General features: G+C 44.1%; 2 protein-coding genes across 6 annotated transcripts; one reads left to right on the plus strand and one right to left on the minus strand.

The window, feature by feature from the left end:
- The first annotated feature begins 3479 nt into the window (after positions 1-3479).
- On the plus strand, positions 3480-18577 carry CCSAP (centriole, cilia and spindle associated protein). The gene is made up of 4 exons (XM_066235066.1): positions 3480-3600; positions 3883-4303; positions 16604-16872; positions 18166-18577. The coding sequence occupies exons 2-4, from the start codon at positions 3934-3936 to the stop codon at positions 18340-18342; spliced, it is 816 nt and encodes a 271-aa protein (XP_066091163.1). The 5' UTR covers positions 3480-3600; positions 3883-3933; the 3' UTR covers positions 18343-18577.
- Positions 18578-18715: 138 nt separating this feature from the next.
- RAB4A (RAB4A, member RAS oncogene family) lies at positions 18716-63598 on the minus strand. Of its 5 annotated transcripts, XR_010726030.1 has the most exons (9): positions 63338-63598; positions 52533-52613; positions 50854-50968; positions 45732-45794; positions 42920-43074; positions 41084-41179; positions 40260-40396; positions 31728-33343; positions 18716-26321 (listed from the first exon to the last, which is right to left on the minus strand). XR_010726030.1 is itself a non-coding variant. In XM_066235089.1 (8 exons), exons 1-7 carry the CDS (start codon positions 63366-63368, stop codon positions 40281-40283), a joined length of 657 nt encoding a protein of 218 aa, XP_066091186.1. In that variant the 5' UTR covers positions 63369-63598; the 3' UTR covers positions 18716-26321; positions 40260-40280. The 5 variants fall into 5 exon arrangements, 4 of the variants coding, with proteins under 4 accessions (XP_066091186.1, XP_066091202.1, XP_066091194.1 ...); XM_066235089.1 differs by lacking the exon at positions 31728-33343; XM_066235076.1 differs by lacking the exon at positions 18716-26321 and having other exon boundaries at positions 27193-33343.
- Between the last annotated feature and the right edge of the window lie 80581 nt (positions 63599-144179).

Here is a 144179-nt window from a genome sequence, read left to right on the forward strand (position 1 = left end):
GCTGCCTGGCCCCTGGGGTCCCTTTGGTGTCTGCCCACTTTCCACCTGCTCTATTTCTTCTTTGAGCAACTTAGGTCATGCCTAAAATTTTCCTCTTGCTTAAGAAACTAGTTCAAGTCCATAACATTTGCCACAGTTCTATCTTGTAATCTCTGCTCATTGGTCCTGATTCTGTCTGCAGAACAGACACCATCATTCACATTAGCAGTCCTTTAGTGCTATGGGAACAAAGGATTCTTGGAGAGAGGGTTTAGCTCCCTGATAAAGACTACAATTTGGTAGATATAAATTATGATTGTATTGGATTTCTTAACAGCTATACCTCATTTATGATCAACTATATCCCAAAGGTTTTTTTTCCCTCCTGTAAGTGCTGTTAAATTATGTCTTTCTCATTCTGTTCTTATTTAATACAAATATATGGATGGGCATATGTTTTATCTGCCTACTCCTCCTTCTTGGGAGCCACTTCTTCCCTATTCCATGCTGTTCCCATGGGGCTGTTAATCTCAACCCCACACCCCACCCTATCCTCACTTATAGGGATGGGCATGTGACTCAGGCTTGACCAATCATATCAACTCCTACCCTGGACAACAGCTAAGAAGAATCTTTCTCTCTCATTGGCCTACCAAGAACTTTTTTTTTTCTTTTTTTTTTTTTTTTCTGGTGATCCTCAGATAAAACAACATAACCTTGGGGCTACAACTGGCATTCTCTCCCACTGTGTGGAGAAAGTCCATTTGCAGTGGGAGAAGAAGAGGCTGTCTCCTAGGAGGAAGAAGAGCTCAAAGACAGAAAGAAGAAATAAGAATCCCAATGACATTAACTGGATCTCAAGGTCTGGCTCGGCCACAGCCAATTTTTGTCCTTTCTGTTCAAGTGATTTGAATTGGGTCTATGTCACTTCCAAGTGGGTGAGCTCTAATAACAGCACTTTCAAAAAGTAATACACTTAGTTGTGCAAATTAAGGAAAAGTAAAACAAATACATCATCCCTGGTTCTATTTTTTTAAATTATACAAAAAATGGTATTATATCTTATATACTGTGTGTGTGGTTGTGCGATTGTAAAATGTAGCCACATATTCCTCCATCCAGCACGCATGCCCCTGTGCCATGTGAGTTGCTTCTGATCCTCTCTGCAGAAGTGTTTACCTCTCTCTTGCTGGATCTGGGCTAGACTTGTGACTAATAGGGGTAGGCAAAAGTAGACTTACAGTCATTTGTATGGAAACTAATACAATAATTAATAAATCATTATACAAGAATAAACTGTTTTACATACTCATTACTGTAAACCTACTTTTGCCAACCCTATATCTGAGCCTTAGAATGCATCAGAAGAGATGCTATGACTTTTGGAGGCATTCCAGCTTGTTATTGCCCTTTCAGAAGAGCGAGCTAGTGAAGACACCAGCTGGTTTCCTGGAGGGTAAGGACACAGGGAGCAGACCAGGACGGCTCAACCCACAGCCAGCCACTGCCAGGCATGGGAGTAGGCCTTCTTGAACCTTCCAGTCCAGCTCTCCTGCCAGCTGAATGCAACCGTATAGGTCTACACCAGTTGAGGAGCTGCTTGATTAATCCAAAGAATTGTAAGAAATAATACATTTTAGTTGTTTAGAACCACTAAGGTTTGGAGTGGTAAATTATGCAGCCACAGCTAACAGAAACAGATTGTGTACTGCATTTTTCATATAACTGCACCCTGTCACGGTTCTTTTGGTTGCAACCATCAGAAACAAGGCCAGAAGGGCTTTAACAAAAGGGAAATGCATGAGAAAGTTCAGGTGGGGGTTATCTCAAGGAACAGAAAGTAATGTTAAGGAGGGGGGATATGTAAGGGCCATTGTGGGGAAGTCAACAGCCAGGGGGAACATGGAGTGTCTCTCCAGAAAACTGTCATTAACAATCCCGTGCTAATGACTTCCAGACTATTAACTTCAAGTTCTCAGAGCCCTAACCCTACCGGCTGGGCAGTGTTTACCCTCTAGAGCATTTAGTTGTGAGTAGGGGCAGGGGCAGGAACAGGACTCAGAATTGAAAATAGTTGATGCCCTGGCCGTTGGCTCAGTGGTAGAGCGTCCGCCTGGCGTGCAGGAGTCCCGGGTTCAATTCCCGGCCAGGGCACACAGGAGAAGCGCCCATCTGCTTCTCCACCCCTCCCCCTCTCCTTCCTCTCTGTCTCTCTCTTCCCCTCCCGCAGCCAAGGCTCCATTGGAGCAAAGATGGCCCGGGCGCTGAGGATGGCTCTGTGGCCTCTGCCTCAGGCGCTAGAATGGCTCTGGTTGCAACAGAGCGACACCCTGGATGGGCAGAGCATCGCCCCATGGTGGGCGTGCCGGGTGGATCCGGGTCGGGCGCATGCAGGAGTCTGTCTGACTACCTCTCCCTTTCTGGCTTCAGAAAAATACAAAAAAAAAAAAAGAAAAAAAAAAAAAGATAGTTGGTAAAGCGGTGGAAATCCCAGTATAATGAGCCACTCACTCATGGCTTAGGCTTGTTCTTCAACCGCTGAATATGTTTTGGTTTTCCAAATTTCTTTTCTTTCAAAAATCTCTTTGTAACTAATGTATCAAGGCTCTTAAAACAAACAAACAAATAAATAAATGAGGGGAAGAACCTGTATGGGGCCACTTTACAAATTGTAACAACTAAGGCAACGTTGTATACTTCTGCACAATGAAACTGAATGTCAAGGTTGCATGTTTAAATGGGTGTCTGACAGGGTGGTGTGGCGGTTTCAATAAATAGTTAAAAAATGGGGTATAAACAAGAAAGGAATTGCACTAGAACGTAAACACGGGTTAAAGCCAAATGTAACAGGTGTGAACAGAGAGGAAGGAAACAAGAGGCAACGTGTGACTTCGGGTTGTTTCTGGGAAACACGACCAGCGCAGGTGTGTCAAGAAGGGAACGCAGTTTCGCTAGCCGGTGTACCAGATGGGGTAGCAACTCGAATAGGACGTGGGTGCGTTGGCGTCTCGCAAGAGGATACGGTGACCTGGGCCTGGTCCCTCGGGTTGGCTCACCCACCTGCAACCTCGCGCCCCGCGCGCTCTGCACTGAAGCATTTGCCCCACGGAGCGGAGGCGGGGATCGCGCGTTGGAGGCGTCTGCTTCCGGGACTTAGGCGGCGTCTTCGCCAGTGGGCTGCAGCAGGAACGCGGGCCGCTGCGCCGTCGGCGACATCTTGCTTAGGAGGAAAGCGGGGGGGGGGGGGGGGGGGAGGACGACGACGACGACGACGACAGCGGGCCGCTCCTGGCTGCTACGCCACACGCAAGAGGACCAGTCTGCGTGGCCAAAACGAGGTAAGGCCCTCTCGGAAGGGCGCTCAGAGGACAAAGAGGTCCCAACGCTCCCCCGGGCCCCCAGCCTCGTCCCCGCTCCTCATCCCACACCTTCTCGACCTCACGCTTCTTCCCGCCCATCCCGGCCTCCTGCGGCCCTCTCGCCGGCCCCGCAGAGTCTGGTTTCCGAGCTCCGCAGCCGCCATCCGAGGTGACCCCAGCCCCGCAGTCCAGGCCGCTCTGCCCTCCTCCCCGGAGGCGCCCAACTGGGACCGCACCCCGGCTCTCAGAAGTGGGTCGCAAGGTAAATCGACTCACGGACGGTGTTCCGGGACCCCGGGACCCCCCCCCCCCCCCCGCCCTCCGGAGACTGACCGCAGGCTCCCTTGCCCAGCCGCGGCTCCCGGCGCCGTCACCCCGCCTCTTCCCCGCGCCCCGCCGCTCCTCTTCGCCGCTGCGCCCCGCCTCTTCCCCGCGCCCCGCCCCTGCCTGCCCGGGCCGGGCGGGGCTCAGGATTTAAATGTCGCGGCGGGCCGGCGGCCGGAGGTGCAAGGCGGGCCTCTGTGTCGTGTCCCCGCTCCCGTAGGCGGCGGCGACAGCGAGGAGCGGTGGGCACTCGGGGCCAGCGAGCGACACCATGTCCCCGGGCAGCGGGGTGAAGAGCGAGTACATGAAGCGCTACCAGGATCCACGCTGGGAGGAATACGCGCCGTGCTACCGCGAGCTGCTGCACTACCGCCTGGGCCGCCGGCTGCTGGAGCAGGCTCACGCGCCCTGGCTCTGGGACAACTGGGGCCCGGCCGGCTCCTCGGACTGCTCGGCGTCGTCTGCGTCGTCGGGCGCTGGCAGCCCGGCGCCCCTGTACGCCCAGGCCTCGCTGCCACTTCCCGCTGAGCCCGCGGCGCGGGAGGAGCAGGAACGGCGGGCGCGCGGGTCCCCGGAGGAGGCCGAGGACGTGGAAGCCCGGGATGAGGAAGCCGGGGACGCGGAGGACACGTCTTTGCCAGGTACCAGGATGGGAAGGGGGGCTGCTCGGAGGACTGGATGTGCTCTAGGCATCTGAACTGCCCCTCTCTGTCAGTTTCTCGCGGCGCTCTGTTTTTATTTTTTATTTTTCCTGGACTAAGAATCCGTCCCCACTAGACAAAATAAGGAAGATTTCACCACCCCCACCCCCACCCCCCACCCCCCCCCCACCCCCACCCCGGTTTATTTCCCTAATCGGTTGGCTTGAGCCAGCTGCGAACTCAATTGAAGTGCGCTTGGCGAGGTCCGGGTCTTCACGCGATGGCCGAGGTGGCCTTAGGGCCAGTGAATCCCCGTCTGTTTATTCCTAAGCGCTCATTTTTTAATGAGAGGAGCTCAGCTATCATCAGAGTCTCAATGGGGTACCCTAAGAGATTAAGAACCACCGAACTAAGCTTTCTGTCTTGTGAATGGGGCTGCTGTTTTCTGGGAACTCCTGGACCGAGCCGCGCTGTTCTAGCAGAGCATTTTGCATTTGTTTACGCAGACTGTTGCGTAACTCGGGGCGTGTGGGAGCGTGCGCCTCGCAAGTGCTGGGTCCCCTCCACTACTTGCGCACCCACTTACCAAAAGGCGCTCACCCTCCGGCTGCTGCGATGTGCACGGTAGTAGTAGCTGGAGAATGGCTCTTGGGTGCTGCGCCTTTGCTGTTTCAGCCCTTGGCATGCACCGTTTTTCTTTTTTTTTTTAAAATTTTTATTTATTCATTTTAGAGAGGAGAGGGAGAGAGAGAGAGAGAGAGAGAGAGAGAGAGAGAGAGAGAGGAGCTGGAAGCATCAACTCCCATATGTGCCTTGACCAGGCAAGCCCAGGGTTTTGAACCGGCTACCTCAGCATTTCCAGGTGCACCGTTTTTCTTGCCTGAGGGTTGTAGAGTTGGGGACTCAACACGTAAGGGCTAGGTGGATGCTCGCTGGTGCTAAGAGCCGAGTTGAAAGCCTCGGATACAGTAACCAGTGGTACCTTCCTTCCACCCTCTAACGTTGGCCAGACACTACCAGAGAGAGAGCCACTCGATTTTAGAGAGGATCTAGTGAGAAAAATAACTAAAATTTACTAAGAGCATAATATCCAGTCACTGATCTTAGAATATATATTTTCTCAAGATTTAAAACAATTCTAAGAAGTAAGATCATAATTTTTATCTCAGTGTTATGGATGAAGACATGGAAGGGTGGTCGTGACTTTTGTTTGTTTACCACACTGTAAGCAGTAATCAAACTCTAATTAGACTCAGTGGCTGGCGGAGGAGCGGAGGAAATTTAGTCTATGAGCCATGCTACTTTGCTCTTGTTATACTGTCTTCAGCGTGTGTGGTCGAACTGCCTCTCTATCCTGGTGTTACTTGTGAATCCCCGCAGATTCCTGACTATCTTAAGGGATCAGGGTTACGAATTCATATAACAGAAGGTGAAGGGGTTTGGGGAACATGCCTTCCAGTTTATTCCTGTGGGAACTGATCTGCCGGTGAAATTAAGAGATGTATGCTTTAACACACCAAATGGGATTTTCTCTCCCCGACTCTCTTCCCTCTCCTTGTTTGCAAAGAGCTGTCAATTATTTTCCTGCATACAAAAATACAATTTTTAGATAGCATTGTGGTATGGATGGTGCCTGTGTTTGCCTGAGTTAATCATTAGTTTGGTTTCCTTGGAGACACTGAATCCTCCCAGTGGTGAAAGTCAGTTCTTTTCTGCAGTATTTCTGATTTGAGCATCAGGTAGATGGATGATAGTACTATTTCTGCTTCAAGACTTCCACTTGCAGGGTCCTTTGCTTTGCTCCTTCCTATCACAGCTGATCCCTGTGTCTGGTGTGATTGAAAATCCTTGTTTTTAAGCGAACAGTTTTATATACTAGAATGCTGAGCACTCTTGAGTTTCTATAAAATGTAAACATTTAGTTCTTATTTTTACTGAAGTAATGCATACGCATAGAATCATATAGTTCTCTATGGCTTATTACAGAGAGAGCAGCTAGCTCCCCTTCACATGCACACATAGCAATTGCCTGTTTCTTGAGTGACCACTTCAACTCTTGGTTTTTCCTTTGGTGTTTGTCTCTGTTGTTACAAGTGATATTGCATTCTTTGACATGTCTTGACATTGTTTAAAGTTTTTTGACATTATCTGTTTGTTCTCTTTTTATCTCTGCCCTAGCCCACACATGGCCCATCCCCACACCCTCTGCATATAGGCATCATGGAGTTCCTTAGCTTCACAATTAGTATCTACAGTACAGTGCCTGTGCAGACATTGCCCAGAACTGCCCTACACCATTTGCCATGATTCTCTTTCCCTTCTTTCACAATCCAGCCAGCACATCAGGTTCACTATCACTTTGGACATCTGAAGACATCCCTCCCAGGGCCTCTGACCTACTTCCATCTGGCCTGGTGGCTGCACTTGGCGGCTGCTACCTGGTTGTATCTTGGGAGGGCCCTTGGCCACCACCCTGGGAGGACTCCTTGGCTTCTTTCTTGGGTAGGAGCCTCTGTCCTGTGGCTTTCACATCATCTTCTTTCTTGGTTTACTACCTCCTGGTGGAGCTTATCTTCCTGTAGCTTCCTGAGCAAGCATGTGTAAGAGGTTAAGTTTTGGAGACCTGCAGGTCAAAAGATAGCTTTTTTCCTACTCTCTCAATTCAGTGAGTTTGTGGCTGGGGAGAGTGTTCTAGATTGGAAGCAATTGCATCTTAAAATCTGGAGGCATTGCCAGGTTGTTTTGTAACTTCTAATATTGCTTTTACAGTTTTGTATTCTGATTCTCGATCCTTTGTAGATTATACGTTCCCCCCATGAGAAACCTTTAGGATCTTCTCTTTGTCCGTTGTGTTCTGAATTCTTTTCTTGCCCTAGGTTCATTTTCCTCTGGTATGGTTGGTGGATCCTTGTAGTTGAGCTAAAGTCTTGTAATTCTGGGAAGTTTTCTTGAATTGTTTTTTCTATCTTTTTTTTTTTTCTGTTTCTTTCTTTCTGAATTTCTTAGTTGGGTGGTAGACTTCATGAATTTATTCTCTTAATTTCCTAATTGTTTCATGTCTATTGATCTTTGGTTTCTCATTCTTATTTAAGGGATGGTCACCAACAAGCTGTTTGGAAGTCCCCTGGGTGGGGTAAGGGTGGAGTGGGGGTGATTGTTAACTGTGAATTCTTTCCCTCCAAAGGCTAGATTGATTCTTGGACCAGGGTAGAGAATTCTAGATTAGAAATTACAGTATTTGTAGGCATTATTATTATATTGAGTCCTAGTTTTTGGTCTTACTGTTGAGAAGTATCATGACATCCTGATACCTATCTTGTGTATGTGACTTATTTGGGGGGAGGTGGTTAAGAGGTTCTCTTTATTCCAGGTGTTCTGAAATTCTATGTGTGTCTTTTTTCATCATTGGGCCTTTTCAATTTGGAAAACTTTTAGTTTAGTGTTGTTTTCTGGTGCTGTTTAAAATAATTTTTATTCATTCTATTTTTTATTTCTATAATTATTTTTAATTGGATGGTGTTCCTTTGGGGTCAAGCCTTAACATTTTTATTTTAAATTTCTCGATATTTTAATTCTATTTTGTGGGAGAACTCTTCCAAAGTTTTTATTACAATTTTTTTTATTTATTATTTTTTACAGAGACAGAGTGAGTCAGAGAAAGGGATAGACAGACAGGAACGGAGAGAGATGAGAAGCATCAATCATTAGTTTTTCATTGCGCGTTGCAATACCTTAGTTGTTCATTGACTGCTTTCTCATATGTGCCTTGACCACGGGCCTTCAGCAGACCGAGTAACCCCTTGTTGGAGCCAGCGATCTTGGTATCAAGCTGGTGGGCTTTTTGCTCAAACCAGATGAGCCCGCGCTCAAGCTGGCGACCTTGGGGTCTCGAACCCGGGTCCTCTGCATGCCAGTCCGACGCTCTATCCACTGTGCCTGGTCAGGCTTTATTACAATTTTTAATTTTGCCATTTTAGTTTTAAATTTTGAAGTGATAACTTTTTTTTGTGCCAAGTATTCTTTAAAAATATTTTTAAAATAGCATCATGTTCTTGGATTTCTTTTAACTCTGCCTCCCCCACTTCCACCCCTAAGCTATAAATATCCCTTGGGAGCTCTCTTATGTTCCTGGCTTAGTCCTTTTCTGTATGTTATGATCTCTTTCTTTTAAATGAAAGCTATTAGAATTTAAATTTTTTTAAATTATTATTATTATTATTATTATTTTGAGAGAAAGAAACATTGGGGACTAAACCCACAACCTTGGTGTATTGGGATGACACTCTAAATCAGTGTTTTTCAACCAGTGTGCCGCAGCACACTAGTGTGCTGTGAGACATGGTCAGGTGTGCCATGGGGAAATTAAACATGGGTCCCCAAACTACGGCCCATGTGCCAGATACGGCCTGCGGAGGCTATTTATCCTGCCTGCTGCCAGCCGCCTCCATCCGAACGTAAACATTCCCCTCACAATCCCTCCAGCTATCAGCTACAGGAAGAGTGGAGACACAGGGAACGCTCACTGACCAATCACCTTCTAGGATTCATCCCGACCACTAGTGATGAACCAATAGTAGGCCACTTCTCATCCACACCCAGGAAGGTCCCCGCTGGGGCTGCCGAGCACTTGTCATTGTGTGGCCGCAGGGAGTAGTTGAAGCTGCTACTCCTCCCCATGATCCCAATTTCTAGTCTTGGTCAGGACTGGAGGTAAATGTTGCCACCACTAGATGAAGCCTCAGCCTCAGCTGGTTATGTCTATCCTGATGGTGTATATAGATATTTGACCTTTTTCTTTTTAAAAGAGGCCCCTGCAGAGGGTGATATATACAATGCATCACAATGTTATCTAACTTTAAAGCTAAAGTTTGCTGATCTTCCTTTGGACAGTTTTTGGTTATCTGTTGCCAAGGAGTTCCCCATTCTGGCCACAAAGCTATTTTGACATTGCTCCCGTTTTCAACCACATATCTATGTGAACTGAGCTTCTCAAGCTTGACTGTGATAAAAACTAAAAACAGAGAGAGACTGAGAACTGTTGAGGAAGAGCTTCGTGTGTGTCTTTCTACCATTCCTGCCAGGATATCCCTTTTGTGTTCATCGAAACAGGCCCAGGTTTCACACTAAGTGAGTATAAATACATTTAGAAACTATATTATTAACTATATGTATAATATGTACTGTGTTAGAGTGTCATTTTGGTAGGTAGTGTGTCCCAGGATTTTGTAAATGTAAAAAATGTGCCACGGCTCAAAAAAGGTTGAAAATCACTGCTCTAAATAACTGTGCTACCCAGCCAGGGCTTTCGGTTTCTCTCTTACTAGAGGATGCACTCAAATGTCTGTTCTTAGCCTGTCTGCTCAGATTTGAGAGTGAGGCTTGAAGAGCTTTTTGGAAGCTCTGTAGGTGGAGGTGCTTGTTGGCTGTATTTGGAAGAAGACCCAGCTGTCTCTCTGAGGGACCCTAAACATTTCTCTTATGTTTGCTTCTTCTTCAGTGCTCCTCTAGTCCCCTGCCTGGGAGGGTGTGAGTCTGGCTGTCATCGTTCTGGGAATACAGTTGGGGAAATGGAGGAGGGATCTCATTCCTTACTGTGTAATCCAATTTTTAAGAAGGTTGTCACCCTTACTTCTGCTGTGCCTGGTGTCCCAAATTTGTACCCCTCTGCTTCTTCTTCCCCAGGGTAACCCACATGCCTGCTGGGATAGGAGAAGGCTGATCACCTGGCACATGGACTAGAGGAAAGTCTATGCAAGAAGTGAAGTATCTATCACTGCATAATAGAATTACCCTGGAAACTAGTGGCTGAAAACCCAGTGCTCATTTATTATTGCTTATAGTTTCTGTGGGATAGAATTTGACCCCAGGCATGAGGGTATGCCTTGTCTCTGCTCCAAGCTGTCTGTGGCCTCAGCTGGAGAACTCTAGGGTTGGGGCCTGTCTGTTGGGACACTCACATGTGACATCTTCATGTGCCTGGCCTTCCTCACAGCATGCTGGCTGGCCTCCAATGGCAAGCATCCCTGAGAGAGAATGTGGCAGATTCTGTGTTAGGACTTATCACAGGGACACATGTACCACCACTTTTATCCCATTCTACACTTAGAGAAGTCTGCCTAGGTTCAAGAGGAAGGAGCATTGACCCAATTCTCAGCAGAGGTACAATTCTGTTACATTGTCAGAACATCTGGACTGGGGTGCTGATTGATGTTGCACCTTCAGAAAAGGCAACTCCCTGTACTAGCTTTCTGGGGAATCTCGTGCCTCAGTTTCCAGTTCTTTCTGGGGTAAAGCTTGTATCCTGTGGGCCCTTCTCCCGTAAGGAGGTAGGCTGTGTTCTACTGCATTCTACTCAGTTCTACAAAACCATTGCTACCTCTTTAACTACCATATTTCCCCATGTATAAGATACACCTTAATTTGGGGGCCCAAAATTTGAAAAAAAATGTATTACATAAGGTTATTGAATTCAAGTTCATACAACTTGAATTCATACAACTCCTCATGATTTTCAAAAACGGGAAATGCAAGTAAAAGATCTACAACTGTATAAGACACACCCAGTTTTTAGATCCCAAATTTTTCCAAAAAATGTGCGTCTTATACATGGGGAAATACGGTACTTTCCATTTTCCAAATCGTACTGACACCTGTGCACAGTGTCATGGTCTTCTTTGCTCTTTGTGGGTTTATGCATCTTTCCTTCACTTTTGTGAGGTTTTGGGAGGAAGGGACTACACATGCATGTTGTCAGTACAATTTAACCTGAATTCCCACATTTGCTCTATTTTTACTTATTTTTATTTTGTAATTCTTGCTCTCTTCATCAGTCAGTCTTGCCAGAGGTTTGTGAATTCTATTAGTTTTTCTCCAAACTGACTTTAGGCTGTGTGGGTTTTCTTTATTATGTGTTTTATGTGCTGTTGAGTACGTTTCGATTGCTGGTGACCCTGATAAGTGATGTCCACAGTATCCTGTGGACTCATGCCTATGGCCTCTTTTATGGAGTCAGCACACTCATTTGGTCTTCTTTGTTTATTGTATGTTTTCATTAATTCATGATCTTTTCTTTAATTTCTTTTGAGCTTATTTTTCTAATTTTTTAGGGTGGATGCTGATCATTGATATTTTGCCCTGCCTTTCTTTTCTGATATGTAGAGTGGGGCAAAAGTAGGTTTACAGTTGAGAGTATGTGAAACACAGCTTATTCTTGTGATATTGTTGATTAATTATTGTATTATTTTTCATATGAACAACTGTAAACCTACTTTTGCCCTACCATGTATTGATTTTAAGGCTGCAAATTTCACTCTGATTACTGCTCTCACTATATCATGAAAGTTTTGTTATATAGTATTTCTATTCACTGAAGCTCATTTTCTAATTTTCATCATGATTTTTATAATACAGAAAAAATTTATAAAGTTTAAAATTTATGTATAATATACAAATAGGGAAACATGCCTTTTAAAAACAGATTTATAGCAAAACCTATGACAAACATTATACTCAGTGAGAAAACTTGGGAAACATTTCTAATAAGATCAGGATTAAGAAAAGAATGCCCTTCATCACTACTCTTTTTTTAATTTTAAAAAATTGTAGTAAAATATACACAGTACAGTCTGCCATTTTAATCATTTTTAAGCATACAGCTCTGTGGCATTGAGTACATTCACATTTCTGTGCAGCCACATGACTTGTTCACGTAATAGAGAAGGCATTCAATATGATTTCAGGTTTAGAATCACACTAAGATTTTCTTTATGGCCTTGGATATGTAAATTTTTGTTAAGTGATCCTGCATGAAAAGATAGTATATTCTGTGATTGTTGGGTGTGGTGTTTTATCTGTATATGCATATATATGCACACATACATATACATATATATATATATATCCATTACATCAAATGAGTTCATTCTGTTGTTGAAATAGTTTTAAAAATCAGACTGTTCACTAAAACTTTGCTGTGCTGATACCTTGCCCTCTCTTGGCACCACCCAACAAGGTAGCCACAACCCACATGTGGTTATTGAGCACTTGACTCTGGTATAACTGAGAAACCAAACCTTTACTTTTAGTTAATTTTAATTAATTTAAACATTTTTAAAAGCCACATGTGGTTAGCAGCTTTTGTATTGGACAGCACAGTCTTAAAGGAAAATTGAATTTATTTCTGTTTGAATGATCTGTCAGTTACTGAGAAAGGGTGTTATAATCTTCCATCGGAACGGTGGTGAATACTGTTTTTGTTTATCTGAAAATGTCTTTATTTTAAACTTCATTCTTTTGAGTAGGATTTTGAAACATAGGCTTATATGTACCTGTCTTATACCAGGCACTGTGTCAATGATTCTATAAATATTGTTATAGTGATAAGTTCTCTCCTGTCTTTTCCATCTTTTGTCTCCTGCTGCTGCAGATATTTTTGAATGTGTCTTTTTTCTTTAAGCACAGAGGGGTGAACACAGTAAATAATAAATTACTGTAAATAATAATTCCGTATCTCAAGTCTGACAATATCTATGGTCGTTTCTCTTTGTGTGTACCTGGTCATATTGCAATACACTCATAATGGTGTTTGTAAAATTACCTGTAGGAGTAATTTGAGGCCAATTATCCCAGAGAAGATTCTAGTTTCTTGTGTTTGGTGGACAGTCAGTTTTTAACGTCACCCTTTTTGATTATCCGTGGCAGAAGGGTTGGCCCAGTAGCCCAGCCCACTGTGACCTGTCCCCCACCCCACACTCCCCTCTGGCACCCAGGAGATAGCCTGACTGCCCAGTGCTGAGTCCGTCTTCATTCTCAGCCTACTGACTTCTTATTGTATTGGCACTGTTAATTGCTCTCTCCTTTGCTGAAACTCTTTCCTCAGCTTCTGTCCTGGTTAGTTTTTCTACATTTTCAGTTCTACTTTCTCTGTCTCCCTCCTGGGCTCTTCCTCCCCTGCCTGTCTGCTCGGTGAAAAGTGGTGTCCCCAGGGCCTATTTCCGCTCCAGTCCTCTGACTCTGCATTTCTTCTGGGTGACCCGGTGCACATCTGAGCCTCAGTTCCCACCTCCTCGCTCACCACCTTCTCTCCATTCCCCCTTCTTTCTTGAGCTCCTGATTCAGGGTCCAGCTGCTGCCTGCCTGGTTGTTCCAAGAGCATGTCAGACCCAAGGTGCCAAGCCCTCCTTTCTCAATCTTTGGTGGGCCATTGGTCAGAGAATAGCATGACCATTCACAGCAAACCTGTGTGGGAACCGTAGCTTCCCCTTTGCCTGCCAGTGCCTGCCTCCTGTCCATTCCCTGTTCACCTGTGGGTCTAACCCAGTGTTGCCCTGGAGAGGCCTATTGAAAAGCATCCTTGGTACCACCTCCCCACTGATCTGCTCAGGTGTAGTTCACAGTGCCCAGGTGCATCTGAGCATCTGCCAGGTGTGGTGAGCACCACTGTGGTCGCTTCTTGCCTCTCCACCTGCCATCGCTGTTGGTTACCCACAGAGACTCTGCCATTTTCCCCTAGCTGGCCCTTCCACCTATACCTCTGACCTCACCCATCCTTCACAATTGCAGGTAGAGGCCTTGTTCCTAAAATTTAAATAAGACTGTGCCATTTTATACAGCTTAAAATTCTTCAGGGGGTCTGCATTTCCAGGCTAAAATGGAATCTCCTGAGTTTGAAAAGCAAAGTCTTTCTCTCCCCTTTGCTCCCTGCTCCATGCCTTCATCCAAAGACTCCATACCTGTCGTTTTGAACCATTTTTATTTGTTCTTTCCATGCCTTTAAACAAGCCATTCCTTTGACCTGGGGTTCCCATCTCTACTCTCTTCTGTCCAGCTCCAGCTTGTCCTTAAACTAATCATTGTTGCCTCCTGCAGGCAGGCTTCCCTAGAAGATCTGGGGTAGATGGAATGAAAAAGGAAGAGAGGAAGGGAAATAGTAAGGGTGAGCGGGCTGTTTTCCCTCTTTCTCAGGATTATAACTACTTAAGTTGGGGCCCCCTTCTCTTTCCCTTCATCTTGGCCCCAGTGGGCTCCTTCTCCCGCTTCCTAGGTCCAGGGAAGAGGAGAGGCGATGGTGTGGACACATCACTCAGAGAAATATTCGAGCAGTGAAGGTGTGACAGGATGGAAGGTGGCATCGTGTGTCATCCCCAAACAACTCAAGGGTTGGTTGTGAAGATATGGGGCATGGTCATGCAGACCATTAAACCCCAGGGTCAGAGGTGGACTGTCCCTATCTATCTATCTATCTATCTATCTATCTATCTATCTATCATCTATCTAGTATTTTTCTGTAGTGGGAAGCGGGGAGACAGACTCCCACATGCACCCAACTTAGATCCACCCAGCATGCCCACTAGGGGGCAATGCTCTGCCCATCTGGGCCGTTGCTCTGATGTCACGGGAAACTTTCTAGCACCTGAGGTGGAGGCCATGGAGCCATCCTCAGTGCCGGTGCCAACTTTTGCTTTAATGATGTCTTGGCTGCTGGAGAAGAAGAAAGAGACAGAGAGAAAGGAGAGGGGGAAGGGTGGAGAAGCAGATAGGCGCTTCTCCTGTGTGCCCTGACTGGGAATTGAACCTGGGACTTTCACATGCTGCCGACGCTCAACCACTGAGCCAACTGGTCAGGGCCTGTCTCTTTCTTAAAATGCTTAGTAATAAATGGGTCCTGGCCAGTTGGCTCAATGGCAGAGCGTTGGTCTGGCGTGTGGATTTCCCGGGTTCAATTCTTAGTCAGGGAACACAGGAGAAGTGCCCATCTGCTTCTTCACCTCCCCCCCCACCCCCACTTCTCTCTCTCTCTGTCTTTCTATCTCTCTTCTCCTCCTCTCCTGCAGCCATGGCTTGATTGGAGTGAGTTGGCCCCTGGGCTCTGAGGATAGTTCCATGGCCTCCGCCTCAGGTGCTAGAATGGCTCCAGTTGCAACCGGGCAATGCCCCAGATAGGCAGATGCCCCCTAGTGGGTGGATGCCGGGTGGATCCCAGTCTGGGCACATGCAGGAGTCTTTCTCTGCCTCCCCTCCTCTCACTGAATAAAGAAACAAAACAAACAAAAGAAACTTAGCAATAAATGAAACTGTGGTAGAGTCTGGGTCCTTGCTGAGGACAGAAATGACAGATAATGTATCAAGGCTTCTCACATGTACGTGTTGCTGAGTCTGGTCTGCCTGTGCAGGGCTTGCTTCCCTTTGAAGGGAATGTGGCCGAAAGCAAGACAAGAATCACAATGAAGAATAGTAACAAAGAGTATGTATGTCTTGAGAGAGGGAACAGACTTTGGACTAGCAATTTATAAAGTCATCTGTAAACCACATTCTGGAGCATCTGAAGCAAGGGGCACCCTTAAAACCAACAACTGGGAGAAGGGAAATGGAGCCCCAGATGCATTAGGAGCTTTTGTTTGAATGTGAAACAAGTGCTCACAGAGGGTGTAAACAAAGTAAGATCGCCTTTACCAAGGATAAAGGGTTTATAAGCAAAAAGGAGTGGCAAAATTATAAAAGGTCATTAAAGGAAATAGTTATGTCATAGCGTGTTCAACGCAGGGCGGGCAGCCCCGCCCCCCACCTGAGTTTCTCAGCTCTGCTGATAGAATTGGGGACAGGTAGACAGTCATGGAGGCATTTTTGTAGCCAGTGAAGGGGAAGCCCCCAGAAAACACTGGCTCTTGCCACGAGCTCTTCACACTCAGGGTGCAGAGCTGTATACCAGGTGAGTAACTGTGGAAACCACACCCTATTGTGACAGGGCCTTTCAAATTGAGGTCTCCAGCTATCTCTTAAAAGACAAGAAGCATTTAAGAGCCACACATTCCTACAGAGCAGTTTCCATAACTGTGGAACATCAGGAAGAAATGGAATCCTGGAAATGGAGTTGAGTAACTTAAAAACTGACATTGTATAGCTGCTGGGTGGTCTCCACAAATACAGATCTTCCCTAAAGCGTCTTCCCTGAAGATGATGGCTTGGACTTGGGAGTTTGGAGAAAGCCATTAGGTCGCTGAGATCTCTTAATTTTAGTATTTAATTGCGATGCTTAATTTTAGAATATGAGTGACAGTAGCTGCTTTTGAATAGGCTTGGTTTGACCTTGCTGTATTTGTTGTTGATTTAAAAATGGGATAGACTGGAAATTATTATACAAGCTTGTTTCTGCTGTAAGTGAAACTTGTGAATTGAATTAAAAGTGAAAATGTTACTGACTCAATTAACCATAATGTAGTCTCCAACCCAACTATTTAAAGGAATTATATGTAATCCTGATTTTAAAGCATGTTCACCTTGTTTTGTCTCTTTTTAAAAAAGCATCACCAATAAACAATGTAAAGGAAAAACCTGAAGAAGAGACCAGGAGAAAAGAGACTGACCAGTTACCCAGCAGTATCAAACCTCGACAACAACCCAGTGCCTTGTTCACTAGAGGAAATAGGAAAGCTGTCAAAAGTCCTCAGAGATCATCAAGTAAAATTAAAGAAAAGAAGCATCCGTTTGCTCTTTATGGGTGGGGAGAAAAACAGATGGATACAGGAAGCCAGAAAACTCACAACGTCTGTGCTTCTGCCCCAGTGCATGAGGTGTGTTCGTGTGTAGCCTGCTTTTCTGCTTGTCCTTGGAGGGTGGGCTCAGCTACGTTCCTGTCATTGAGTATCATGCCCAGTGACACTGGGATGCTTGGGATCATGGTACATCTTAGGGAATGGTACACTGGGCCAAGGAAAGTCCCGAACAAGGCATCTGATTAGCAAACAGGATTCTGGATGCTGGCTGCCTGGAGATCAGGAGTTCAAGGGTACCTCAGAGGGCTTACCAGCACAGAGCCTGGTGAAGAAGGGAACAGAGTCTGGGTCCTTGAGTTCCTGGGGGGTCAGGAAGTGCTGAGCAGGGGCACAAAAGGGCCGGTAGCTGCCCGTCCGGATTTGCTGTTGGCATCTTGCGGTTTCTAGTCCCTGTGGCTCTGATAACTGGTATTTCCTTGGCTCCTCTTGTCATTGGTTTGTCTGTTAGCCTGCTTTCCCTATAGCTCTTGCCATCTGCCAGAGACTCCCTTTTGCTCTTCACATTAAATTCGAATGGTGGTGTTTCCCCTGCTCAGACTACTTCCCCTTTTACTCCTGCAAGCTTCAGCTCTCCTCTGACTCCTGGATTGTCTCTATTTGATGGCCTGAGAACATGGCAGATGGGTGGGTCCTCATGTGTAGAGCCACAAAAACAATTGTGTTTGTTAGTATTACTTCTAGCATGACAGCCTAAAGCAAAGAATGAATGAAAAGAAACAAAATGCAGACTGAATTCTGACTGAACACCATAATCATTTCACTGTACAGCCTTCTAAACCCTTGCAGATGGTGTTATGTTGAGTGACATTTGAGATAACAAAGCTGTGGTTTGACAAAAGGTCTGGTACTTCCATGGGATTAAGTTCAACAGGGTTTATCTATAGTATCAAATGTCTTAGGTTATAAAATCTCTTGAGATTTATTTTTATTTATTTTTTACTATTTTGCTGTAAAACACTTAAAATCCTTTAATGGAATATTTGTTCATGCTTCATACTAAGCAGATCCAATAATTTTCCAGAGCCAGTTTCTAGAGGCACATGCAAATTAGTTGCTTATTGTTTATATCTAACACTTCATGCAGCAGACATTTTCAGGGCTGGTTGCTTTATCACTGTCAGTGGTTCCACCCCAGTATCTGGACGTGGCTCTTTGGTAACAGCTTTGATAAGCAGAACTGAAAATGGTGAGGCTGGGCTGGCCTCTGTCCTTACTTTAGGTGACCTGGGGGGGCTTCTTTGCAAATGTTTTTGCCAATGAGTTCAAAAGCCACTTTAAGTTATTATCCTTTAATTTTTGAACTCTCTTCAGATTCACGAATCAGCATTACGAGCCAAGAACAGAAGGCAGGTGGAAAAAAGGAAACTGGTTGCCCAGAGGCAGCGGGCCCACTCTGTTGATGTGGAGAAAACCAGAAGGGTCAAGCCTTCCTCCTCAGAGAACCCGTGGATGACCGAATACATGAGATGCTACTCGGCCAGGGCCTAGAGGGAGACGCCACTGCTCGAGACAGGCTCCTTTCAGAAGTGTAAATAAAAGAAAGAACAAAGATACAACAGAGCATCAAAAGAAACCAGAGACCGGTTTAAGAAGCCAACCAATTATTCTTAGGGAATTTCCGAAAGATTGTTCTCTTTAGATGAATCCTGGTCACCTGCCTCAGTTGCAGGGTGACAGTTGAAGCCATAGACATTTGGTTATTTATGAAGATAATTCCTGAAACCTTTGAAATTCTTGTAAGGGTTTTGTTTTAAAGCATCTTAATCTTTTAAGATATTGACACCAAATGCCTTTAAATGGTTATAGATGCTTAACATTTTTTTTCCTAACTTCAGGCAGCGCCCATTTTTGTCCTCTCCTGAACAACTTTCCACATTCCGTAGCCAGTAAGATCATTCCCAACTTGAGCATAAGACTCATTTTCCTTCTGTGTTGTTTTGTGAAAGGCTATCCAGTCACGGTGAGTTTCAGTGCTCATGTTGCTTCCATGTGTTCTGAAACTAGAACTTTGGTAGCTTCTGAACAGTTCAACTGAATTGTATTTCAGTTCGGCGCTTCATGTAGACTGATATTTAAGAATTATCTGGGCTGGCCCTGGCCGGTTGGCTCAATGGTAGAGTGTCGGCCTGGCGTGCAGGAGTCCCGGGTTCGATTCCTGGCCAGGACACACAGGAGAAGCGCCCATCTGCTTCTCCACCCCTCCCCCTCTCCTTCCTCTCTGTCTCTCTCTTCCCCTCCCGCAGCTGAGGCTCCATTGGAGCAAAGTTGGCCCGGGCACTGAGGATAGCTCCATGGCCTCTGCCTCAGGCGCTAGAATGGCTCTGGTTGCGACAGAGCGACACCCCAGATGGGCAGAGCATCGCCCCCTGGTAGGCATACCGGGTGGATCCTGGTCGGGCGCATGCGGGAGTCTGTCTGACTGCCTCCTCGTTTCCAACTTCAGAAGAAAAAAAAAAAAAGAATTATCTGGGCTGGGTTAGGGCTACCTTTTTTCTCTTTCCATTGTCATCCAGGCACTTAGTGTTTAATAGTTCAAATGCATTCCAGTAAAAAGGACCAGTACATTGTGTTGTGTAATACTGAAGTTTTTTTGAGTTGAAGTCTGTTGTAGCACTTTTTTTTTAAATTGTCAGATTTTTTTTTTTTAAAGCACATAATGAGGAATCGGTCACTTGCTGCTGGCCCACACTCATGTGGACTTTCATCCCTCTATAACAGTTGGTAATGATGTTTTGCACTTACCTGAAATTCTGTTTGATGGAACTGAGATTGTCTCACTTGCTTACTGGAGATCAATTAGTCAGGCAGCCATCAGAAATGTGGTCCACCCTGCTTTCTGTACTTTTCCCTCTATAGAACTCACTAATGACAAAGCCTCTTTTATGTACATATTCAGACTTCTGGTTGAAATACATAAATACATACATTACTCCTAGATTCCTATATAGGACTTAATGTGAGAGGATGTGTAGGTACAAAGGTAAGGATGTGTATGAATGAAATGTTCTTTCTCTTTAGTACATTTGCTTTTGGGACAGAAAAAGTGGTTTTAAGAAAACACTGGTTTCCAGGAACCTACAAGAAGGAGGAGTGAGTGCTAAGTTCTTCAAAAGAGGGAAGAATGTACTTTACCAACTTAGCACTTGGAGATATATGAATGAAAATTTGTTGTTTGGATGTGAGGTTGAGCATTTCCTTGATATTTTTACTCTGAGTCTTTTGGAGTATTATGGTCACTTTATAGAAAGATGTTTTAAATATTTTGCGGTAAATTATTTTACAAAGAGAGCTCTCCTAATCATTGAGGTATGTATTTAATAAGAGGAAGTTCTGTATGTTGTCCAAAACAACCTTACTGGTAATTCTGGTGGCTTTTGCTGTTGTTCTTATTAAAGTCCTTAAACATTGCAAGTACCTTAAACATCAAATTAATGTGGTAATTGCATAGTGTAGCTGATGGGGAGTACTGCCCTCTAAAACCACTTTCTGTGTGTTTGGGGTATCCCTCCTGCTCAAGTGTTCACATTGCACCTGACAATCTTAGGCAAGAGAGCCCCGGGGGTAGCTCAGGCTCCTCACTGACAGACTGCCTTAGAAACGCAGCTTCCTCCAGGCCTCAGACAAGCCAGACTCTCCCTTTTAGAAAACAGACTCGTATTTAATGAACTTACTACTGAAAACTCCAGATGGAGATCTGGAAAAACCTAGAAAGCAATATTGTCCATTTTTTCCCCTTTTAAAATAGAGGACAAATGAACAAGACTTAAAAATATATATTTTTTCCATTGATTTGAGAGAGAAGCATCAACGTGTTGTTTCACGTAGCTGTTCCATTTAGTTGTGCACTCATTGGTTGCTTCTTATACGGGCCCTGACTGGAGGGTTGAACCTGTGACCTCAGGTGTGCTGGGTTGACAGTTTCTCCACTGAGCCACCTGGCCAGGAATGAATAAGACTTTTAAAGTAATTTTTTTTCTTTCTTTTTCTTAAATTTTATTTATTGATTTTTAGAGAACGGGTAGAGAAGAGAAGATAAAGAGGGGAGAGAAGCAGGAAGCATCAAGTCATAGTAGTTGCTTCCTGTATGTGCCTTGACTGGGCAAGCCCAGGGATTTGAACCGGCAACCTCTGTGTTCTAGTGATGCTTTATATACTGTGCCACCACAGGTCAGGCTTTTAAAGTACTGTTAATGTGCATGAATTAGTTGTGAGAATAAATCTACATGAATTAGTTGTGAGTCCCCTTTGCAAGTCATTAGGTTAGGGTCCCTTTTTTTTCTCTGTGGGGGTGAAAGTAAGCTTTTAGAGCCTCTGAAAATTTTTTTTTTTTAAAGTTGTAACAATTTGATGGTCTAGAAACTGATGTGGTTGTAATCATGTTTCTAATTCTTGGGACAACTTGCAAGACAGCAAGATACTTTAAAATTACCTTTCATGTTGAAAAGTTTGAAACAGCTCAGGAATCCAGTGATATTTAAAATATAGGATAAAATAATTGGTACAAGACTCTCTTTTTAAATTTTTGGTTTTAAGCCCTAATTAAAACAAATTGCTATAAGCATGTCTCTGTGTTAGCTTGTATTAAGAGAATTAATAGAATATTGGATAACATTTGCACTCTCCTGGATCTAGGTGAGTGACAAACAGGAATCAATAGTTTTTATTTATTTTTATAACCTGAAAGACTACTTTTACTTGGTTCCTCTGGTTACAGCATATGTATTACCAACGCTCTCCATAAAATTTCTAAAGGTATAATAGGGTATAGTTTATTACTCATCTTGTAGTAGGCATATATTTATGCCACTTCATATATAATAGCCTTGTCATTTAAAAATTTTTATTGATTGAGAGAGAGGAAGGGGAAGAGAGAAAAACATCAATTTATTAATCCATTTACTTATGTATTAATTGAGTCTTGTATGTGCCCTGACTGGGGATCAAACCACACCCTCAGTGTATTGGAACGATGCTCTAACCAGCTGAGCTACCCAGCCAGGGCCTAGCTTTGTCATTTTCGTGCCAGGAAACTCAGCTAACTAAATTGCATGGAACAATGGTTGCTATTTGAATTATTGGAAATCATAACATCCAAAACAGAATACTGCACAGTTTGCAGGTTTAATACAAAATCTTTAGTGTATTCTCCTCCTTCTTTAAATTGATGTTGTCATGGGGCTTAATCCATGGGATGTTCTAGTACCTGATATTTAAAATGTTCGAAAGTATTACTGGCAAAGGGAGTGAGGCGAAGCATAGCTTAGAAATAAAAGCTTTTCCTGTTGACTGTTGTGGATTTCAGTCTGGGTCTCCTGCTCTACTAGTGGGAGTGAAACTGGCCCAAGTTCCCTGGAAGGCTATTTGGCTTGATCGACCTTAAAAACAAAATGTCATCTTTGACTTGACAATTCCACTCCTGAGCGTTTCCTAGCATCCCCTCATCCCCCCCCCCCGTGGGTGCATACTGGCCCCTGGGGGGCACAGACACGCCGCCTCCCTCTGCTAGGGAGCCTGACCTACAGCAGGAGGAAGTGCGGGGCAGTCTGTCTTGAAGCAGTGTCTTGAACACTGAAAACGAAGGGAAGCTCCCTGCTCCCAGCGCTGCCTGCGCATCCCACACTGGCTCCCAGGGGCTCAGGGTGGCCTGTGGGAGGCGGGGCAGCGCCTGCTGCTCAGCACCTTGCTCTGTGGCTGTTGTTTCAGTGTGAATTCAACACTGGCTTTGCTGTCAAGGAAAGGTAGTTGGAACTACATAGTTAAGAGTGACCACTTGCAAAAATTGACATTGCTTATCCTTTATCCTTTATTGTTTTCATGACTTAGGTGATGATTACTACATCTGTTTCTTTTTCCTGTTGAATGGCTTGAAGATTTCAGCATTGGGGAGTTGCCCGTGTCTGTGCTGCTCGCTGGTCTTTGAGAGGAACCCAGGGAGTTAAGACCAGATGCTGGCTTTCTGCCAACAGCTCCCTGGAGTTGCTTACTTTGCTAGGGCCCCCTCCTTCGGGAGGGCACCATGACCCACACTTAGTCCGGCCTTTGCCCGGTGCTCACTTGTGCGTGGTCCCTGACACTCAGGTTTCCTCTTGTCTTCCTGCTGAGCTTTCCACAACCCTTCCATTGACTTCGACTTTCACTTCATGCTTAGCTGAGCGCTCTGCTGTGCAGGACCACCCAGTGATGGAGCAGACCTGACCTCTCGGGAGGATCTCTGTGAACAAACACCACCCCAGGCCCAATGTGGAGGCCACTAGGTGGGTCCCAAAACAGAATTAGGTTAAAGTCTGAAGCTACAGGTTAGCTTTAAGGCCAAAACCACTCCTGGAAAGAGGATGGCCAGAGTAGAATAATCTGATACTTACAGATTAACTGGGGGAAAAAAATCCTGAGTAATAAAAATTTTCTTCTGTTCCTGCTCAAGGACTAAATTAAATAAATAGACATGAGAAGCAACATAGGCAAAGGCCAGCCTGGGTTCATGGTTTATTGGCATATAGCACAGGAGTGTTGCCACAATAAATACACTAGATGTTGCAGGTGAGGGATGCAAATTCCACTTTGAAAGGCAGCCATCTCCCCACCAGGGGAAGGCAGAAGCCAGGAGCACAGGCCTCAGGTGCATTCTTACCAGTTCGGGAGAAATATTTAACTCATAAGCAGCTTCAGTAATGGACAGCTTTGAATGCTGAGGACAAGAAGATTGTGATAATCATTCTGAACACCAGTTAGCATACATTTTCAGTCATGCACTTTGAATTTGTTTTCAGTTTACTGAGGGCCGGGACAAGAAAGCAAGTTGTCAAACTTTCAAGTTAGTTTTTTTATCAAAACTTAGTCTCACAGTGATTAACTTAACACACTTCTAACAAGTAAGCACTAAACACACTTTAAAAATGGAAAATAGTCTTACAGGTTAAAGTGTAAACTGTTTATGGTTCTTTTATTTTATTATTATTATTTTTTACAGAGACGGAGAGAGAATCAGAGAGAGGGATAGATAGGGACAGACAGAAACGGAGAGAGATGAGAAGCATCAATAATTAGTTTTTCACTGAGACACCTTAGTTGTTCATTGATTGCTTTCTAATATGTGCCTTGACTGTGGGCCTTCAGCAGACCGAGTAACCCCTTGCTTGAGCCAGCGACCTTGGGTCCAAGCTGGTGAGCTTTTGCTCAAACCAGATGAGCCCGTGCTCAAGCTGGCGACCTCGGGGTCTCGAACCTGGGTCCTCTGCATCCCAGTCTGATGCTCTATCCACTGCGCCACTGCCTGGTCAGGCTGTTTATGGTTCTTAAAATGACAATAAACACATATATTTGAAATTTACAAAATTTTGAGGGAAAAAGCATTCCAGTCAACAGAAATCCCCATGTTCTGCTGACTGCGCTGTGCAGGGGAGGCCGCAGGCTGCCCCGGGCCTGCCATCCACTTCCTGGGGGTATGCAGCCCCCACTTAAGCATCGGGCCCCCCACTGGGAGATGGGCCTAACATCTGCTCTGTATCACAGCAAAGATTGTTTTGAAGGTTAATTCAAATGATAAATGTGAGAACATCTTTCTTTTAGTTGTAAAAAATGCTATGTCCCTTCAAGTTTTATTATATGGACATTTCAATTGGCTATTAAAAATAAGGAGCTTGTCAAACAAAAAATTCTCTAGTAATTTCACTAATAAACTGATTTTCAAAGAAGAAAAGTGGGCATTAAGTCCTATACTTCAATCAGAGACACAGAGAACAACCAAATGGGCACTCAACAACTGCCTTTCTTTTCTTTTTTCTTTTTTTAGAGGATTTTATTTATTGATTTAAGTGAGAGGATAGAGAGAGAGAAAGGTGGAGGGGGAAGTGGGAAGCATCAACTCAGATGCTTCCCATAGGTGCCTTGACCGGGCAAGCCTGGGGCTTGGCACTGGTGATCTCAGCGTTCCAGGTTGATGATTTAGCCACTGCGCCCCCACAGGCCAGGCAGCAGCTACGTTTCCCAAGTGCAGAAATACACTTCTTATGACTCAGAGAGGCCCAAAGTCTGAAAAATCAGGTAAAAACATACATAAACAACCTAAATAGAACATTTAAGAACTTCACATGAAATCATTCAATCTTAAAGTTTGGTAGGAATACTATTATTTGTTATTCCTATACTAATCCTTTGAAGAGCCAGCAGGTACGAAGTTTTCAAGATCTAAGGATAGCTCTGGCTTCTGCTTCACATGGGGACTTGTCAACAGTAACAGAATGTGTGTAATGAACAGATCTGAGAGATTCGACACTTTTCACCTCTGAGCATTTATGACCCATCATACAATCCAGGACATCATACAATACTTGGACAGCTGAGGCCTGGAAGCAGAAGTGGATTGACAATAATATACTCAGTTTTCTTACAGCCTTCAAGACTGGAGCTGCATTCTTACAGGGACAGATCCATGAGGATGCAGACCCCCGCGTCTGGATGACTGCTTGTCCACAGGCTGCTCATAAAGCACCAAGAGGCTAAGAGTGCACAGACAGCATACCCAAGGAATATGAATCCAAACCACAACATCGGCAGCCTAGACATTAAAGCTCTTAACCATAAAACCCCCACAGGGGTTGGGAAACTTTTTGGCTGAGCCATGAACGCCACATATTTAAAAATGTAATTCCATGAGAGCCATACAATGACCCGTGGACGTTACGCATTATCCAATAAAAATTTGGTGTTGTCCCAGAGAACAGCTGTGATTGGCTCCAGCCACCCACAACCATGAACATGAGCAGTAGGAAATGAATGGATTGTAATACATCAGAATGTTTTATATTTTTAACATTATTTTTTTCATTAAAGATTTGTCTGTGAGCCAGATGCAGCCATCAAAAGAGCCACATCTGGCTTGCAAGCCATAGGTTCCCGACCCCTGACACAGAATGTAAAATAAAAGAATTTGATAACTGTATAATGAAGGCAACATTTCAAAAGGAAACAGGGTGCTCTAGGAGATAGGATTTTTGGCAATTTTAAAATAATATGTCATGGAGAAAGTAGTTTTGGATTGAAATTATGGGGAATCTTTAGCTCCATGAACTTGAATGTCCAAATGTCTCCTCCAGGTTTGGGAAGTTCCCAGCCATTATTTTTTCTAATAAGCTTTGTGCCCCCTTTCTCTTCTCTTCTCCCTCTGGGACTCCAAATGATGCATAGATTGTCTCTCCATGGTGTACAGAAGCCCCATAGGACTTCTTCCCTCTTTTTCATTCTCTTCCCTTTTTGCTTCTCTGGTGGCATATTTTCAAATGATATCTTCAAGGTCACTGGTTCTTTCTTCTGCTCATACCAGTCTGTTGTTGAAGCTTTCTATTGAATTCTTCAGTTCACCCACTGTGTTCTTCAGCTCCAAAATTTGTGGGTTTTTTAATGCTATTTCTTTGTTGAACTTCTCATTTTGTTCTTACAGTGTTGTTGTTGTTTTTTTCATTTTTCTGAAGCTGGAAACAGGGAGAGACAGACAGACTCCCGCATGCACCCGACCGGGATCCACCCGGCACGCCCACCAGGGGCGACACTCTGCCCACCAGGGGGCGATGCTCTGCCCATCCTGGGCATCACCATTTTGTGACCAGAGCCACTCTAGCGCCTGGGGCAGAGGCCACAGAGCCATCCCCAGCGCCCGGGCCATCTTTGCTCCAATGGAGCCTTGGCTGCGGGAGGGGAAGAGAGAGATAGAGAGGGAAAGCGCAGCGGAGGGGTGGAGAAGCAAATGGGCACTTCTCCTGTGTGCCCTGGCCGGGAATCGAACCCGGGTCCTCCGCACGCTAGGCCGACGCTCTACCGCTGAGCCAACCGGCCAGGGCCCTTACAGTGTTTTTTTTATTTCATTAAATTGTGTTCTGTAGCTCTGTGAGCATCTTTAGAACAATTATTTTGAGTTATCAGCAATTTCTGAAAGTTTCTGGAAGCTTACTGTGTCCCTTTGTTGGTGTGTTTCCCTGATTCTTGTGATCCCTGTATCCCTGAGAAGCAGTGCATTAAGAAGCAGTCACGCCTGACCAGGCAGCGGTGCAGTGGATAGAGCCTTGGACTGGGATGTGGAGGACCCAGGTTCGAGACCCCAAGGTTGCCAACTTGAGTGCGGGTTCATCTGGTTTGAGCAAGGCTCACCAGCTTGAGCCCAAGGTTGCTGGTTCGAGCAAGGGGTCACTCGGTCTGCTGTAGCCCCCACAGTCAAGGCACATATGAGAAAGCAATCAATGAATGACTAAGGAGCTGCAACAAAGAATTGATGTTTCTCATCTTTCTCCTTTCCTGTCTGTCTGTCCCTATCTGTCCCTCTGACTCTGTCTCTGCTACAAAAAAAAAAAAAAAAAGAAAAAAGAAAAGAAAAGCAGTCACCTCTTCCAGACTTTAAAAACTGGCTTTGGAAAGGAAAGACCTCTGGGTGGGGGCATGCTGGAGTGTGCTATGACCCCAGCCAGGACAATGGCAGAGTGCCAAGTGCAGAGGCTCCAGGTCTTGGGAGGCGGGGTTCATGTTTTATTGGTTCAGGCCACTGAGGTCCACGGTATCAACTATGTGGCCTTGGAAAGCACTGCCGGAGTCCTCAGTGGTGCCTCAGGTTCAGTGTGAAGGGACCATGACAGGCAATGGTGGTTGCCAGAGAACACACTTGGTTAGGGGGTCTAGATGCAGGTGCCTGTGTAGTGGCAGGGACTGGTTGCACACACACATGTATTGGTGGGGGACAAAGCCAGAAAGGGCCTGGGTCAACTGGAGGGCAACAGAAGCTATGAGGGGTCCTGGCTGTTGGTGTTTTCTACCACGTCTAAAGCCTCCCCAAGGGCCTGTGCACAACCAGGAGGAGGGAGATACAATTGAATCAACTGCTGCGGGCCACTGACTGGAGATGGGACCAAATCCAGGCCCACGAGCAGCTGTGGGGGTTTGGCTGTCTGTTTGCACTTGCATGAATGCAGAATAGGTCAATGATGAGTCAGGCTGACCACCTGCAAGTGCATGGCCAGAGGGTCTAGCCACAAATGTGCCCAATGCAGTAGCAGTCAGCCATGGGGGCCTGGGCTGGCATCTGGCATTCTTGTAGCTGCAGAGGCCTGGGCAGGCTGCCAGTGCGGGTCCAGGGCCTGGTCAAGATAAGGGGAGGGGATGGAGAGGGACTCAGATGGTTGGCACCTGTGAATGGGAGTATCCATGGTGAAATCTGCAGGTGTCCATTGCAGTTGTGCTGGCCACTGATTTCTTCAGTGGTGCAAACTGCTGGGGACTTTTGTAAAGCAGGTCACTGGCACCATGGCCACTCCTGCTGTGTGGCTGACAGGATAGCCTTCCTCCTTCTTTGTTCCTGGACATCTCTGTAGTCTTGTTTTGCTGGTCTCTGGCTGGGGTGAAACTGAAGTAGGTTCACGTGGTGCCCTGAAAAGCTGGGGAAGCTGTTCGCTCACCCCTCCCTTCACCAGTGAGCAGAAGTCGCCCTAGCCGGGCAGTTCTGTCTTGGGGCTGAGTGTTGCTGACCTGGAGGATGGGATGATGCTGGCTCAGTGAAGCAGTCCTTCCTTCCTTTTTATGCGATTACTCTCAGGGTTTTCGTTTTACTGTGCTGCTGAAGTTTCTTAACTAGACGCCTGAGCTCTCCCATATCTGTTTCTGGACAGCTGTCTTACTGTTGACCTTTGGAGGGGGGGATGCAGGGTCTCCTATTTTGCCATCTTGGTGAGGACACTTGGATGCTATAAAACTCTTGCCCAGAAAGGGAGAAATTTAGTAGGACCGAATGACCACCTTTTGGGGTTTTGCAAAAAGAGATCTTGAAGTGGATAGGCTGGATATCCAGGTACTTTAGAAAGTCTTGGAGACACAACTGACTGTGGTCATCTGTCCTTCCCATAAGCACTGGAGTCCCTAGGTGCTAGGCACTGGGCATACAGCTTGCATACAGAAGGCAGCCCTGTCCTAGGGAGCACTTAGCCCAATAGAGGAGACAAGTTCGGACAATGATCAAGACCAAAAGAAAGATTAGGACAGTGAATACCAGGGGCAGATTGTTTGTGTAGGTCCAGGGTAGAGGTGGGTAGAGCTCCCAACAGAGATGTTACCCTGTCCCCTCCAAGCAGCAGCCCCACCGACTTAAGAGAGCAGCAGGTGCATCACAGGTGAGGGAGACATAGGTCTATGCAAAGGCAGAGACGATAGGAAAGCAGGGGCATTCAGAGAAATGCAAAGCAACATTTCTCCCAAGAAATGGGGATAGTGCAAGGGCATGAGATGTAATTTTCAGCCACAGAAACCAATATGATGACTTTTCTAGAAAAAGGAATGATAATGGTAGACTTAACCTGAGGTAACCATATTAAATTTTTTTCTATTCAAAGTAAAATGAATAGAACATAAAGAAATTAGCATTTTACTTACATACATGGTATGTCCTTCCATATTTAGTAATCATAATTATTTCCATGGTATTTGGAGGTGTAAAGTTTAGCAAGTTTGTTTTCTTACTACTAGTATTTTTTTATAAAGATTTTATAATTTTACAGAGGGGAGAGGATGAGAAATAATTGCTTCACTTTAGCTGTTCATTGGTTGCTTATCGCATGTGTCCTGACCAGGCAAGCCCAGGGTTTTGAACCAGTGACCTCAGTGTTCCGGGTTGGTGCTCTACCCACTGTGCAACCACAGGCCAGGCTTAATCCTAGTTTTCTCTAAAAGAAAATTTACGCATGACATCAAGAAGTTAGAGCAAGAACCTGTCAGAGAACAAGCTTATGTATTTTTTATTCAGTTCCCTACAGAAGTGTAAGGATAGTGCCCTCTACCATGTAGAACACAGATTACTGCAAGTGTATGACAGGGCTCAAGCCATATCCAACTTGGTTAGCCAAAGTTCCAGAGATGCACACATCAAAGTTAGATATGTTCTTCATTATGGGCTATGGACACGTTGAGATGATTTAAATGAAGTGTACCTCATGTTATTACACTGGCAGGGGAGACAGTGAAAACACCACCAGTAGGGCAAGGGCACCAACACACTGAACTGCACTGGCCATGGGTGGCACGCTGGCTGCCCTGGTGACACTGCTGAAGATATGACTGCACCTGGGCTGAGGGACAGCACTTTGCTACAGTTAGCTGCATGCTGGGAAATCACCTCCAATAATGTATGAAAGATGTGCACTTTGCTTTTCAACACATGCCAGAAAGCCAATGTTACATCATTGTGAGATAAGAAAAAAACATAACCATTCTTAGCTTTGTAACAATATCTTTCTAAAGTTCCCAATGGTATGGTGACTATATAAAAATTTAAAAATATTGTCAGAGATGCACACTGAATTACTTTTGGGTGAAAGGATAGATGCCTTGGATGCTTCCAAGTAAGATGGATAAGAACCACCCCAGGTGGGGCAGAGGGAGATGAAACAGGATTGGCATGATGCAGACCACTGTGGAAGCCAGCTGACAGAGGGGCTCACTGCATTATTTTCTTCATACTTGTGTAGGTTTGAAAACCTTCATAATAAAAAAACTGAAAGAATGTAAGTGCAAACTGATTCCCTGATTGTATTTTCTATTTTCTAGCAATAAGCAATATTTTCTTCTCCTTTTTTTGAATTTTATTTTAAGAGTACACTTATAAAAGCTGGGGACAGTGAAACAAGGAAGGGCTTAGGACAGAAGAAATGACAGGAGAAAGTCATGGTGGGGCTGCTTTGGCTTCCTGGGAAGCCAGAGAGGAAAGGCGGTCCTGGAGACAGGTTCAGAGGGTGAGCCTGCGACAAGCTGCCGCTGCCCACTGCTCCCCTGGTTGCAAGTCTCATGGGGACCCTTAGAGTTTAGGAGGTACCGCCTATGGCGGAAGAAGAGGGGAAGGGAAAGGCACGGGTGTGTTCCCAGGAGGGAGAGCTCCAGTATTTTCTAATCTTAAGGCGTGATGGCTGACAACTTACTAGCTACCTGTCTTCCTGAAACTGGTAAGTTTCCGTGAGCTGCTCTAGCAAATTAATGGGACCCAAGGAGGGTGGTTGTGGGACCTAAGATTTATGGCTAGTCGGTCAGAAGCACAGGGCAACCACCTGAACTTGTGACTGGCATCTGAAGTGTGTTTAGCGGACTAAGCCTTCTATCTATGGAATCTAGTACTGTCTCCAGAACTGAATATTGTAGGACTCACAGCTGGTGTCTGGAGAACCAGACAGTTGGTTGATGGTGTCAGGAAACACTGTACTGCCCAATACCAAATGATTTCCCCTCTTCCCCTTCCCTGAAGGTTTTCATTAAGAACCACCGTGGTTTGGTTCTCTAGCAACTTTTATTGGTCAGAGGATATGGAATTGATATGCAGTGCCTATGGTTTAATTAACAGGCTCATTTATAAACCAACTTAATAACATCTTATTGAAAACACTCTTGCTTTTGAATAATGTGACGTGGTAGAGTGCATGTACTCCCTGCATGGAGCTGTTTGAAAGTGAGCAGCCTGCAGAACTGTCACATATGAGATACTGAGTGAACACTCTTCCAGAGACGTCCAAGGGGTCGTTCAGTCTGAGAATTGGCTTCATATTCTAACTTGTCTTTTTTATTGATTGATTGATTGATTGATTTTTGGAGAGAGGGGTGAGAGGGGGAAAAAGAGAGAGAAAGAGAGAGAGAGAGGGCGAGTAAGAAAGAGGGGGGGGGGAGAAGCAGGAAGCATCTACTCATAGCAGTTGCTTCCTGTATGTGCCTTGACCAGGCAAGCCCAGGGATTTAAACTGAAAACCTCAGCGTTCCAGGTCAACTCTTTACCCACTGTGCCACCACAGGTCAGGTCTGTTTTCAAAGTAAAATACTCCAGGCTTTTTAACAGCAAAATTAAAATATCTAAAACAGATACATACTGATATTTTTATCCAAGTTACTTCCTAGAATTAGTAGTGCTGTGGTGCTCCGCTGATTAAAACAAACAACAAAAGCAGCAGGTGGCTAAAATGTCAATTGGAAGAACACATATAAGGTGAAGAATACTTTTTAACTTTTCAGCCTTAAATAGTGCTGTATTTCAACTGTGAAGAAAAGTTCCATTTATACATATTTTTTGAATTGACATTTAAAAATATTAGAACAAGTCTTTGCAATACAATATATATTATAGTTCAGTAAACCTCACATGAATTAAAAACATGTTGACTAAGGCATTTAAGTATTCAGCAAAAGCGATATAGGAATTTCTTAATGTTCACTTGATTTACCGGGTATCCTTAAAAGGAACACAAAACAATAAAAGGCTTAAAAAAGAGGCAGTGATGCTATAATACTGAATCCCAGAAAAAGCATGGTAGCTAAGAGTGTTCTAGCAGGGAGAGACCAGACAGGCTAGAACAGATGTGCACCACAGGTGCGGGACCCACAGCTAAGAGCAGAATCAGCTGCTGGGCAAATTTGGTTAAAGGGACCAGAATCCGTGGTGTTGCTCAGAGTGCCTAAAGCAGCAGGTACTCAGGCTTCACTTCCTGAATTCATCTGGATGAAGATGCGTTCAAATCAACAGAGTGCTGGACAGTTTAAAGTTCATAGAAAAACTTTTTTTGCATTTTTCTGAAGTGAGAAGCAGGGAGACAGCGAGACAGACTCCCACATGCGCCCGACTGGGATCTACCCAGCATGCCCACCAGGGGTGATGCTCTGCCCATCTGGGGCTTTGCTGCAACCAGAGCCATTCCAGCACCAGAGGCAGGGGCCCTGGAGCCATCCTCAGCGCCCGGGCCAACTTTGCTCCAATGGAGCCTTGGCTGTCGGAGGGGAAGAGAGACAGAGAGGAAGGAGAGGGGGAGGGTGGAGAAGCAGATGGGCGCTTCTCCCGTGTGCCCTGGCCAGGAATTGAACCCGTGACTTCCACATGCCGGGCCGACGCTCCACCACTGAGCCAACTGACCAGGGCCGAAAAACTCCATTTTTTATTTCAGTATGTGAGTAACTACTGATTTAGTATTTCCAATGTGGGCATGTATACACCTGTGGACTGTGGCAAACGGAATGAATGAGCACTGTGCTGGCTGCCAATGCCAGTGTGAGAAAACAGGCCGTGTACAACCACCGTGCAACATAACTGACATGATGATCGAAGCACACCTCACCATCAACACATTTTAGTTCATATAACTAAAAAAAAAATTAGACGGCATTTAGTGGAACATTCTATTATATCATACACCAGAGACCATGCTGTAGAAACGTTGTGGGCTAGAGTATATACAGTATGCAGTCAGGAACAAACCAAAAGTGAAAGGGAGAACACAGAACAGAGAATTTTTACATATATGTATACATCTAATGATGCTGTCCATTGAATTAGATTTACCATGGGGTTTGCTGTGCTGCATTTATCAGCTTACATAACACTCAAGTCATTTCCTTTTCCCACACAAAGATCTACTTCTTATAATGTAGAAAAGATGGTGGTAAAAAATTTCTTCAAGCTCCACCACTTGTGTCCCAAGTACCACTGTATGAACACCTAAAAAATATTAAAAACAATTTAGAAATATGCATAACTATAAATGTACAAATATAGCTTAAAATCCCAAAAGGAGTAGTGAATGCTTCCAACTTCTATTTAAACATATGCCTATTCAATAATGTTGACTGTATGTAAAAGTCCACTGCGGCAAATGGGAAAAAAAGGGAAGCTTTGAAAAATTAAACTCTCCATTTGCAAATTTTATAAATACACCTTCTATGTTAGCAACAGGCACATTCATTTAGACTTCAATTAACCCAAGAAGGCTCCTCACTGAGACACAGGCAGAAGAACCTCTCTCAGTTTCTCCCATTAACTACTGCCCTTCCTTTCTTCCTGAACAAGCACAAAAGGGTTTCCAGTAGAGTTCAAATTCTTTAGTGGTAAAGTTGGATTTAGTCTATCATTTTGCTATTTGTTTTCTATTTGTCCCATCTGTTCTTTACTTCCTTTCCCCTCTTTTCCTATCTTCTTTGGGTTATCTACATTATTTATTTTACTCCATTTTAATTTCTATGTTGGCTTATTAACCATAACTCTTTACTGTGTTATTTTAGTGGTTGCTTTAGTATTTTTTAAAACTTATTAAGACTTTACTAACATAAGTCTTTACTGTGTTATTTTAGTGGTTGCTTTAGTATTTTTTAAAACTTATTAAGACTTTACTAACATAACTCTTTACTGTGTTATTTTAGTGGTTGCTTTAGTATTTTTTAAAACTTATTAAGACTTTACCAAATGTCATATTGTTGGAATTATACAGTATGTAGCCTTTTCAGATTGGTTTCTTTTACTTAGTGATACGCATTGAAGGTTGCTATATGTCTTTCCATGGCTTCATAGCTTATTTCTTTATAGTGTTGAATAATATTTCATTGTCTGGAAGCATCATAGTTTGTTTACCCATTCTCTTACTTGAAGGACATCTTGATTGCTTCTGAGTTTTGGTAATTATGAATAAAGCTGCTATAAACATCCATGCACAGACTTTTGTGTAGACATAAGTTTTCAACTCAAGGATTACGACTACTAAATTACATAGTAAGTGTATGTTTAGTTTTGTAAGAAAATTCTAAACTGGCCCTGACAGTGTCATCCCAATATGTATAGGTTGCAGGTTAGGGCACATACAGGAACAGTGATGTTTCTGTCTCTCTCTCTCTCCATTCCTCTCCCTCTAAAATCAGTAAACAAATTAAAAAAAAAAAGAGAAAATGAAAAAGAGAATATTCCAAGCTTTTTTCCACAGTGGCTGTACCATTTTGCATTCTCACCAGCAATAAATTAGTTCCTGTTCTATATCATCATCAGCATTTGGTGTTCAGTATTTTTTGGATTTTGGCCATTCTAATAGGTCTGTTGTAGTGGTAGTTCATTGTTTTAATTTGCATTTCCCTTATGGCATATGATGTGAAGCACTTTTTTAATATACTTACTGTTATCTGTTATCTTCTTTGGTGAGGTGTCTGTTAAGACAGTTAATTTCTTCCTTCCCAATTTGTACACCTTCTATTTCCTTTTCTTATCTTATTGCATTAGCTAGAATATTTAGTATGAAGTTGAAAAGGAGTGATGGGAGAGGCATCTTTGCCTTATACCTGATATTAACAGGAAAGCTTCAAGTTTCTCACCGTTGAGAATGATGTTAGTAGTAGGGTTTTTTTTGTAGATATTTATTAAGTTGAGGAAGATCCCCTCTATTTCTAGTTTACTGCAAATTTTCATCATGGATATGTACTGGACTTTGTCAAATGATTTTTCTGCATCTCCAGATATGATAATGTGATTTTTCTTATCTTGTTGATGTGATAGATTATATTAATTGATTCTAGAATGTTGAACCAACACTGTATACCTGGAATAAATCCTTTTCATACATTGTTGGATTTGAATTGTTAATATATATTTTTTCAAGACTTGTACATCTATGTTCATGAGAGGAATTGGTCTGTAATTTTCTTTACTTATAATGTCTTTATCTAGTTTTGGAATTAGGGTAATGCTAGCTTTATAGAATGAGTAAGGAAGTATTTCACCTGCTTCTGTCCTATGAAAAAGATTGTAGAAAATCAGTATAATTTCTTCCATAAATGTTTGGTAGAGTTCACCAGTAAACCCATCTGTTCCTGGAACTTTGTTTAAAAGGTTATTAACTATTGGTTCAATTTCTTTAATAGATACAGGCCTATCAAATTGTTTATTTCTTTCTGTGTGAGTTTTGCCAAAATGTATCTTTCAAGAAATTGGTCTATTTCATCTAGGTCAGGGGTTGGGAACCTTTTTGGCTGAGAGAGCCATGAACGCCACATATTTTAAAATGTAATTTCGTGAGAACCATACAATATGTTTAACACTAAATACAAGTAAATGTGTGCATTTTATTTAAGCTCAACACTTTTAAAGTACAATAAGTCTCTGAATTCTTTTTAATAACGTTGTTATGCTGTTGCTAACCAATGATGAATAAAGTACTTCTTACCATTAATACGACTTCTGGTGCTGTATGGTTTTGCTGATGGCTTTGTAGTCTGGTTGATATGTGGTGAGGTTAAGCTTCATGCAGGCGTTGAGACTTCCATCCATTAAATGTGATCGCAGGTTGGTCTTAACGTTCTTTAGATACGAGAGACTGCTCACATGCATATGTAGAGCCAAATATTGTCAGTACAGCAATACTCACACGCTGCAGTGTGTGGTATGTGACGGGAAGCGCGTTCCAAGTTTTGACAATCAGCTGGTCCGCGGGTTGAAGTTTTTTCATTTCTCCCCACTTGTGTTTGCTCGCCAACTCTGCTTGCTGTCGTGCAAGTCTTTCCAAATCTTCATTCAGTGACTTGAACTTATTCACCCACATGTCTGAGGCCTTCAGGTCAGCACCTTGTAGCTCAAAATCTCTGACAGAGACACCGGGGATGTAACACAGATCGGCGCTGTCCACTGCACACTCATGTGGATGGGTGGTGAACTTAAAAAAGATGAGTGTGCTCACAAAATTCTCCAAAGCGAGCTTTGAATGACTGCAGGAGATTAGATGTGAAGCCTGCTAGCTGCTGGAGATCAAGATGTTGAGCAGGGTCACTTGCTGTGCATGCATCTTTAAACTTAACTCCCAGTTTTTCAAAGTGTAGTAAATGACCTGTTTCAATGTCAGCAATGAAGAGTTCCAGCTTGTTTTCAAATGTAAACACTGCTTGTTGAAGGGATAAGACTGTATTTCCAATGCCTTGCATTTTCACATTGAGCTGGTTCAGATGTTCAGTCTATCACGAGATAGTAGAACTTCAGAAGCCACTCAGTGTTAGCTAACTCAGGATGCTCAACGTTTTTCATTTCAAGAAAAGTCCGGATTTTGCTCAGACAAGCTGCAAAACGGCTGAGCACCTTCCCTCTTGACAACGAATGCACACTGCTGTGCAGAAGCAGACCAGAATAATTATTCCCAACTTCATCCAGAAGTGTTTTAAACTGGCAATCATTTAAAGCTCAGGCAACAATAAAGTTGACCACCCGAATGACCAGTGACATCACCTCACCAAGCTGCTCGCTACACATCTGAGCACAAAGCACCTCCTGATGTAGGATGCAGTGAAAACTTAGGATGGGTCTCTTTTCATGTTCACGACGAAGTGCTACGAACCTCTGTTTTTCCCCACCATGCACGGAGCACCATCAGTACACACCGAAATAAGTTTATCCATCGGTAGATTTTTTTCTTTAGTGAACTCAGTGAAAAGACTTGAATAAATCTTCCCCTCTTGTTGTCTCTTTCATAGGCAAAACAGCAAGACTTTCCTCATGTAGTGTCACCGACAGCATACCTTGCAATCACGCTGAACTGGGATAAATGGCTTACATCTGTTGACTCATCCAAAGCGAGAGAAAAGAATGGTGCTGCATTTATGTCCTTTACTTGTGTTGCCTCAATTTGATTTGCCATCATGATAGTACGATCATGAACAGTTCTTGCCAAAAGAGGCATGTCTTTTATTCATTTGATTATCTTGTCTTTACCCAAAAAGTCGTCAAAAAGTTCATTGGCAACATCAAGCATGAATGTTTTGGCATACTCTCCATCTGTGAATGGCTTTCCATTTCTCACAATTGCTAAAGCACCAGCAAAGCTAGCCGAATTCCAGTCACCTTGTTGGGTCCAAACACGGAGTTGCTGCTGACTAGCACTCTGCACAGTAGCTCTTGACATGCTTTCTTCCTGCTGTTCCCTGCTGGATATTTCTATGCAAATGTAGTATGGCGTGTGTAGAAGTGCCGCTTTATATTTGACCGTTTCGTCGATGCAATTTTATCATTGCACATTAGACACACTGCAGAACCTGCTCTCTCCACAAAGGCGAATTCCTCTGTCCACTCCTGCTGAAAAGTATGATACTCCTCATCTTTATTTCTTTTAGCCATCTTCTTCGTCAAAAGGGTTTCTGCAATTAGCTAGCTGACTACTTGATTAAAAGGAGGGAAGTTTACTTCCTGATTCACAACAACCCGTGTACGTTAGGCATTATCCAATAAAAATTTGGTGTTGTCCCAGAAGACAGCTGTGATTGACTCCAGCCACCCGCAACCATGAACATGAGCAGTACGAAATGAATGGATTGTAATACATGAGAACGTTTTATATATATATATATATATATATATATATATATATATATATATTTTTTTTTTTTTTTATTTTTTTTTTTTTTTTGTATTTTTTCCGAAGCTGGAAACGGGGAGAGACAGTCAGACAGACTCCCGCATGCACCTGACCGGGATCCACCCGGCACGCCCACCAGGGGGCGACGCTCTGTCGCGACGAAAGCCACTCTAGCGCCTGGGGCAGAGGCCAAGGAGCCATCCCCAGCGCCCGGTCCATCTTTGCTCCAATGGAGCCTCGCTGCGGGAGGGGAAGAGAGAGACAGAGAGGAAGGAGAGGGGGAGGGGTGGAGAAGCAGATGGGCGCTTCTCCTGTGTGCCCTGGCCGGGAATCGAACCCGGGACCCCTTGCATGCCAGGCCGACGCTCTACCACTGAGCCAACCGGCCAGGGCGATATTTTTAACGTTATTATTATTTTTATTAAAGATTTGTCTGCAAGCCAGATACAGCCATCAAAAGAGCCACATCTGGCTCACAAGCCATAGGTTCCTGACCCCTGATCTAGGTTATCAGAGGGCTTAGAGTTATTCAGAGCATTCCTTCATTTTCCTTTCTTTTAATGTCCATAGGATCACATAATGATATTCTCTCTTTCATTTTTGATATTTGTAATTTGCATTATTTCTTTTTTATTTATTTATTTATTTTTTCTTTTTACAGAGACAGAGTCAGAGAGAGGGATAGACAGGGACAGACAGACAGGAACGGAGAGAGATGAGAAGCATCAATCATTAGTTTTTCGTTGCGCATTGCAACACCTTAGTTGTTCATTGATTGCCTTCTCATACGTGCCTTGACTGCGGGCCTTCAGCAGACCGAGTAACCCCTTGCTCGAGCCAGCGACCTTGGGCTCAAGCTGGTGAGCTTTTTGCTCAAACCAGATGAGCCCGCGTTCAAGCTGGCAACCTCGGGGTCTTGAACCTGGGTCTTCCGCCTCCCAGTCCAACGCTTTACCCACTGCGCCACCACCTGGTCAGGTGCATTATTTCTTTTTTAAAATTAAGTGAGAGGAGGGGAGGCAGAGATAGACTTTCATATGTGCCCCAAACATGATCCACCCAGCAAGCCCCCTATGGGGCGATGCTCTGCCCATTTGGGACATTGCTCTACTGCTCAGCAACTGAGCTATTCTTAGTGCCTGAGGTGGAGGCCATGGAGCCATTTTCAGCACCCACCCGGGACCAACTTGCTCAAATCAATCAAGCCATGGCTGTGGGAGAGGAAAAGACAGAGAGAGAGAAGTGAGAGGGGGAGGGGTAGAAAAGCAGATGGTTGCTTCTCCTGTGTGTCCTGAGCAGGAAATGAACCTGGTATATCCATACACTGGGCTGATACTCTACCACTGAGCCAACCAGCCAGGGCCTATATTTTTTTTCTTAGCCTGACTCTCAGAGATTTGATTTTATTAATCTTGTCAAAGAACCAGCTTTGGTTTTGTTGATTTTTCTCTACTGATTTCTGAGTTTTAATTTTATTAATTCTTGTTCTAATTCTCATTATTTCTTTTCTTCTGCCTACTTTGGATTTAATTTGCTCTTTTTCCCTAATTTTCTTTTCTTTAAAAAAAAAACTTACTAATTTGAGAGAGACAGACACTTTGTTTCTATTATGTGCCCCGACTCCGATTAAAACCAGTAACCTCTGTGCTTTGGCATGAAGCTCTAACCAACTGAACTATCTGGCCAGGGCTCTTTTTCCTAGTTTTCTATGGTGTACACATAGTTGTACACTGTATTTAGATCTTTCTTTTTTCTAATATATGTATTCAATGCTATAAATTTCCCTCTAAGCACTACTTTTGCTCCATCCCCTAGATTTTGATGTTATGTTTTGATTTTCATTTGGTTTAAAATATTTTTAAATTTCCCTTGAGATTTCTTCTTTAACCCAGTTATTTAGAAGTATATTGTGTTATCTCCACGTATTTTAAATTTCCCAGTTATACTTCTGCTATTCATGTCTAGTTTAATTACACTGTGGTCAGAAAAATAGACATTGTATGATGTTTTCTTTTAAATGTGTTAAGATGTGTTTGCAGCCCAGAATCTGGTCTACCTTATGAATGTTCCATGTGAGCTTAAGAAGAATGGGTACTCCACTGTTGAGAATATCCAATATTTAATTATGCAAACTCTTCTCTTTTTCATTAGGTAGCTGCAAAAAGCAGTTACTAGTTTCTACAGAAAGCACATGTGGAACTCCAGGTGGTGAACAGAGCACAGGGTTGTAGGGCTAGCAGAGACTGGGATGCGAGCACCTACCTCTGTGCTCCCATGCTGTTTCTAACAACCACACTCCTGAGCGCTTGGGGCCTGCGAGCGCCGCGGCGACCGCAGCTGTCTCAAGGCGGCATCTCCATACTGAATACCTGAGCCCATTCTTTCTGGGTCCAGCTCACCTGGTGAATAGTAAGTCTTTTAAAAGAAATTCCTACGTTTCTGTGTTTCCCAAAATATATTAAGTTAAAAAAAAGTGCAGAACACTATATACACCACTGTTTTTAATAAAGAGAAAAAAAATACATGCCTACATATATGTTTGCTTGCACAGGCATGAAATATCTTTGGAAGCTACATTAAAAAACTGATAATAATGGCTGACTTCAAGAAGGAGTTCTAGATGGCGAGGGGATAGGAGAGGGGTGGTAATGGAGGGCCACTTGCATTGTATCCTTTTTTGGGGTACTTTTAAAATCTGGAATTATGTGAATATATTATGTATACAAAGGTTAATTAAAATAAAATTAAATTATAAAATATCATTTTTCACTTATCAGACTGGTAAAATGACACCAAGTAAGACAATATACTCTGTGGGAGGGGCTTTAGTGAAATGAGCACTTTCATTCACCACTAATGGAAGGATAAACTGCTCCAACACTGATAGGAGGAAGGACAGCCTTCACCTCTACTCCAAATGCTGTTCTTTGACCCAGCAATTCCACTTCTGGGAATTTATTCTACACATACATTCATACATGTGAAATGACTTATAAATGGTTATTTACTGCAGCACTATTTGTGATGACCAAATACTGGCAACAATCCAAATGTCCACAGTGGACTGGTTCAATAAAAATGTTTACCTGATTCAATTTTGTTAAGTATTTTTCTTGCGCATTGTACAAAGGCCTCTTCAACATTCTCCCCTGTTAGTGCACTTGTTTCCAAAAACATCAGTTCTAAAATTGACATCAAACATAATACAAAGCCATATTTAGAAGACAATCCTAATTATTCAATTACCAACAGCCTGCTTAGTATTCTCCTAGAGTAGCAAATGAGATGTAATTTATTACTTAAAACCATGGATTTCTGTAAATATAACATCAATAAATGTCAATACATATTTTAAATGGTATAAGATGCCTAACCTTTTCTGAAAGGCGCCCATTCCCTGTGCAGCACTTACACTTGAGAAGAGACAGAGCGAGCGCCAATGAGTGGGGAGGACACAGGCAGGCTGGGGAATGGCCTGGCCAGATGTCCATACAAAACGAAGTAATAATTTCCTTCTCCAATAAGCTTTATGTTGCCCAAATATAACGTAAGTGTTTACATTTGGGGGGAATATATGGCAGTTTGTCATTCTGACTGTAAATAAGTCTTACATGAATTAACACTCTTCTTGTCCACCAGAGCAGTTGCTAGCCCCAGCAGAAAGGCCGGTTCTCCATGCTCTTATACGCAGACCTCAAGCTCTGGAGCCCTTGTTCCCTCTCTTGCAAAAACGAGGTGTGTTTAACTGACATCTAAATTCCTTCTAACAGCCAATATTCTAAGCTTCTCTATTTCTAAACAGCTTCTTTGCAAACTCATGGCTTATGTTTTTCTCTCATGTTTGTTTTCTTAGCAGGAAAAGCAGTTAATATGTAAGAATATAATTTGGTAGTCATAGAGTTGAACTGAAAATGGGTATTAGGATATATTAGTTCTTGATTGGTTCTAAAAATTAAAGTTTTAAAAAATGTCTAAATTCCTATGGTTGTATAAGCAACCATTAATTTTATGTGCAAATCTCTTGTACTCTGTATGTAAATTCAACGATATTTCAAAGGTACCTATAACCAAGTAACTTATATTCAGTGTGACTAAGACAAAGCCAATAAGCCCAATATTGCTTCTTTCTATTTAGATCTAATATTTTCACCATTTTAGCTTCAAACTATACAAACAAGATGAAACCATCTAATTAAGATGCCTTTAAAAATTTTGTTATCACCCTGGCCGGTTGGCTCAGTGGTAGAGCGTCGGCCTAGCGTGCGGAGGACCCGGGTTCGATTCCCGGCCAGGGCACACAGGAGAAGCGCCCATTTGCTTCTCCACCCCTCCGCCGCGCTTTCCTCTCTGTCTCTCTCTTCCCCTCCCGCAGCCAAGGCTCCATTGGAGCAAAGATGGCCCGGGCGCTGGGCATGGCTCTGTGGCCTCTGCCTCAGGCGCTAGAGTGGCTCTGGTCGCAATATGGCGACGCCCAGGATGGGCAGAGCATCGCCCCCTGGGGGGCAGAGCACCGCCCCTGGTGGGCGTGCCGGGTGGATCCCGGTTGGGCGCATGCGGGAGTCTGTCTGACTGTCTCTCCCTGTTTCCAGCTTCAGAAAAAAGAAAAAAAGAAAAAAAAAAAAAAATTTTTGTTATCAATTTCACTTTAAACCAAGACCTGTAACCTTCAAAGATCTTGGACTGAAAAATTGTAGAATATGAACACATTTGCTTTTATCATTATAATAACTTTTATAGATGGAATAAAATATTATATATATTATATATGCTAAATAAGTCTCAATTTATAGTAAACAATTAGAAGGTCTACAGTTACTAAATAGAGTTTTATCTTAATTCCAGTAGCTATTTTAAGCTAAAAGCAATATTATTACCCCCAAACCTGCCATTAGAAAAGCAGTAACAGGTCAAAGGTCACTTGCCATTTTCTTGAGCAAATCTGGAGGCTTCTAAGAAAGTAACTTCCCGATCTGCATCCAGGTCCTTCTTATTCCCACAGAGGATGATCACGATGTTCTGACTTGCTAGCATTCTGGCATCTGTTAACCAATTAGTAAGCGCATTGTAGGTTTCTCGGCTGCGTAATATAAGATTGTGAAAATAATACACGTATTTTATAAAACTAGCAACTCTTTCCAGTCACACTACTCACACGGCTTTTAAACATGTCAGAGTAATGCCAGCGACCTTTAAGGCAACTCAGACAATCTGAACACCCCAAGTATATACCATACCTATATAGGCTGTGTTCTGTTTCCAGTAAAATAAGACAGCTCATTAGATATTGTATTGTCCAGTAAAGGTTCAAAAGGAAACAAAAGTTCCTTCATTCATTTTACAAATATTTATGAGCTCACAGTACGTGAAACACACTGGTAAGCAAGACTGAACAGCTAACTGTTGCCATTTAACAAACCTGTGCAATACACTGGTACTTTGTTTCATAAGAATTTATCACACTGATTCTTTGTAAGGACTCTGTGCCAGGAACTCTATTATCATCCCCCTCTCCAGGAGAAACCCTGAGGGGAGGCTCAGAGAGATAAATTAAGTTACCCAAAGTCACACAGCAGCCAGTGGCTGAAGCTAGGACTTGACCAGGTCTTTTTTTTTTTTTTGTATTTTTCCAAAGCTGGAAACGGGAGGCAGTCAGACAGACTCCCGCATACGCCCGACCGGGATCCACCCGGCATGCCCACCAGGGGGCGATGCTCTGCCCATCTTGGGGCGTCGCTCTGCCACAATCAGAGCCATTCTAGCGCCTGAGGCAGAGGCCACAGAGCCATCCTCAGCGCCTGGGCAAACTTTGCTCCAGTGAATCCTTGGCTGCAGGAGGGGAAGAGAGAGACAGAGAGGAAGGAGAGGGGGAGGAGTGGAGAAGCAGATGGGCGCTTCTCCTGTGTGCCCTGGCCGGGAATCAAACCCGGGACTCCTGCACACTAGGCTGATGCTCTACCACTGAGCCAACCGGCCAGGGCTTGACCAGGTCTTTTCGGACTCCAGGACCAACTCTCAGACCTGTTTTCAGCCCTCACACATCTACGGACAGTCTTCCTCTCCTGGCACACTGTGATGGCCTGATGACTTCAAACTTGAGCAAGTTGAGCCTCTCACAGCTGGGGAAAGTGGTGAGTCGGGCCGGACTTGCGCATCTCTTTCCAGACTGCCTCACTCGAACACACAGACAGGCTGTGTGTCACAGAAGCAGCGGAGCACCCTCTAGTGGGACAAGTTCCTACCCAGAAAGAGCCCCAGAGGGTACGGGTTAGGTGACAGGTTTGTAAGACAATGCTAGCAAACACTGAGGCCAATGCTGTCTGGTAAGATTTTGCCAGGACAGGTTAAGTTCTATAATCTGCACCAGTGTGGCTCCTGAGCCCTTGAAATGGGATGAGTGAGACCAAGGAACTGAATTTTAAATGTCATTTAATTGCAGTATGTAGATGATAGCTACACATAGTACAGTGCACTTAGATCCTCACAATGTACAAGAGCTTTACATTAATAATTTAACTGCCCAGTAACCCCACAAGCATTACACCATCACTACCCCATATTACAGACGAGGAAACTACTGTATTTCCCCATGTATGAGACGCACCTTTCCCCTGAAAAATTTGGAGTCTAAAAACTGGGACCGTCTTATACAGTGGTTATAGATTTTTTATTTGCATTTCCCATCTTCTTGTGTTTGTTTTTGCACTCATTGTTGAAGACAGTGATTTATCATCAGACACAGATGAGGACAAGCTAATGGATAGGAGTTTTGACAGTGATGAAGAGTTGTATAAATTTTATGAATAAAACTTGAGTTCAGTAACTTTATGTAATACATTTTTTCCCCAAAATTCGGGCCCCAAAATTAAGGTGTGTCTTATACATGGGAGCGCCTTATACCTGGGGAGATATAGTAAGTCTGGACAGCTGGAGCATCTTGCCTGAGGACGTCGCACCACTAGTAACTCAGAACTGGGATTTGTAGCCAAATAGTCTATGCCCACAGCCTTGTGCCCTTAACTTCGATCAATGTCAAGTGTGTCTAATACTTTACCACATGTGAACCTTAAGAAAAGTGTCAAAACATCATGTTAAGAAACATAATGATGCCCTGGCTGGTTGGCTCAGTAGTAGAGTGTCGGCCTGGCATGCAGAAGTCCTGGGTTCGCTTCCCGGCCAGGGCACACAGGAGAAGCGACCATCTGCTTCTCCACCCCTCCCCCTCTCCTTCCTCTCTCTCTCTCTCTCTCTCTCTCTTCCCCTCCCGCAGCCAAGGCTCCATTGGATCAAAGTTGGCCCGGGCGCTGGGGATGGCTCCATGGCCTCTGCCTCAGATGCTAGAATGGCTCTGGTTGCAAAAGAGCGACACCCCAGAGGGGCAGAGCATCACCCTCTGGTGGGCATGCCGGGTGGATCCCAGTCGGGCGCATGCAGGAGTCTATCTGACTGGCTCCCCTTTTCCAACTTCAGAAAAATACAAAAAAACCCCCCAAAAACAAAAAAACATAATGATGCCAACGAACATATTTCTCTACATGGTAAACTTGCGGCAGCCACTGGTTGAAAACCTCCAAGACTCCAAATGAGAGAGAGGGACAAGGGGCTTCCTGACTCCCAGCCATGTGGCCCACCAGACACATAGCACACACTGCGTGTGTGTAGGTGTGCCTGGTCCAGGCCGGACTTCAGGGGGCAGACGGCTGCCTCTTCCACTTGGTGTGGGGTGGTCTGCATTACCTGGTGATGTCATAGACGAGGAGAGCCCCTGCGGCGCCTCTGTAATAACTTCTGGTCACAGACCTGCAAGAGTTACACTGCTATTTACTTTCAACCAATCAAGATCCTTTACCGCTGAGCACCATCTTACTGCACAAAAGCACCCCTTTTGGCTTTGCAAACAGGGACACAGGGACAGATGTTGCTTCAAAAGACATGCTTCAAAGACATCTAAATTTATGTATGAGTAGCTATTCTTATGCCTGAAACCATGTCACAGAAACGATGGGGAGCTGGGGACATTAGGCTGGGACAAGTACACTCTCTACTTTTTAATTTTTTTAATTTATTCATTTTAGAGAGAAGAGGGAGAGACAGAGAGAGAGAGAGAGAGAGAGGAGAGAAAGAGAGAGGGAAGGGGGGGAGGAGCTGGAAGATTCAACTCCCATATGTGCCTTGACCAGGCAAGCCCAGGGTTTCGAACCGGCGACCTCAGCATTTCCAGGTCGACGCTTTATCCACTGTGCCACCACAGGTCAGGCATAAGTACACTCTCTAAAGGTGGACAAAGCTCTTCCACAGAACGTACAACACATCTGCAAACTTACAAGGAGGGGTAAGTCTTCTAAAGGCAGAAAAGGAGCCATCACACTAAGCACTCAGTGGTCCTACACTACTTCCTCCGGGGGTCCCAGTCATCCCCATTCACCTGCACAGCTTCCTGGGCAAAGGGAAGTCCTCAGGTGGGAACCACAGACCCAGAGCCCTGTGGCCTGTCCTCACCTGCTCCGTCCTCCCCGTCATTAATAAGGACCTGCTCCTTTACTCATCTTAACTGAGCGCAGGAGTGTGTCTCGTCAGGCATGTTCTCGAGGATTCTCCTCTTTTGGTAACACACCTTCTCCTCTGCATTATCAATCTCCCTCTCATTTGCTTTTGCCCATTGGCAAAATAAAATCTGTTTTGGTACCTTCTATCTTTCAAAAAACACAAGAACAAGAGATGCCAGCCAGTCCTTTCAACCGCCAGCCTCTCTCTCTGCCTGTGTGGAATTCTAAGGGGTGATGGCCAGCTTCCTCCTCTCCACCTGCAGCCTGGCATCCACTCCACGACTCCACTTGAGCAGCCCGCCGAGGTCACCCAATGTTCGTGTATCTGAATCAGGGCATCCTCGGTTCTCGTCCCTCTGCTTCGCACTGTGCTCTTCGAATGCCTTCCTTGCCCTGCTCCTGTAGCCCTGCCTGCCCGTCTTTCTCATCTCACCAGCTGCTGCTGCTTGAATTCTGGGTCATTCTTCTGAATCTCCCCTGGTTGCACTGTAGTCTCCATGGCTGGGTCTCTGGTTTTCTCTTCTATTAATGCTTTTGACTAAATTCTGTAGGATCCAGTTATTTTTTTTCTATTTTTTTTATAAATAAATTTTTATTTTAATGGGGTGACATCAATAAATCAGGGTACATATATTCAAAGAAAACATGTCCAGGTTATCTTGTTATTCAATTCTGTTGCATACCCATCACCCAAAGTCAGATTGTCCTACGTCACCTTCCATCTAGTTTTCTTTGTGCCCCTCCCCCACCCCATCCCCCTCTCCCTCCTTCCCTCCCCCCCGTAACCACCACACTCCTGTCCATGTCTCTTAGTCTCGTTTTTATGTCCCACCAATGTATGGAATCCTGCAGTTCTTGTTTTTTTCTGATTTACTTATTTCAATCCGTATAATGTTATCAAGATCCCACCATTTTGTTGTAAGTGATCCGATGTCATCATTTCTTACGGCTGAATAGTATACCATGGTGTATATGTGCCACATCTTTTTTATCCAGTCTTCTATTTTTTTTTTACAGTGATTAAAGCCTTTAAGCAAACTCTTGGCCAATACAGCAAGAATCCATAAAAGAGTAATGTCCTTAACATGTTCACCAAGTCCAAGTTGGCCCCAACACCATGCCAAATCCCTGAAAAATGCAACCCAACCCCAGTTCAGTCTGTTATGAGCTGTCAAAAGGAGCAGGAGTCCAGGAAAAGTCCACATCCAGGAAAAGTCCGCATGGCACTGGAATTGTCGTCACAATTCTATACTTTGCAGCTCACGTCCAAGTCCCAATGACCGCTGCTTCTAGCTGGTAATGATTCAGGTAGAAGGATCCAGTTATTGCCCCAGCATCTCCGTGTGACTGCCTAACAAACCCGTCACAACTTAACAGTTATAAGACAGTTTCCTATCCTCCAAGTCCATCCACATAGGAATGGGAAGGGCAGGTGCTTACACTGCCAGAAATCTCTGTTCATCAGACTCCTCTTCCTGCCCATCTCCATGCTGGGCCAAGTCAGGCCTGTCTAACTAACCACATCCCACAGTGTGCACGTCTGCCCAGCACCATCCTAATCCAAACCACCTGGTCTTCGCCGGGCCCTCTGCAGCTGCCTCGGGCTGGTGTCCCCACTATCACTGTGTCCTCCACTCCATTCTCCAGAGCAACCGAACTCCCCCTCAAGCCTACAAAGTCCTCTGTGCTAAGAAGCTGGATCTGAGTCAGTCTCCAGTGGTCAGTGATTTAATGAGTCATGCCTGCATACTGACACCCCCTCATAACCCTTAAGTGACAGAAAGCATGAGTGGCTGGTGCCCCCAGAGGACACTGACCCTCAGCACTCACTTCCCACATACCCCACCCTGTGTGCCTCTTCCATTTAGAGGTTTCAGAATTGTATCCTTTATAAAAACTGGTAACAGCAAGTTCTGTGCGTGGTTCCAATGCATTATCTGAACCTGGGGGAGGGGTCATGGAAACCCCCGAATTTGTAGTTTGCTGGGCAGAAGTGAGGGTGACTGCGGTCTGGAGGGCAATCTTGGGGGAATGAGCCCTTAATATGTGGGGTCAGGACAGTGTCAGAACTGAATTGTCAGCCCCAAAGTTGGTGCTGGAGAATCTGGATAAACCCCATTTATTTGGTGTCAGAAAATAGACAGCACAGACATGAACACATGCTTTAGGGAATGGCAGCCAGGCCAGGATGAGAAGGAGCAACTGTCAGCTCCTCCCTGGGTGGTGGGTGGTGGTTGAGTGGTCTGGGGTGGGGGTGGGGTCTTTTCCATATATATTGAGTCACCTCCAACATTGTATCTTGACATGTGACTTCTTATATCAATTATTCAAGTATACACATATAAGCATTTACGGATGACTTTTCAGAGGTATTAAATTTTTTTCAAGTTATTTAAACCAAATACATAGTTTTAAAATAAAACGTTGCTAAAAGACTGGACACGCAATACCGCAGCCCCCAGGTGAGCCCTCTCCTTTGGGATCTGATTTTTTCCTTTGATTAATGACTTAATCATGGTGAGCGCCTGTGTGCTAGGCACCACTCTGGTCTCTGGAGAAATGCAAAAGACAAAAATTCTCACTTTCAAGAAGATTAGAGTTTTCATTTTTCTGGTATTTGCTTCTGTATTTCTAAAAATACTTATAAAACTGTTTGAATGATTGATTTTAGAGCTATCGCTTTCCTGCTTTGATAAAGAATCTTTTAGCTCATTATACTTCCGTCCCCTCCAATTCTCATAATCAGCAGCATCATCTCACAAAGACTCCATGTGACATTCCTGTTGCTGTCCCAGGTGGTCCCGTGGCTTGACCTCATCTTCTTGTTCTGGATTCCCTCTGCTGTGTCTGTAAAGTATAAACTCCTGAAGTTTCTAAGGTAACATACAACCCCCTTCTTGCATATTTGAAGAAATTCTGATTTTACTTTCACACGTAATTGACAGTTTGGTTAAATTTAGAATTTGAGGTTGGAAAAAAATTTTTCCTGCTGAGTTTTTGACGGCAACACTTCAATATCTTCTAGCTTCCAAATGCTGCTGTTCAATGGCCCAGTGCAATTCCCATTTCTAATCCTTTAGTGCAGGGGTCCCCAAACTTTTTACACAGGGGGCCAGTTCACTGTCCCTCAGACCATTGGAGGGTTGAACTATAAAAAAAACTATGAAAAATCCCTATGCACACTGCACATATCTTATTTTAAAGTAAAAAAAAAACGGGAATAAATACAATATTTAAAATAAAAAACAAGAAAATTTAAATCAACAAACTGACCAGTATTTCAATGGGAACTATGCTCCTCTCACTGCCCACCAATGAAAGAGGTGCCCCTTCCGGAAGTGCAGCAGGGGCTGGATAAATGGCCTCAGGGGGCCGCATGCAGCCCGCGGGCCGTAGTTTGGGGACCCCTGATTTAGTGTAACTGGTTTTTTCTCTTTGAATCTTTTTGTTTCTTCATTCATCCTTGTCCTCTGAAATTTCACGACATGTCCTGGTCTGGATACTTTCCCACGCATTTATTTGTATTTGGTGTAAGGTAGGCCGATACATCTGGAATCACATTTCTTCAATGAAAAATTTTCTTTGTTTGATTGTTTTTGCCACTCTTCTCTTCTTAACCCCCAGTAAGTCAGCATCGGAATTCCTGGGTTAATCCTATAGGCCTTTCATGCTGTCTTTCCTGTTTGCATCTCAAATTTCTTGTTTAACTTTCTGGAAGATATTATTTTATTTGCTCTTTTAAAAAATGTAATTTTGTTTTTATTACTTGAATGTAATCTATCCTCTTATTTCTGAGGATACTGAATTGTTAGTGTTTTTTTCTACCCCCTGAAAGTTTCTATTTTCTTTACTTTGGGGCCTTTCTTTTATTTTAGAAATGTTCTTCAAATGCCTGATTATCCTTGATCATTTAGGTTCAAGAGCAAGGAATAACCAAGTCTTCTCTATCTATAAAAAAATATTAAAAAAACAAAATTCTTTTTAAAAAGCAAAATACAGAGAAAAACTCTGCTATTACTTGGCCTTGTATCTGCATGTATACTGTAGAATATGCCATGCCATATCCTAATGTCTTCACTAGTTCAAGTATTAGCTTTTAAATTAGGATGCACTCACTCGAAATAGACTTTAATAGTTTCTTTAGTAAACTGAGGCTGTGTGGAGAGAAACTGACTTTTACCTTGTCTTAAAACTTCCAAAGGTGAATTTTTTAACATCTGTGCGTGGGGGGGGGGGCACATATATTAAAAGAATACAATTGACTATTTAAAATGACATGTTTAATATTTTTATTAAGTTATAGAAAAAGCTACCTGAATCGTTCTTGACCTGCTGTATCCCATATCTGTAACTTTACACATTTACCGCCAACATTTATTATCTTTGAACCAAATTCCACTCCTATTGTATGGTTTGAGTCATCTTTAACTGAAAAAAAACAAAAAGAAAAGACATTTAGTTTTAGAACATTAAAGAAACAGGCTTATAGATTTAAACAAGCAACCTAAAATCAAGGATTAAATCAATGGAAAATGTCATTTATTATAGCCATTTATTTCTCCAACAGTCAGCTGATAAGCACTCACTGTTTTCAACAAAATACTCACAGTCCCTACTCTCAAAGAGACAATAAAGCTTTTTCTCAAAATGCTTAAAGCAAACCATACATTTCAAAGCCCAAGCATGGAGCTGGCCACGGCCAGTGAGAGCCAGGTGCCCTGCCCACCATCTAGGTTTTCACAAATGGAGAATGTGTAAGATGCCTGGTCCCATCTTAAAGGGCTTAATGCCCAGGGACAGATCTGCAACTTGGTTAATAATGAGGGAGTAGAGTTTCAATTATTTGAATAGATATAGTCTAAAAAAATAAAAAGCCCCCAAAAGAAATTTGATGAAGACCAAAGATAAGAGGAAAAGAGTAAACAAAACTAAAAAGCAACCCCCAAACAAAATTCTATGCATATTATAACTGTTGAGTTTTCATGAATTTTAGTAGTGTGTGGCAATAAAATAATTTGGAATGGACCTGTTAGAGAAATCTACACTATTTGTTTGAATGGGCAGGGAAGCAGATGAAATATGTAGTTCGCTAAACCCACTGCAATAAGCTATCTTTAAAAGAAAATTTATGATGATGAAAGGATACAGGGTATGGCAAAAGTAGGTGTACAGTTGTTTGTATGAAGAATAACACAACAGTTAATAAATGACACAAGAATAAACTGTGTTTTGCATACTCACAACTACAAACCTACTTTTGCCCCATCCTGTAACACTTGCTAAAATGCATTTCATTAAAATAAATCAGTTCTGTTTTGATGCCATTCCCCGACTGCCACTAAATAGACAGGTCACCCCCCACAATTTTTTGCATTATATAGAAACACCATTTATAAAGGCCTTTCAAATTTATAGCTTTTTACAATAGTTTGGAATAAAACATTCAACCTCCCTTCCCAAAACAGTGCATGGCACTGGCAAAAGATGGGCTCAGTGGTCTGTTACTAGGTGACCAATTACTAGGTGCCCATCCCAAGAGCATAAACCAACTTCTCTAAACCTGTTTCTTTACCTGAACAACAGAGCTGATGACAGTAACTGTCTTAACCGTAATATAATACAAGGCCACTGAGGACCAAACCAAGTATTATTAGTTTACCCAAAATGTACTACTAGGGCTTGTCGGGCCACTCCCAGCCAGGAAATGAAATCCTTCTGCTGTCTTCCACATTGTCATATTGTATTTTAGTATCTGAAAATGTACAGTATGAGTAACTATATATTGAACAATGATCCTCTATAAAACTGAAATGCTGGCATAATAAACAGTTGTATTATAAAAATTTTAATAACTTTTAATGTTATTTTCAAATATTTTAAACTATGACCTTTTTTTATGAAAAAATTCTCAAAAGTTCTGCTGTAACCAAACTGAACAAGAGAGCACTCATAGCAGATGTGCATGAGACACGGACAATTTGACGTCACTTACATTTCTTCTCAATAAACTGATGAAGTAAGCAAGACTTGCCAGTTCCCGCATTTCCAATAACCAAGAACTTAAACAAAAAATCTGAAAAACAAAACAGACACCGTGAAAAATAACAAATGCTATAAATTTATTCTTAGACTATGATCATAAAATTGAATGAAATCTTAGTTACTACTATAACAAAAAAGAGGCAACAATAATTTGTGAAAACAATAGTAAACCTGTTGACCTGCCTTTTCACCTTTCTGATATTTGGCTTACATGTTAATTCAGTGAGTTTTTAAACCATGCTTTTGGAACAATTTCCTTTGTTGTTGGGAGTTTGAAAACTACTCTTAACATAAGTAAATTTGTCCCTTTGGTAGCCACTATTCAAAGAAATATGACTATGCAATGATAAGCAAGAAAATAGCATAGAAATTTCAAGTATTTTCTGTACAAAAGAAAACATCTGGTAGGCTAAAAGTTTTGAGAAATCTACTCACTTCTTCTTTTTTTCTCTTTTTTTTTTTTCTCTTTTTTTTTTCTTTTTTTGTATTTTTCCGAAGCTGGAAATGGGGAGAGACAGACAGACTCCCGCATGCGCCCGACCGGGATCCACCCGGCACGCCCACCAGGGGCGACACTCTGCCCACCAGGGGGCGATGCTCTGCCCCTCCGGGGAGTCGCTCTGCCGCGACCAGAGCCACTCTAGCGTCTGGGGCAGAGGCCAAGGAGCCATCCCCAGCGCCTGGGCCATCTTTGCTCCAATGGAGCCCTGGCTGCGGGAGGGGAAGAGAGAGACAGAGAGGAAGGAGGGGTTAGGGGTGGAGAAGCAAATGGGCACTTCTCCTATGTGCCCTGGCCGGGAATTGAACCCGGGTCCCCTGCATGCCAGGCTGACGCTCTACCGCTGAGCCAACCGGCCAGGGCCTCTTTTTTTCTTTTTTTTAAAAAGAAAACAGGTATAAGTTTCCCCACACTTGAAGATTTTTGTGGTCTTCTTTCTATTCCCTCATCTGTAACCTGTGGGAAGAATGGCTTAAGCCAAGTTTGGGTGGAAAATTTGTCCCATTTAGTGTAGAAAGCTCTTAATTTCTTCTTTACATGGAATAATGTATTTAATTTGGGATATTATTTCCCATAAAATGGAAATAAAGGCGTTCCAGAATGGAATTGTTAATGTATGAGAAGCAATCAATGAGTGCATGACTAAATACAAAAGAACTAAGTGGAACAGCAGTTGATGCTTCTCTCTCTACCCCCTATCCCTCTTCCCTCGAATCAATGGGAAAACAAACAAACAAACAAAATGCCATATTTGTGCTCACAGCAGCACTAGAGCACTAGTCACAGTAGCCAGAAGATGGAAGCATCCCAAGTATACAGTGATGAATAAACAGATAAACAAAATATGATGTGGCCATACAATGTAATATTACTCAGCCTTAAAAAGGAAAAATTTGGACACATGCTACAGCATGGATGAATCTTGAGGACATTATGCTAAATGAAGTAAAATAGTCACAAAAAGACAAATATTGTTTGATTCTACATATATGAGGAATAAAAAGAAAAAAGGTGAATAGGTAATTTCCCTGGTTGTATACGGGTTATATACAGAAATTATGTCTTTCTAAACTATCTTTTGAGCATGCCCCAAATATCCTAATTGAACATGCAAGTTTAGAAACATGCAGATCTGTGAAAGCACCTCTCATGAATGTTAAAGGTCTGCATTAGTTTAGAGCAGCGGTCCCCAACCCCCAGGCCACGGACCAGTAGCGGTCCATAGGCCATTTGGTACCAGTCCACAGAGAAAGAATAAATAACTTACGTTATTTCCATTTTTTAAATTTCTTAAAAATTTTTTTTTAATTTCCATTTTATTTATATTTAAGTCTGAATGATATTTTAGTTTTAAAAAATGACCAGATTCCCTCTGTTACATCCATCTAAGACTCACTCTTGACGCTTGTCTCGGTCACGTGATACATTTATCTGTCCCACCCTAAAGGCCACTCTGTGAAAATATTTCTGACATTAAACCGGTCCATGGCCCAAAAAAGATTGGAAACCACTGGTTTAGAGGGTACAAGCTTCAGTCCCCACTCCATCCCCAATTTTATCCTGAGTGCAGAATAGTTTTGACTTGTATTAAATATCCAATGTTTGTCTAGAGAACATGCACTAGAGCAGGGGTCGGGAACCTTTTTGGCTGAGAGAGCCATGAATGCCACATATTTTAAAATGTAATTCCATGAGAGCCATACAACGACCCCTGTACATTACGCATTATTCAATAAAAATTTGGTGTTGTCTCAGAGGACAGCTGTGATTGGCTCCAGCCACCTGCAACCATGAACATGAGCGGTAGGAAATGAATGGATTGTAATACATGAAAATATTTTATATTTTTAACATTACTATTATTATTATTTTATTTTTTTTACAGAGAGAGAGAGTCAGAGAGAGGGATAGACAGGGACAGACAGACAAGAACAGAGAGATGAGAAGCATCAATCATTAGTTTTTCGTTGTGCATTGCAACACCTTAGTTGTTCATTGATTGCTTTCTCATATGTGCCTTGACCACGGGCCTTCAGCAAATTGAGTAACCCCTTGCTCAAGCCAGCGACCTTGGGCTCAAGCTGGTGAGCTTTTGCTCAAACCAAATGAGCCCGCACTCAAGATGGTGACCTTGGGGTCTCGAACCTGGGTCTTCCGCATCCCAGTCCGATGCTCTATCCACTGCGCCACTGCCTGGTCAGGCGTCATTATTATTTTTTGTATTAAAGATTTGTCTGCGAGCCAGATGCAGCCATCAAAAGAGCCCATCTGGCTTGCAAGCCATAGGTTCCCGACCCCTGCACTAGAGCAATGAGTTCTGGGAAAAACGTTTAACCTGGGTCAGCACTCAAGAGATTTTATGGAGGTTTCTGCATGGGAAAAAAAAAGGAAAGTAAGAATCTGACCACCCTTGAGAATAGGAGGCAAGACTAATCGAAGTTCAAATTCCAATCCCAACAATCCTGGGCTCTGGGACCTTGTACAGAGCCCCTGACCTTTCAGGTTCCTCACAGGTAGGTCCCCATGTTTACCTTACACTGTCATTGTGAGGATCAGGGACATTGGATACAAAGTACTTTGTGTACACTATCCTAACTTCACCCCTTAGCTAGAGGTTAGGACTATCATTCAGCCTAGACACACCAATGATATTTCAGTAAGGCAAGTTTTCCTGGTACAAAAATGAAAACAATAGGTTAATACTGGAAGAATTTTTGACCAGTACATATTAAAAGATATTGACCTGAAAGCTTTTATAGTCACATGATAGCTAGAAATAACACTGTTCTTGGGAGAACATAACTAGGAAAAATTAACTTTATTACTAAATAATATGTATCAGAAGAATTAAACAGATGGGTTACTTTTAACTTTCATAGTTGTGAACATTTAAATAAACTTATTTATAAAATAAGATACACTTTAATATCAATTTTACCAGTAAAGTTTTACTAATGTGTAGACTATGAAGATCTTTACTGATTTTAATATTAAAAAGATAATCCACAAGGTGGACTTCATTCTTAAAGAGGTATATGACAGATATAGTATCCTAGTTTATGTCCGTATTTGTGACAAAATTACTCAAGGTGCTAATATAAAAAAAGAGGAAAAATAGAAACAGCTACCAAATAGCCAACTTCCATTTTCTTCCCAAAAGTATTATCGCGGTCAAAGTGACTCTGAAGAGGAATCTTGATGAAAACACCAAATAATTTGAACAGATTAAAAAAAGACTATAAGAGCTAAGATCAAATGCAAGTATACTGTGTTTGTGAAGTAACATGAGGAATTCAATTCTTCCGTCTAGGAAGACAAGGGATTCCAATCTGTGTGCCCAAGGCTGAGGCCCCTGCGCTTTCCCCAGCTGTGCTGCCTCTGACCCCTCCTCGGAGAAGGGGAGAGTGAAGAAACATGGGAAGTCCATCATCTACTTCGGGACAATCACAAACTGAAACAGGCTGACAGTGAACTGCAGCTTACATCTTCAAGAGACTGTAGCAGATGCTGTTACAGTAGGTGTCATTTGCCTAACAGCCATTCCCCCAAGGAGCCAACGTAACCTAGGGAAACATGACCCCCAAGCCGGAGAGCAGGCATTGGTTAATTTAAGCCAATTATGGTCATTCCCAGCCCCTTCCCCCTGCCAGAGATTGGAGTAGAAATTCCAGTTTAGCCTGACCTGTGGTGGTGCAGTGGATAAAGCCTCTACCTGGAATGCTGAGGTTGCTGGTTCAAAACTCTGGCCTTGCCCAATCAAGCCATATACAAGAAGCAACTACTATAATGCTTCCTGCTCCTTACCACCCACACTCTCCTTTCTCTTGAAAAAAATAAAGAAATTCCAGCTTAAACTAATCAGTGCATGGCATCATTGGTTTGGCGCAGGCACTTGACATAACATGGCCCAATCAGATGGGTAGGTAGGACTTTTGCTTTATAAATGCAATAAAGGACTCCTTCTTTCCTTGGATGTAATAAGGATGCACACCCAGATTACTAAGAGTAGCCACTATGACTGCAGGTATGAGGACAATCCTGCCAGAGGACAGATGGGAAGAACTCAGGTCCTTGCTGACACCACTGGGCTTCTGAATCAACCAGCCCTGAAGCCTCAACTTATTTGAAAAGAACTATATTGTTATGTTCCTCACAGAATCTTCAGCTGGGCTTTATGCCAATTGCAGTTGGAAGCATTCTAACTGATTAAACGACCAAAAGAGCTAATAATCTGTTAGCTATTAAATAGAAATTTTCTGCCAAGCATAATCTTTATTTTTGATCATATAGTCAATCAGTGTTATTAAGTAAGCATGGATATAGAACTATAGTTCATTCAACTAATATTTACTTAACTACCAAATGTCAGGCATTTGACTGTTTAGTGACCACAGATTCAGATCACCTGATACATCTGTCACCACAATAATATGTCGGCCCTGGGGAGCCCCAGCCTATGTTCTGGGCTTGGCACCAGTCCCTACAGTGGTGCACCTGTCTTTTCAGATGTTTTATCTCCATGGCTGACCAACTTCCACTTGATCAACATGTTCTTTCTCTAGGTACAAAATTATACTCAACTGGGCAGTGGCCGAGCCCTGTAGCTCTCTGCTCTGACGCACTGGGAACTGATTTCAGATTTGGATTATTTTTTTAAAGGATGCCTTGGGTGACCTTTTTAATTCAGACAATGCTGTCTGTGAAAGAGGTCTTGATTAGAGTTGCATTTATATTATGATGTGAAAAGCTGTTAGACTTCCACCATAAAGAAAAGTATCCACTATATCTTAAAGTGGGGTTTTCTGTTGATCCTGGCCTTTTTGTTCCATGTTCTGCAACTGAGATGAAAATATACCACCTCTCAAATGGAATCAAATCAAGCTCTCTGGGCATTCTCTGAAGCCTATGCTCAGGAGCGACTCATAGCACAGTGGACAGAAAGCCACCTAAGCAGTCCCCTGCTTTCAGAGAGTGTACAATCTAGTCCTGAAAGAAAGATCTGTTCTGTCACAATCAAGAGTGGCCTGAATTGAAGAACAGCTCTGCAAACTCCCCAAAGGCAGGACAAAGATGTGGTATGTGTTTGATAAAGAGTCCTGTGATAACCAGCATAACCAATGAACAAGAGAAACAGTATTCAAACCGAGGATACTACATATAACACTATTTTTAATTACACCAAAACAGAGAGCTGCTTTGTTTTTAAGTCCTCAATTTCTTTTCTGCATAATTAAAAATTCATTTGAAAATGATAAACCTCCCTCTAAAATATATCCTCTCATTCATAATTTATTAGCACTCTATGAATACTGTCCTTGACCCCATATCTAGATATTGTTGGTTGCTTTTTAAGATTTCTTAAATGCCAAAAACAGAGCATAGAAGAGAAGTAGGAAGAATTAAAAGATGAAGATCACTAAGTATTCTATAAGAGTTCACCATTCTTAGTGTAGAGTGCATTTGGCTTTATTTCTCTAGGTAGCATATCCATCACTATCAGAGATTTATTGGTATTAGCCAAATTTCTCTCAACATAAACTTATTTTTGTTTATAAAGCTTTGAAGGGAATTACAAAGGAAGAAAATGCCAGATCTACAATGTTAATCTGACTTGGCTGTTGTGCTATCCCTCAAACGTGCATGACTTTACCCATCCTTTAAACCAGGCGTCCCCAAACTACGGCCCGCATGCAGCCCCCTGAGGCCATTTATCCGGCCCCCCCACCGCACTTCTGGAAGGGCCACCTCTTTCACTGGTGGTCAGTGAGAGGAGCACTGTATGTGGTGGCCCTCCAACGGTCTGAGGGACAGTGAACTGGCCCTCTGTGTAAAAAGTTTGGGGACCCCTGCAAACAATAGGACCCTGCACATCACTTTAGCTTTAATGCACATTCACAGCTATAGAGAAGCAAAAGTCAAGTAGTCTTCAAACAAAAGGAACCCAGTCCATTCTCAAGACTAGACTGGCAGAGAAAGTAGTGACATTCAAAGACAAGCGTTGCAGGTTGTGGAGGATCCAAGGTTTTCCCTCAAACTATTTCCACTGGCAAGTATTCTAATAAAGTTATTAGGAATGGCGGAGGGGGGGGGGAATCTCTAACATCAGCTGGGTCAATCTCTATAATGGTTTAAAAGAAATTCAAGAAACAACATCAGCTTTCTTCTCATTCCACAGAAACATCCAGAACAAAGACCATCAACACAGTTGCTTGGTTATATCTGGTCAGGGTGATTACTGGAGCATTAAAACTTGCAAAAGAATTGTTATGGCTAACTCTATAGAAAGAGGCCCAAGAGGGGAGATATAGCTAAAAGACTATTGTTAGAAGTTCACATTGATGCTTATATGAAATCATTTTTCAAGGAGCTCAAAAGACTGAAAATACTATTAACTTTCTATGGTTTTTCTGTGAAGCTGTGGCATAAGGTACCAGTAACATAGGCCCTAACATACATTTTACCAAGTCTCCTCCCAGCTCACCTTCATCCTCGCCCAGGGAGTGGTCTCACCTTCAAGCACAGAGGAGCTACAGAGGCTGCTGAACAGTCACTGTGCAAACGCTGTGCAGGGAGCCCAAGCTGCTGCATGAACTTGGAGTGATGGGCTTTCTTGCTATATTTATAATACACTGAACTGGTCTCAACTTAACCTTGCCTTGACTCTTTTAGGGAAAGCAGTAACTTGAATTATATGAAGTCAGTCTAAGACTTAGAAACAGTTTCTAAGATAATGGAGATAAGGATAATGAAGGATAGGTAAAAAGTGGGTTCTAGCTCTGATGGCAATGTGGAAGCTGGATGGGCAAGCACGGGATTGCAAGCAGACGGAGAATACTGCCGAAATCACTGAGTGGGCAGGGACTGGCGACAAGGCAGGTGTGGTGGGCAGGAGAGGATCAGCAGATGTGAGAGCTATTTAGAAGGAAGAATCCACAGGACCCAGCTGCCTCTGGATTGGCTGTGAAGGGAGAAGGCATGTGCAATGTTCAAATGCCTGGTTGGGTGACAGGGAACATGACAGGGCCATCCTCTGGGAGTCAAAAGACAATAAAAAGGTGTTCTAACTTTAATAGGGAAAAACAGAAGATGGCTTAAAAGAGAAATGTACTGTCTCACAGTTCTAGAGGCTAGACGTCCAAAGTCAAGGTGTTAGCAGGGCCATGATCTCTCTGAAGACTCTAGGGAAGGATCTTTCCTTGCCTCATATTAGTGGTTGCCCGCCATCCTTAGCAATCCCTGGCTTACACTCCAGTCTCAGGCTTTGTCTTCTTGTAACATTCTCCATCCATGTGTCTTGTCTGTGATTGAATTCCTCTCATTTTCTAAGGATACCACTCATTGAGGTAGGGCCCACCCTAATCCAATATGACTTCATCTTAACCTGATTACATGTGCAAAGAGCCTATTTCCAAACAAGGCCACAGTCACAGGTGCCTGGGGTTAGGGAACATATCTTTTAGGGGACAAAATTAATCTCACAATAGCCTATAATTATAGATATTATATATATATAATAATACTTAATAAAATACTTAATAAAATTCTGGTAATTCTCAAAATTACGTGGAAATTGCTATACTTTCAAAATAAAGCATAAAATAAAAATATCAAGAGTATATTATAATAATAATTAGCACAGGACCAACAACACATGTTCTTGTTTCATAAAGTTTTTCTGTAGAAAGCATGAACTCCAATGAATAGACATTTGTCTTAGATTTTTCCTCTCTCTCAAACTGCCTTGGCCCTTAAAATATTTTTTTTTCATAGTAGTTTCTGCACTACTTATACTTTTTAGCTCTTTTTTGAACATCAATGCTTGGTACTACCTATTTGATTGCTAGGCTGTTCATAAATCTTGGTATTTTTAATTACTTTAAAGTCAATTTGCAATCTCCCAAACTTCAGATGGCTGGGGTTCCTCCCGAAGTCCAAGCCAAGCCCTACTAACTGGCCAGGGATTTAAGAAAGTTGAGAATCAAACAATATTTGGGAAACATTGGTTCAGTTTAGGGTTATTCAGAGGGAGGGTTTCAATGTTACAATTTTGTATTGCAAAATTATATAAAGTACACAAGTTTCATGTGGCTAGTGGTTTCAAAGCAGCAAAATGTTGAACACTATTGTCTATGAAAGGTGAAATACTGCTTTAATATGCTAAAAACCAGGTGGATATAGCTCATTAACAGCACAATGTAAGAATTAGCTCTTTATTTTTCATTATATTCTGGTTAAACTACACAGAGCCCTCTTTTCCAAAAGAAAATAATAAAAATAAAGAGCCCAGAGTAGAAAGGAGTTTAAAGATTAAGCAAACATTTTTTTCAGTCAGCTACTGATTGTCTGGAGGGACAGACACTGATGGTTTACTTTTGGAGAACAATGCTGTGCAAATACGGGCAACGATAAGGGAAGGTGACAGCTTCAGGACTTGGTTTGGAGTGATTTTAAATTTAAGGTTGACACTTTCAACTGCCACATTGCTCTTTCTAAAACTATTTTTCTAGTAGTTTCCTCTATTTTCTTCTAGTAGAGGAAAAGGTTAAATTCAGTTGGTAAAAAGTAAAAACACATTTGGAATGTACTATAAAATAAGAATCCTAATGATCAAGCCTTATGATCAGAATTCAATCAGTCTTTGTGAAGTGTCTGAAGGGAAGCAGAGATGCCAAAGGTATGCTACATTTTTATCAAGGTTACCATTTCATACTAGAGAAATAAAACATAAAAGCTCTAGCTCCTGAAATCCCCCAGTCATTCCTTATTAACTCATAATCACCACTTGGCTTACTTATTTGGACTTTCCACCCCTCCCTGTTAGCCTCATTCAAGTTAAAGAAAAAAAAAAAGAGTGGGGTAGGGAGCACTTGAAAATAAAAGTGAAAGTATAACCCAAAAATTGCTAGAGAAATGTAATGCTTTGTGAAATCAGACTGTGATTCTCTATGGATAGAACCAGATCAAGTGGATGCAATGTACAATGGCATTTGCATCTTTGACAGCACTGGTCTTTATGAAGCCAGCAACTTTGTGGAGGATCTCCAAAGCCTTCTAGGAAACTGACATCCTGCCCCCTCAGTGTCACCAAGCAGGCACCCATCACAGGAGTGGTTCAACAAGAAGCAGATGCACTATGACTCCACCCCTCTCAGCGCCTCACTCCTCACACTCATCCCCTTCCCAAGGGTGTGGGGCCTAAATCACATTCCCCTTATTGAAACTTCATCTACTTAAGGGCCTGGGCAGTTCTGCAGTGCTCGCTGGTTAATGGCTCAGGAGCCAGGCTCTCCAGTCTGGTTAGGTTTCTTTGTAACATAGTTTCATGGACCACATTCCTTCAGAACTCTTGCCAGGGTTTTTAACCATTCATTAGTATTATAATTGGATTAACACCGGTTCTCCCACTAGACAGGAAGCTCCAGGAGACGAAGCTGTGTGTGCTGTGAGCTCCTCCAGCATGCGGGCTCCACATGCCCGTGCACACACACTCCAAGGGAGAGAGCGGTGTGCCAGCACTAATGGAGACAAGACTGACGAGGCTTGAGGAACATATTCTTGAATCCAAGGCTGTCCCTGAGACTGTAAAACTCCAAGTCAAGTCTCCATTTGAATGCATACATTTGAAAGAGTGATTGGAGACGGGCAACACCTCCCTAATCCTGATAGGATGTAGAGGTACCTGTGTGGTTCGTTTTTCCCACGCAGGACTAAAACAAAAACAAAAAACATAAGCGTAGGCATTAGGAAGGCTTTCGTTTATTCAAACAATAATGATAATCTGTGGGCACATCCAGGTGTGGGTGCTCACGGGGGAAGCAAAGATTAAGCACAGGACTATGCCTCCAAGGTGTTAATGGTCTTAAAGAGACACATTTATAAATATGTACACTACAGCTGACAGAGAAACGAGGCAAGCGGTTTCCGGAAGAGGAAATGGGTTAGTCTACCGATAACTCCTCATCAGGTGCTAAGAAAAGAATCCCAAACCAGGAAGGTCAACACGGAGCGTGCAGGCTCGCGCCCAGGCACAGGCGTCGCCTGAAGTCCTTCACATCCTCGCTGGGGACAATACCGCACACGGAACAGGCTCGCACTGCCTGCCCAGCCGCGAGCCTCTGAAATCAGACTCTCGGAGGAAAAACCCCACGGGCGTAAGCGGAGAAGCAGTCAGAGGAAACTTGAAAACGCAGATCACGTCCCGCGCTCGGGGTACGGCCCGTGCCCGCGCCCCCGCCCCGCCCCGCCCGGCCGCGTACCGTAGGTCTCGGACATGGCCGTCTGCGACATCTTGGGAGCGACACCGCCTCCCGCAGGTCACGGCTGCAGCTCCGACCCGGGAGGTAGGACGGGAGGGTCGGGGTCGCCCGCCGCGTCTTGGTGGGAAACCGCGTGGGGCAGCGACCAGAGGGAGGAGTGGCCTGCAGTCCCCACAGCAACCGCCCGCCACTCGGCTACTGCGGCCCCGCGGTACTGTGAACTTGGCGCAGGCGCACGGCTTCGGCCTCGCGCGGGCTGGACCGGCCCGGGAAGAGGAGGAGCGATGGGGGTGGGTGGGTGCTTGGCCACGCCCACTCCCCATGGCGCATGCGCACTCAGCCCGGGCTGTGCGCTGCGGCTCAGGGTGGGCGGAGCGGCACGGCGGATGAAGGACAACTGGGCACAGTCGGGTCCAGCTTTGGGGCAGAGGAGGGGAAGTACTTGCACTGGAAGACAGTCCTTTTGCCAAATTGACCCGCCTCAATAAAGAGGTTGTCGTCGTCATGTGCAGCTCTCAGCCAGGAAAAGACCGTGGAGGCCGTGGTTTAACGTGTAACTAGGAGGCAGTACAGATGTCCAGCTGGAGGCCAGCCCTGTGGGCTCGTGGCAGGCTCACCTTCCGCTCTGCAGCCACTCTGCACCTGCCAGGGCCGCTAGGACAGGGCTGAGCTGGAGTCTGGAGAAAACTGACCGAGCCCAAAGTGTCCCTGTGCAGAAGAGTACCCAGGCGGCTGCAGACACTGACTCTCTGCACCCCACTTTAGGGGAGGGTGGCTTATGGGCAGGAGGCACCCTGGGCCCTCAACTGGGATGCATTTCAAGGTGAGGAGTCCGAAATTGAATTCAGAATCCCCTTGTGTTGGAAACGTGGAGATCAACATTTACTGGGAAGAAAATTTTGGTTGGGAGTTGGCTTTATTTGAGCATGATCAGGATCACGTCATTGCTCACAAGAGCCAACCTTGTTCTAAAGACACAGCAGAATACTAAAAATAGGCCTGGCTAAGCTCACAAGTGACATGCACAGTGAAGGAAATGCCAGTAAATACGGTTTTTTTCCAAATCCATTTGGATCTATTCTCCCCACAATTGACATCAGACCTTCCCTGAGGCCATTTCTCCTCTTCCCCAGTGGCTTCTTGGCTTTACTTTTTAGCAAATAAATATCCTTGCTTCTAAATCAGAGAAGGCCCCATGCTGAAATACTGTGAGAGTTGCCATTGTCTGGGATTGTTTTGTAAATATTTCTTGTTCAGTGGCTCAGATACTTTATTGTTTTCTTACTGGTTGTCTGCCCCTTAGGTTTGGTTTACACTCAGCATAGCAGATTAATCCTGCTTAAAATTATTTCAGAAGAAAGACAGTGATCCCATTCTTTAGACTGAAGTTTTCTTCCTACCAAAAACATCTGTGGATAATAAAGGAATCACTGAGTTACAGTAATCGCTTGAGTTATTGACTGAAACTGGACCCCAAGATCTCTGAAACCTGGACAGTGTGATGGAAATAAAAATTAAGCTGCTATTTCAAAGCCGAGAGCAGTTTTCTGTTCTGTGGAAAACAAAGACTTAGATAAGCTTCTGGGAGGACTATTAGTTTTGGAAAAGCTACCCAAAGAAATCATGTAGTTTGTAAATATAAAAGCCAAATATCTCAATTAGAAAAAGAAATACTGGCACGCTCGCTCTCTCTCTCTCTCTCTCTCTCTCTCCATGGCTCTTCTCTTCTTCCTGGGCCCTGAGGACTTTATCTACCTCTCTGCCTTCCTACTTCTATTCTAGCTCAGAGGGCACTGCTGCCTCCTCCTGTCCCTGACCCCAGAACTCGGTCTGTGGACCTCTTTAAATACCATCTAAAGCTGATGCAATCTAAACTTCTCTCTTGCCCAGGCTTCTACATACAGTTGCTTACTTGATATCTCCATGTGAGTGCCTGTGAAGCTTCTTAATACTAATAGAATAAAAAACCAAACATCCAAATTTATCAACAAGACCCATGCCTTCTGCAAGCTTTCTTAACTCAGTAAATGGCATTTTGCTCAGAACAAAACTTTGAGAGCTCTCCTTGACTTCTGTCCATCACTTCTGTCTACACTTGATCTCTCAGCAATCCCTGTTGGCTCTGCCTTCCAGAATCTATACACTTGCATACCCTTGGCCCAAGCCACCCACCTCCTCCTGCATTATGCCCCCAAAAGGCCTTCCTACCTCTTCCCTTGTCTCCCTGCAGCTATTCTCAACACAGCTGCTAGAGTGATCCTATTAAAATGCAACTATACAATAACAAAAAGAACATTTCTCTTTCAAAGCAGCCAGTGTTGGAGGTGGGGGAAATGTTATTTAATTCCTATCATGCTATTCTGCTCAAAATGACTCATCTCACTATTATGGCCTATAAGATCTTCCATGGTCTGCCTCCCTCTGACTTCTCTCCTTCCTCCTCCCCTTTGCTCTCTTCACTCTAATATACAGTTTTTTTTGTGTCTTAAACACATCAGAAGGTTTAGGCCTCAGGGCCTTTGCACATGCTTTTTTATCTGCTTGGATTGACCTTGCCCCACATGTCTACATGTAGTGCCCTCACAGCCTTTATGATTTCTGCATATATAGCACCTCATCAGTGAGGCCTTTTCTTTCAGAAATAAAACAGCAATCCCATTCCTCCCCAGCATTTCATATAAGTACAACTTTAGCTCCCTGCAACCCATGGCATAAAACACCACCTAACACATATACTGATTATTTTATGTTACCTGCTCCCCTTCTATATGACAAACTATAAGGAAAAAGGTTGTATCTGTCTCATTCTTGATTCTATCCCCATGCCTAAAATAGTATTCTAGGCATATCATAGTAAACCCTCAATAATTAAATAGTTGTTGAATGAGTGAATGAATGAGATAAAACTCAGCAGCTCTCTACTTAATATGGATTTAATTTAATGTAATAAACTTAATTTTAAACTTGTTGATTTATGGGAAATTTAAAAGTTGATCTCTTGTATGACACCATGCCATTGTAGAAAGGCTGCAATAAAACTATTTACAAGTATCATTTGATACTAGTGTAATTTTTTTATGTATTACAAATGCTATTCCTTACAAAAAACTCAAGAGGTAGGTATTATCCCATTTTGTAGACGAAGAAACAAAGGTCTAGATGGCTTAGATATTTTGCCTAAGTTCCCATGGTTGGTATAGTTCAATGTTGGGATTTTTCTCTAAAGTCAAACTGAGCTATACACCTCTGCTTACCATCCATAATGCTTATGAGGGGGAAAATCCAGTATAAAACATCTAAAACACAAAGGTGTGACTTGAAAAGGCAGCAAATTGTTTAATGAACCTAAAGAAAACAATGTCCTTTTGAGCCAAGCCTTGTTCTGGGTGCTTTAGGTCACTCCCTTGATCCTCACATCACCAGACCAGGTAGCTCTCATCCTCCCTCCCATCCAGGACAGCACCAAACCAGGGTTCTTTACTGCACTTTGATGCTAAACAATATGGAGATGCCAGTGAGAAAGTGCTTATGGAAGCAAACATTTCCAGAGCACTTCTGTAGGTCAAGCAGAAGATGAGATTGCTCTTAGATAGGCGATAATACTGAAGTTAACACTCAGATCCTCAACACTAAACTTGAGGTTTTGAATTTATTCCTAAAACATACTGGGCCCTGGCTGGAGAGCTCAGTTGGTTAGAAATGTCCTGAAGCTCAGAGGTTGCTGGTTTGATTCCAAGGCAGGGCACATACAGGAACAGATCACTATTCCTGTCTCTCTCTTTCTCCCTTCTTCTCTTGCTAAAATCAATAAAAAAAACAAAAACAAAACAAAAAACAACAACCAGCTTTTGTCTACCTAACAGGAACATGCTGCAAACACTGCATGTGTACAGTATTAAGGTTAATGTCGTGGGTCTATGTCTTAGTCCAGCAACACAACAAATCCCCACCTTCATATTTTAATTTGAAAGTTCCCAGCAGCCCTGGCCGGTTGGCTCAGCGGTAGAGCGTCGGCCTAGCGTGCGGAGGACCGGGGTTCGATTCCCGGCCAGGGCACACAGGAGAAGCGCCCATTTGCTTCTCCACCCCTCCGCCGCGCTTTCCCTCTCTGTCTCTCTCTTCCCCTCCCGCAGCCAAGGCTCCATTGGAGCAAAGATGGCCCGGGCGCTGGGGATGGCTCTGTGGCCTCTGCCCCAGGCGCTAGAGTGGCTCTGGTCGCAACATGGCGAGGCCCAGGATGGGCAGAGCATCGCCCCCTGGTGGGCAGAGTGTCGCCCCTGGTGGGCGTGCCGGGTGGATCCCGGTCGGGCGCATGCGGGAGTCTGTCTGACTGTCTCTCCCTGTTTCCAGCTTCAGAAAAATGAAAAAAAAAAAAAAAAAAAAAAAAAAGAAAGTTCCCAGCAAATCTTCTATTAGTTGTAATTGGGGCATGTTTCTGCTTCTTTCTGTATTAAACAGTGTTTATACTCAGGGATTATTCACTAGCCCTTTTAATTTTTCTGTAATGAGAAAAAAAGAGAACTTTCTGGTTCCTGTTTCTTCTTATTATATTTTACATATCAGATTAACTATCTGTCTGAGGATACTAAAATATTTATATATGTGTTTTCTTTCCATTTTTTGATAGAAGGACCATAGAATTATCGTTCTTTTATTTTTTTATTTCTTTTCCATATTGGGTTTCAAATCAAATGATCTATTTTTAGCCTGGTTTTTATTTTAAAACAACAACAACAACAAGTGCTATTTTTTTTTCTTTCTTTTTAAATTTTCTCCCTGTTTACCACCAAACCAAACACATTTAACCAGAATTTTCTCTATGGGCTGATTTGAGGTATAGTTTATTTGCAATCAAATTCACCAGTTTTAAGTATACAATTCAATGACTTTTGACAAATTATACAGTCATGTAACAACTACAACCATCATGATACAGAACATTTGTATCACCCTCAAAAGTTCTTACCCTGGGTGGATAGCTCGGTGGGTTAGAGCATCCTCCCAAAGTGCAGAGTGCTTGTTTGATCCCCAGTCAGGGCACATACAATCAATGTTCCTCTCTCTCTCTTCCTCTCTCTCTCTCTCTCCCCCTTCCTCTCTCTCAAATCAATAAAAATAAACAGAAAAAAAGTTCTTTCATGCCCTTTTACAATCCTCTCTATGCTGATTTTAAGCAGTTTTGATGGAGGATTATTGGTTGTCACATAGGAAAACATAACATGTCCCATGAGCTTGGGGAGGGGGTTATCTCACTGCAAAGAACACCCAACATATTCTCCATCTCCAGACGTCCTGTCAGGCTGTTTTTCCTCTTTCAAACTCCTTCATCTGTGTTAGCCATCAGCTCTATATAGAAACCCAACCAGTAGCCAGTACCATTTCCAGCCATCAACGTGGTGAAATGTGCCTTCAGTGGAAGATGAACGAGACCCAAGTTTACTGGATTTATTGATGCTCCTTATGACTTTACAGGAGAGAGACACTTAGGTCAGAGTCATTCAAATTTCTCTTTCTTTCCCTGGAATGGTAGTCTAGGCTGGCCGACGTGTTGTGTTTATACCATTCTGTCCTATTAGTCTTTCTGGGCAGCTGTAAGCATGTACCGCAGACTGGGTGGCTTGAACAGCAGACTTCCTGTCTCCCAGTCTTGCTGGGTCAAGGTTGAGGCTTCAGCAAGGGCTGAATCTCTCCTGGCTTCTAGTGGTTTGCTGGCACGCCTGGTATTCCTACAGCATCACCTGATCTCTACCTTCACCTTCACTTGGCTTTTTCCCTGTGGATGGGTCTCTGTTCGTGTTTCTTCCTTTCATAAGGGCACCAGTCATATTGGATTAAGGCCCATCCTTATCTCAACTAATTATATCTGCAACAGCCTTATTTCTAAATAAGACCCTTTTCTGAGGTACTAGGGGTTAGGACTTCAACATATAAGTTTGGTGGGGGAGGCACAAGTCAACCCATACTACTTTTTATTAACCAAACTCCCCACAAAAGCACAAATACAGTACAACAATATCACCTTCCTTGATACAGGCCCTGCCGCCTTCTCAGAAGTGAAGTGCAGAGTTCTGTGGGTTCTCAAGCTGTAGAGCATATGAGAACACCTAGGGGACCCATTAGCATCGCAGAATTTTTTATCTCATCTCTAGAGGGTCTGATTCACCAGGTCTGGGTGGGAGCCCAGGAATCCATATTTTTAAAATAAGTACCTCAGGTGTTTGCAGTGCAGGTGGTCTCCCCATTTAGAGGAATCCTGGTGTGGGCTGGGGAGTGATATTTTTCCTAAAGGCCCCAAGCACCAGCTGCTTGCAGAGAATGGAATGGAGAGAAGCAGAGAGGGAGCAGGATGTTAAATGCAGTGAGTGGCTGGATCTTTTTGTCTGAGTAGTGAAGATATTTTGCTCAGAGATATTTCTCTGGTTCCTTATCAGTTAGAAATATGGATGAGTTAGAAATAGACTATGAGCTCTATTTTAAATTAGATATATTTTTCTTTATGGGACACTCGTTCCCCTTCAGGAGTCACTCATTATTCCTCCAGTCAGCCAGAGCTTTCTATCCAGGGGAAGCACTTAGCATTCAGAAGGCAAAAGGCAGCTCCAAAAGCTGATGATGTGCAGGCCCTGCCCAGTTAGCTCAATCAGTTAAAAGCATCGTCTGGAAACAACAAGGTTGTGAGTTCCATTCCCAGTCAGGGCACACATGGGAAGCAACCACAAAATGTATGACTGAATGGAACAACAAATTCTTCATTTCCCTCTCCCCGTCTCTCCCTTCCTCTCTCAGTCTCTCTAAAAATCAATAAGAATTAAGCCCTGGCCGGATAGCTCAGCTGGAGCATCGTCCCAGAGCTCAGAGGTTGCCGATTCGATCAGGGTACACACAGGAGCAGTTCACTCAATGTTATTGTCTCTCTTTCTCCCTGCCTTGCTCCCTCAAAAAGAAAAAAAAAAAAAAAAAAAGAACTGATGCAAAGGGTCTCATCACCTCCCCCCTTGCATTGTCCCGCCTTCGTAGGGAGGATCTCGACTCAAGAACTTTCCTTTAGTCCTTTCTGTTGAGATGGTTGATTTTCTTCTTAAAGCACAATGCATTAAGTTTCTTTCTCTTTTACTCTCCCATTCCCATAATTTAGTAATAGTTTAGTGTGAGCTGGACAAAGAGATTGGAGCCCTCTGCCACTTGTAGGTCAATTTTCTGAGGGCAGAGACCTTCCCTTCATTGTTATCTTCTATTTATTTATTTTTCCTATAGGATCTGTTCCAGTGCCAGGAATGTTTTAGGTAGAATAAATAGATGGATAGATAGACGCTGGTACTACCTGTAAGAAAACAGTGAAGATAATCATGGAGAATACTATTGAGCCTCAGACCATCTCTGATGAGCCCCCAATCTGTACTAAGTTGAAGAGTCAGGATCCCATGGAACAGGGACGCCAGTACTGAGGCTTCCTCTCTGACTTTCCTCTCCAGCCCCCTTCTTACTCAGCCTAAAAGTTTCCCATTGCATTATGTAAAGACAGGCCTTTCCTCACTACTGTGAGGATATCTGGGATTGGAAAATCAGAAAATCCTTGACTGTCTCTGGGATATCAAATTATAGATCAAATTCATTAAGGAATTTAGTAAAACCACAGGTATTTTTTATATTTTCTGGTCAAATGTTGCCCCCTGGTGATGGATTTGAGGTACTCTCCAGGATGCCCGTTTCCCAAGTTGCACTTTGTGGCAAAGCAAGACAGACCAGTAAGAACCTGCCCAAGAATTCCCACATTTGACCCAGTCCCACCATTTATGAAAGTGTTGTGGGTTAATTTGTGACCAAGATATGTTGAAGTCCTAACCCCTGGTACCTGTGAATGTGACTTATTTGAAAATGAGGTTTTGTGGATATAATGAAGAAGTTAAGATTCAGTCATTAGAGGGGGTCCTAAATCCAACATCGAGGCCTTGGGAGAGGAGGAGACAGACACATGGGAGTAAAGGCCCTATGAGGATGGAGGCTGTTACAAGCCAAGGAACGTGGAAGATTGTAAGCAACACCAGAAGCTGGGTGAGGGGGCAAAGTTGATTCCCCTTAGAGCCTCCAGAAGGAACCAAGTTTGCTGACACCCTGACCTTGGACTTCAGGCCTCTGAAACTGTGAGAAAATACACTTCTACTGTTTTAAACCATTCAGTGTGTGCTGCTGTGTTATGGCTGTCTCCCCATACAAATCCAGAGAGTCGGGGATATTGAGTGCCAGCCACTACTTCTTGCCTGTGTGGCCTTGGACAGAATATTTTGATTCTCTGAGCCTTGATTTTACCAACAAAACAATGGAGAAATGCAAACATATTTTCTTACTGCAAGGTTCCTTGCAGTAAGGATAACATATAAGCCTGTATGTAAGCACATGTTATTCATTCTCCCTCTCTTTCTCTCTCTGTTCCTCTCCCACAGCCATGGCTCGGATGGTTTGAGCAAGTTGGTCCCCTGGCACTGAATATGGCTCCATGGCCTCCTCAGGTGCTGAAATAGCTTGGTTGCTGAGCAATGGAGCAGCAGCCTAAGATGGGCAGAGCACCCCCTGTAGGGGGCTTGCAGGATGGATCCCAGTTGAGACGCATGCAGGAGTCTGTCTCTCTGCCTCCCCGCCTCTCAATTTAAAAAAAAAAAAGGAAAATAAAACAGTAAGCAGTTATTATGTTACACAGTTTCTGTGGGTCAGGAATCTGGAGGTTGTAGTCAGGAAGGGGGCTTGGATTGTGTCATCTGAAGTTTAGATGAGGACTAGGGGACCTACTTCCAAGAGGGCTCACTCACATGGCTGTTGGCAAGAGGCCTCAGTTCCTTATTATGTGGTTCTTCCCATAGGTCTGCTCGAGTATTTTCGTGATACTGCTTCTCCTCATTTCTCCCATCTCCCTTGCCTGGCTACTGTGTTTCTTCCTTCAGCAGTGGTTCTCAACCATTCTGGGAACACAGATTATCAGAAAACCAAAGGGAACTAGGGACCCTCCCTCCAATAAAGCACATATACATTTACACAGAATATTCTAGATAGAATAACAAGAGTCTCCAAGGTTAAGAAGTCTGGATCCTCAGAGATCTGTACAACGCAGAGCTATTTATGCGTTTCCCTGTCTAACAGCCTTTCATGACCTGCATTGCCCCTAGGATAAAAAACGCCTTAACATGTCATAATCTGACTCCAACTTTTAACAAAATCGACATGCCATTGAGTGTCTTCTGTGTCGTAGGTAGTTTTTATACTCTTTCTAATCCTTAGGAGAGCACGACAAGGAGTAAGCTTTATTAGTCCTGTTTTGGAGATAAGGAACGTCCCAAGGTGAGATGTTTTCTGATCCAAGGCCCCCACCGAGAGCGAGCAGCTGAGTTTAGATGGTGTTGTCACTTTAAAAAAGTCCATGCTAAGGGAGCAGAAACAAAGGTGGGGCTCTCTCTGATTCGTTCACCTGTGTCGATGGTGTTAGTTTCAAAGTCATTCATTCATTCATTCATTCACTCATTCATCTGGTTAGAAAATATTCATTACATGCAAATTAATTCTAGGTTCTATTCTGATTCCGGGAGACACAGCAGTAAGCAGAATGTACTTGCTTGTGGGAGGCAATACATAAGGAAATATGTCACATGTCAGGGGTGATACGTATGATGGAAGAACAGATGGTGCCCAGCGTGCGGGGGAGGGGCAGGAGAGCTAGTGGGGTCATTTTGCATGGAGTGGTGGGTTTCTTCCATAAGAGAGCTTATAGGGGGGAGCAAACCCTGTGGCTATCTTGGAGGTGCCCCCCAGGAGGATACTGAGCCAGGCAAATGCCCTGAAATGCAAGGAAGCTGGGGACCACGGCACAGCTGAGCAAGTAAAGGCTGTGGGCCCTCAGAGTATGGGGTCTTGTGGGCCCCTGGGCAGAGTTTGGCTTCCCTCTGAGTAAAGTGCTCACAAAGGCACTGAGACTGCTGATGGCTGTGTGTGACTAGGTGACAGGGGGGCAGGGATGCAGCTGTCATCACAGTCCTGGGAGATGATTTGGGCTTGTGTGAGCAGGCAGTGAAGTAATGGGAAGTGGGTGGATTCTGGGTCAGTTCTGAAGACAGAATCAACTGGGTTTGTTGAGAGATGAGGTGCGGGAAGGGAGAGAAGAATGCATCTGGGTTTTCGACTTGAGCACCAGGGGAAACATGGTCCAATTCTCTGAGAAAGAGAAAGTGGCGAGAGGAGCAGGTGTGGGGGTGTTCCTGTTATCTGCTGCTGAGTAACAAACCACTCCAACCCTGTGCATTAAGACAGCAGCAATCATAGTTCTGCTCACAAGTCTGCAGTATGGGCCGAGCTCGATAGGGACTTAGTGGGTGCAGGTGGTATTCACTGGGGCAGCTGAAATTCATGTCTGCAGTTGATGTTGGCTCTCGGCTGGCTCTGGGCTGTTAGCCAGAACTCCTCAGCTGACTGTTAGCCAGAACTCCTCAGCTGGCCACTCCATGCTCCATGTGGTAACTTCAGGGCGGTGGCCATGCCTGAGAGTGAGCCTCCTGAAAACCTAGGTGAATGCAATACATTTCAAGGGAGGGCTAAAGGACCTGGTGCTCGATGGGGGGAGGGCAGAGTGACGGAGGGATTGTCCATATCACATTGCAGAAGAGCTTATGGGATGGGAACGATTGTGTCCACCTTTGGAAAACACAGTCTTCTGCGGGAGGGATGCAGAAATCGAGATTTCCAAAGTATGAATGGGATGTCACGTATGCAGGGCTACAGGGGAGTAGAGAGGTCAGCCAGAGAAATATGTTTTGGAGGCTTTAGTATACAGCTGGTATTAAAGCCACCTGAAATGAGTGGAGAGGGGGAGAGGGAGAGATTATTAAGCATTGCACTATTTTCTATTTATTGAGTGGTTATATACTAAGCATTGTGGGGCTACTTTGGGGACACCATGCAGTAGGGCTTCCTCCTCACATTCACCTAAGTTCTGCTCTGTGTCTGATGCATGTTTAGATAAAACACAGCCTCTTTTGCCCTCAGGAAACTGGCCTCTTTGTGGTGTGTTGGAGTGCCCTCAGGTTTTCCCTGACTCACAACAACCAAAAGTATTCAGATTTTTATAAAACCTTAAAAACCATCAAAAGGCTGAAAATGAGAAAGAAATGAATCATTCTACTGCTAATCAACTCCATGTCGGAGTAAGAAAAAACAAGAAATTATGTTGGTTAAAGTGTTCTCTAGAGGTTAAAAAAGAAAAGGAAAAAAAAAAGAAATGAGTTAAGAAAACCATTTTTCATCTCTGAGAGTTCAGATGAAGCTTAAACCCAAGACTCTAGTTAAACAGCGGGAGGTGTTTTTGTTGTTGTTGTTGTTGTTGTTTTTTTTTGTATTTTTTTGAAGCTGGAAACAGGGAGAGACAGTCAGACAGACTCCTGAATGTGCCCGACCGGGATCCACCTGGCACGCCCACTAGGGGTGATGCTCTGCCCCTCCGGGGCATCGCTCTAGCACCTGGGGCAGAGGCCAAGGAGCCATCCCCAGCCCCCGGGCCATCTTTGCTCCAATGGAACCTTGGCTGTGGGAGGGGAAGAGAGAGACAGAGAGGAAGGAGGGGGGGGTGGAGAAGCAAATGGGCGCTTCTCCTGTGTGCCCTGGCCGGGAATCGAACCCGGGGTCCCCCCACGCCAGGCCGATGCTCTACCGCTGAGCCAATCGGCCAGGGCCGGGAGGTCTTTATTTTATGATCAGACTGAATGCCAGATTGTCAAAAAAGGTAGAACATAAGCGGCGCATAAAAGCTTTCATAGTCTGGCCCTTTCCTTTCCAACCTCACCTGATCACCCCTACCCCCTCTATTCTATCTGATTACTAAGTAAATTCCCCTAAATGCACCACACCCATTCATCTCTCCATGGTAAGAACATGCCTATTCCTGGCGAACTCCTACACATCTTTCAAAGTCCAGCTTTGTCACCTCCCCTACAAAGCAGATGTTTTGTCATCTTGTAATGTTGTCCTGAGCACATAGTTGTCCCTCAAGGGTAGGACATCGGTTGCTGACTTTGGCAGTCCATGCTCAAAGTACAACAGGTACTCGCTACAGTTTTTTTCTTTTTCTTTTTGGAATGGATCCACTAAAACTTGAACAATGCTCTTTGGTGTAGAAAAGCACTTGTTTCTGTTCCCGTTTCTTGGGTCTTGCTTCTAGACTTGCCCAAGTGGCTGATCAGGCAGCACCAGTCCCGCTGTTGGGACTGGACAGTATCATCCCCAAACCTGGGACTTGCTTTCTGCCTACTTCACAGGTGGATGTTAGGGAGCCTTGCATACTAATTAGTGTTCAAGTTACTTAGGAGGCTGGCTCTTATCTTGAGCTTCCAAAGCATGGTGTTGACAATTTCTGTTCATAAAATCTGAGCTCTCCAGAATCAATGGGCTTAACAAATTATTTTGATTCCCTAAACACACAGGCTGCAGCAGTTGGTTCTAATGTAGTTTTATGAAGCTTGAAGGACAAGGGCAGAGGATTGCAGTTTGTGAAAGTGTCGTGGCTCTGACAAGTGATATTGTCTTTAGGAGGCTCTGTCGCAGCAGAAGGGGTGATATGATAAGCCCCTGCATGACAGTTACTGCAGACAATTACTTCTGGGACTTACAAATAATGTCCTCTGATTGGGAGGGTGGGATGAGCTGTCCCAGAAAGACTGAAGACTTGGGGAGAAGGACAGATGTACCAGTACCTGATTGTAGCTGTCACTGCTAAGCAATAAAGAAAAATTCTTCAACTGGTGGAACAGGAAAGGGTTCCCTCCCTTGTTGTCACACAAAATGTCAGTGAGGAGTTGTCTGAGATACACAGACATGGTCTCTAGTCATACGTGGGTGTGAAGGGGCCTGGCGTTGGTTCAGCTCTCACAGTTCAGGCTCCTGGGCTCGCAGGCATTCTTTGGGGACTTATCAACCATCAGGACAGCAGCAAAATGAGCACACATAGTGCTAGGAGGCCAAGGTCCGCATGTAGGTGAGGAGGCATGTGGAAGGAGGGAGGGGAGGAAACAGTGATGGAGCCCACACCGGAACCGCACTGGGAACTGGGGAAGCCAGTCTAGGCAGAGAAGGCAGGGCTGAAGCAGGTATCTCTCCTTATCTTGACACTTAATCTCTGATGCAAAGTCAGCATTGGCTCACAGTGAAGGGGCAGCGGGCAGGCAGAGTGTGCTGGTGGGATTCCCTACCAGGGTCAGGGTCAGGGTCAGGGTCAGGGTCAGGGTCAGGGTCAGGTTCATCTTTATACGTCCCAGCTGAAACACTCAGGGATAGGTGTATAGACCCGGGCAGGACCCGGGAGGGTGTTTCCTAACCGGGAGATGGCAGGGTGGTCTTTGTGTGCCCTAGGGGCTGTGGTGGAAAGAGCAAGAGCAAGGGTAATGAGCAGGCTAGAGGCTGGCTTTTTTCCTGCCAGATTCCTCTCACTAAGTTCCTTTTTGTCTGCGCCTCCAAAAAGCCCCTGTGATTGACAGCTGTTCTAGAAAATAAAACACGCTCACTCTCCTACTGCAATGGAGCGTTGCTTGGGCCAAGAGCAGCCAGCAGTTGAGACTTCCATCTTTAGATCTGTACATATTTGGTTTCTTGTATGTTTGTGAGCCGACACAGGAGGGAGCAGTGGAATGGTCACACACCAGTCTGTAAATGTTGTGAGGACAGGCCGGGCATCTGTTCTGCCCCCAAACCCCACCCAAACCCCTGTATCTCCAGTGGATAAGGCAGCGTCAGGTTCCATATGCCTGGTACACGTTTGTTGAATGAATAACGTGTACCTTTCCTCCTTTCTCACCTCTGCAGCTTTAAAGTTGGAATGTTGGCTCTTAATCCAACAGGTTGGCTAGTGGTTGTGCTGTGAGATGCTCCCCTGGGATCACAGAGTTTCTTCCCTTCTGCATCTCCCTGAGCACAAGCAAAGATGTGAGGGGTAGGGGAGGAAGTGAAACTGAAATCAGGCTAGAAGAAAACAGCCCCCCACCCCCTTCCTCTTGTTTTATCCCCTCTTTATCTTGTGTTAGTTATCTTGCTGTGTTTATCCTGTCGTGTATAGCGTGAAACAATGAACATGATCTCACAAAGGTTCCAGGGGTTGAGAATCCAGGAGTGGCTTTGCTGGGTGGTTCTAACTCAAGGTCTCTCACAAGGCTAGAGCTGCAGGCATTGGAAGGCTGGACTGGGGCTGGAGGCTGCTTCAAGGAAGGAGAACTCCCATGGTTACTGACTCACCATGAGGACCTCTCAGAGGACTGCTTACAACATGGCATCTGGCTGTTGTTGGAACAAGTGGTCTGAGAAAGAGAGAGAGAAAGAAAGAGGTCACTGTGTGGCTTCTATGACTGGTCTCCAAAACCCAACACTGCCATTGTGGGGACGGGGAAAGTCCCCCCTAACCTTTTTGGTTCTTATAGCTGGCTGGCTGACTAAGCAAAATGGCATAAGGCAGATTAACAGGAGAAAATCAAGTTTTAAATATGTATGCATGGGAAAGTCACATCAGCATTAAAAATCCACAGACAGTAAGGCAAAAGGAGGGACAGCTGTCATTCTGGATTAAGGAGAAGGTTCTTCCTGAACCTCTGGGCCTTGATTGTTTTCAGCTCAAAATAATCTGCAGCCTAGAGTGTTACGCCTTGAGGTGGTAGGCTCTGAACCTCACCCCCAAGTTTGCCCCATTCTACTCATTAGAGGCGGTAAGTACATTCTGCACACACCCAAGAGGTGGGTAGTGAAGCTCCACCCCTTGAGGGGAGGAGTCTCAAAGATTTTGCAAGTATATTTGAAATGCATCACCACCTTCTGTCAGAGCCTTCCCGTCCCTGCCTTGTCCCTGTAACTCACCCATTTGCTCTTTCTTCTCACAAGTCAGCTGGTTGTCAGCTAGCTTTCTAATAAGTTTATTAAGTCTAGGAAGTTGCTTAGCCCTGGCCGATTTGCTCAGTGGTAGAGCGTTGGCCTGGCATGCAGAAGTCCTGGGTTCGATTCCCGGCCAGGGCACACAGGAGAAGCACCCATCTGCTTCTCTACCCCTCCCCCTCTCCTTCCTCTCTGTTTCTCTCTTCCCCTCCTGCAGCCAGGGCTCCATTGGAGCAGGGTTGGCCCAGGCGCTGAGGATGGCTCTGTGGCCTCTGCCTCGGGCACTGGAATGGCTCTGGTTGCAGCAGAGCAAAGCCCCAGGTGGGCAGAGCATTGCCCCCTGGTGGGCATGCTGGGTGGATCCCGGTCGGGTGCATGCGGGAGTCTGTCTGACTGCCTCCCTGTTTCCAACTTCAGAAAAGTACAAAAAATAAAAATTAAAAAAAAAAAAAAGTCTAGGAAGTTGCAAGTGTCCTGTAGATCCTAGCAGGTCCCGGAATCCTGGTATTTATTTTCTCCTTTGACTCAGTGTCTCTTAGGCAGCACTCCTGAACATATCGATTTAATTCACACTCAAGTAAAAGGGCTCATGGATCCCAATGTGCTTCCTGTTTTAGAAATGGACCAAGAAAATCACCATTCTGGAATATAACTCTTTCCAGAGGCTCTGCTGGTGGAGAGCTGGGCGAGTCCAGTAATGTCACAGGTGCTTCTGTCGTGGGGACAAGGCGTGAGAAGAAGAGGCACTTACTCTAGCTAAAGCTGGCCACAGCGTAGCTCTCTCTCTCTAGGAGGTTTTTTGTTTTTGTTTTTGTTGTTGTTGGGTGAGAGAGACAGAGATAAGAAGAATCAACTTAATAGTTTGCAGGACTTCAGTTGTTCATTGGTTGCTTTCTCATATGTGCCTTGACTGGGGAACTCTAGCCTAGCCAGTGAGCCCTTGCTCAAGCCCGCGACCTTTGGGCTCAAACCAGTGACCTTGGGCTCAAGCCAGCGACCATGGGGTCATGTCTGTGCTCCCACACTCAAACCAGCAACTCTGCGTGCAAGCTGGTGAGCCTGCAGTCAAGCTGCTAACCTGGGGCCTTAAACCTGGGGCCTCAGCATGCCAGGTTGAAACTTTATCCACTGTGCCATCACCAGTCAGGTTTCCTCTGTTAGTCTTTCTGTTTCTCACTTTGTTTCTTTGTCTGGTCAGTTCCCACCCCGTCCCTTTCCCTCAGTATGTGCATGTGTGTGTGCCTTTGCTTTGTGCCTTAAACTGGCATTCTGAAGCCCCCTCTGCATGGTTGGCATATCTGATTCTCGGAAACTCTCTTCCCTCTTTCCCTCCCTAGCTTTCTACCCACTCTGACCCAGAGCTTATTATTAGCACGTTGTTTCATTTAAACAAAAAAGAAACAAAAAACATGCATCTCTGTGTAATGTAGCAGTAGACTTCCTTTAAACAGAATGTGTTTCAAACTGGGCATAACAGACCATGTTCCTAAAATAAAACTTGTTTGCCTGATTCTGAAAGCAATACATATGTATTAGGTCCAGAGAACTTGGATTTAATGAGAACACAAAAAAGCAAGTTATAATTATGTTACTCCATAATCAGAGAGTAATGAGGTTGACATTATGATATGTGGTTTTAGTCTTTTTACAGACATAAACACACATACATACACATAGGTGTGTGCACACTCTACTGAGATATACTGTATGTATTGTTTCATAATCTACTAACTTCTTTCACATTGACATTTTATGACATGCTAGTATTTTTCTATAAAAATATTTTAAATTACTACATCATATTCTACTCCATGATTATATAAAAATTTATTTAATTTACTATTATTAGACATCTTAGATTACCCTTCCCCCCGCCTTTTGTTATTAATAATACACTGCATTGAGTCTTTACCTACATCTATGGTTACTTTCTTATTTTTTTTACAATTCCTATGCACAGAATAGCTTGATGAAAGGGGTGCACATTGTGAATTCCTGGCCCAGAGAGCCAAATGCACCTTCAGAAATGTTATGCTGATATCCATTCCTGTCAGTAATGTACGAGAATGCTGTTTTTCTACACTCTAGACATTAGCTATCATCAGCTTTTATTTCTTATTGATTTTTAGTTTAATTCTATTAAGGTCAGATAATACTTTGTATAAATCCTTTCAATCCTTTTAAATCTATTGAGATTTGTTTTATAGGCCAGAATATAGTCTATCTTGGTGACCATTCTAGGGACACTTGATAAGAATAGGCATTCTGTTATTGGATGGAGTGTTCTGTAAGTGTCAGGTAGGTCAGTTATGTTGATAGCATTGTTGAAATCTCTGTACTTGCTGGTTTTCTGTATATCCATTGCCTATCAGTGTTCTGTTCTATCATTGTCTAACATAGAAATGTTGATATTTCCCACTTTGCATTTGACTGTTTTCCTTTTCAATCAGCCTTTGCTTCCTCTGTTCGAAACTCTGTCATTAGGGAAACACATATTTGGCCTTGGTATGTCTTCGTGAAGAATTGACTCATTTGTCGTAACATAACGTTCATCTTTATCCTTGACAGTATTCTTGGTCTTGAAATCCACTCTGTCTGCTAAAATAGAACCTTTCAGCTTTGTTTAGGTTAGGGTTGTCTGTATGTCTTGGGCTAGCCTCTTATTTTTACTTTTAACCTATTCATGCCTTTATATTTAAAGTAGATTTCTTATAGACAGTATACTGTCGGGAGCCGATCCACAACTGCTAGCTGACAAGGTCACAGCAGGAGAAGACCCACAACTGCTGGCTGACAAGGTCACAGCAGAGGAAGATCAAAACTGCTGATTGACAAAGTCACAGCAGAGAAGACCAATGGCTGCGGGGTGACAAAGTCACTGCAGTGAAGACCAATGGCTGCGGGGTGACAAAGTCACCACAAAGGATAGGCACAACGATATTCCCCCCTTTGACTTTTTGAATTAATCTGGCCTTATATCCCCCCTTTTCTGGGTGTGTGCTATTATTTGTGGCACAGGGATAATAGTACCGTGCTTTCCCTGTAGATTCGTAGTGATTTCTTTGGAAATGAGACAGAGGGTGTGAGTTCCACAGAAAAGCCTGCAAGCCCCTTGAACTGGGCTCATAGACATAAGAGGCTGGCTATGATATCCCTCGTAAAGGGTTAAGTTTGTAGGAGAATTCCTTCTTAATCATGTTAAAAAGAATAGATTGTGACTTGTGAATGGTTAGGAGGCAGTGGCTGTGCACAGAGCACCCTTCGGCCTTCACTTAACATTTTTTCCTCCCTAGCCTTTTCATGTGATAAGTAGAAAAACATTCCTTTCTTCCTGCTTATTTGATCTGCAAATAGTGGTATATTCTGAGAAGAATAGAGTCAGAACTTAACTAGTGTTTAAATATAATAAATAAGTAATATTTGACTAGACAATAGTATCTTAGGTAAGGTATAGTAGAATGGCCCATTGTGTGGACTAGGATGAGAGCGTAGTCAGCAAGAAAAGAATGTTTTACTAAGAGAATTGTCTTTTGACTAAAGGTAATTGCTAGGCTTTCTCAATGAGATGTTCTCATGAGATTTAAAAATGTAGGGAAATCGCCTGACCTGTGGTGGCGCAGTGGATAAAGCGTCGACCTGGAAATGCTGAGGTCGCCGGTTCGAAACCCTGGGCTTGCCTGGTCAAGGCACATATGGGAGTTGATGCTTCCAGCTCCTCCCCCCCTCTCTCTCTCTGTCTCTCTCCCTCTCTCTCTCCTCTCTAAAATGAATAAATAAAAGAAAAATTAAAAAAAAAAAATGTCAAAACCCTGGGCTTGCCTGGTCAAGGCACATATGGGAGTTGATGCTTCCAGCTCCTCCCCCCTGTCTCTCTCTCCTCTCTGTCTCTCTCTCTCTCCTCTCTAAAATGAATAAATAAAAATAAAAAATAAACAGTGCAAACAAAATTAAAAAATTTTTTAAAAGTAAAAATGTAGGGAAATCCATGGAATGTCTTGTATTGCTGCTGGGCTATCTTGCAAGTGCACTCTGCATATCTTTGGATGAAAGCTATTCTTGATGTTATGTTAATTTCTTTAGAGGCAAGCCTTTTAGAATCTTGTGAGAAAAAGTAGGACACTGCATAAACCCAAGGCCATTTACCTGAGCAAGGGGTGGTCCATTGTTAGTCGTCTGCTAAATCTCTCTCTGCCCCTTAACTCACAACAGTAGTAAAGTTAACTTTTAGAACTAATACTCTAAAAGCTTTTACTGATATTGTTATCGCTATTCAAGTTATTTTGTATTTTGAATGATTTACTACCTGATTTGTGACTCATAGATGTAAATTAACTGTTATCCGGAAACATGCAAACATAGTGAAAACAAAAGTAATAATTAATACCATGTGATTGTAACTCGGTGTGCGTATATAAAAAGGGAGCTATACTAGCATTTGGTAGAGATGCCTGGCAGTAAATGCTAACTGGAGAATAAAGAGAAAGAAAAGAATTCGGCTCTCTCACTCCATTTTCTTTTTTTTTTTTTTTTTTTTTTTATAATTTTATTTTTTTAATGGGGTGACATCAATAAATCAGGATACATATATTCAAAGATAACAAGTCCAGGTTATCTTGTCGTTCAATTATGTTGCATACCCACCACCCAAAGTCAGATTGTCCTCTGTCACCTTCTATCTTGTTTCCTTTGTGCCCCTCCCACCCCCTATCCCTCTCCCATTCCCCCCTCCCCCCCGTAACCACCACACTCTTATCAATGTCTCTTAGTTTCACTATTATGTCCCACCTACGTATGGAATAATACAGTTCCTGTTTTTTTCTGATTTACTTATTTCGCTTCGTATCATGTTATCAAGATCCCACCATTTTGCTGTAAATGTTCCGATGTCATCATTTCTTATGGCTGAGTAGTATTCCATAGTGTATATGTGCCACATCTTCTTTATCCAGTCATCTATTGATGGGCTTTTTGGTTGTTTCCATGTCCTGGCCACTGTGAACAATGCTGCAATAAACATGGGGCTGCATGTGTCTTTACGTATCAATGTTTCTGAGTTTTGGGGATATATACCCAGTAGAGGGATTGCTGGGTCATAAGGTAGTTCTATTTTCAGTTTTTTGAGGAACCACCATACTTTCTTCCATAATGGTTGTACTACTTTACATTCCCACCAACAGTGTATGAGGGTTCCTTTTTCCCCACAGCCTCTCCAACATTTGCTATTACCTGACTTGCTAATAACAGCTAATCGAACAGGTGTGAGGTGGTATCTCATTGCCGTTTTGATTTGCATTTCTCTAATAGCTAAAGAAGATGAGCATCTTTTCATATATCTGTTGGCCATTTGTATTTCTTCCTGGGAGAAGTGTCTATTCATATCCTCTTCCCATTTTTTTATTGGATTGTTTGTTTGTTTGTTGTTGAGTTTTATGAGTTCTTTGTATATTTTGGATATTAGGCCCTTATCTGAGCTGTTGTTTGAAAATATCATTTCCCATTTAGTTGGCTTTCTGTTTATTTTGTTATCAGTTTCCCTTGCTGAGCAAAAACTTCTTAGTCTGATGTAGTCCCATTCATTAATTTTTGCCTTCACTTCTCTTGCCATTGGAGTCAAATTCATAAAATGCTCTTTAAAACCCAGGTCCATGAGTTGAGTACCTATGTCTTCTTCTATGTACTTAATTGTTTCAGGTCTTATGTTTAGATCTTTGATCCATTTTGAGTTAATTTTTGTACAGGGGGAGAGACTGTAGTCCAGTTTCATTCTTTTGCATGTCTCACTCCATTTTCAACGACGCCGTCTCCTCCTGTGGGACCCCTGAATCCCCCCCCCCCCGGGGCTGGACCCCGGCAGTATACATTAAAATTTGCTTTATTAAAAATATGTACCTGGTAATCTCTGCCTTTCAATTAGAGTGTTTAGACCATTTATTTAATGCAATTTTAGATGCGGTAGGTTACAATCCACTATCTTACACTTCCCTCTATTTGTCCCATCTGTTCTTTGTTTCTTTCCTTTTTTTCTGCCTTTTTGAAAAAGTTAAATACTGTTTACAATTCTATTTATCTTTGTTCTTGGCTTGTTAGATATACCTCTTTGTTTTATTATTATTCTTTAGTGGTTACTCTTGGACTTACAATATATACCTTTATTTTTTAAAAATTTATTTATTGAATTTTTTTTTTTTAGAGAGAGAGGAAGATAGATAAGAGAAAGAGAAAGAGATATCAATCCATTGCTCTACCTATCTATGCATACATTGGTTGATTCTTGTATGTACCCTGACCAGGGTGGAACCCACCACCTTGGCATATTGGAACAATGCTCTAACCACAGAGCAACCCTGCCAGGGCTATATGTTTAACATATTAGTTAGTCTCTCTTGTATAGTGTAAGAATTGTACAATAGTAAACTTGCACTTCTGCCTCCCATCCTCAGTGCTATTATTGTCATGTATTTTATGTGTATATATCTTATAAATCCCAAAATACTTTGAAGGTTTTTGCTTTGGATCAGGGGTTGGCAAACCTTTTTTGTGAAGAGCCAGATAGTAAATAATTTAGCTTCTGAGGGCCTTGCAGTCAGTCTCTATTGCAACTATTTAACCCCCACAGAGGTCAGGATAGGTTGTGATTTTTCTCAATGCCTTTGGCTATCAGGACTGCTTCCAGCCTGCTGTCCTTCCCTCCTCAGAACTCTTTCTGCTTCGGAAGTCCAAATGACAGGTTGGTGGGCTGATTGCCTTTCTGCCCCAGGCCTGGAACAGGGCAGCTCAGTCACTTCCTAAGATTCTGAAGTTTCTGAACAACAACCTATTTACTCCATATTTTACATTCCAAAGTCCCAAGAAAATAAGCTCGGTGGTATATGAAAATCACATAGATAAAAATTTCCTCATCCCAGTTTCTCTCTGGAATACAGTTTTTAAAGTGAGAATCAATGTATACTGGGGACAGTTCTGGTTTGCACCTGCCATCAGTAAAATTATTAATTGCACCTCCATTGGCTCCCAACAAGGCTTATTAGATGACAAATCATATTGTCATCTAAACTTGAGAGACCTCAAATTCAATTTTGTTTTAGCTTAATCTGTTTTCTCATCTGTTTAATCACTCTAATAGCAGTTCTCATAAATGCTATGAAGGTAGATGAAAGATTAGAAGGAAGTGCTTTGAACTTGCTAAAGAAAGTCGCTCCAGAAATCCAAAGAGGTTTACTATTCTTATTATAACTTTTATTATGCCTGCTGGCTTGTAACAGATGTACTCTGATTTAGGCACTAGCTAAAAATTTAAAAATTTAGCCTGACCAGGCAGTGGCACAGTGGATAGAGCATTGGCTTGGGATGCTGAGGACCCATTTTCGAAAACCTGAGGTCATCAACTTGAGCGTGGGTTCACCAGCTTGAGTGCAGGGTTGCCAGCTTGAGCATGGGATCATAGACATGACCTCATGGTTGCTGGCTTGAGCCCAAAGGTTGCTGGCTTGAGCAAGGGGTCATTGGCTCAGTTGGAGCCCCTGGTCAAAACATGTATGAGAAAGCAGTCAATGAACAACTAAAGTGCCACGACAAAGAATTGGATGTTTCTCATCTCTCTCCCTTCTTGTCTGTCTGTCTCTTGCTAGAAAAATAAAAAAATTAAAAAATGGGCATTATTTTACTTACCTGCTAACTGTATCTAGCTAACTGACAAGAAACCCAAACTATTAAGCATTTTACTATTGGTTCATCCTAGCCCCCAGGTTAACCTAAATGTCCTATGGGACATTTCTGATCTTGGTCCTGGAGAAAAATAATTCAATATAATTGTTTATCTCTCTCTCTCTTTTCTCTCTCTCTCTCTCTTTTTGAGAGAGAGAGAGAGAGAGAAAGAGACAAAAGGAAGAGAGAGTGAGAAGCAACAACTCACAGTTGCTTTCACTTTAGTTGCACATTGATTGCTTCCCAATGTGCCGTGACTGAGGCCAAGCCAGTGTCTCCTTGCTCAAGCCAGCAACCCTGCGCTTTTCATGCCAGCGATCTGGGGGCTCAAGCTGGCAGTGGGCCTTGGGATTATGTGGACAATTCCCCTGCTCAAGCCAGCAACCATACACTGAGGAGCCTGCGCTCAGAGCCAGTGACCTTGGGTCCTCGAACTGGTGACCTCAGCACTTCAGGTTCATGCCCCATTCACTATGCCACTAAACATTTACCTTTTAATGTTCAGAATATCATGAGTCAAAATACTGCTTTGATTTTGAGATCCACAGATTTGTGGGTTGGAATACTGTCTTGTTTTTGGCCATCTATTTTCTGCAGTTAACATCTCCATCTATCTATCTTTTAGGGGGGGTGGGCTGCTGGCTGCTGAGTTTTGCTACAATAGAATGTTGTCAAAGCAGCCTGGAAGGGTGACTGCTTTATACTCTGAAGCCAACTTAGTTCCTGCTGGCTAGAAGCCAGCTCACTACCCGGTGAAGGTGCCCAGCCCACTTGACCCTGATTCTGCTCATTGTATAAACACTTCAAAATGGATTGCTGAACAATGGGGGGTAAAAAATTCTGGATGCTCTAAATTGTTGATGACTGCTGCAGAAAAGGCAGCTAGGGCTGCAGTGGGTGACTTGGACATCCTCAGCACATCCCTTCCTCTTTTCCTGTCCCCACCAGTGCTCACACACATGCTAAAAGCATCTATCATCAAGAAGGTATGAGCCCTGGCTGGCTAGCTCAGCGGTAGGGTGTCAGCCTGGCGTGTAGAAGTCCTAGGTTTGATTCCCAACCAGGGTACATAGGAGAAGCGCCCACCCTTCCTCTTCTCCTTCCTCTCTGTCTCTCTCTTCCCTCCCACAGCCAAGGCTCCATTGGAGCAAAGTAGGCCCGGATGCTGAGGATGGCTCTATGGCATCCACTCCGGTGCTAGAATAGCTCCGGTTGCAACAGAGCAATGCCCCAGATGGGCAGAACATTGCCCCCTAGTGGACATGCCAGGTGGACCCTGGTCAGGTGCATGCGGGAGTCTGTCTCTCTGCTGCCTCCCTGCTTCTCACTTCAGAAAAATACAAAAAAAAAAAAAAAAAAAAAAAAAAAAGAAAGAAAGAAAGAAAGAATGAGCTTGCTTAGGAAGGAGAAGTCATTGTCTATCAAGTGTTCAAATACAATTGAAAAATTTTCAGTGGACAAAAAGAACATCTTTCCCCACCACTCCAGGGTCAAGCACCAGTGCCATCTGGGACAGGGAATACCAATGGGGAGTAGGATTCATAACCCTCTTTTTTTTTTGAGACAGTCTAGGCACTGTACTTTGACTGAAGCACATTGGGTAGTCCCAGACAAGGCACACCCTTTCAGTTCTGTTGGAGACCATGACTGTCATCCGGGTTTCCAAACCTGTCTTGCCCCTAAGCGACAGTGCCAGGTCTCTTAATGGCCCCAAGCCAGTGCTCTTTGGGAGACTCATTAAAACATCCCAAAATGAATTAATTATCTCCATTCACTGGCTGACTCCTCTTCTCATTTCTCTTGTTTCTGTTAATTGTACCATCATTCTCTTGGGCCATTCTCCCACACTGCTTAAAAAGAGCATGGTTTATTGCGCAGGGCAAAGTGCTCCAGTAACAGTGACTGCAGGCAAACACCCAGTACCCATTTGTTCCTTGTTCATTAGAACAGATTCTCACCGGAGTGGCCCAGGATCAAGCTCCATTTCTTAGATCCCCTTGTCTCTGGGTGTGGCAACATACTAAATTCTGGCCAAAGGGCTCTGAGGGAAATTATTAGGTGCAACTTCTGGGTCATAGCCTTTAAGGGAAAGGATGTGGTCTTCATCTTCCCTATTCTCCAAACTGTTGCCTAAACTGTGAAGGTGGTAGAGCAAGCCACTTTGGAAAATGCCAACAAGGACAATAGCATAGGGATGACAGGGCACCCAGAAAGAAGGGACCTGGTCTTAGACATGCGAGACCATCACATATGTGGACCATTATGGGAGAGAAAAGCCAACATCTACCTTCATTCCTGATTATTTGGGGTCTCTGTTAGAACACTTGAAATTCATCCCAATGAAAACAGCTACCAGACAGATGCACTTTCCCCCAAGCTTTGTCTCAGAACATAGCCCAGGATCAGACTCATATAGAAAGGCAGAATTTGGAGGCGACAGTGGTGACGAAAAGGAAGCTTCAGTGAACTATCCTGGCATGTTAGTTGGAAACACAGATCCAGTCTCCACACTATCTTCACTCCTTCCATTTCTTTTTTTTTTTTTTAATTTTATTGATTCATTTCAGAGCAAGAGGAAGGAAGAAAGAAAGAGACACAAAAATCAATCTGTTCCTGTAAGTGCCCTGACCAGGGACCAAACTGGCAACCCATAGGCTTCCGGATGATGCTCCAACCAACCAAGCTACCTGGCCAGGGCTTCCAATTCCTGCTGTCACCCAGATGCTGATCTTGCCTTTTCTGCTGTCCAGTGTCTCTAATGTTACCTGCTTCCTCCTCCTGCAGCTCCTCAGAGCTTTGGGTCTGGGTGACATCAGGGGCTTTCTGGAAGCTTTCTCTGCCTTTCTATACTTTGATACCAGATTAATCTTTGTAAAATAGTCCTTTTATTATCTGAATTTTCCTCTCATAGATCACCAGTGACGCCTCTGTCACCGAGGACCTCATCTGACCTCGTCCACCTCTCCCTCAAGCAAGAGTCCCTTGCCTACTGGGCTCATCACACTGTCCTCAGAAAGCTGTTGGTTTCATTTCTGCTTCGTGTCTTTGTTCATATTGTCCCCTGACAGTGACATATTTGCTTTTCCCTTTTCCTGTCCAAAGGTGGCCTGTTCTATTCCATTGAGAAGCCTGGTCCTGCTCACTGTGACCTCTGCTTTGTCTGAAGTCCCACTCTACCAGCAGCTGTTAATTTCTTTAGGTATGACGTGTCTCATACAAATTCTGATGGCTTATAGAATCCTTAGAATTTTGGAGGTATCAATGACTCAGATGCATTTTCCCTAGTGAGGAGATATATATATATATATATATTTTTTTTTTTTTCAGATAGTCCTAATCAGACCCACTTTTGTACAATAAGCCCCCAAACTACTGCTTGGATCATCTTAAAATCAAAGTATAACTCAGACTCCACAGGGGCAACCAAGTGCTCTGGTACCAGGAACGCTGGTCCCACACCCCAAGTTTTATAAGCACTGTTGGGGCCCCACTGTGCCCTTTGCAGTAAGTCACAATCCTCATTTCCTGCTTGCAGTGTTGGAGCCAGCAGTGATGTGACAGCCCATCAGACATAAAGCAAGTGGGGGCATCCTGGCCAAGCTGCCAGCCTCCTGGGCTCCACTCTAGAGCTGAATCAATGGAGCACAGTACATAGCTGGCCTCCCTAGGGAAGGCTCCATCGACAATCTGGATTAATTAGATTCATAAGGGTGGATTTCTTTTTCTAGAAGAGCCTAGATAAACTCAGAGACAACTTCTAATTCCACACACAATGACAAGCATACAGTGGGAGCATAATCAATGCTTCCTGGCTGCCTGATAATTGCATGGCTCATCCCTTGTCACATGGCTTCCAAGAACCTTTCTCCAATTTCTAGCTAGCCTGGTTTTCATTTCCTGCTTAATTTCTGCTTCTACCTGCCTTTTTTTTTTTTTTTTTTATGAAGTGTGTATTTAACTATAGCTACCATGTGGAGAATGAGCCACTGTGGGTGCCCTAAAAAATCACAAGGCTTTCTGGTGTGTTGTGATTTAATTTCTTGCAAGAGGCAAACAGACTTCAAAGGTCTGGTCCAGCATTTAAAGGTGCGGTGGAAATAATGGGCACTTAGATGCCTTGGGCAATCGGGAAATTCCCCCAGCTCAGCAAGATTTAAGTGATATGGTAGAATTTGCTTAAAATAGATTTTAGGTATCTGAGTGAGTTAACCTTTATTCTGTTGACAGTAGCAGGTATTTGCTTTGAAACTTAGCAGTAATACACAGTAAGGGTGAGTCATAACGTCGATCATTTTTTTTCTAACTTCTGTAGGTGATTTTTGCAGTTGAGGGAGCTTGTAAGTCAGTGACTAGAAAGTCATTGCTCCGCTGATTGACGAAACAGAGAGCCTAAGAGCAGCGGGAGCTGGACGTGAGGTTTGGAGCAGGTGGGCTATGGAGTGCAGTACAGGGCCCATAGTGAGAGCGCAGGGCCCTGGGAGCCCTTGACTGGTCAGAGAGCCTGCAGGGCTGTCACCATGATTTAAAGCTCAGAGAATATAAATTAGCAGGAGGTAGACTGAGGGTGGATTGTGTCATTCTGGCCCTGAAAGGCCTCCATAAATCAGTGACAACGAGGCCCCAGAAAACTCCCTTCCAGCTGGTTTCCAGAGGCACTCCCCCTCCCCCCACTCAGACAAGTGGAAAGAGGTGACTCCTGAAGACGGTGGGGTATGTCCTCGTCCAGCTCCTTGGTAGATCCAAGGTGCCGGCTTTACTCCCTGATGGCAGCACCCTGACCACCTTGCTCCAGTGGTGGGACTCAGGCTGGTCTTGGGAAGGATTTTCCTTTGACAATGGTGGTCATGAGGGAGCCTTTAATAAAACATATTCTGTCACATTGAATAAACACAATGGAACTCTCTGAAAAGGGGACAAGAAGGGTTTGTTCCTTCCTTCCACCCTTTGTGCTTTGTAAACAGAATGTCCCTGGCACATCTGTGCACCAGTGTGCTGCCAAAGGCTTAGCTTTTCCTTTGCGTAATCCTGGGGAATACTGCCAGGAGGTCAGCTGTGAGTCCCTCACCTGAAGGCAGGTGAGAGAGCTGAGTCCTGCCTACTTCCCCAGTTCTCAGTTTTAAGGTTAAAAGTTGTTTCCTGCAGCCACCATCCTGTCTCATCCCTCCCTCCAGCTGGGGCAGAAATCAGGGCTCAGGGTGTCTTTTGTTCCCTCTCTAAAGCCAGAACCCCTGTCCCTGACACCAGGAACCATGTAGTTCTTCCTCTTCATCCTCCTCAGTCCCTGGCTCCAGCAGGCTTGCTACTATATGGAAGAACCAAGAGTCACACCAAGGTCAGCTGTCATAAATGTTGCCCCTGAACTCCTTTAACCCTCTTATTAGGCAAGTAACCGAGTGGAAAGTGGGACTTCTGAGTGACTCTCAGGCTCTGAGGGCTAAGGTTCTGTTGTCTCTGCACCTCGGCCAATTTGTGTCTTTCTCTTCCTTAAAGTGCCACCTTCCTTTTAGAAACGAGAGGTAATTTATTGCAGTGAAGTCACTCTGCAGTTAGAGTTTCCTTAGCTTACCCCTTTGTCTCTGAGGGCCACTCAGCTCACGTGTGAGGTAAGTTTTCCATGGTGCAGGGGCAGAGCCTACATCTAGGAGGGGGATTGAGTGGGTTTTCTCTCTCCTGTGAGAAAATGGAAACCCAATGTACTGCTTTTTTGTTAGTTTGTTCCTTTTTGATTATCAGGGGAATAAGAACAAGGAAGGAGCAATGACCAAGGACCTTGTCACTCCTGGAAACATTGTCACTGTACACACACAGGAAGGCAGAATAATTTGTTCTCTAAGCATGTAACTGTCTCTGGCAGGTCTTCTGCTTACTGTATCTATCCTTTCTCTTCCTTTTTCTGGCTGTGTGACCTTCTGAAAGTAACTTCACATCTCTGTGCCCTATTTTCCACATCTGATGCATAAGTGAACAATAATGTCATCTCCTAGGATTGCTATGAAGATTGAATGACATAAGAAAGATAAAGCTCTTATATTATGCTTAGCACATAGTAAGTGCTTAAATATTGTTTTTGTTATCAATTTCTGTGTATTTGTGTACAGGTTTTATTACTGTTTTTATTTTGAGTCATGGATCAGATCTCTTTTCTTGTCTTTGTACTTTGAATTCAGGCTGTGTGGATTCAGTCTGAAAGATCATCTGCATTTTAGAGACAACTGTCTTAGAAGTCCTTCAGGAAACTAGCTGCTTTGCATTGCTCCTCTCTTTCCTCTCTGTCTCTAGAATGACACTCCAAGCACAGGGCCATCTTCAGCATGGCTGCCGTTTTCTTGTTCCTTTGTGAACATCTTGTAGAGGCTGGTGTTGCCAGGCCGTGATTTAAGTTGCTCTCGGAGGAGCCAGCAGGGGGCGTTAGGCGGCTGTTTCTGAGCTCTGAGGCCACTGTTTGTGATTGACAAGTGTATCTCTTCCTGAGTTTCAAGGACAAGAACCTATAGATCTTTCTTTGGGTAAGATAGAAACCTTCCTTGGCATGGAGCTCACTGTGCACTTGGGCAAATGGACATTTACGAGACAGAAAACAGCTGTTGAGAGTTTTGTAGTCAGATTTACCAGTTGAAGAGACTTTTTACCTTGAGCAGGTGGCTTAACTTTTCTTAGGTATGATTTCTTCATATGTAACAATTGGGGAAAACACAACTTGCTTTTGTGGGGATGTTGGAAGAGTCAGTGTGTGACTGGTAGAGATCTTAGCCATGAAGGCAGTTGGGAAATGCCAGGTTATTACTCATGGGACCCTGAGGCAATTTCGGTGCAGCCTGAGCATTTGCATGGATCTGATCTTTTCTCTCTCCTTTTCCATTCTTCTCCTTTTCTCTTCCCTTCAGCTCTATTTTCCCTCCCTGCCTGTCACCGCCTGTGTCAGGGGCCTGAGACTGACGTCTACAGTTATGACAGTCTCTCCGCCTGATGCCCGCAGAACCAGGATAGCTAGAGAGGATGGTTAGGAGGAGGCCATTCAAACTCTTTCCTACTTCCCCCTAACTTTTCAGATGCAGTCTACAACCTCATCTGGGCTCTGGGTCACTAGGAAGCCACAGGCCTCACACCATACCTATCCCCTTTCCTCCTAGCCAAGGCTATGGGACGTCAGCAAACTTTAGGCCCCAGGAGAGTGTTCTTTAAAGTTGTATGTGCAGTCCTGGCAGTGCTGTGTGTCCCCCTGGGCACCTGGGCAGCTGTGAGCAGAGATGCTGTAGGGGACCAGGAACTTGGTGGGGGTGGGGGACACAGCCCCAGCTGGGTCAGAGGAAGGTCAGGCTTAGTGTGCAGGCTCTGCTGGAAGGAACCTTTCAGGTTTGGGTTGAGGCTGGTGGTGTGGTCTGGGGCATGTCTGGAAGTCTCCATCCGCCCTGCATTCTAAACCTCAGGAGAGGCTGGGTCTGTCCTGTAATGGTGCTTTTTTTAGCCCTCAAAGTCTTGAGTCCCAGGAAACCCCTCAGTGTCATGGAGAATTGGCCCCCTCATGAGTGTATTATATATTATATATTATATATGAGAGAGCCATGTGGCCCTAGGCTGTGCAGGGACGCCAGGGAACACAGTCCTGCTCAAGAAGCAACAAGCATGGCATTTCCTCCCACTGCCCGGTCACAGCTGGTCTTGCTGGGACGCTTCTCTCAGTGCTGATGAATGAGTGCCAGGCAGAGCCTTTATCTCCCAGAGTTTGGCAGAGGAGGGGTCAACAGCAGGATCCTTTCAACAGAGGACCTGTGGGCATGGCTCCTGCCTCACAGATCCCCCCCAGCCCCCTCACCCCTCCCTTTGCCCTCAGGAGCAGAGCTCTGGAGACTTGGCTCCCCGACCCCCAGGCAGGCTGCAGTAAGACTTGCTGGGGCGCAGCTATGAACCCTTGCCTCTAATTGGCCGTCTTTCCTGAATTTCCTCTGCCTGCAGCAGAACTCATAAAAAGCCGGGCTTTCTTCCATACCTTTGAAAAGTTCAAAGGAACCCATATCCTAGGGAGATCTGGCAGTGAAGGCACCTGGATCTGAGGGTACAGGGACCTCTGGGCGCCCCCTGCTCTGTGCTGCTTGTCAGTGTCAATGGGAGGGAAGGGCCAGCCGCCACCAGGACCAGCTCTGTTCTGTTTTATGGGATCAGGCTGTGGCCTTTGACTCTGCGCTGCTTCTTGCGGCAGGAACCCTCATGGCCATAAAACAGATGTCAAGCCCATCCGAGAGCAAATGGGCGATAAAGCCAGACTGAACGATGGTGAGTGGGTCAGTCTTGCACGGGCCGCCTCCCAGCTGTGCACCCAGCACGCACCTGCTTTTTCTTGGGGCCCTGGACCCTGGGTTTGATTAGGGCAGTGGAGTGCAGGTGGGCTTATCTGAGCCCCAGGCACAGATGTGTTCAAGGTGGGAACAGGGCTTGCAGGCCCCTGGATACAGCTCTTGGGCATGGAGCGAGCTTGGTTCTTCCCCAGCATCCAAGCTGCTGATGTCGGTGCTGGAAGAGCTTAGCTACTGAGGCTTCAGACCATGAGAAAGTTTTCCCTGGAGAATGAACAGCTCTCTGCTTTGTATCATGGTCGGTGGCCCTTCCAAAGTGGTCAGGAACATTTATTGAAGGCATGAATAAACTCCACTTACAGAACAGGAAACTGAGTTTCCTGGTTTAGTTACCTAAGGGGGATCTACAAACAGGAGAGGGCTAGAATGGAAGGGAAGAACTAGTTTTCAACACTGTTTCCTCCTCCTGATGACTGCCACTCTGTTCTACTACCCATCAAACCAAGTGGCTGATAAAATTGCAAGGATTTGTGCTGTGGGAGGCTGGCTGCCACCTTCCAGTCCCTACATCCTGCCTTTTGCCCCTCAGCCTCTGCCTTGACCCATCAAGGGTCAAATCACGTCAAGATGGCTTAGTTGATCAGGGATGGAGACCCCAGGCCCTCTAGGATTTCCTTTCTTCAATGACTGAGCCCCTCCTACAGCCCATAGGCAAGAATGGAGCATCTATGTTTAGATCATTCATGGCGCCTTGGGCTGGCGTGTCTGCCTGTTTCTTCACATCAGTCTCTATCATCCAGGGGAGTTGAGGGTCTATCTTTACTTTTTCTCCCAACACACACATGCACACTCATGTTTACAAATACACATACGCAGTTACACACACATACAGGGATCCTTGAATGACACAATGTTGAACTGCATGTATCTACTTGTATGTGGTTTTTTCTTTTTCTTTTCTTTCTTTTTTTTTTTTAATAAACATAGAGTTGGCCTTCCATATCCCTGGGTTTCACATCTGTGGATTCAACCAACTGCAGATTGAAAACAGTATCTTTGATCTGTGATCGGAAGACTGTGGATGCAGAGGGCTGACTATAGGTGATGTTCTACATTATTTTACATAAGGCATTTAAGCATTTGTGGATTTTGATGTCTAAAGGGGGGTTTCTGGAACCCCCCTTGTGGATACTGAGGGACAACTGAAGTTAAGTTTTTGGGGAGTCAAAAGTTATACACAGATATTTGACTGCACAGGAGTTAGCAACCCTAACATCTGCATTGTTCAAGGGTCCACTGTGCACATACACACAGAAGCACATATATATACAAACTCACCTATACACATGCAAATATGCATACGCACTCATGTACACAAATATGCAAACATATACACACTACCCTCTGACCCCATGCCCCAGACACCATCCCACCAGTTGGGCTATGAGAAAAGATATCAACTTTTTATCTGTACTTAATCACAACATGCTGTACAACAACCATCCTGTAGGGTTTTTTAATGTATGTCTGATTGAAGTTCCTCTTAAATTTTACTGGTAACAATAGTTTAATGTTGTAAAAATGCACGTTCTTTTGATGATTTGTAACCTCTGAACATGGCCCTCGCTCCATGTTGAAAGCATTTGAGACAACAATGTCCCTGAAGACTTTTTTATGGGATTGGTTTGCTTCTCAAACTCCTCTCTTAAATCCCGCTGTGGCAAAAGTCCCACCAGCCTGGCCAGGACAGTGAATGTCACTGTAGTCACTGCAAAGTTCCTCATTAATGAGGTGTGAATGTAGTTATTCAGGAACCCAGGTGATCTAGCAACATAGCTGGTTGTAATCAGTTCTGTGCAAATGAGGCACCTGCATACAGCCCAGTGTCTCCCAGCAAGGTTGGGGGTTGCTTGCCCTCCTGACCAGCCCTTTACCCTTCAGGGAATGGATCTTGGCTTTTGCTATCACAGATGAGAATTGCTCAGAGGGGAACCCTGCCAAACTGGTTCTGCCACTATGAGTGCTGTGAGCTTGGAGTCCCTGTTCTCCCAGGATGTGGGCACAAGAAACATGTTTTCAGGGCTCCTGAAAGAAGTAGAGGAGATATTTTGGTAAAACGTCTGACACTGGCTTTATCATCTGCAGTTTGACCCACTAATGAAATTAATTTGGTGGGTTGTGACCAGAATGAAAAAATTGATCAGATATTGAATATGAGGTTTATTTTGGGGCTGATAAGATTTTCTCTTTTTTTTGTAAGAGAGGGGAAGAGAGAGAGAGAGAGAGAGAGAGAGAGAGAGAGAGATGAGAAGCATAGTTGTGGCACTTTAGTTGTTCATTGATTGCTTTTTCATATGTGCCTTGACCGGGGAACTCCAGCCAAGCCGGTTGACCCCTTGCTTAAGCCAGTGACATTTGGGCTCAAGCTGGCGACCTTGTGTTTAAACTGGCTAGCCTGAGCTTAAGGTGGAGACCTCACGGTTTCAAACCTGGATCTCAGCGTCTGAGGTCATGCTCTATCCATTGCACCACCACGGGTCAGGCTGAAAATTCTTAAAGTTCCAAAATCAAACTACAGTATGGTGATAGTTGTATAACTCTGGAAAGACACTAATAGCTATTGAGTCATGCACTTCATATGGGCAAATTGTGTGGTATGTGAATTCTATCTCAATAAAGCTTTGCATAAAAAGATTAGTAAACCCTAAAAAATCCACCAAGCTGTACCTTTGAGATTTGTGAACTTTATCAATGGTATGTTAGATTTCAAAGATTAAATATAAAAATTAGAATAGAAAATATCAGAGTATCTCACATGTAGTAAAGGCAAGCATTATTTTTATGAAATATATGTATAAATAGGTGTGTGTGTGTGTGTTTGTGCTAGTCTGCAATAAAAATCTGTTTCTGATTGTGAGTTGTTGCCTAAAATATTTACAACCATTGACCTACATCTACACAGTCAGAGTAAGCATTTAACAATGGTCACTTAGCCCCAGTCGTATAACTCAGTTGCTTAGAGCATCGACCTGATATGCAGAGGTTGCCGGTTTGATTCCCAGTCAGGGTACATATAGGAACAGATTGATGTTCCTGTCTCTCTCCCTCTTCCTCTCCCTCTCCCTTCTTTTCTCTAAAATCAATAAAATAAATTAAAAACAAACAAATAAAAAACAAAGGTCACTTCCACCCTTCCTTCTCTTCTTTTTTAGAAACACAGACCACGCCTGAGCTCAGTCATGACTGATTCTGACACAAAGGAGCAGACTTCTGACTGGCTATGACATGACAGACCCCTTCCACGTGCATATGCACACACAGTCATACACACCATTAAGTCAAGCTCTGTTTTCCAGTTCAGTAACCCTCTCACCCTGAGAAGGGAGGAAAGAAGATAGCTGGCCCACCCCAAAGAAAGCGCACCTCTGGGCTTCTGGTTTTGGAGGTTTTGTAATGTTTACTTTTCAGTGTTCTCTGTTCAACTCCTTTTCTTTTCCATCTGCTTGTGTATACTACGGTTTAAACAAGCTGCCTGTGTGCAGTGACTCTGGGGCTGAGGCTGGCTTGACAGGCACAGGGCTCCCCAGCCCCTCCTCCTTTAGAAGTGAGAGCAGGTGAAGCTTGTATCCGGGACCTGGAAACACAGAAACATGGCCATGTGGGTGAGTGGGGGCGGGGACCTCAGCCACGGTCACCACCAGGACATGTGTAAACTGCCACTCAATTGAGTTAAGTAGAGTAAGTCATCAAGTGCCTGCTGACCTTCTAAAGATGACCAAATTGCAAAGGCCTTGAGAAGACTCAGTTTCACCAAGGATGAAAGGATGGTGTTTCCACTGCTTTTCGGGGACTCTGTTTCCCTTTGTCTTGTTGCCCATGGGACACCTTTGTGACCCCCCCAGAGGGTGCTGTGCAGATGTGTTGGATGGAAAGATATGTTAGGAATAAGGGATGGCAGCTGTCTCCTCATTGAAGTCTGGGAAATCAGGGAATTGACTGGAAAGTTATTCGAATTTCCTTTGGTTTTTAAAGTTCATGTTCTAGAGCAGGACAGCTACTAATTTGTGGCCACACTACCAAATCTCTCTGATTTGGGGCAGAAAGTTAATTAACCTCTGATTGTAAGTAGCTACCCTAGGAGGGCTGTGTCAACTCTTTCAGACCACTTGGAATCCCCAAGTGCCCAGAACAAGGGTGGACATTTTAATTTACTGTTTTACTTTTTTCACTGCTATTTTATTTTATTTTTACCAAGTAGATGGTAGATGGTGGAGGGCTAGGGTAGTGGTTAAACCCCAGACCTTGGAGTCTGTCTGCCCAATGAGAATCCTGGCTCTGCCTATGACTTGCATCTGCAAAACAATAGCACCTCCCTCAGAATTCTGTTTTTATTGTGCTAAAACACACATGTCATAAAATTTACTCAAGATGTTCATAATGTTGAGCTACCATCATCGCCATCCATCTCCAGAACTTTTCATCTTGTAAAACTGACTCTGCTCACATGAAACAGCTCCCTATGCCCTCTTCCCCGGAGCCTCACAGCCAGCATTCCACTCTCTCCCACTATGAGTCTGCCTACTCCCTGGGCATCTCGGGTAAGTGGAATATACACTACCTGTTCTTTTGTGGCTGGCTTATTTCCCTTGGCATAATGTCTTTAAAGTTCATTCATATTGTAGCATAGATCAAATTTTCTTTCATATTTAAGATTAAATAGTATTCCATTGTGTGGCTAGACCACATTTTGTTTATTCATTTATCGATGGACACTTGGGTTGTTTTCACCTTTGGCTATTGTGAGTGATGATGCTATTAACAATGCTGTAAAAATACCTGTTCAAATCTCTGCTTTAAGTTCTTCTGGGTATATGCCCAGAAATGGAATTCCTAGGTCATTTTGTAATTCTATTTTAATTTTTTTGAGAACTTGTTATACTGTTTTTCATTGCAAGTGCATCATTTTATATTCCCACCAACAGTACATAAGGTTTCTACTTTCTCTACATCCTTGACAACACTTGTTATTTTCTGTCTTAAAAAGAAATAACCTTCCAGGATTTTATTTTTAAGGATTAGATAAGAGAATGTATGAAAAAATACTGAGCACAGTGCTGAGCTCGGTAAATGATGGCTGCTTTTGGCATTTCGGGCTTGCTTCTCCTTTTGTAGGAGTAGACTAAATGATGACTTTCTCAGAAACCTAGTTGTCCCCTCACAGATCATCAGCCTGGAACTCCAAGGGTGTGAATTTGGATAGGAATGGTAGATTTAACTTTACCCTGGAAAAGCACTATATGGCTTGGGTCATGCCAAATTTGAGATTCCCAAAGCGTAGCATGGCCTTGAGGGCACTTCAGAATGGGAACTCACCTGTGTAACCTCTGAGAGTCTCACCACATCATCGGTTTTACTACCTGGCCAAGTAAACATAGCTCCCGATACAAACAGCAGCAAATCTTGCTGATATCCCACGAGCTCTTCTAAGAAAAGGTATGGCAATGAAACACAAGGGGTTTTTGTTTGAATTATTGTAAAGATGATGGAAAACCATTCTGTCTAACATATGATCAACTAGAGAGCCCGGCGGTCATACAAAATGACTGCTGTTCTAGATATTATAAATTGTAATTAAAATGATTTGTGCAAAGGTGTCTGCTAATTCAAACTGAATTACCCAGGGCAGGCGGCGAGGATGCCCCTTTGCTTAGTGCCCATGGGGTTTCCCCCTTCTACTTGCTTAATTGCTTAAAATAGAGTGCAATGAAGGAAACCACTGGCGGTACATTTCTTAAGAGCCACCGCTAGCTCAATAAATAAAGGTGATTTAAATAATAAAATGTTAATTCACATGTCAAAGATCTCTTTGTACACAACATTTTGAAATAATTCCCCCATTTCATTAAGTAAGGTCTCAGGAATTCTTTTATTCCATTCTAAACGTGCCGAACTGGCTTCTGAGGGATCAAGTATATATAATTGAGCAAACTTTCTTTTCCCGTCAGAAGGATGCAAAGTTCCAGTTTGATGGTAAACTTGACCATAAAGTCGAAAGCAATGAAGTCCTGGTCCAGGCAAGTCAATTGGTTTGTTTCCCATGGACGCAAAAGCAAACGAACTATTAATGGATCGAATGTTATCCATGTACTGTTTGCTATTTGGATGCTGATTAGTCAATAATTTATTCAAGAGCAGTAGATAATTCTCAATTAGTAGAACTACAATGTTTCCATACTTGCAACATTGAGAAAATCCTTTCTTGCCACAGTCAAATTGATTAGTTTCTAACTTGAAGTTTAAGGACTGACAGTGTTCACATTTAATATTCATGTCACCAGAGGAATGCTCAAAAATTAAAGTTTCTCCGTTTGAAACTGTTTTAATCCTTTTTGCGTTTCGGTCAGCATTACTCTGTCGTTTTCTTTTTCATTTCTCTCCTGCCTTTGTTCAAGGGACTCATTTTGTCGAGACAGGCTTTTTTGTCTTGCATCTGAGGCAAGCCTTGTTTCTCTATGCTCATCAGTCTCATTTTGCGGAGAAAGACGCACTTGCTCTGCGACTGAAGCAAGCCTTGTCTTTCTCTGTTCAGTGGTTTCTTTTTGTCGAGAAAGCCATTTTTGTGCAGCTTTAGCTCCTTTTCTCTCCTCTTCAGTGCTGTATTTTCTAGGAGGCATTCTTAAAAGAAATTACGTTAAGAAGTAGTTTTTATGTAAAACAGATGATTGCCAATGCAAACAAATGTTCACCATCCCCCTGACACGCTCAATTTACGTTCAGCCTTAAATTGTTTCAAAAGCAGATGATTGCCAATGCAAACAAATGTTCACCTTCCCCCTGACCCGCTCAATTTGCGTTCTGCCATGACAACTTCACCTCATTGGCTAGTACAGTTACACAAGCAACCAATAAGCTATCGGCGACAAACAGACACTTAAGCCGCATATAATAAAGATTTATTTAGTAAGAAAAATTTTTTAATGGAATAACTAATAAGACAAAAAATGGTCTTTATTTAAGTTAAATTTATTAGGGTGACATTGGTTAATGAAATTATACAGGTTTCAATTCTATAATATAATCACTTGTGTATTGTATTGTGTGTTTACCACCGAGTCTTTATTCTTTTGAATGAGGCTGCATATTGGACAAAAGGACAAAAAGAACACAATTTTAGATAAAAAGATAATAGACTTGAATGTAATTTATTTCATAAAATTCCAGAAGAGGACATGAGATGTGGGACCAATGACAGGCTCTGTGTCCATGACATTTCTCAGCCAGACAGCGGGTTAATTCTGCTCTGTCCTTTGCTCCTTAAGCCAAAGACTGTGTGTGCATTACAGCTCAGATGTCTGCACCGCATTGACTGGTGGGATTAAATATACTTTGTCTGGTAAGAAAAAGCCAGACAAGTGATTTTTGGGTTAGAACTTGGAAGAATCCAGTAATATTTAAAAAAAAAAGGTAAAGAATAAAATCTTCCTCCAGTCTGGAATTTTGCTCTCTCACCTTGCTAGTTCCTTAGCCCCCTGTTTGAAAACAAACTGAAATGTCAAAAAGTAGGTTGTATTTAAATTTTGATTCTCCTGAAAAGACTCATTAGAGGGCACTGTGTTATTACATGCCATATCTATCTATACATACCTAGTGCTTACATACCCACATATTATCTGTATACACAGGCATATGTCAGCTTGGTAGAGTGATACTTTATAAAATTTGGGTGGCTTTTTTGAAGAAAAAGAAATACAAAGAATCTTTCTTTGCAAGATTTTCCAAAAACTGACTGCATTAACGCATGGCTTGAGCCTCTCCCAGGTCCTGGCCTGAAGCCTGGGCTTTGTTGGCTTCCTGGGAGTCTGTATCCAGGCATATGTGACCCCTGTGAGGGCTCCCCACTTTCCAGGTTCCCTGCGAGGTGCTCCCTTATCATCCACTTTGCTTGGTTGTGCTTGGGTTTGGACGGGGTTGAAACACTATTAATGGTAACTAGCAGCTAGACCTTGGCAATCCCTCCAAGTTCACGGACCCTCCCATCTTTACTGGTCAGGTAAAAAAGTGCAAATCCAAATGCTTTGGTCTTGAAGTAGAAAGATGAGAAAAACAGCTACAATGGTCAGAGTGGGCAGGAAAAGGAGAGAGAGGGTAGCAGGTGGGGTGGGGGTGGCCATGGAGTATTTTCCTTATAGGTGTGGGTGGAAACTGGAAAGTCAGCAGTTTCTGGCTGAGCTGGAAATGTCTCTCCTTATCAGGAGCAGGAGGTTGTGAGGCTGAATTATTCATGAGAAGGAAATTGGCCAGCTCACTTCTGGGAGTCCCACTCGAATGGAAGTGCGTGGATTTAAAGTGAACTAAGTTGTGTAGTTGCAGCCAGTGTCTCTGGGGTACAATCGTGTCCATGTCTTTCCTGGAATTTTGGGGACAGCTGGCCCCAGGGGGCAGCACACACAGACCAGACCCCTGGCCACTTCTTGCCATAATACCCTGACATGGTAGGTGGTCAAGAATGACTGTAACAGCTAGATGTCTTCAAAGTCAGGGTCTTGTCATCCCATCCTGTCTTCTTCTGTGTGTCCACTTCTGTCCTCAGAGGTGCCTGGGGAGAGGAGAAACAGCAAACAGACCCCAATGTAGGGGTCCATGCTAGGAGCTCAGAGAGAGATGGGGGGTGTTGTTGGTTACAGGAGCATGGGATCTAAATGTCATGGGTGTCTGGATTGGGTCCTGGGTCAGGGAAAATGACTGTAAGGGACATTGTTGGACAATTGAAGAAAGCTATATGGATTATAGAATAGATAACTATCATTTTTGTATTTTCTGAATTTGAAAATTATACTCTTATTAGGTAAAAGAATATCTTTATTCTTAAAAAAATGCTGAAATATTTAGGGCTAAAAGGAAATGTCTCTGCAACTTGCTTTCAAAGGGTCCAGAAAATGAGAAATGTTAGATATGTAAACATATATATATACACACACACACAGATGTACATATATGAATGTATATGGTTATACAGAGAAGGCAAAGGCAGTGAAATGTGAACGATGGGTGAATAAGGGGTATGAAGGAGTCCTTGGTATACTCCTGAATTGGTTCTCTAAAATTTGAAATTATTTTGAGATAACAAGTTACAAAATGAAAAAGCAGACGATAGTAGTACTTAAGACCATGTTTCTCGGGGTGTGTTTGCCAGTGGTCCCTGTTAGAGTTCCCGCGGTGTTTAAGGTGCAGAGTCAGGGGTCCCACCCACAGGAAATCTGCTCCAGCAGGTTTGGGGGGAGCCTGGGGCTATGCATTTTCCACAAGCACCTCTAAGCATTCTGATTCAGGCTGCTAGCAGCTGCCTCTTTAAGAAACACTTCCTCCTCCAGCAAATGTGCTCTACCTCCCTCGCCTCTACTGTCCTGGCTCATCTTAGCCCTGCTTTCCATGTGCAGACAATCCTGTTGAGGCAGGAGCTGGGGCTAGTCACCTAGTTAGTCCCATGTTGACTGGAACCTCTGCTTTTCCCTGTGTCCCTTCACTGACACAGTGGGCATAGTGTCCTGAGAGGTGGTCTCACAGCCATTCAATCCTCCCAGAAACCCAGAGGCTTCGAAAAAAGTGGCAGAGGTGACAAGGGTGCTGGTGCAGCTGATCTGATGTAACCGTTTGTCACTTAAATGGTGTGCTTGGCAAAGGAGAGGCTGGGAATCGGGGAGTTGGTATGAGAACACCAGATAAAGAAAAAGACAGGTACTCAGCGGGGAGGCGGGGCACAGAATGGGTTTGAGGCCATTAATTTATTCTCCAAATATTTTATGGATGCCACATGTGTGCCAGGCACTTTGCCAGGCAAGGCACTGAGAACAAATTCTAATGTGTTTTAGTTACTATTTTGTAATTTGCTTCTTTCATCTCATTAAAAACACATCATGGAGCTCATGGCCTATCAGTTCATGTGGCTGCATAATGTTGCACTGTACGTGTGACCTATGGTTTTAGCTCATTGATTTCCTATCGCTGGCTGTTTAGGTTGTTTTCAAACTTTTCCCATTAAAATGCACATAAGATTATACATCAGGTTAAATTACTAAAGGTATAATTGTTGGGTCAAAGGGTATGAACTTTGGTGGTTTTGATGGATATGGTCAGATTCCCTTCCATTGAGGTTCCAGTTGACATGGCCATCAACCATTTATAACTGCTTATTTTACCACATACTTGCCATATATTAGATTATCATTTTTTTGACATTTGCAATATTATAGGTGAAAAAATGGTGACCTATTTTTTAATTTGCAAATTTAATTTGCACTCCTTTTATTATAAATGGATTTAAACATATTTTCATGTTTAATTCTATTTTCATTTTATTTTGGAGAAACTTCCCCTTTCTCCATCTATTGCTTTTTTTCTTAAGTAAGAATTGGGGAGGCAGAGAGACAGACTCCCGCATGTGCCCCGACCGGGATCCACTGGGCAAGCCCCCTATGGGGCGATGCTCTGCCCATCTGGGACCGTTGCTCCATTGCTCAGCAAATGAGCTATTTTAGTGCTTGAGGCAAGGCCATGGAGCCATCCTCAGTGCCTGGGGCCAACTTGCCCCAACTGAGCCATGGCTGTGGGAGAGAAAGAGAGAGAGAAAGGGAGAGAGAGAGAGAGAGAGAGAGAGAGAGAGAGGGAAAGGAGAGAGGGAGGATGGAGAAGCAGATAGTTACTTCTCCTGTGTGCCCTGACTGGAAATTGAACCTGGAACCTCAACACACTGGGCCAACGCTCTACTGCTGAACCAACCAGACAGGGCCCATTGCTTTTTTTCTATTGTGTTATGTTTTTTCCTTTTTATTGAAAAGTTCTATTTTTTTCTTAATTTATTTTAAGGAGAAGAAGGGAGAGAGTGATAGAGAGACAGGAACATCAATCTGTTTTTATGTGTACCCTAACTGGGGATTGAACTAGCAACCTCTGTGCTTCAAGAGGATGCTCTAACCAACCGAGCTATCTGGCCAGAGCTGAAAGCAATATCTGTACTAATTTTGTGCCAGTAGGAGCTGTGGGGCCACAAGGAGGATGAATTGCAGGAACCAAAGCTGAGACTTGGACAGGATTGTTCTAAAACTCCTACAAGTGCATAGGGAGTGATGGCTCATCTATCAAGAGCTCAGTGCTTCTTTGTTATATCCGAGGACTAGAGGTCTTCTCCAGAGCTCTCCTGTGAAGGACCTTGGTCCTGAGCATCACCAGCGCATTTCTGGGGCATTTTGGCAAAGTCAGCTCTCCTAAGTAAATCTATCTTGGAAAGAGAGCTAGGACTTCTCTCTCAGCCTTCTGACGTTCTTTCTGATCATGGAGTAGTCATTCAGTCTCCCTGGGAGAAGCCTTTTTGAGAAGCCTATTTCTAAAATAGCCATTTGAGAAGCCGCTAAGTCAGTCCCTAAACCACAGTGAGGAGCTGACGATGTCTACGAGTGACTCACACTCATACTGCTGACACAGAGGAGACATATCTGTCTCCTTCCTCCACTCCCTCCATCATAGGAATGAGCTAAGTTCATCTTTGAGCCACAGTCATGAGAATTAGAAAGCAATATGATTTCACACATAGGTGGGATATAAAATGGAGACTCATAGACATAGATAAAAGCAAAGTGGTTACCTGGTGGAGGGAGATGGGAGGGAAGAGAGTAGGGGATACAAATATATGGTGACAGAAAATGGGTTGACTTTGTGTGATGGGCACACAACATGATCAACAGTTCAAATGCTATAGAGATGTTCACCTTAATGTACTCTTTTTTTTTTTTTTTTTTTTTTTGTATTTTTTCTGAAGCTGGAAATAGGGAGAGACAGTCAGACAGACTCCCGCATGCGCCCGACCGGGATCCACCCGGCAGGCCCACCAGGGGCGAGACTCTGCCCACCAGGGGGCGATGCTCTGTTCCTCCGGGGCGTCGCTCTATTGCGACCAGAGCCACTCCAGCACCTGGGGCAGAGGCCAAGGAGCCATCCCCAGCGCCCGGGCCATCTTTGCTCCAATGGAGCCTCGGCTGCGGGAGGGGAAGAGAGAGACAGAGAGGAAGGAGAGGGGGAGGGGTGGAGAAGCAGATGGGTGCTTCTCCTGTGTGCCCTGGCCGGGAATGGAACCTGGGACTTCTGCACGCCAAGCTGACGCTCTACCACTGAGCCAACCGGCCAGGGCAAACCCAATGTACCATTGAACCAATGTCACCCCATTAAATTTAATTTCTAAATAAATAAATAAATGAAGAGAAGTTTTAGAAAGGACTTGTCAATGAAGTGGTGGGATCTTTAGGCGTTCTTTGGGCTCTCTCTGTAATTTGCGTTACTGCGTAGTCATCAGACGGGGACAGATATGTGACACCTCCTCTGATGCTGAGGAGTTGAGAAGGCTAATAAATTAGAGCTCTTGTGTGTGGAGCCATGTAGAACACAACCAAACATCCTCACAAGAGTGCCATTGACAATCTGATACCCTGAAGGCAGCAGTGGTTTTCTGTGGTTAGCAGGAGCCTGACCAGGAATAAATTGCTGCAGCCTCTTCATAGGAAAAAAAACAATCCTGCCCTGGACCCTTTAACACTTCAAGTGCCTGCTAGCTGGACCTGACCATCCAGAATAAAGCTCCTTCTCAAATCTCTGAGAACGGAACCCGAAGAAGCCGGCAGAAGAGTAGACAAGTTCGGCGTTTGATGTTAGCGCTGTCCTGGGGCGGGGGGGGGGGGGGGGGGGGGGGGGAGGGCGGGAAGGCTACTCTTATGTGGTCCACAGTGCACAACCCTCCATCTGGGAAATTCTGTGAAGTGACCTCATATTGTGGACTTTGCAGCAGAGGCTAATGTCTTTTTCAAGACCACCCTCTATCTTGGCCTAGAGAAAGAGATGGGGTTGCAGCCAAATGTCACAGGAGATGGGCTGCTCATTCAGGCTTGCAGTTTGTGTAGGGCCAGCCCACCTGGGAAGCTCACCTGTCCAAGAGCTGCAGAGCGCCCTTTCACGTGTGCTCAACAATCTGCGTGTTCTCAGTGGGTGACGTCTGAAATTCAAATAGCGGGCCGGCTGAGGGTCATTGTATGTGGCTGATGCTCAGTAAAGGGGTGCAGATTTGTTGTCTGAGATTATGACCCCTAGCTGGAGTCCACAAGGACCCTTTCTGGAAATGGTTCAGAGGAGAGTCAGGCCTCAGAGAGGGGATGAGGGCAGATGCTTCCAGGTAAAATTGCCCTGCTGCTGGGGCCTGACCTTTGAGCGCCCTCTCATACCTTGTCCCTGGCTGTGCTAACCTCGCTGTTCTTCAGTTCACCCAAGCAGAGGGGAGGACTCACCTCCACCACGAAGTGCTAAGGAAGACTTTTCCTAGGTTATTATGGTGAACAATCATCCTCCCTCGGAAAGTGTCCTCCTACATGTCCTCCTTTTGGATATTGGAAGACTAATCTGTAAATGTCCGTATTTGATTGATGCAGAGTCGATCCATTGCTTGTGATGTGATGTATTTGTATCTAAATGAGTATTTTTTTCTTACAATTATTATTAAAAATTGAATGGCATGTAAGCATAATTACAATATAAAATATTACAAATGTTTTTATTATGTATTTTTTATATTATAGTGTATTATTGTTGCAATGAATAAAATGTTTCTTTTATTTATGATATTGTTTTCTTCAATTTATTTTTGTCCTCCTTTTCATTGTAAAAAAGTTGGTCACCTTATAGTTTATCCACATGCTTTTGAGTCACGGAATCCAGACCTCGGTTAGGACTCAGTTAGGAATCTGACCACATTGAACACTGTAGGAGACAGCGGAGACAAGCTTAGGCTGGATGAATGGAAGACCTTAGGAGGTTTAGCCAAAAGACAACAAGGGAAGGTGTGACGGGGAAAGAGGCGGACACTTGTTTCTAAAGGACTCCTCACGTATGGTTGAAGCAGAGGGAGAGGACACACCAGCTGCCAATGGATTCACTCAGCTGGCTCTGCTATTGGCTCATGGCTACCTCACATGACAGACAGCGGTGAAGGATGGAGGCGGGGCCAATCTTCAATTAACAGTCTGTCCATCATCGCTGCAAAGCGAGAGGGGGCCGAGCTGACTTGTAAATGGGACTCTAGCCGGGTATGAAGGTGACCCACACAGTGTCCAGTAGCAAACAACAGCCCTGCCCCTGGATTTGTGACTACCTGAGAGGAAAGCACTTGTCTTGGGGGCCAGACAGCCCAGACTGAATGCTAGGCTTCATCACCTGGCATTCGTGCAGACTTGAGAAAGTCTCTTCCAATTATCAGAGTCCCTATTTGTGAAAGAAAAACTATATCCCACTTCTCAAGGGGGTGGCTCTTCTAGAACATGCATGCTCAGGGCGACAGGGAGTAAATGGTGGCTTTTATGACAGAGGAGACCTCCTGATACCTAATTTTTCAGCAAGAAACTAAGTCTCTCAAGATAAACACATCATTAGAGGCAGGAGGCATGCAAGCATGTGCCAAATGTTGGGAACACTGGAGTGTGAGCTGCCTTGTAAATTGGAAACTGCCTTGCAGTGTGAAGTGTGACAATTTTATCACTCGGGGAAGTTATTGAAGCTTCTCTGAACCAGCCAGATGATGGTATTAAAGTATATCTCAGAATTTTCAGATGAGCTTCGGATGCTGAGTGTGACACGAGTAATTTCTTCCTTATGATTTGTCATCCCCAGGGTGTGGTCTTCTTTGTTGGTCCCTGAGCAATGACAATGGCATGGGAGTGTGTGCGAGGGTTGCACTGGCCTCCTTATTCCTGTCTCACTCTGGGCAAAACGCTGGCAGGTGTCCTGTTTCTGAAATGGTTCTGTGATTGTAGCTTTTTTTTGTTCCATTGGGAGAAATGAGCTGGGACAGTGTTGGCAGGGCAGCTGGCTTGGTGGCTGGGGAGGGTGTGGGAGGGAGAGCAGAGAGAAGGGAGGGCTGAGTGCTCCAGTCTTTGATCTCAGACCCCTTCCCTACCTGCAAGCATAGAGACTGAGCTCCTGGTGCAGAGATGGACAGGAGCCCAGGACTTCTTATCCTGGGACCTTGCGACCCCTGGAAGGGTGGAGGTGGTATCCCTGGACTACAGAAAGCCAGATGCTGAAGATGGTGGGTGGCCTGTTTCCCATCTCTGCCAGTTCGAGCATTTCTGTTTTGCCTTTTGTAGGAGACCCATTAGGCATGATGCCTGCCAGAACCTGCATCATCCCTCCTCCCTGCTCACTCCCTGGAGTTCCAGGCTGGGCTGGTGTATGTGTGACAAGAGTGGCCATACCTGACCCAGAGGCTGGCCTGAAGGAGAAGGACACAGGCCGCCACACCAAGCCATCTAGGCCCTGCATCAGCTGGACTAGGGAGACAGAAAGACTGGCTGGTTGGCAGGGAACAGGCAGACTGCAACAGAGCTGCAGGCCCCTGTCCAGGCCTCTGCTCCAGGCTCCTTGGAGCTTCAAAGGCAATTCCTTCTTCTCTGGGCTCCTGACTTTGGCTCAGCCCGTCATGGTTGCACCCATTGGTTGAGGGGAACCGTAGAGTGTCCCAGCTTCCAACCTCAGCTCCCTCCTCTAAACCTAGGTCCTTACACTTTCTGACCACCTCAGCAGAAAGGTTTCGGGCACGTACCCTCGATGTAGTATATATTTTAGTTTATCTATATACAACCATGTTAGTATATTTTGAATATAAAAATATGCACAAAATAAAAATTAAAGTGATGCAATAAATAATATTTTGAACTAGCATTTGTTTATTGCTTATTAAAGAGTCTAAAATTTATTTACTGCTTATTAAAGAGTCCTTTATTTTCTTTTGACATCTTGGCTCAACTCTGAGTGATGTGGTGATTCAAAGGCCTGGGTTAAGTCTAGTTTATTTGGACGTTTGGGTTTAACGGTTGCCACTCTTAAAAAAGATATATTGGGTCCGAGTGGAAGCCACTTGTAGATGATACTTACTAGTTCTTCACTAAGCCTCATTGTTCATTTTTTCAGTTATATCTACTGATTATGCAAAAATATTTATTGAAATTCAGTAACTAAATTTCTACTTTTCTTGTATTAATCAGTAAAGTTCTTAATACTAATTAGATGGCCTTTATGTAAACATTGCTTGGAAATTTTTTCTTTTAGTCAATGAAAGGAGGGGAGGCAGAGACAGACTCTGGCATGTTCCCCAACCAGGATCCACTTGGCAAGCCCCCTAGGGGGGAATACTCTGCCCATCTGGGGTATTGCTCCATTGCTCAGCAACTGAGCAATTCTTAGTGCCTGAGGCAGAGGCCATGGAGCCATCCTCAGCACTTGGGACCAACTCCCTTTGATTGAGCCATGCTGTAGGGGGGTAGAGAGAGAGAGAGAGAGAGAGAGAGAAGCAAGAGAGGGAGGGATAAAGAAGCAGATGGGCAATTCTCTTATGTGCCCTGCCTGAATTGAATCTGGGACATCCACATGCTGGGAAGATGCTCTACTACTGAAACAACTGGCCAGGGCAGAAAATTTAATAATAAGTTAGATAGGTCTGTTTTAAAGGATTTTTAAAGTATAAGCTTTATTGAGACATACTTCATATACCACACAATTCACTCATTTAAAGTGCACAGTTGAATGACTTTTAGTATGTTCACAGAGTTGTACAACCATCACAATAATTGTTTAGAATATTTTTATAACCCACCAAAATACCCTTTTCCCCTAGTTCTAGACAACCACAAATTTACTTTTTATTCTGGATATTCCATATAAATAGAATCATACTATATGTGGTATCTTATGACTGACTTCTTCACTTAACATAATGCTTTCAAGGTTCATCCATGTTGTACCCAGTATCATTCCTTTTTATGGCAAAATAATAGTTTATTGCATTGATATATCACTTTTTAAAAATCTGTTATCAGATAATGGACATTTAGGTTGTTTCCACTTTTGGCTATTATAAATTATGCTGCTATGAATATTTATGTATAAGCTTTTGTGTGGAAATCTGGTTTCGTTTCTCATGGGCATATGCCTAGGAGCAAAATTGCTAGGTCAACAGTAACTCTATGTTTAACCTATTGAGAAACTGCCATACTGTTTTCCAAAGCAGCTGCACCATTTCACATTTCCACCAGCAACATATGAGGTGATTTCATCAGCATGTCTAATTTATCCACATTTTTGCCAATACTTATCATCTGTCCTTTTTATTATAGCCACCTTAGTGGGTGTGAAGTAGTACCTATTGTGGTTTTTATTTGCATTTTCCTAATGACTAATGATGTTGAATATGTTTTCACATGCTTACTGGAGAAATGTCTATTCAAGTTCTTTGCCCATGTTTAAATTGAATTGTCTTTTTATTATTGAGTTGTATGTTATATGATATCATATATATGATTTGCAAATATTTTTCCTCATACTTTAGGTTGTATATTTATTTTCTAGATGTTTCTAAGTTTTTATAGAGTGTAGACATGGAAGTTTCTGTAAGTGTCACATTTAGATGGTTTTCAGGAATGCAGTCATTTAATGATAAAAACAGTTTCAAACCTCACTTTTAAAATGTCTTTTTTAGTGCACAACCTTCTCTTTAAATGAATTATTTTCTCACTTCTAGTTATAATATTACCTTTACCTTGAAGACTAAAGGTGTTTTAAAATTTATTTATATATCTTAATAATACTTGTTGACAGGCATACTGTTGAATGCCACTTGTCATCATAGAAAATGTCAGCCAATTTGGAACACCTTTTTTTAAGAACCATGGTCAGTTTAACAAGTCTTTTAAGTGTCTTACCATAAGGTAACCATTGCAGTACAAAAATTTTATGATCACTCCAAATGAAAGTTTAAAGGTCTTATTTTTATAAAACTAACCACATGGTGACTACAACTTCTATGCTACAGGAATGAGTCTGGAAATGAATTTCAAGTGAGGCGCTTTATTTGTAAACCTAACCTCAGAATTTCTTATATTAAAAAAAAAAAAAAGAATTCTGATTAAAGCAGCAGCTCCCACCATGGCTACACTTTACAAAGTCTTCCCCAAATATATAATTTTTATTAAAGGTATTATTTAATGTCAAGTACCTCTTTTCCAGGGCATCTTTTAGCAGCTCACACACAAAAATTTTTTAAGGTTTGTTTTATTATTTATACAGAATTTAACAAATGCTATAAGTTGAGATGTTGGGGACAGCTGTACTTTCATCCAATTGTATAAGAAACCTCCTCGCCTAATTGCTTTAACACTTACTTCTTCAGAAATGCTCACCAAGAATTGAATTTGTCTTTCAATATATCTGCTAACAAAGATTACATTTTAGTTTGTTGACATATTGTTTTTCATTCATTTTTTTTCCCTAGGAAAAAAAAGAATGTTACCAAATGTTAAGTGATTTTGCTAATCTAATGCCTTACAAGAAATTTTTAAATTTATCATTAGGTTCAGTGAACTTTTCAGAAGTGGTGGATTAAATATATATATATATATATATATTTTTTAATTTTAAACATAAACTGGTAGAGGTCTGTACTTGTGTCTATATTCTTTCTTAGTTTTTAAATGTCTTGCTATCATGATGGTTTCATGCTATCATTAGCCAATATCTCAGCACAATACACACTTTGGAGATATTAACAGTGGCATTAAATCATTCTTCAAATCACCTTCTTGATAATTTCGGTATCTGTGGCTGATTTCCCATCAGGCTGATTAGATTGTCCCTATTGTTGCTTGCTAATGAGGCTGATAAAGGCTTCATATCAGGGATCGGGAAAGGGTCATCTTTGCTATTTTTTGGTCCTTCACTGGGTTTGCTGGTTAACTTTATTTTTCACCCTGTAGTTTTACTGCAGGAATCTTTGAAGGCCATTTTGTAAGAGTGAACAGAGTTGAAACTGGACAGTCTAACAGGGCTTCACACAGCAGCTTCTGCAGGAAGAAATGGGTGAGTGACAGCCTGACTTAACCTCTTGCAGGTTCTCTCCGGGCACCTGTGTATCACATCAAACCTGGGACAATTGACGTGGAGAAGAAGAAAAAACAGCCACATTAGCCCTAGCTGGATTACTCAGTTCATTAGAGCATTGTCTCAGAGGTTGCTGGTTCAGTCCTTGGTCAGGGCACATAGAAGAATAGATCAATGTTACTATGTTTCTCTCTCTTTCTCTCTCTCTCTCTCTCTCTCTGTCTCTCTCTTCCCTTCCTGTCATGCTAAAATCAATAAATAAAAATTAAATTAAAAAGTCAGCTTCATTAATCTTTGAATAAATATAATAAAATTTAGTTTCTTTATTTTGTGAGATAAATATTAATTAAATTTCTAACATTTCTTTCTATGCCCCAGAGGGCTGTCATGGCAGTTCTGAGGTACATGTATCCTAATTCGGAGACCAGCTGCTTTAAACACGAGACCAAAGTACCTTTTCAGAATAAAGATAGCAAACAAGTTGGATCTATATTTGTATTTCAAAAACAAATAAAAAACACCAAACGTCTCCAAAGGTACGTAGGTGTAGCCCTGTTTGTAAGATGCATTGTTTAATAGTTTTATTGGAAACCTTGTTAAAAAATAGTCTAAATAGATAAGGAGTGTTTGCGATCCTCTGACAGATGAATCCATTGTGTAAAACAAATAATCAGTCTCTGTGTCTCACAATTTTGGGCTTTATTTTTTTAACCCCAGATGCCAAGGGCTGAGTTAATCACACTTCCTGGCTCAGTGCACATTATCAGGATTGTCTGTACAAGATCCCACTGTAGATTCTAATTTTTGTTTAATCATTCCTTTTTATAGGCATTTTCTACTCCCATTTTCCTTCCTTCATGGGCCACCATTTTCTGTTTTGGATTCATCTCTCTATCTGTCTTTTTGTTTATAAACAAATATATAGTTTATAAAATGTAGTTTGTGCATAAACTACATACAAATCTAATTTGTAAAACAGTGGTTTTGTGTGCATAGGTTTTTAGAATTTTCATAAATGGCAAGTGCTCTTGATCTAATTCTGCTTTTCTTCTTTATTCAATATAATGTTTTTGAGGTCTATCCATGCTGCTGTGTGCACATCTGGTGTGTGGTCTCTCACAGATGCATAGGATTCTACTATGAAGCAACATCTACTATAGTACATGTTGCTTCATCTAGAAATGGATGCCTAGATAGCCCCCGATTCCTTAACATCACAACAAACTGAGATTAGCCTTCATGTGTTCATTCCCTTCTAGGACATCCGTGACAACTTGCTATATAGTCATGAAGGCAGAACGCTTGTCAAAGAGACCCCAGAGGGCTGTCTCACCCCATCTGCCACGTGAGGACACAGGGAGACGATAGCTGTCTATGAACCAGACTGCACTGAACCTGCTGGTGACTTGATCTTGGATTTCCCAGTCTCCAGAACTGTGAGGTACATGTCTGTTGTTTATAAACCACTGCCTCCCAGTCTATGCTATTCTGCTATAGCAACCCAGACAGACTAAGGCAAGAATCACTCAGGAGCTGGGTTTCTGGGTGATGAAGTATTCATATACCTATAGGGAGGAACAACACAAGGTAGTGCTGCAGGGGGCTGCCCCAGTTACACCCCTCCCTCCAGCAGGGCGGTTGGCTTGCCCAATTTTTCCATTGCTGCCAATTTGACCAGTGCAATGAGATATTCTGTTATTAATTTTCATTTTCCTGACAATATTAAGTTTAATATCCCATCCACGTGCTTGTCAGTTCCTTTGGTCTCCTCTTCTGTAAATTGCCTGATTCTTTATGTTGCAGGCACACTATTTCAGGTTGGGTTTCCTTGCTTGTTGGTTTGCAGGAGTTCCTTATATATTTGAAATATTAGTTATTTTCTTTTAGACAAAGCATATCTCTTGTCCCATCTGTCACCATTCTGTGGAGTGGTCGTGCAGCACAATGGGTAAGGACATGGCTCTAGAGGTTTGCGTCTAGATGGCCTGGGTTTGCATTCAGCCTGTGCCTTTACCTAGACTACCCTGGGGCCAATTAACCTGTATGCATCTAAGTACCTTACCTGTGAAATGGGGATAAGAACAGTATCTACTCCATAGTCAGGCAGTATTTAAAACACTTAGAATAGTGCCTGCCACATTGTATGTATGTATTATATAAGCATTGGTTAAATAAGTACAAAATTTAACTTTGCTTTGGAGTTCTTGTGCCAAGGAGTCACTAACAGTCCTATATCTTCATCCCCAATAAAGGTCTGATGCTCTGTTTTGATTTTCCATGAAAATGGAATCCTAACAATATAAGAAAACGCTGAACCTATGGCTTTGAGCTCTGACCTTGCACCTGCTTCCTGGCCACCTTTTTTCTCTCCTGCCTCTACCCTCTCTTCCCTTCCCAGTCTTCTCTCTCTCTCTCTCTCTCTCTCTCTCTCTCTCTCCTTTTCTCTCCTTCTGCCTGTCTTTCTCCCTTCCCTCGCAGTCCCAGTAGATGTACTAATCCCTTGGTTCAGCAGCTGGATCCACATATGAACAGATGTTTTGGTTACTGACTTTGCCCAGGTGGCCAACCAGTGGGTGAAACACAGGATGCTAGTGAAAAGCTCCCAGCTGCAGAACAACGGTGAAATTGTCTCTAGTTTTCTGCTTGTTCCTGCAGTGTTTTCAAGGTGGTGTTCTCTCCTGCAGCTGCAGGCTGTATTCTCCCTGATGTTTCCTCTACCTCTGTCCAATACACGGTTTTAAGCCTTCTAATCCAATTACTCCCTGATAGGATTTGGATGTTTCTTCTTCTGTGAGTAAATGGACTGTCATTTACCCATGGCGTGTCCTCGGCTATTTATTGAAAGTGGCCCTAAAGTTTTCTGTTCTTTCTCTGGGCAGATGTATCAAGTCTGAGTCTGCATTAAAAGGACTGCTTCAACCATCTGGGGACAAGAAACCCCTTCCTGGTCTGTGGATGTCACAGTGCTGTAACATTGGGTCCTGGCTGCAGCCGGTGCTGGCTGGTATGCCTGACACTGCAGTGTCCATGGTGGGGCCTGTGGGCACCCTTGGAGATTGAAGGACATAATTTAGCACAGAGAAGAAAGAAATGCTTTTATACACAGCAGTCCATAAATATAGAAAGCTGATACCTCTAGAAATATCATCTGCATATCCAGAGTCACAGCAGACATGTAGAGGGCCATCGCAGGGGATTTTTGGTAATTTTATTAAGATGGTCTTTTGAAATGTTCCTGGAATCATGGGATATCAGATAGGTCACCATCTAGCAGCATGTTCTAGGAGGGGGCCATGCTGGCCTGAACATTTCCTGTTCGGAGGGCTGACACCGAACTGCAGTGCATTTAACATTCTAAGCCCCTGGGCCCTGAAGGCTAGCAGCTCCCTTCCTTTGTCGACATAAAAACATCCAAATCTGCCCTGATTTTTTGGTGACATTTATTTGAGCCAGACTGATGACAGTGCTGGGGAGCAAGACCTCAAATGCCCTTGAGAATAACAATTTCGCTTTGTTTTATGCATTTTGAATTAAGGAAGGAATATAAGGAAGATTATATAAAGGCCAAGCTTAAACTGCAGGATGATGTGCCTCCTTGAAGGAGGTTACATGTTTCGGGGGTCCAAAAAAAGCAGATTACTCATGGCATTTCAAAGGTGTGTTCACCTAGATGTACAAGGACAATGGGCAGAACTGGCTTAATACCTTTCACTAAAGACGTTCTAGGCCTGGGGCATGAGGATCCACCATGACCTGACCAGCTAGGGACTTATAGTCACATTATCCTGTGAAGTAACTTCTAGTTAGCTTGATTACAGCACCCCCTTCTCAACCACAGCAGTCAGTGTCAATCAAAAATGTTCCCATATATTTTCACAAACCCTCTACAGTTCTTCACTTTCTTTTCTTTAAATGAAAGGAGGGAAGATAAAGAGACATTCCCAGTGAGCCCCAACCCGGATCCACCTGGCAACTACTGTTTGGGGATAAGGCTCAAATCAACCGAGCCACCGGCTGCCACAGGGAAAGAGCGAGAAGGGGGATAGGAAGGGAGAGAGAAGCAGATGGTTGCTTCTCAAGAGTGCCCTGACTGGGGATTGAACCAGGACGTCTGCAAGCCAGGCCAACGCTTTATACTGACCCAACCAGTTTATACCTTTTTGACAAGGACCTAGGTTAAGAGAACTGAGAGTTGCTGAGGAGTGACAGCTTGGTGCTGGTGTCACTTCTGTCTGATGCTCTTTCTACTTATACCAGGTTGGTCTACACAGAGTGAGGGCCCTGAGCTGGGTGGAAGGTGGGAGACTGGCACTCCTTTTGCTCTCTGGTTGGTGTTGGAGGGTTCAGTGGGTGTGTTCTCTCCACTTTCCTCACCCACCCTACACACACTCAGCCACCTGTCAATACACACAATTACCTTTCTTGGAGGACTTTTCTGTGTTTCATCTGATGCTTTAGCCCTCTCCAAAGTGACCTTGAAATACTAAGGCTTGTTGGATCAAACCACAGATTAGATCAAACCTTCTTTTCCGCTTATCCAACCGGTGTTCCTACCCAGACCTTTTATTCCTGACTAAACTGTTTTGAGAGCAGCAGCTCTGCAGCCTGGGTTTCAATCTGTCCCCACAGCTTTGGTGAAGTCTTTGAAAGACTTCCCTTCCCTCAGCAACCCCATTTTCTTTGATTCTTACTCTGCTTCTGTTTGTACTATTTCTTCAAAAATTATCTCTTCATCTGCCCAAATAGTCTACTCACAATAGACTCTAGGTGGACGGACAGGAGGCACAAGACTTGGTGTAATCCTGGTTATGAACACTTATAACTAATTTTGTATATAGAATTATATATAAATTGTATCTTATAAATTAAAATGATATATAAGGCCCTGGCCGGTTGGCTCAGCAGTGGAGCTTCAGCCTGGCGTGCGGGGAACCCGGGTTCGATTCCCGGCCAGGGCACATAGGAGAAGCACCCATTTGCTTCTCCACCCCCCCCTTCCTCTCTGTCTCTCTCTTCCCCTCCCGCAGTGGGGGATCCGTTGGAGCAGGGATGGCCCGGGCGCTGAGGATGGCTCCTTGGCCTCTGCCCCAGGCGCTAGAGTGGCTCTGGTCGCGGCGGAGCGACGCCCCGGAGGGGCAGAGCATCGCCCCCTGGTGGGCAGAGCATTGCCCCTGGTGGGCGTGCCAGGTCGATCCCGGTTGGGCGCATGCAGGAGTCTGTCTGACTGTCTCTCCCCATTTCCAGCTTCAGAAAAGTACAAAATAAATAAATAAATAAATAAAATGATATATAAATTTAAATTATGCATGATAATTTAATATCTACATTAAAGGTACTTCATTTGCTATCTAATTTAATCCCCATGACATCTAGGAGGTTACTATTTTCATTTTATTGGTGGAAATCAAAACTCAGAGAGGTCATGAAATATACCAATATCACACAGCAACTAGGGAGTCTTCCTTCCCTCTGTCCCTCTTTTCCTTCCTTCTGAGATCTAGGGACACAAGAGAGAGCAGTAAGGGTGTGAGTTTGTATATACCTTGGGAGGGGAGAAAAGATTAGAGTGGGAAGAGATGCCCTTGGGGATATATCTGTCCTGATGGAAGTTTCTCCTTCATTGGGGAGACAGACATACCATGGCAGTGCTGGCCCTGGGTGGGCAGCTTGATGGCCTCGGTGCTAAGCCTGGATGCTCTGTAGGTCCACAGAAAGTTCATGTGACTCTTGCCTTCTCCATTGTGTCTTCTTGCTTCTTCACTTTCTCCTTTCGTTCTTCCTTTCAAACACAGCTGGAGTCGGGACCCTGATCATCCTAACCCAAATCTTTGCAGTGACCTCCTTGCTGGCCCCTAGTCCTATCCTTTTTTGGTCTAGCCTGTCATCTGCTCCAGAATTTATTGTGAGTCCCTACTGCCATATTTTCCAAGAGCGAACTCCCCTGGGAGGGCTTCAAGGTAGTCTATAATCTTGCCCTTCCCAACACATTTGACCTCAAATCCTTTCCTATGCAAGCCGCCTCCCCCACTGCCTAACAAGGCTGCCCTTCCCTCTGTCCCTTGCACAGACCCTTGGTTCATTCAAACACTCACCTCCTGTTTTGACTTTTTGTAAAGCACAGCTCCTCCTGCCTCCTACTCATTAATGTGTAGAATTACAGTTCAAAACACGGGCTTTGGGGTTAAAGAGAACCGTGTTTAAATGATGTAATTGCCACTTGGCTGCGTGTGACCTTATTTAATTTTCAAAGTCAGAGTGACCTCGTGTAAAGTGAAAATAGCAGTAGCAATTTCCAAGCGTTGACAGAAGAATGACATGATAAAGAGTCACATGAAAATCATTCTGCACAGGGTCTGGCACCTGGAAAGGACTCAGACACGGTCATGACTGCCATCCCCATCCATTCTTTAAGGTCTGTCCTGGACCTGCCTTCTTCATGAGGCTTCTTTGCCTGCTTTCCTAACCCGCCATCAAGTCCTAGTGCATCGAGGGCACCAAATGTGGCCCTGGACTATTCTCCATGTGGTGAATGACTAGGTGCTATCTTCCATCCTGGCTATACACCTTTGAGGACAGAGATGGTGGTTTTCCATGCGTGTTTCTTTTGTATGCCCACAGCACTTATAATACGTGGTTGGAGCTAAGGGGAACAAGTGTGGGAGGTGGTTCTTTGTCCACAATATATCCAGGTTCTGTGAATCCAGGTTCCCAGGAGCCCTGTAGCCCATATGATTGAGGACCGGGAAACTGGGATGCCCCAGAGCTGGGTTTGCACAGAGCAGGCTTGTTGCTGGGGGAGGGGTGGACCGCAGCCAGGGTGCCCAGCTGCTCCTTGTGGGTGTCTCACACCATGTCAGCTTGCTGGGTGACAGTGGGCTCCACAGCTGCGGCCCCCAGAGGCCAGCCTGTTTTCTGCTTTGTACACCCTGAGGAATCTTCCTGGTCAACGTTTTGGAATAGAACGAGAGGGGTTTTTACATGAAACAGGTGTGGGCTCTGTTTAATGAGAGGAATTTGAGACACAAACTGGGAGGATTATGTGAACTGGCTTCTTGACAAGGTAATTACAGGGTATTTGTCACTACTAAATTAAGGTCCTTTGACAAGGCACTGGGCCTGTTTCAGTTAGCATTTCAGGGGACTGAGGCTGTCTTTCACGCTGGACCACAGGAAGGCGCCTCGTGTGGGAATACCTGCTTGTTTTAGAATTAAGAATGTTTCTGAAACATTCCACATCAATTGATTTTTATAAATATTTTACCTTTGGCTGATGTTTCACTTCTAATTGATGAGCAAGCACATTTGAATACTTCATCTTTTCATTTCCTGAGTAGTTAATTGTCTGTAAATGTGTGAAGGAGAAGGTTTTCTATTTAAGGCAATTAAGCTATTTTAAGCGAATCCTTTTGTAAATGAAAAAAATTCCCATTTTATGAAAAAAATTTTCCCCCAATTGATCCCTCTAATAAATGGATTTCTCCGGCTGTATAAAATCATTAATGTACTGGACTTAGCACACTATCGACAGGGCTTGTCAAGGGTGGATACCTGGTAGAGCAGATGGAGGTAGGGGGGTGGGTGGCGGGGATATGGGGGGTGGGGCGTGGAGGAAGGTGGACAGTGAATGAACAAGCACCTGGCATTTCCTGCCTAATCCCCTGGGGTCCTGTGAGACTGTGTTATTCTCCCCATTTAGCAGATAGAGGAAGCGAGGTGGGAAGGGGTTTAGTCCGAGCTTGAGTCCGAACAGCAGGCTCAGGAGATGCCAGGACCAGGTCTTTCTACTGGATGCAACCTGGTAAGATGACTTAGGTGCTGGGTTTCCAGGCCACTGACCCTTCTTGATCTTTGAAGCCGTTATGAGGGTCCAACCCCCTATCCTGGCCTTTCTCCCAATGCAGTTTCCCTGCGGAGAGGCGGGGGGAGGGCGAGTTTCCACAGCTGGGATCAAACACGGCTCACGGTTTGACTTTGGTGACATAAAGACCAAGAAGCAAGATCTTTGGGGCCACCTGGAGGTTGGTTAGCATGATGTTACACATCTTAGAGAGAGGCTATGTTATGCAGTGTCCCTCAGACTTGCTTTTCCACAGATAATCCTCCAATCCCTTTGTTTTCAAAGGAATGCTTATTCCTGGCTTGTGTCGACACCCACTGTTCTAGCCCAGGTTGTTCAATCCAGCCCCTAGCATGGATGAGCTGCTGCCCAGACCCACACAGTGCCAGAAAGTTCCCTGGTATTGTGAGGAGGTGTGTGCTTCAGGGCATGTGCAGACAAGGAAAGAGCACAAGACTGGGCAGGTACGCTGTGCTGCCCATGGAGGCCGGGCTTTCCTCGGGCAGATAGCTGAGTTGAAGGAGCTCCTGGACATTTAAACTGCACCCCTCCAGGGAGACTTCCCTTCACCGTAGCATGTAGTGCCACACACTCCCCACCATGTCCCTGTGGTCACCGAGTTGGTCTCTACTCCTCAGAACCTTCCTCCCCTTCTGCTGTTGTCACCTGGGACTGTTGCTCTTCTCCACATGAAAGCCTTCTTCCTGGCTTTGCTCATGGTTCCGTCAGAATGAGCCTTTTAAACAGGATTCTGGGTTATTAGCAACAGAAGAAACCCATTGTCCCTTCTGTGAGGAAGACTGTAATCACAAACACAATTGTTTGGTGCGTGCATTCTGGGGAGGGTGGCTGTCCCTCCTGGCCCATTCCAGAATAAACCAAATGTACAGTGGGAAAAGAGACACAGACACAGCATGAGCTTTTATATCAAATTATATCGGGTATTTGTGTCCTTCTGTATCGAAACACGGCTTCTGTCCCAAGCCTGCCTCTGTCTGCATTGATACTTGGCACAAATGCAACCTTCCTAATCACAAAGCTTCCCTGAAGTGCCATCGCCCAAGAGGTGGTGTCCTTCCTGCTTTGCTTTGCAGGGATGTCCCCATTCACCTCTCCAGCCCCTTCTTCTATCCCAGCTGCCTCACAGTCTCCTGCGATCAAGTGCCTCAGACACTGGCCCACTGCCCCCTCCTAGAGAAAGTGCGAGGCACTTGTTCACGCATCACCTTGCATGGTGGACATGGGCATGCCCATAAACTGCCCGGTACTTCCAGTTGCCCAGTTGGGGAAAGAAGTTCAACTGCAGTGGATGTGGCCATCACTGAGGGTGTGACGTGATGGTCTCTGAGCTTAGTCTGTGTGAACGCTGGGAACACCTCTGAGAAGCCTGGCCAGGCAGGGCTAATGCCCCTCCCCCACCTCCCGCCAAGTGATATATGCTTTTCCCTCTTCAAGTGCCCTCCTGGGCCAAGCTGACTTATTTGTGGGAGTCATTTGTGGGCACCCCTCCTCTGTGCCCACAAAGTTTCTCGGGGTCATTTCCTTTTTTCTCTGCAGAGCAGATGTTCCACTTGGATATCTGGTCAGAGGCAAAAGGAAACGTGATTCCTAGGCAGGGCAGTTCTGGAAACTGTAGGTTGTCCTTTGTGTCATGAACGTATAGCCATAAAGTACACGCCCCTGTTCCCACACGATTGCTGATTAAGCACTGGGGTTGTTATGACAGAGGAATAAAAAAAAAAGGTGGTTTCTAATTTTGTCAGGGAGAGTAAAGACTCAACTCTTCAACAGAATGTTTATCGGGGAGTTTCAAACTTTTCTGTCAAAGATCTGACTCCCCTGGTGATAAGGCTGGCCTCCCACCTCCACCGGCAAATCTGTTGATATGTTTTCTAACATGTTGTGCAGTCATTTCCCCCTTAATTTTCCCATGGAACTACTGAGTATGTTTTTCCTGAGTCAAGGATGACAAACCCAAGGCATAGAGACAAGAACGCTTAGATCACTTGCTCCGAAGGAGGTCTTCCTGGGTTACTGTAGCCCCCTGTTGTCCCCACCTTTCTGGACGTGGCTTCCCGTAAAGTCCAGTGAGAGCTGTTCTAGAGATCAACACGTGCCAGTCTGCTCTGCTTCTGGAACTTAGCCTGTCCAAGAAGAAGGTCCCCACCACTGGCCTGGGCCAGGGGGAAAGGCAAATGTCCTTTTCGTAACAGGAAGGGTTGTCGCGACTGATTTGCCCTCAGATTTGCTGCCCAGAAACCAGCCAGGCCCCAGGATGTGGCTGAACAGGATGGTGTGAGATAGATGACTCCCCGCACTGCCTATGTCATCTGGGCTGGTGTCTGTCCTCATCCACCGACCCCCAGCTCCTTTGCATCTGGAGTGAATCTGGAGCTCATTGTTGGCTACTGACAATGAGATGCCTTGGAAGGGGTGGTCAATGTGGAGCCATTTCTTTGTGGGAGACTTAAGAGCCATTGCAGGTCTGCCCCATCTCTCTTTTCCCTCTGCATTGCGACCAGAGTGTCCCAGGGAGGGCTGCTCTTTCCCATTTGATCCCGGAGTCCTGACAGCATGGGGCAGGCTGAGAGCAAAGCCAACCATTTGGCTTTGACATGAGTGAGAAATAAACCTTGGATGTTACAAATCACCGAAATTCCAGAGCTGTGTGCAAGGCAAGTGCAGATCAGCCTAAGGTGGCTGACAAAGAGACTAAGTTCCTGTGTATAATTGGATTGGTACTTGCGGTTCTCTAGGACAGTTCCTCACGCAGTCTGACTTCTAGCCCTACCTTTCACACATCTTGGCCACTTAATAGCCAGCATGAAAACAGTAAACTCACAACTCGATGAGTGATTGATTTTTAGCTCTGTTTTTATACCAGATGGTGGGCGGGAGGAGATTTGATGTTGAGAAAGAGACAGGAAACCATCACAAACAGGAAGGCTCTGAAGGACACATGGGTCCTCCAGGGAGCTCTTGGCAGAATAAGCACCTTCCCTCCTCTGTGCCCACAAAGTGTGTAGATCTCTTTAACACACTGTGTTAGTCAAGGCTTTTCTCCTGCAGTGGGCATGTCACAGGGGTTCATGGGACATGCACACTTGGAGAATACAGAGAATTTCTAGGCCTTTTGTCCTTTAAAGTCATTCAAGACCACCAGTGGCTGGGCAGCAGTCTGTCTCTGAGGATGTGGTGTGTGGACAAGGCAGCTTCCGTACTTGTCCCATCTCTTTTGAGCTAGGACAATGGAAATCTGAATGGCTGCTTGTTCCCACTGACACAGGGAGGAGACAATCTGGAATAGCTTGGGACACACAGGTGGAAGACAGAGCCATGTGGTAAAAGTGAACCCTTTGGACAAATGGGGCTGGGCCACTGGCTGAGGACCAGGAATGAGCTCCTGGTGCAGTTATGTGTATGCAAGGTTTGAAGCTAACGCACATCTGTATCTCTCTATATTCATGTTTAACTAAACTGCTTAATGACCTGCCGATATTTATACCATAGTGTGACTTCCATTCTGTTCACTTTATTATATTGTTACTTTGCAAAGTCATGAGTTCAAAGGCACTTTTTCATGTGTGCTGGGAAATCAGAGTGACCAATGCCAGGAGCACAGGCATCAGGGTCATGTCTTTGCCGCACCACTCTGAGCTTCCTGCAGGAGATGAGCCCAGAGACTGTTCTGGAAAAAAAGCACCTCATTACCAGTCAGGGCCATGGCTCTGGCCTTCAGAGCTGTTCTCTGGAACTTTGCTACATGGCTGGAATGGATGGCAGTGCGGTGCACTGCATAGACCCTGGCAGTCTAAACAGCCTCCTGTCTCCCATGTCACTTTCACCTTCCTTTCTGCAGAGGGCTGGGGGACAAAGCCAGTTGGCTGGGATACACTAGTTAACAAAGAGAAAGAGCAGGAGGAAGGGGCAAGCAGGGAGTGTGTGCATATGAGGGAGGGGGTACAAGGGCCAGTGAGTATGGGAGGGGTGCACGGGAGGGATGTGTGTGCATGTGTGTGCATGCATGTGTGTGTCAGTGTGTGTGCATGCCTGAGGGACAGTGAGCAAGTGTGAGAGCACCACCTTGTCTCACCTCGCAGCTCCCGCCTTGTGGGAAGCAGGACATCCACCAAGGGCACAGTGGTAGGAGTGCCAACACTCTGGCTGCTGTGTTCATGGGATGCCATGCAGGGAACTGGTTCGAAACCAATCTGTCACCGCAGAACTGTTCCTAACTGGGGGTGGGCCTCATGCTGGGGCGCTGTGACCTTCTGATCAATGTGGGGTTATGGATGACATGTACCTGGCCCAGGTGGGCTCCTTGAGTTTCCTCTTCTTCATCTAGTGCTGTTGTCTGGCTGACTATAGCCCCGTGGATGGCCCAGAGCAGGGCCATCACTGTTTGGGTGTCCACGTCTGCCTTCTTGTACCCTCGGAGGCTACTAGCTGTTCTCACAGGTTCTCCTAATGCCCAAGCAAGGGCCTCCCTGCAGGGATACCTGTCACCTCTGAACTTGCATATGCCCTTTCAGACAGGGTAAGTGCTGAGGACACTATCTGTGGGAATGTATTGCAAGACATCTCCCAAAACTCCTGTTTCCATCTTTGGGCTTTGCTTTAGATGTGTGTTTGAGATTAACTCAGTCTTTTAGAGTGAAGACAGGTGGGCTGTTGACCCTGATCAGAAATGTTTCCTCTCTGCTTCTAGGTCAAGAGGATATATCATTGGTAAATGGCAAATTTATGTCATAAGATGAGCCTGTAAAGGGCTCCAGAGACAACTTCAGTCCCAGCTCTGCCACCTGAGCTTTTCACCTCAGTCCTTAGCCTTGGGAGTCCTGAGGGGTCCAGGCTGAGGTCTCCTCCCCTCAGGCCATCTGAAGGCCAACAGCTTCAGGAGGAAGCCGACACAAGGCATCCAGAGCCTGCCTTATCCAGAGGTATCCATTGTCCTCCTGTGAAACCAGACACCCTGACTAGTCCCACTGACAGAGCGCATGACAGCATGTAGAGATGGTCATAGGGAGATGGGAAAGGGTGGGGGCCTCCAGCTTGTCCTTTCTTAAAATCTCTCAGAACCAGAGCACTTCTAAAGATAGAAGGATCCTTGAGGATCATCTAGTCCAGAAGCTGTCAAATTACCAGAATTACCTATAGAGCTGTAAAAAGGAAGATTTCCGAGACCCACCCCAAATCTATGAAAGCAGGATCTCCAGGGGGACATGGCTGTGTGGAGCTGAGCTGGGTGGTACCGGTCCAGCAGAACATGTCCAAAACCACCCATTTTATAATCAGAATGTGTTGTTAGTATGCAGGGTCTCATGAAAAGGAGCTGCAAAGGAATGAGGCAGCAACAATACTGCAAGTGGAGGACCCAATCTCTCCAGGGTTGAAGTGCCTTAGAGAGATCAGCTATCCAATTTATTAAGCAGAAACATGACATCATGCATGAGAAACTAATAAGCAGAATGCAGTGTACAATTTTATTATTTAGTTTTGCAAAACTGATTAGATTTCTCTTGCCCTTTCTGAGACGTAACAGCACACCATCTGCTGACTGATTGTTGACCTGCAGAAAGCTCCAGCAGGGCCAAGCTTCCACGTCCTTGGGCCTTCCCTGGCCACTGCCTTCAGTCATGTAGGCTTGGTCTCGACCTTCACTTTCTCAGGACGGGAACAGAGAGTCACTTGGTGCTTTGGCTTTCCTCCAACCTCTCTCCCCCCTTTTTCTTTAACTCATTCTGCAACATTATGGTGTATGAGGAGGCTTGTTCTCCGGAACAACACAACTCACTTCTGCTCTTTCTCCAGAATAAGCAAATACAAAAATATAAAACAGCAATGACAATTAATGTGCTTATTGTAGAAGCTCCTACTAATTGCAAATGTTTAACAGGGTTTAGTTCAGATAATTCATCAGCAATACTACTTAATAAAGGTGTACTAGAAAGCAATATCAGTTCTTCTCTGAAAGTGTCATATACAGTGTGTCCGTAAAGTCATGGTGCACTTTTGACCGGTCACAGGAAAGCAACAAAAACTCTCCCAGTTTCATGCCTATTCAGTGCAGTTCTATGCGGGCTCACACACAGATTTTTTAGGGCTCCTTAGGTAGCTATCCCGTATAGCCTCTATAGACTCGTCACTGACTGATGGCCTACCAGAACGAAGTTTCTCCACCAAACTGCCGGTTTTCTTCAACTGCTTATCCCACCGAGTAATGTTATTCCTATGTGGTGGCGCTTCGTTATAAACGTGCTGATATTCATGTTGCACTTTGGTCACGGATTCGAATTTAGTGAGCCACAGAACACACTGAACTTTCCTCTGTACCATCCACATCTCAACTGGCATGGCCGTGGGCTGCTCCGCTGTATACACGGTGTTACATCATCATCTGCGCATGCGCACATGCTGCCACATCATCCTACAGAAACTGGGAGGGTTTTCCTTTTATTTGGTGCAGATTTTACATTTCTATCATCTTTTGTTGCTTTCCTGTGACTGGTCAAAAGTGCACCATGATTTTACAGACACACTGTATATCTTTTCTAGAGCTTCATCTCTTAAATACATTTCAGGCAAGTTTTGCCATTGTCTATGCATCTGAACAGGGATCCAGACTCCTGCTTAGTTTTAAGTATATACACAGTCCTCAGATTGATTATAATTAATAGAGGAATTGAGACATGTATAAAAAGAACAATTCATACAGATAATGAGATTAATTGATTCATTCCAGAACACAGGACCAATCATGAACATATAAGGTAGGCGTACATAAGTCTTAAAGGTCCACCCTTGTAATATACGTAGAATAAGGTGATGTGACCCATTTTGTATAGTAGATAACCAACTCTGTGATTTTATCTTTAAGCAGTGATCCCTTCCAAATCCATCTGAGCCCACAGTATAATTTGATTTAACCTGTCCTTCTTCATGCCTTATGGGTCCACAGCTGTCAAATGGTCCTGGAAGCCAAACAGAATTATTAACATAAACAGAAAAAGGGGTGTTTTTCCAATTAAAAGGTCTATTTAAAGGAAGATTAGAAATATAAGCCCATTAAGAATAGTTAGTTCTGCTTACTGTTACAGACACAACAACCAATATTGCCAAAAACAGAGTTAAGGATGTTTCTGGAGTCTTAGTCCCAATTAAAACATTTTCTGCCTCCTGAATAAGTTTCTTTAGTTGCCCCCAAGTAGGCGGTTCAGCTTTTTGTGTTGCAGTTGTCTTCACCTTCACTTCTCTGATGACCTCTGGCTCTAGGCTTAGTCTCTCCATTTCTTCTTTGGACTACTCAGAGATGTCAAATCTCCCTCTCTTCCACTTCTGACTCATGCTGGGGCTTCAATCTTCTGGAAGGTATCCACTGGTCTCCCGTATCTGTGGAGATAAGAGCAAATCCTCGCCCCCCTATTTTGCCCACATTACTGTTGTAAATCAGCAAACTGTCCCTGTCCAAAAAGCTCATCTTGTGTAATATCAACAGGAGGGTTAGTGTTAGCATTCTGATTTGCTTGAATACAAGCCTGATCCTTCCACCAAGTCCTAAATTGTAAATATTACGCTCTTGAAAGAACAGTTTGAGCTAACATCTCTCAACAACAGAAGGAGGAGGCGGCAGCCAATTATCTTGGTCAGTTTTGAAAGGGTTAGTACTATGTCAAACCTACACATTAGAAAGTTTAAATTGTAATTCAAAAAGCTGCTCCTTTTGCAGGATGTGGCCCAACAAGCAGCCAACTTCCTGAAGCAGCTTGAGACAAATTCTTGAAATGACTTATCAGGACCCTGCTTAATTTTGCTCAATTCCTTTGTTTCATCTGAGTATGGCCTTACACACAAACAATACAATTTACAGCACAGAAACATAAGCACAATATAACACATAACTTTGATTAATCCTAATACTTGAATTACTATTTGACTTCTAACTTTGAATACACCTTACAATGCATTAACCAAATTAGCAAGTCTTAAGGATCCATATTCTATTCAATTTAAATTTAAATGAGTGCTCCTTATAAGTTCCAATTTTAAGCAAAAAATGTAGGGATGAAACTATTTTTTCAATCTAAGAGCCAGCATTTCTAATTTTTGCATGCAAGAACTTAATTCAGGCCTTAAAAACAGCCACATTTTAGACAACATTAAACAAAGACTAAACAGAATCAAGAATCAGATGAACTAGACAAACAAGAGAGAAACCTGGGATTTCAGAGCACATTCAGACTAGAAAGATGCCTGGCTGATCTTGGTCAGGGCATTTTCTGACAGACACTAAGGATGGATGAGACTAATCAAAATCTTTCTGAAAAACAAACAAACAAACATGAGTCACTGAGAGATTTTGTAATTGGATCCATCAGGAATCCCCCATCTAAATTTCCAGGCAAAGAATAAGAAAGAAACAAAATGATAGTTCAGAGGATTGTATCTAAAACATTAAAGAAAATCAGACCATAACAGGAAAAGCTGTAACTTTCCTAACACCTGAGTCTCCTATCCATTCTCAAATTCTACAGCTGCTGCAACTGGCAGTTCAGGTTGATCATGTTGAGACCTCTCCTCCACCCCTATTCCAGCTGAGTGGCAAACTAAGTTAATAAATTCTAATAACCCATTACTATCAGACCAGCCTTTTAAAGGAATGATTCCTCCACTCTGATGAGCTCTCCGGAGAGACTTTATTACTAATCTTCACTGTCTTAAGTTAAGTAATTTTTTTCCTGAGGGGATAAACCAATAACAATGCTTTCTAACTAAATACCATAGTTTGTCTAAAGTTTCTTTCTTAACTTTGACTTTGAAACTATGTAACAGTCTCTTAAGCACCTGCGAATAGGCTTCGTAGTCAATTGATGGGGAATTTCCCCATTGCTCCACTATCCCAGAGTAGGGACTTACCTGTCCATACAAATCCCTCTGGTTCCCTTGAGCTGAAAACTAAAAGCAGTCTCGAAGACTTATTTCCTCCTCACGTCCCCTGTTCAGGTGCCATTTGTTGTTAGTATTCAGGGTCTCATGAAGAGGAGCCGTGTTGTAGTAATATAATGTTATAGTAATTAAATATATAGAAATATAAAAAAAAAAGGAAGATACATAAAAGTAATTAAAATATTAAAATAATTATTAAAATTAAATAAAGTTATGCCATTTGGTTAGGAATTAATAGTGGCTTGGTGTCATAACTCTGTAATGTGATGAACAGACTCTGACTTTCGAGCAGGGCCCAGTTAGTGTGTGTGTGAATTTATACCTAGATAAGAAGTGGCTTGGTGTTATTTACATTAAATTTGTAAGTTGATGTAAAGAAGAACATGTTAAAAAGTGGTTAGATGTAAACATTTCAGTAGATTAACATAAAAGGGGTTCCCTGAGAGGAACTCCCAGAAAGGTGATTTGAGGTGATAATCCTGTAGATTGACAACTGTTAGAAGGTGTTGGCCAGAAAAGGTACTAAAGCTGAGGGGCCCCCCTGCTGCAGTAGTCGCCCAGACTCCAATGTGAACGTGGACTGTCTGCATGCAGCTCTGAGCTCTAACCAAAGACAGCCAAGAGGAGCATGCCCATGGGGGCCCCCTTAAGCTGTACCCAGGTACACCAAAAGGATTTGTGAGTAATAAATTGCCTATGTGATTATTGCAACTAATTTTGTGTCAGTTGTGTCTTTCCTCTGGTGGCAGTTAGTGTTGGCACTTATCATTAGTATCCTCATAGTCTCCTCAAGAGTAGTCTCGAAGAGGCTGCCAGCCCTGCTGATAAGCAGGAGTGTCCCACTGCATGGGGAATTCGAATCAAGGACGCCTGATTGATGTAGAGCTAGGGCTCTACTGGGACAAGCCGCAAAGGAATGAGGCAGCAACAATACTGCAAGTGGAGGACCCAATCTCTCCAGGATTGAGGTGCCTTAGAGAGATCAGCTATCCCATTTATTAAGCAGAAACATGACATCATGCATGAGAAACTAACAAGCAGAATGCAGTGTACAATTTTATTATTTAGTTTTGCAAAACTGATTAGATTGCTCTTGCCCTTCCTGAGACGTAACACCACACCATCTGCTGACTGATTGTTGACCTGCAGAAAGTTCCAGCAGGGCCAAGCATCGTGGCCTTGAGCCTTTCTTGGACACGAATACCTTCAGTCATGTATGCTTGGTCTCGACCTTCACTTCCTCAGGATGGAAACAGAAAGTCACTTGGAGCTTTGGCTTTCCTCCAACAAGAATAGATTTGGACAAGTTCCTCAGCCTCAATTTCCACATCTGTAAAGTAGGGACAACAGCACTTCAGAGCTGTGGTCAAGGTTACAGAAGACAGTCTGTGCGAAGGCTCAGAGTGGCCCTGAGCTCATGCTAGCCTCAGTTGTCAGCTAAACTTTCTGACCTCGGTGAGCACGGGTGGTAGAGCTCCTGGGTCAGGCCTTCTGTCCTCACAGGACACAGAGCTGCTTCAAGAAATCTAATCATGTGAGTCCTGAACACAAAGGAAGTGACTTTGCATGAACAGGTCTGGGACATCCCGTTCCCTCAGCCCAAGCAGGGAGGGCTCAGTGTTATCTTTCCCTCACCTCCAAATCCTGCCAGCACAAACATATGCAGGGACTGTTACCTGGGACACTTGATTAAGTGAAACCAGAGCTTCGTGCCCAGGGGAGCAGCTGGAAGACAGAGGGCTGGAGGGCTGAGGAGAAGGGAAGGGGTTATGTAAATACTGGCTGAATAACTGGGTTTGTGTGTTGATTAGATAAGAGCTAAGAAGCTGAAGCCCAATGAATAACAATAGAGCTGCTAGGCTAGTAATGGCCTGATTTGAAAGTCTGAGGCAGGAGGACCTGGCATGGGTTGAAGGGTAGATTTCACTGATGGGTCTGTAGTTGCTGAGATAATGCCTGGTAACCAGGGATAAGAAGTGCAGGGACATCAATCAGTCAGCATGCCCCTCCACAAGGAGTCAGGGACTATTTGCCTGTGGTCCTGGCCTCAAGGGAATATGAAGACTTCAAACAGATGGGAGCTCAGAGCTCAGCCCCTGGGAGTTGAAAATCCCAGTTTAACAAATTTGTTGGTACGGTTCAAGAATGCAGTGAGCAGGCATTTGCAGGCCTGGAAGTCATCCCTGGAAGCAAAGAAATGATAGGGCGTTAGTAATTACTGAGTAATGGAGTGGGGGGGAGGAGGGGCTTGGCTCTCTATACTAGTTACCTGTGGGGCTCCAAGAGACAGATGACTCTCTTTTTTTTTTTTTATTTTTTTAATTTTAGTGAGAGGAGGGGAGGCAGAGACAGATTCCCATATGTGCCCTGACTGGGATCTACCCTGCAAGCCTACTAGTGGGTGATGCTCTGCCCATATGGGGCAGTTGCTCCATTGCAACTGGAGACATTTTTTAGCACCTGAGTCAGAGGCCATGGAGCCATGCTCAGTGTCTGAGGCCAGCTCGCTTGAGCCAATGGCTGAGGAGGGGAAAAGAAAGAGAGAGAGAGAGAGAGAGAGAGAAAGAGAGAGGAGGGGTCAAGAAGCTTGTGGTTGCTTCTCCTGTGTGCCCTGACTGGGAATTGAACCCGGGACATCCACATGCTGGGCCGATGCTTTACCACTGAGATAACTGGCCAGGGCCAGATAACTCTTGATGCTTGAGGGGAGAGCCCTGAACCAAGAGGGTTCTTGACTTCAGGCAGAAAAGAATTCAAAAAGGGAGCCAGATGTGAGATAGCAGTGGAAAATCAAGTTAATTAAGCAGAGAAAACAAGCAAGAAAAGCCACTCCAGAGTAGAGGACTCTTCTCTCAAGAGAAGGAAGAGAGACCTCAGCCACCTTTAGAGGTTGAGCTTATATCTGTTTGTAGTCTCTATGGAAAATCGCTGGTACAGGGAAATAGAGAGTGGGAAAAAATGTTGGCATTAACTTGAACCTTTACAAGGTATATTTTTTGGTCTGTTTTCCCTTTATAGTCTGGGTGAATGACAGGTGTGGGTAAGTGGCTTTGTCTGGCTTCCATGCTCAGCTGAGTTCTGTGTCAGGTAGCACCTAGCAGGCTAGGCTTAACTTTGACGTCAGTTGCTTTTTATAGTTCTCATGCCCCTCTCCTATATTAACATCATCTTCACTTCACAGATGAGGAAACTGATGCTGTAGACTGAAAATTAATACCGACTATTTCATCACCAAAAGGATTTATTCAGATAAAAGAAAGGATTGCAGCCCATTGCACGCAGATGTAGCAAGCAATGTGCCCACTCTGCCGTGAACCCAAAAGGAGAGGTATTTAACTAAGGGAAGAGGAAGTTTAGGGAAGGAGAAGTTAGAACCATAGAGCTTTCGTAGGAGCATAGGGTTCTTTCTGTAGAGTTCTTGCTTCCTCTCTCAACTGCCTGTGAGACTTCCATAAGCCCTAGCTCTGACCATAGACACTCTGAATCGATTGTTTTCTTAAAGTTCTAGTTAGTCTTTATCAAGGCCCAGGAAGGTTAAGGAACCTCTCAAGTGTCCACCTCCAATAAGAGACAGAGCCATGATTCATGTCCATGTCTGCTTGATGTTAAGCGGGAAGGTGTGCAGGAAGGACAAAGGGGCACTTGTCAAGCTGTCAGGTCCAATCCTGAAGGCTCTGCCTGTCCCTAACCTTTGATGATCCCTGAGAAGTTCTGAGGCAGATCAGGGACAGCTCACTGGACTGCAGGGCCTCATTTTCAAAATAGACAGGCAGAAGCCTTGTTCCAGAACCCTAGAGGTCTGTGCTATGACTTTCCTACTGAGAATTTCCTGAGACTCCACATGGTGTTTTTATCCACCAAAGATACCTCTAGCACCATGAAATCTTCTGGGATCTGGTGGATTATATGGCTGAAGCAGTCTGGGCTCTCTCTCGCTCAATGACCCACTCAAGACTGGTGGCCTTCTGTGCCACCTGACAAATGGTTCAGAGAAGACTTCACACCGGAATAACCCCATCAATCACTGTGTTCCTTAGTGGTGGGAAGTGCGAGCTGCACTTGACCTTGGCCAGTATTTTCTGGAGAGAGAGATAAATATCAGGAAAATTATATTTGACAAGCATGGCTTGTCACCTGGTTGACATATACCGCCCCTCTAACTGGAGGATTCTGGTGGCTTGTCAGAGTTCTTGTTATCATTGTCAGCTCAGACTCATATCTAATAGTCCTGGAAGTGTCTGTCTAGACCCAGGGTTTAGTGACTTCAGCAAATGGCTCTGGTCACTTTGGGAAAGGACTGGGGGTAGGTGACTATATGTGTTGGTGATGGTGTTGCCAAGTCTTCCCTCAAGGGGATATAAACTCCCCTTTAGTCAGTCAACTCTAGATCTGTGAGTGTTATAGATCAGAAAATTGAATAAAGGATCAGTTCTCAATCTTTTAAAAATATAAGTTGAATGGCACCCTAGTTGACTGTCCATCTATATTATGCCTGATACCACCATGATTGAGTTAGCTACCACCACAAATCCCTCTAAGTCAAGGCACTTTGATTGCTATTCTGGTCTTGGGTAATTACATCCAATTTTCTTTTGAAATTTGAGTGGCCTGTGGCATCTGCAAATCGGTAATTCCATTATCCTCACTAGTATTAGGGAGCCTGGTTCTACGAGTTTCTCTCATTGTCATCTCTGCCCTAAAAAGTACAGGTACATCCAGACTTCTTAAAGATGTCAGTACAGCCATCACCAGTGCATTTCTTCCAATCTTAGTGAAAAGTGTGACCTGTAGGGTCTCCTGGGGAACATAGGCAAGCATGGCTTCTCAGGTCTCATCTGTAGAGTAAATCTACTCTAACTCTGCCTCCTTGATCTGACTGACCCTTTCCTTAATCCTATGGTAAGGAATTGGTATTTCTGTTTCATGAAATGTAGGTTCTCTTTATGTCAGATCTTCAAGGAGGCATCTCAACAGACTCCAGGTATTCTTGTCAGAACATTGGATCTCAAGTTACATGTGAGGGTTCCCACATCAAATGTATAGTCCCCTAGCCAGCCTCATGGCACCCCACCCCAATTCTAATATCCTCAAAATTATTTCCACCTGGTTTCCCATTTCCTGATAGTATCGACTAGCCAGGCCTGCCATTCCTTTGGCATGTATACTATATCCTGGATCAGGGGCTCTGTTTTTTAATTCAGGTGACTTGGGCTCTGGAATCAATGAGGGGAGGGAGGAACACATCTTGAGGAGAGCAAACACCATTGTGAAAGTCACCTACTGCTCCATTTCCAGGCCAAGGTATATTCATTTTTAGAAAAGATGATCGGGCTGCTGGATTCAGGACAATCTAGGGTTCAAAATTCTTGGGATCATTCACTTTAATAGTTTTGTTACACTTCTCAGGGCCTCCCTCATCTGGGCCCTGACTTTGACCTTGGAGACTTGTTAAGACTTTGAACTCAGTCTTCTCGGTAGGCATTATGGCTCTGCCATATTTATGTTGGATCCTGGGCCTCGTTTTCAGCCCCATCCGCCCTGTAGCTGCAGCAGGTGAAACTCTCCTTAAAAACTGCTGCTAAAGCCTCTGGCTTTCACAGTATACCTTGAGTTAGCAGTTGGCTTCCCTGAGTTTATTATTATTATTTTAAAAAGCTTCTGCCCTGGATGGTTGGCTCAATGGATAGAACGTCGGCCCAGCTTGCAGACATTCTGGGTTGGATCCCTGGTCAGGGCACACATGAGAAATGACCATCTGCTTCTCTTTTCCATTCTCACTCTCTTCCCCTCCTGCAGCTGGTGACTCAGATGGTCCGAGCAATGGAGCAGGTGCTGAGGATAGCTGGGTTGGTCTTAGCGTGTCAGCTTCAGGTGCTAAACACAGCTCAATTGATTCGAGCATTGGCCCCAGATGGGGTAGTGGTTGCCAGGTGGATCCCAGTAGGGGTGCATGAGGGAGTCTGTCTCTCTCTCCCCTCTTATCACTGGGTGAAAGAAAAAATAATGATGAAAAACAAGTATGTGCTGTAGGTTGAGTGTAGAGGGTATATGAGGTCCTCTCAGGGCATTATAGGGACTTTGGCTTTTATTCTGATTTATATTTTGACGAGATCACTCTGGCTTTTGTGTGAGAATGAGGGTTGGGGAGGCAGAGCAAGGACATCAGCCAGGAGGCTATTGCAGTGACTCAGATGAGAGGTGATGGTGGCCTGTTCAGCAAATTCACCATGTGGTCCTTCCCAGCACCCAGTCTCCTCCCTGATATTCCTTACCTTCGTGCTTACCTCTCAGTGCCTCTCACCTGGTGGTCCTTTGCACTGTGACTCAGCACCCTGCCCATGGTCTTCTCTGCTAAATCTCACATCTGCCGCCTCCTCCTCACTGAGGCTCGGAAAGACCCTGTCTGGTGGCAATTGTTGTCCTTTCCCAACCTCTACTGGACCTAAAGCTCTAGCTCTCTTGCCTTTGTATATTGTCTTCTGTACTATCTGATTAGTCTTCAGTGCACTTTATGTGGTTAAAAATTCATTTGACTTTGGGTGGTGAACACACAATGCAATAGACAGATGATGTATTATAGAATTGTACACATAAAACATATAATTTTATTAACCAATATCATCCTAATAAATTTATTTTAAAAAAAAGTTCATCCAGTGTAAATTTTATATTTGACCTAAAACGAAATAATTTAATTAATAGCAAGTAATTACATAGGGCTTACTAAGCTTTAGATCTGTTTAATGTGATATAGCATTCTTAAATCATATAATTCTCACAGCATTATGAGGAGGCACTGTTTTTACCCCATATTACAGATGGGGAAATGAAGCAACCGAGTTTGAGAATTTCCTCCAGATCACATAGCTAGTAGATGGCAGAGCTGGGTGGGATTTGAACTCAGAATGTCTGGCATCAGAGTTCATGCTCTCAAGTACTACGTTATACTGCCCTTCAGAAGAAGCCAAGTTTATATTACCAAGCAAAATAATTTTCTTTTCTTTGAGTAGTTGCTGACTTTGACTCTTCAGTGAATGAAGATCATGATCATCTTGTAGCAGAAAAAAGAGAGAGGGAAAGAGAGAGGAGTGCTTTCACAACATGGGTCTTAGCCACACAACAGAGGCAGTGCTCCAAGGTGTTGGGGTTTGCTGAGATGCATCATGAAATGGAACACACAGGAAATGTGGGTTTAATGTGAAAAGATCAATCCCACTGCTGTTCTCCACTTAAACAGCAGGACCAATAGCAGTTGGCAATCATCTTATGGATTTATTTCAGAAGATATTTTTAAAAGTCCTTTAAAAGTCATAGACTTAAACCTCTTCTTAAAAGTGAGAAAAGTTGACTCAGCAGTACAGTGTCAGCCTGGCATGTGGATGTCCCGGGTTTGATCCCAGTCAGGGCACATAGGAGAAGTGACCATCTGTTTCTCCACCCCTCTCCCTTCCCATTTTCTCTCTCTCTCTTCCCATCTTGCAGCCATGGCTCAAATGGTTTGAACAAGTTGGCCCTGGGTGCTGAAGATGGCTCCATGGGCTCATCTCAGGCACTAAAATAGCTCAGTTGCTGAGTGGTGGAACTCAGCGGCCCCAGATGGGCAGGGCATCACCTGGTACGGGGCTTGCCGGGTGGATCCTGGTTGAGGTGCATGCAGGAGTATGTCCGCCTCCCTGCCTCTCACCCAATAAAAAAAAGAAAGAGTGAGAAAAATGCATGTTGCTATGGGTTGAATTATGTCCCCCTAAAAAAATACTGGAGTTCTAACCTTCAGTGCCTTAGAATGTGACCTTATTTGGAGATCAGGTCTTTATAGACAATCAAGTTAAAATGAGGAAATTAGGGTGAGCCCTAATCCAATGTGACTGGTGACTTTATGAAGAGGGGAAATTTGGATGCATACATTCACACAGTAAGAACTCCATGTCTACATGAAGTCAGAGGAAGGCTGAGGAGCACTGAATGTAAATGGTGAACGGCACCAGAACGTCAGACCTTGGTTCAGCAACCTCGGTTCTTGAGTTCAGCTGGGAAGGAATTCAGAGCCAAGAAAATCAAATACAAGTGGAAGTTTATTTAGAAAGTCACAAAGATGGAAGAAATGAGCCAGCTGGTCTGTGTGGGCTCAGGAAACAAGTTGCAGGGTCTAAAGAAGGGCCCTTGGAGATTAGCAGAGAAAATGCATCTGGGGAAAGAGGAGGGAAAAGGTATGCCAGAGAGCACACCTGGGGAAAGAAGAGGGTGGGGAAAGGTGTGGGCATATGAGAGAGAGAGACAGAGCCTGATTGGCGGTGGCACAGTGGATAAAGCATCAACCTGGGACACTGAGGACCCAGATTTGAAACCTTGCTGACCTGAGCACAGGGTCACCAGCTTGAGTGTGGGATCATTGGCATGATCCCATGATCAGTGGCTTGAGCCCAAAGGTCACTGGCTTAAGCCTAAGGTTGCTGTCTTGAACAAGGGGTCACTGGCTTGTTGGAGTCACCTGGTCAAAGCACATATGAAAGTCAATCAATGAACAACTATGGTGACGCAACTAGGAGTTGTGCTTCTCATTCCTCTCCCTTCCTGTTTGTCTGTCTGTCTCTCTCTCTCTCTCTCTTATTAGGGAGGGAGATCTCTACACTGTGTGCTGGGTTCTTTATATGCTGGCTTTTATATGGAGGCCTCAGGGGAGGGTCTCAATAGAATATCCATCAGTTTTCCAGGTGTGTCTCCTCTGGGCTGTGGTCTCCACTGATTGCTCAACCCCAGGGCAGGGATTGCTAGTCACTGAAGCTAGTCCTGGCATCAGCCATGGTGTTACTTCACCTGGCCTTGCTGCTTTTCTGGGCCTGGAGCTGAAACACAACTGAGGGCTAGATGTTATCTCTAGTTTGACCAAAACTCTGTCTCTGTGGTCAATAGACCTGAGGCTTTGATTCTAAGATTACTGATGTGGGTCAGAACTTCACTGTTTTGAGGGGCCAGTGCTTAAAGGTGTGGTCATGCAAGGGCTTGTATGGGAGTTGTAGGAGGCATTTCTCCACCCCCTTGTTCCTCCTCCAAGGGGACCTACCACATGACTAGTGATATGCCAGGGAAGTAAAGGTCAGGGGAGGGCCTGAACTGCATGACCAGCAACAGGAAAGGTCAGGGGATCTAAACCACATGACCAGCAATATGCTAAGGGAGGAAATGTCACCCCGGGGGAGAGGCTCACACCCAGTTTTACTGGTTGCATGGTACGCAGGGCTTCCTGCCCTGGCGACCTTGAGTACCTGGCCTATCATTTCTACTCTGCTCATGCCTGTCTAACTGCCTACTGTATCACAGAGATTACCAGAAAACTCCGAGAAGTTAAGGGAAAGGCCTGGAACAGATCCCTGTACACAGCCCTCAGAGGAACCAACCTGCTGACCTCGGTCTGGGCTGCCATCCTCCAGAGCTGTGAGACAATACATTGCTGTCATTAAGATGCCCTGGGTGTGGTACCTCGTAACAGCAGTCCTAGCAAACTACCACACATGCAGACACACCTTACTGTAACAATATCCATGTCTTGCTACTTTTGTTTGTTTGTTTGTTTGTTTGTTTTTTTTTGTATTTTTCTGAAGCTGGAAACGGGGAGAGACAGTCAGACAGACTCCCCCACTGAGCCCGACTGGGATCCACCCGGCATGCCCCTGGGTGATGCTCTGCTCACCAGGGGGCAATGCTCTGCCCCTCCGGGGCGTTGCTCTGCCGACCAGAGCCACTCTAGCGCCTGGGGCAGAGGCCAAGGAACCATCCCTAGCCCCCGGGCCATCTTTGCTCCAATAGAGCCTCACTGCGGGAGGGGAAGAGAGAGACAGAGAGGAAGGAGGGGGGGGTGGAGAAGCAAATGGGCGCTTCTCCTATGTGCCCTGGCCGGGAATCGAACCCGGGTCCCCCGCACGCCAGGCCGACACTCTACCGCTGAGGCAACCGGCCAGGGCCTACTTTTTAAATTCTATTTTCACTCTGTTTTTCATTCTCCCTCTTTCCCACTCATGGTTTCTGATTCTTGGACTCTCTATGCATCCCCACCCCTATGTTCTGAAAATTTTCTACTCTTGGTTTCATTTTGAATTTTCTGCCTCAGAGGTCATGTCATACGAGGGACAGATGAGATATCAGGAACTGTCTAGGTCCACCCCCAAATTCCTCAGTTCAGTTCATTCATTGCCTGGCTTTAAAGAAACACAACAAAGGCCAATGCCAGCTCTCCCACAGGGGCAGGACAAGTTTTGAGGTGTGGCTAACACAAAACCAATGGTGGGATTCAAATAACTTAACAACTAGTTCTCTGCCCCTAATGACTGTTTTTAGTATAAAAAACAATACACTGAAAAGTTTATTATTTCATGCACTTCATACTTAAATAAGAACAATGAAAGAGGTACACAAAACTAGATTATGTTATAAGAAAAAGTTTTAAAATATTAATGAAAAAATATTAAATAATACCTGACAAAAAACAATAAAACTGTTATTTAAGATATTTTCATATTGCTTCTTGATTGGTGTCTTCACTTGCAATTTTCTTCGCTTTTATCTGAGTGTCATCGACTATGTGATTTATCCCTAACCACCTTTTCACTGTGGGAGTAAGATCCCATTCCTTTACCTATGGACAGAATGAACATTACTACAGGCTCTTAGAATATGCTGTTGCGCAGATGAATGTTAAAAAAGAGTAAGGAATGTAAATTTGTGATTTCCACATTGGGTGGCTGCCCAGGTGCCCACCTTAGAACTCTGATGACAAGTGCATTTTAACAACCGGTTTGCTGAATTCAACATAAAATGAGGTATGGGTTCTGCTTAACCAGTGTGAACCAGCTGAATCTCACCACTGCACAAAACCAAACCAAACCTGAATAAGCTCAGCCCTTCTGATTTACCAAGCTGCTGTCTGATTTCAAAGTGTATGATTGGAAGACATGATGGGGCGCTAAGTACCTTGCTGTGCTTTCTGCCCACTCTGCCACCGAGATAGGGATGGTGAGACTGAATGCCCAGAGCCTCAGGGACCCCGCCTGCCCTTGAGCCCCTCATCTCCGGGGGTTCCCACTAGAAGTGGGCCTGGGTGTAAGCCTGATTCTACCACTCCTCGGTTTCCTTGATTACCTGTGAAATGGAGACAATAATCCCAGCAGCAGGGCATGCTTTAGTCCATGGGCACTGATGGCAGCATGCTCCAAGGAAGGGCCCATGGTGGCCGCCATTGACCTAGGGTATTTATTCCAACTGGTACCCACTGCTATCCAGAATCACACGGGGCTGCCATCTGGCAGGACAAGCCTCATCTGAATCACAAAGATACTGCTTAGAGCATCTGTCTCCACGATTTCTTTGACCCTGCTTGAGGGCTGGTACCCTTGTCATCCCATTTCATGTCTAATTTCAGTTTTATGTAGATTCTGGCAAAGTGTAGTGATTTTAGATGAGATGTTTTTCCTCCCTTACACATCTCTGCATAAAGCGAACATGTCATTGGAGCTGCTTATAATGAAGCACTGGTCACTTGCTCTAGGTGAGGGGAGGAGGGCTGTGAGGATGTTGGGAGACTGCAGAAAAGAGTGTGCAATAAGCACCATCTCTGAGTCAGATTACAGAGAATACAGCTCCCCACTTTCTCTCCACAGGGCACGGAGAGGCTGGTGTCAATTTCCTACTCAGGGTAGGTCTTTGTACTAAACCAGCAGTGAGACACAGGGATGATTCTTTTTTTAAAAAAATTTTTTTTTAATTTATTTATTCATTTTTAGAGAGGAGAGGGGGGGGGGAGAGAGAGAGAGAGGGAGAGGAGAGACAGAGAGAGAGAAGGGGGGAGGAGCTGGAAGCATCAACTCCCATATGTGCCTTGACCAGGCAAGCCCAGGGTTTCGAACCGGCGACCTCAGCATTTCCAGGTCAACACTTTATCCACTGCGCCACCACAGGTCAGGCAACACAGGGATGATTCTGATGGAATTGTCAGCTTACAACATTCCCCAGCTCTGATATCCCTGGGATCACAGTGACCACTCAACCACAGTCTCTGATGTCTCGGACCACAGTAATCACCCGACCACAGGCTCTGATGCCTCTGTGGCCACAGTGACCACCCAACCATAGGCTCTGATATCCCTGGGGCCACAGTGACCACCCGACCACAGGCTCTGATGTTTCTGGGACCACAGTAACCACCCAACCACAGGCTCTGATGCCCTTGGGACCACAGTGACCACCTGACCACAGGCTCTGATGTTTCTGGGACCACAGTGACTACCCGACCACAGGCTCAGCCCCTCTGATGAGCAGATGGGCTCTGGACCATGTCCATATAGCAGACCCAGGTCTCATCTGCTTATAGGACTCTGGCCTCATACATGGTCTCAGGACCAAGAGCTCCCTATATGCTGATTGGCCCACATGTTCTTTACCGGGTTTCTATCTTGACTCTTTGATTTATAATCTACATGCAACAGCAGCAGCAAACATTTTCTGAGCATTTGTCAAGTGTCAGACATTGTTTGCTGGCTATAATGATGAATCAGACACGAACACTGTGCTCCTATTCCAGTGGGGAGATAGAGGGAACATGGAGGATTCCAGTGCAGGGCAGTAAAGGAAGAGAGGAGAAAAGATCACTGCAGGAGACTTCTGTAGGGACCCCCGACTCAGACTGGAGAGGAGAGAGTAGTCTGGGCAAGATTCCCAGAGGTAAAGTGGAAGTTTCCCATGCTATTCCTGGGACTGAAGCCCTGATTGTAAATTTCACCTGGAGGATGAAGTTTGTTCCCTGTTTCCTCTACAGATGGCTGGGCTCTGTTCTAGGTCACAGTTCACCAGACCTAGGACACACCACTGGTGCTCTGCTAACCCACTGAATCATAACCCAAGCCACAGCCACCAGCCAACCATGCCAAGGTCCTCCCCCCCCCCCCCCTCACTTGGTCACCAACTTGGGAGATAGGCCCAGAGGGTGAGTGTGGTTCTGGGTTTTTTTGGTCCTTTCCTAGTATCCTGGCTGAGACTCTAGCTGTCCTCCTGATTGAGCTCATGTAGATGAAGGTAGGATCTTTTGCAGGTGGTACACTGACCTCTGCGCTCACTATGCCCAAAGAGTTCTACATTGCTCAGTTATGCTGATTTTGATAATATAGCTTAACTTTATTTTGGCCTAATTAGTTTGGTGCAGGTGACATCATGTTGGTATTGTTTGGTTCTTGACACCCAATGGACTGGGTTTAGGGTACCTTGTATATCCTTCAAAATATTTAAAATATAAACAGGAGGCAAAAGACAAATTCTGAGGAAGAAAGAGGAAAGGAGTTGGGTGGCAGAGGACCTGGTGGTCCTTTCTTTTAGGACAGTTGCCCTTAAGAACTCAACTGCTCTGCTAGGTGAGCGTGGTGGTCCAGCCATCCTGACCACGGTGTCTGAATGTTTTGTGACAACAGATGAATGTAGGTTTTGATGCAATTTCAATAAATTAAGACTATACAGTGAAAATGCCTCATTTTAAAAAACAAATCTTTTTCTTTGGTAAGAACCCATAAGACCTATATCATTTGTAATATCTACCAAAGGGTCAGTTCCTTCTTTAAATTTTTCACCAGACTGGCCTGGCTGATTGGCTCAGCAGTAAAGCATCGGCCTGGTGTGTGGAAGTCCCAGGTTCAATTCCCGGTCAGGGCACACAAAAGAAGCCCTCATCTGCTTCTCCACCCTTCCCCTCTCCTTTCTCTCTTTCTTTCTCTTCCCCTCCCACAGCCAAGGCTCCATTGGAGCAAAGTTGGCCTGGGCGCTGAGGATGGCTCCATGGCCTCTGCCTCAGGCACTAGAATGGCCCTGGTTGCAACAGAGCAGCACCCCAGAGAGGCCAAGCATTGCCTCCTGGTGGGCATGCTGGGTGGATCTCGGTTGGGCGCATGTGAGAGTCTGTCTTCTGCCTCTCTTCTGCTTCTCACTTTGGAAAAATTAAAAAATAAAGAATTTTTCATCACACCAACTTTGGCTCTGTCCAAACCACTCGGAAATTTAATTATACGCTGCCTTGCAGTACTTTTCCATTGTGAACTTTGTTCCTGCAAAGAGATGGCTATGACCTTGAGCCCAAAGGCTGTGTCATCTTCTTTTTGTCATCCCCCTAGGCTGACACCCCTTCCCTATGACTTTGCAAGACTCACAGTTTAAATTCTCACTACATGCTGGACTGGAATTATGAATGTCA

This window comes from Saccopteryx bilineata, chromosome 1 (genome assembly GCF_036850765.1).
Source record: "Saccopteryx bilineata isolate mSacBil1 chromosome 1, mSacBil1_pri_phased_curated, whole genome shotgun sequence".
Lineage (NCBI taxonomy): Eukaryota > Metazoa > Chordata > Mammalia > Chiroptera > Emballonuridae > Saccopteryx > Saccopteryx bilineata.

Excerpts from the sequence above, each read along its gene's own strand:
- RAB4A (XM_066235089.1), bottom strand. The coding sequence starts at position 63,368 with ATGTCGCAGACGGCCATGTCCGAGACCTACG. Across the intron at positions 52,614-63,337 it reads GGCCATGTCCGAGACCTACG|ATTTTTTGTTTAAGTTCTTG; the intron begins GTACGCGGCCGG and ends TTTGTTTTTCAG. Across the intron at positions 45,795-50,853 it reads GCAGGTCAAGAACGATTCAG|GTCTGTGACCAGAAGTTATT; the intron begins GTAGCTTTTTCT and ends TAACTCTTGCAG.
- CCSAP (XM_066235066.1), top strand. The coding sequence starts at position 3,934 with ATGTCCCCGGGCAGCGGGGTGAAGAGCGAGTACATGAAGCGCTACCAG. Across the intron at positions 4,304-16,603 it reads GGAGGACACGTCTTTGCCAG|CATCACCAATAAACAATGTA; the intron begins GTACCAGGATGG and ends TTTTTAAAAAAG. Across the intron at positions 16,873-18,165 it reads CTTCTGCCCCAGTGCATGAG|ATTCACGAATCAGCATTACG; the intron begins GTGTGTTCGTGT and ends AACTCTCTTCAG.